The 141,961-nt window shown below is 47.4% G+C and overlaps 4 protein-coding genes across 8 annotated transcripts; all 4 read left to right on the forward strand.

Moving 5' to 3' along the window:
- The first annotated feature begins 4,496 nt into the window (after positions 1–4,496).
- On the forward strand, positions 4,497–17,517 carry GOT2 (glutamic-oxaloacetic transaminase 2). The gene is made up of 10 exons (XM_077453645.1): positions 4,497–4,646; positions 8,255–8,411; positions 10,579–10,707; positions 11,578–11,637; positions 13,848–14,009; positions 14,157–14,261; positions 14,628–14,778; positions 14,994–15,159; positions 15,244–15,394; positions 17,060–17,517. Exons 1-10 carry the CDS (start codon positions 4,585–4,587, stop codon positions 17,180–17,182), a joined length of 1,266 nt encoding a protein of 421 aa, XP_077309771.1. The 5' UTR covers positions 4,497–4,584; the 3' UTR covers positions 17,183–17,517.
- Positions 17,518–25,003: 7,486 nt separating this feature from the next.
- On the forward strand, positions 25,004–35,194 carry SLC38A7 (solute carrier family 38 member 7). Its single transcript, XM_077453658.1, has 11 exons — positions 25,004–25,186; positions 26,201–26,468; positions 26,568–26,766; positions 27,203–27,344; positions 28,036–28,131; positions 28,684–28,741; positions 28,822–28,936; positions 30,116–30,263; positions 31,075–31,274; positions 32,115–32,169; positions 33,188–35,194. The coding sequence occupies exons 2-11, from the start codon at positions 26,238–26,240 to the stop codon at positions 33,288–33,290; spliced, it is 1,347 nt and encodes a 448-aa protein (XP_077309784.1). The 5' UTR covers positions 25,004–25,186; positions 26,201–26,237; the 3' UTR covers positions 33,291–35,194.
- Positions 35,195–49,889: 14,695 nt separating this feature from the next.
- CNOT1 (CCR4-NOT transcription complex subunit 1) lies at positions 49,890–111,651 on the forward strand. Of its 4 annotated transcripts, XM_077453672.1 has the most exons (50): positions 49,890–50,052; positions 60,566–60,822; positions 63,750–63,857; positions 67,324–67,422; positions 67,504–67,572; positions 68,126–68,180; positions 68,269–68,472; positions 73,177–73,345; positions 78,426–78,552; positions 78,631–78,741; positions 78,831–79,001; positions 79,525–79,652; positions 79,740–79,980; positions 80,086–80,205; positions 80,530–80,652; positions 80,735–80,886; positions 81,161–81,311; positions 81,397–81,598; positions 81,698–81,826; positions 81,906–82,030; positions 85,372–85,422; positions 86,961–87,247; positions 88,577–88,655; positions 88,733–88,972; positions 89,067–89,207; positions 90,171–90,350; positions 90,430–90,546; positions 90,663–90,773; positions 90,852–90,929; positions 91,014–91,269; positions 91,349–91,497; positions 91,593–91,889; positions 91,973–92,113; positions 93,607–93,711; positions 93,919–94,038; positions 94,128–94,322; positions 102,879–103,021; positions 103,171–103,279; positions 103,363–103,532; positions 103,933–104,164; positions 104,247–104,495; positions 104,779–104,942; positions 105,022–105,139; positions 105,216–105,317; positions 105,421–105,594; positions 105,795–105,944; positions 109,548–109,728; positions 110,137–110,269; positions 110,422–110,556; positions 110,669–111,651. In XM_077453672.1, exons 2-50 carry the CDS (start codon positions 60,721–60,723, stop codon positions 110,745–110,747), a joined length of 7,272 nt encoding a protein of 2,423 aa, XP_077309798.1. In that variant the 5' UTR covers positions 49,890–50,052; positions 60,566–60,720; the 3' UTR covers positions 110,748–111,651. The 4 variants fall into 4 exon arrangements, with proteins under 4 accessions (XP_077309798.1, XP_077309807.1, XP_077309815.1 ...); XM_077453681.1 differs by lacking the exon at positions 85,372–85,422; XM_077453689.1 differs by lacking the exon at positions 85,372–85,422 and having other exon boundaries at positions 91,367–91,497.
- Positions 111,652–126,724: 15,073 nt separating this feature from the next.
- Positions 126,725–141,006, forward strand: MMP15 (matrix metallopeptidase 15). Of its 2 annotated transcripts, none has more exons than XM_077453701.1 (10): positions 126,725–127,129; positions 132,628–132,776; positions 132,877–132,999; positions 134,034–134,338; positions 134,702–134,863; positions 135,155–135,357; positions 135,578–135,716; positions 136,735–136,885; positions 137,950–138,065; positions 138,809–141,006. In XM_077453701.1, the coding sequence occupies exons 1-10, from the start codon at positions 126,887–126,889 to the stop codon at positions 139,231–139,233; spliced, it is 2,016 nt and encodes a 671-aa protein (XP_077309827.1). In that variant the 5' UTR covers positions 126,725–126,886; the 3' UTR covers positions 139,234–141,006. The 2 variants fall into 2 exon arrangements, with proteins under 2 accessions (XP_077309827.1, XP_077309837.1); XM_077453711.1 differs by lacking the exon at positions 126,725–127,129 and adding an exon at positions 131,132–131,528.
- The last annotated feature ends 955 nt before the right edge of the window (positions 141,007–141,961 follow it).

Genomic DNA, 141,961 nt, shown 5'->3' on the forward strand with positions numbered 1-141,961 from the left:
GATGGAAATGGGGACATCTTCCTGGGGGGGGGGGGAGAGAGGATAGGGTACTGGGTGGGATGGTGAGAGATAACATCCTCCTGGGTGGGATGAAGAAAGATGACATCCTACTAATGCCATGTACACACGACCGTTTTTTCAGTCAGAATAAACTTCAGACGGAATTTCGCTGAAACTTACTTGCCTACACACAATCACACCAAAGTCCGATCGTTTAGAACGCGGTGACGTACAACACGTACGATGGGACTAGAAAAAGGAAGTTCAATAGCCAGTAGCCAATAGCTGCCATTGTGTCGTTTTTGGTCTGTCGGAACAGCATACAGATGAACGTCTGTTTTCCCGACAGAAATTGATTCCGTCTGAAAGATTTAAAACATGTTCTATTTCTAGGTCCATCAGAATTTTAGAAAAAAAAGTCGAAGAAATCATTCCATCTGACTTTTTCTGCCGGAAAGTCCGACCGTGTGTACAGGGCATCATTACAATGGTGACAAAGGACATCCTTTTGATAGGATGGAGAAAGAAGACTTCCTCCTGGGTGGGATGGAGACAGGGTACTTCCTCCTGGATGCGTGAAAGACAGAAACATCCACCTGGGTGGAATGGAAACAGAGGACATCCTACTGGGTGGGCTAGAGACAGAGGATAATCTCCTGGGAGGGATAGAAAAAGACATGTGCAGAATAAAAAAATTGTTTCGTTTTGTTTCCATTTGTTATTTACATAAATTTGTTTAATTAAATTAGTTTATTTCTTTTTCGGAATTAGTTTCCTTTATTCAAATTCCAATCAATTCAAGTTTTCCGAATTCCAATCAATTCACATTTTCCGAATTCCAATGGATTCAAATTCCATTCTAATTGCATTTTAATCGGATTCCATTCAAAATTGAGTTTATTCTATTCGGAATTCGAATTTTGGATGATGGTTATAGTTTTTCTATTACATTTTATTTTATTGTTTTTTTCTATCCTATTTTATAATTTTCTATTCTGTTCTTTTCTATTATTTTTTTTTTATTTTCTGTTCTATTCGAATGTATTCTATTCAAATTTCACATTTTAGAAAATGGTTATATTGTTATATACTTTCTATTCTATTCTATTCTTTTTTATTTGTTTATTCTATTCTATCTTTTTCTTTTCTATTATTTTCTATTCTATTCTTTTCTATTCTATTCTTTTCTATTCTATTCTATTCAAATTCTAATTTATTCTATTTGAAATTCGAATTTGGGAAGATGGTAATATTCTTTATATTCTATTCTGTTGTTTTATTCTACTCTGCTATTTTATATTCTAGTCAATTATATTCTGTTATTTTATATTCTATTCTAAATTAATCTTTTCTATTCTATTTAAATTTGAATTGATTCAATTAAAATTTTGGGAAATGGTTATATTCTTCGTATTCTAGTCTATTGCTTATTTTTTTTTTAATTGTCAGTCTTTTTTTGTTTATAGCACAAAAAAATAAAAACTGCAGAGGTGATCAAATACCACCAAAAGAAAGCTCTATTTGTGGGGGGAAAAAAAGCACATGAATTTTGTTTGGGTGCACAGCCACACAATTGTCAGTTAAAGTGACGCAGTGCCGAATCACAAAAAGTGCTCTGGTGAGGAAAGGGGGCAAATCCTTCCGGGGTTGAAGTGGTTAACCACTTGCTTACTGGGCACTTAAACCCCCCTCCTGCCCAGACCAATTTTCAGCTTTCAGCGCTGATGCACTTTGAATGACAATTGCGCGGTCCTACAACACCGTACCCAAATAACATTTTTATAATTTTTTTCCCACAAATAGAGCTTTCTTTTGGTGGTATTTAATTACAGCTGGGAGTTTTATTTTTTGCTAAACAAACAAAAAAAGATGCAAAAAAAAAAAAATCATGTTTAATAGTTTGTTATAAAATTTTGCAAACGGGTCATTTTTCTCCTTCATTGAAGTGCGCTGATGAGGCGGCACTGGTGGGCACTGATAGGCTGCACTGGTGGGCACTGATAGGCATGGTTAAGGTGGCACTAATAGGCACAGATAAGGAGGTACTGATAGGCACAGATAAGTCGGTACTGATAGGCACAGATAAGGCAGCACTGATGGGCAAAGATGGGCACAGATAAGATGGCACGGATGGGTGGCACGAATGGGTGGCACGGATGGGCACGAATAGGTACCACTGATAGATGGGACTGATGGGCACTGATAGGTGGCTCTGATAGGTGGCACTGCTGGGCACTGATGGGCGGCACTGATGGGCACTGGTAGATGACACTGATGGGTACGGATATGTGGCATATGAGGTGCAGCACTGTTGTTGAGGCAGATTGTGGGCACTGATAGGTGGCATTGTGGGCACTGATAGGTGGCACTATGGGCACTGATGGGTGGCACTATGGGCACTAATGGGTGGCACTATGGGGACTAAGGGGTGGTACTGATGGGTAGCACTTTTACTTTAATTAGGTTGCACTGGCAGTGGGCAGGTGGGCACTGATGACTTGGCCGTGATCGGGACTGAAGTCCCTCTCACGGCCGCCGGTGATCGGCTTTTTTTTTTCTCCTCGCGCTGACAGCGAAAAATTGCCGATTACCGGCTCTGTGTCATTGGCTGACAGCTGATCACGTGGTAAGGGGTTGGGATCGACCCCTTGCTCTGTTCTATGATCAGGCGAGTCTCATAGAGTCGCTGATCACAGAACGCGCCGCGCGCGCCCCTCAGGGGGCGCGCAGGCCGCTCGTGCACGGGACGACGTCAATAGACGTCGCCCCGGCAAAGCAGGTCTGCGCTGTAGCCGTCATTCGGCTATAGCGCGGATCTCAAGCGGTTAAACAACTTCATTTTATCCTGCATAATTGCCGTCAGCATTTCATTTAGCATGAACCAAGAAAGTTTATGTTTAACCACTTTCAGACCGGACCATTTTGCTGGCTTAAGACTAGACCACTTTTTGCGATTCGGCACTGCGTCGCTTTAACTGACAATTGCGCGGTCGTGCAACGTGGCTCCCAAACAAAATTGACGTCCTTTTCTTCCCACAAATAGAGCTTTCTTTTGGTGGTATTTGATCACCCCTGCGTTTTTTATTTTTTGCGCTATAAACAAAAAAAGAGCGAAGATTTTGAAAAAAAAACATTATTTTTAACTTTTTGTTATAATAAATATCCCCCAAAAATATATAAAAAAAACATTTTTTTCCCTCAGTTTAGGCCGATACGTATTCTTCTACATATTTTTGGTATAAGCGATTATTGATTGGTTTGCGCAAAAGTTATAGCGTTTACAAAATAGGGGATAGTTTTATGGCATTTTTATTAATATTTTTTTTTTTACTAGTAATGGCGGCGATCAGCGATTTTTATTGTGACTGCGACATTATGGAGGACACATCGGACATTTTTGACACATTTTTGGGACCATTGTCATTTATACAGCAATCAGTGCTATACAAATGCAGTGATTCTTGTGTAAATGACACTGGCAGTGAAGGGGTTATGTGTTCCTAGGGGCATGTTACTAACTGTGGGGGGCTGGGTTGTGTGTTAGTGAACTCTGATCTCTGCTCCAATCACAGGGAGCATGATGATGAGAAGAACGAGGATGATGAGAATTATGATGAGAGGGATGTTGGTGAGGATGATGATGAGTGCGATGATGTTAATGAGGAGTGTAATGATGATGATGAGAAGGAGGTTGATGTTGGTGAGGATGATGTTGATGAGTGTAATGATGAGGATGATGATTAGGAGTGTAATGATGATGATGAGGAGTGTAATGATGATGAGGAGGATGATGAGTGTAATGATGATGAGGAGGATGATGATGATGATTAGGAGTGTAATGATGAGGATGATGATTAGGAGTGTAATGATGATGATGAGGAGTGTAATCACGAGGATGATGATGAGGAGTGTAATGATGATGAGGAGTGTAATGATGATGAGGAGGATGATGATGAGGAGCGTAATGATGATGAGGAGGATGATGATGAGGAGTGTAATGATGATGAGGAGGATGATGATGAGGAGTGTAATGATGATGAGGAGGATGATGATGAGGAGTGTAATGAAGAGGATGAGGAGAATGATGATAAGATAATGGATAATAATTATAATACAGGATCTCTCGGTGGTGCGGTGATAATAATAATGATGTTAATGAAGATGATGTGATGATGAAGGGGGTAGTGATAATATAATAATCATGAGGATGATGATGATATTATAGGTTCTATAATAATTATAATGAGGATGAAGATGATGATAATATTACAGGACTACCTGGTAGTTCAGTGATAAAATAATAAAAATAATATAATAATGATTATTATAGGTAATACACGGGTCCTCCTGGCGGTGCAGTGCTGATGATAATAATAATAATAATAATAATAATAATAATACTAGTAATAATAATATTGATGATGATAATTAATATAGTTTCTCTGGTCGGTGCAGTTTCTCCTCCGGGTCGGCGGGGGGCGCTGGTTGGTAAGGGGCGGAGTCAGGCCGGGGGTGTGTGATTGGGTGGGCGGAGTCAGGTGACCCTGTATCTCCAGACAGTCTCGGTGCTCTCTCTCTTCAGTCATGGCTCTGCAGACATCTCTTCGTTTCCGGCCCAGCCTGGGGGCCCTCGGGGCCAGAGCCAGGTAGGTCTGGCTGTCTGCGGGGCTCCTGGGTGTTTTGGGGGCCCATGTCCGTGTAAGGTGGGATAAGGGTGGGATATGGGGCCGTGAGTGAGTGAGTGTGTGAGTGTGATATGGGGCCCCTTGTACATGTATGTGAGAGATATGGGGCCCCATGTACATGTGTGCAGTTGCGGGGGACCCCCCCCTCCATGTGAGCAGTGCAGGGGATTCTGGGAGTTGTAGTCCTCCCTGTGGCTTCTCTAGTGAGCTGTGTAGGGGGGGGGGGGACTACAACTCCCAGCATTCCCTGCACTGCTCACCAGAGAGAAGCTGTGGTTTTTTGCTCCCTCACACATGCACAGGAGCCCCATATACTCCAATCCTGTTTTTCATACACCCTCACCAGAGAGAAGCAGGGGGGGGGACTACATCTCCCAGCATTCTTTGCACATCAGAGAGAAGTCTCTCCCCCCCCCCCCCCCTCTCTCTCTCTGGTGATCAGTGCAGGGAATGCTGGGAGTTGTAGTCCCATGTAGTCTGGCACGTGGCCTGTGCTGTACACACATTAACCCCCAGTGTACTGGCAGTGATAAGGTCGGGGTGACCTCTACCCCCCCCCCCCCCCCCCACTGACCACCTGTACTCTGCATGAGGCACAAGGACGATTGAAGGTCAGGGAGGGGTCTGTGCTCAGTTTGGGGGGGGGGGGGGGGGTCTGAGCTGTCGGTGGGTGAAACGTGTCACATGTATGTAGGTCTCTTGAGGGGAGGAGAGACGTATATAATATAAATTTGTCACCTTGTACAGAACACCACCAGCACTGTGTAGGGGAACCTGGGAGGGGGGGGGATTACATGGGATCACACTGTTCTGAAGGGGTTAATCCTTGCGGTGCTGAAGGTCCTGTGACAGTAAAATCCCGACATGGAGTCAGATGAGGATAGGGAAGGGGGGTGGACTGGCCTGGGGCCCAATATGTGATCTGCGTGTAATCATCACCGCCCCACACTTCATTACTGCAGGTCCCTCTGTTCTTCCTGTGTGTGTACATTGTACTGGGTACTTCAAGTACTCAGAGCACGTTCTCATCTGATACACACCCCCCCACCAGTCATGCGACTTGCATATAAAATGTATCTAATATTATCTCAGTAGTAAGAGAAGCTACAATGTAACACTTCACCTGTCCTGGGATCACTAAACGCACTGGGGGGATTTACTAAATCTGGTGCAGCTCTGCATAGAAACTAATCCGCTTCCAGGTTTTTTGTCAAACCTTAAAGCACAAATTTTGTAGCTGCTGACTTATAAAGTGGATGTAAACCCCATTTTTTTTTTTTGGTCATAATGTAGAGTATAAGATTTCCTATCATTTGAGCCCAGTCTTGCCACAAAGAGTTAATCCAGCTCTGAGCAATCCTCTTTTATTGTTCAGTGAGATAAATCTTGACAAACAGAGAAAAACTTTGTCAGATCCTCCCCCTTGCTGTGAGTGACAGGTGATTTGCATATCTCGTACACTAGCCTAAGAGACATCCATTATTTTTAATTCCCACCCACTCCTTTCTTCTGCTGCTCTGCAAAGATTGGCTGTTCCACACCTCAGCATGATTTGGTAAGTCATGTGGGGACTTTTCTGGGTTTTGACTGGATGTCACTGATCATAGCAGAAGTTCAGTGTAAGAAATGCACAGGAGAAAATGCATGTTAAGGGGAGTGTAGCGGTGGGCGGGGAGTCTACTGACATCACGACTCCACCCACCGAGCCCTGGAAAACAAACCCACCCGCAAAATCTGCAACATTTCGGGTCTCAGAGCAAACAGAGGAGAGAAATTTGACAGATAAGTATACATGCAGGAGATATGTATATCCTTTTAGATAACCAATATTGCAGTAGTTTAGGAAGGATGGGAGTGGGTTTACATCCACTTTAATATACAGACACTTGCCTGTCCAGGTATCCTTCAATGTTTGCATCCCTAACAGATTCATCCCTTGGCTCTGGGTGCAGGTGCCGGCGTCCTTACTAAGGGAAACGGGAAGTGAAGGTTTGCAGCTTCACAGCCTGTTTTCTACTGCGCATGCGTGAGTCGCACTGCACTTTCTGAATGGTCCTGCTGTCTTCTGTGACCTGTCTCCCAGAAGGGGGGGGGGGGGGGAGAGAGAAAGAGGAGATGGGCCCAGAAATTCTATAGATTGCCTGAATCATCGTGTGGTGATCTTACGTGGGAGGGGTACCTGGTTTTGTGTCTAATAAGGCAGTGGGGGGGGGGGGGGTGTGAACAAGTGGGGCTTCCACTTTTGAGTGCAACTCTGCTTTAACCCACAATCACATCGGGCCAATTTGGCATGCGATTTGACATATCAAATCGGTAGCTATTGCTGGAGATGGCACCGTCCGAATCGGTGCGACGCTGGATTTTCACCAATTCCCAAAAGTATTTCCTGTGCTACTTTTTAGCGACTTCGTGGGGGGGGCAATTTGAATAGACATCTGTGTAGGAACCCGCACAGATGTCTGTTAATTTGCCCCCAAAGTCGGACTGCGTTGCTGGTTTGCAATCATGCAATTTGAGCTGAAATCGTACGATTTCTCACCCTCAGCAATGTGAACCTAGGGTTAATTCGACAAGCTGAAGTTAGCAGCTGTTTGGCTACCATGCACAGCTGAACTAGATCTTGCACACTCCAGTTTTAGTAATTCAACCCCATTATGTGCCATCACCCAACATGGACTTCACAAGCATGGCTGCCCGGGGTGTACACCCTGCAATCTTATTACCTCCTTGTGGTCTGTTGGAATACTCCATCAGAATTGTTTCATCTGCTTAATAATTCAATTGGTCCAGCCAGAAATCCGGGGGGGGGTGTAACTTCTGTGCTGCACTCTCATATTCCCAGTTAAATTACCCCCCCCCCTTAACTGTGCTCCCTGTCTGCTATGCAACCTTGCTCCCCCCCCCCCCCCAAAAATATTGTTCTGCTATAATGGATTTAATTCTGTGTGTGAGCTGTCAGTGGAGTTCTACTTAATGTTAGTATCATACAGACTCCGCAAAGCCTTTGTAGAAGAGAACGTTTTTCAGTGTCACCAAACCCCCCCCCCCCCCCCACCTCTCCTTATTTCCTGCAGTGTTTCCTGAAATGTCTGTGAACCCCTTTACCCTCTGTGGGGTATTTTGGGCTCAGTTAACTGCCAGTTGCTATTTATAGAACACCTTGTCCGTCCCTGACCTTTTTCCCCCCGGCACATCCTCACCAAGTTCTGTGATCAGTTCTTCTTGGGGGTAATCTTGTAGTATTGTACTCACATTACGCTGTAATCTGTGCTGGCAGTGTAATCTGGTTGCCATGGGTTACTGCATGGTTAGTAAATCAGTCTGTATTACATTGGCTGTCGTCCACCATCTGCACTGACCCTGTGTGTGTGTGTGTGTGTGTGTGTGTGTGTGTGTGTGTGTGTGTGTGTGTGTGTCCAACCTGTCATTATCCCCAGTGCCATCTAATAATCTATTGATCTGCTGCCCCATGTTTTCGGGGAGGCGGTTTAGGGCATTGATGCTGCAGAAATGATGGAATGGTGCTAGAAAGCCTCTGAGGACCATTATCTGTAATGTTCTCCTGGCAGCTCATGGTGGTCTCATGTGGAGATGGGCCCCCCTGATGCCATCCTGGGGGTGACTGAAGCTTTCAAGAAGGACACCAACCCCAAGAAGATGAATCTGGGAGTCGGAGCATACCGAGATGACAACGGCAAGCCCTTTGTCCTGAGTAGTGTGCGGAAGGTGAGGAAGGGGATCGGGATCATTGGGCTGTATTTGCTATTGAGGGAATCATTGGACTGAACCAGGTATTCCTGGGTGTAAAGGGGGGGGGGGGGGGGGCAGGGGGCTGTATAATCTATAGGGAATTAGGTATATACCATCACTGGAGGGCTAATCCGTGGGGAGTTTGGTATTTCCAGAATGTCTGGAGCACCGTAATCTGCTCACACACTGTAGGACCGGACCAGTCTGCGGTGTATATGTGGTCCATTCATAGACAAATTAGGAACTTGGCATCATGCTGGCTCACCCAGAATTGGGCCTCCTATTTTCCTGGTTAAGTTTGAGGCAGGCAGAGATAAGGGGGAACATCAGACAAATAAAATGAAGGGATATCTACCTAATGGGGAGCAGGGACTGCAGTAAAACCTGTGGGAGTCTTTTGCCCCCCTTGCTCCATCCAGAATTTAGAACGTTTGCCCGGTGTTTCATAACTGCTCTGTTGCACACCTTAAACGTCGCTCTCCTCGGTTTTCTGGGTAGACAATCACATGATGCATTACATTTGGTTTGTTGGAGATTCACACAAATCTGTGGTCATGTTGGGACTTGTATGTCAGGAAAATTTGAGTCACGTTGTTTTATAGTGATATCGTACACCATACGCCATTATTTAATTATCCACACTTCCGTCAGGGCACGACCTGTCTTAAATTTCACAGTTTTTATGTTAAGGGAATGATGTGGCTAGTTGTGGTAACCCATAGTGACCAGACTTCACTATTCAAGGTTATGCATACAGCACAGATGGGAGGTGAACTCTTATTGCTGGGGGTTACAACATTCATTTTTGGTGTCCTCTATGTGAGACTCTTCACCATCTGTAGACATTGCTGGAATTCTTCCAGAGTCTATGTTCTCTCCTTACTCCTGTCTGTGTCAGCTGCCACCAATCACTCCTCTGGCATGTGATAAACGCATGGCACAATCACCTGTGACCCAGGGGCCCGCTGTCCCTTCATAACCCTGGAGGAGTGTTTAAACTCTAATCCTTCTATGGGGCAGACGTAGCTGATAACGGTGTGGGCATTGATCACTGTGCTGCACTCTGTACCTGCCGTGTGTGTGCCAGGAAATCTGTTTTGATCTCTGAATCAAAGATGCAGAACAAATACAGAGAATGGTGCAAATCCAGCGTCATACATGGAGCTAGAACTTGCCCTTCTCCAAACTAAGGTGTGCTGTAGGTGTCATACTGCCAATATAGCACAGCACTGAAAGAGTATTGTGTATAGCATGGTGCTGAGGGACAGTGTATGGTTAAGCGTAGTGCTAGGAGACATGGTGTATATTTACAGTGTAGTGTAGACTCCATGTTAATGTATGTTCAGCCACAGATTTGAAAAGCAGAGACAGGCTAGAACCCTCTATCAGGTTTTTACTGTCTGGAGCTTCATTAAAGAGATTTCCTCTACTGGTGACAATTTCACCAAAGTCGGAGAATTATGGGCACAAACCCAACCCTCTGCACAGCGTTCCATGAAGAGTAATTCTTGGTTTACCTAGATCAGTATGTGTTTGGTAGTCGGCGAGATTGTGACTGGTGCTCACTGCTATAATTTTGGCACTGGCAGTCTCCCTTGGGCCCAATAATATAGTATGGGTAGTGGAGCTATCTGGGAGGCCCAATCCTGTGCCAGTTCTGTGGTAGTCCTCTTTTTGGCTGCTGTTCGACAGTAAAATTTGGGTGCTGGTAATCTTTTTTTTTTTTTTTTTTTTTTTTTGGTATACGCAATGTTATAATTTGGTTACATTTGGGCACTGGTAGTCTTCTGTAGGCCTTATGGTATAATTGGGTACTGGTACACTCTGGTCTACCCTATGCTATAGTTTGGGCACTGGTAGTTTCCGGTTTCCCTGATTTGGTATAATTTGGGTTACTGTTCATCTCCTGTAGACCTTATGGGTATAATTTTGGGCTCTAGTAGGACCAAAGCTATCATTTGGGTACTGGTGCTCTCTGGTAGGCCTCATGATATATTTTGGGGTACTGGTAATCTCTGGTAAGCCTTATGATCTACAGTTATTTTGGCACTGATAGGCCCAATTCCCTGCTGCTCCGGTGTTCCTAGCAGTTCTCTCTATTGCCATCACTAATGTTGCGCTGATTTACATCTCTCTCTCTCAGGCGGAGGCTCAGCTGGCAGCCAAACATCTGGACAAAGAGTATCTGCCTATTGGAGGACTGGCTGACTTTGCCCGGGCATCGGCTCAGCTGGCACTTGGGGACAACGCGGAGGTGGTTCAGTGTGGCCGGGTAAGTCTTAGATTGATAAAATATGTCTTCCCATATACTGGGACAGTGCTGATTGTGGCTTATTTCAGGACATGGACTGTGAGTCTGTATTAGCGGTAATTTTCCCTGATCCCTCTTCCCTGGCAGAGACCATTGCTTAAAGGGAGCTTGCACAGGAATGAATATGAGGGCAGCCATTGGGGAGCTCATCTCAACAGTGATTCCGGTGTTGACAATTCCTGAGTTCTGGATGGCTTTCTTGCAGTTTGATGCCACAAGGTTTATTGCCCACTTGACTCTGCTAATCTGTATGTGGGCATCGGTCATACTCAGATGGGGAGATGGTGGGTGTCTACTGAGAATGGTGAGCAGCTCACAACTGTACATAGTCAAAGTGGCTGGGCCTGTCAAGAATGTCCACACCTGTACATAGCTGGGGGAAGGAGGCATCTACTGACAATGGTGGGCCGATCACCTGCGGTAGACATGGTGTAGAAAACCAAGTAAAGTATTTTCTGAACTAAGCACGGATATCATGGATGTCCTGTGTTCAGAGATTCTGGTCACACAAATACTGTTTCTCTACACCAGGGGGCACCACTTCTAGACTAATGAGCAGAAAAGATCCTCCTGTGAGCCTCCATAATTAATAGCAGCATAGATCAGGCCAGACATCACTTCCCCTCCAATGTGTGTGAAGGAAACTGGATTTATTTGAAAAAAAAAAACACCTAATATGAGAAGGCTCTGCTGGAAGCAGCCAACTGTTGGTTCTCCACCCTCAAGCCAATCCCAAGTCTGGGGATCCCGGAGCTTCCATGGTAGCCTAAGCGCACAGTTATTAGGTGTGTGTCTGAAAGTGACTTTGTGCTCTTCTCTCTCTCTCTCCAGTATATCACAGTGCAGACCATCTCTGGGACCGGTTCTCTGCGGATCGGAGCCAACTTCCTGGTGAGTGAGATGACCATGATTATGGGGACTATGGGGGGGCCGACAAAGTAATTTTGGTATTTTTAAATAAAGTAATCCTCGTGCTACAATGTGTTTTTGTGATTAGGGCTTCATGTACATAGGACATTTTTACAACCTCTCCTGAACGATTTAACTGACATAGCAGCCCATGTTTAAATGCAAAGCAAATGCGTTGTGTTTAGGGAAAAAAATAGAATCTTTTTTTTTTTTTATCCAAATCCTTTTTTGGGGGGGGGGGGGAAATAAAAAATAAAATGCCTCTAAACTCCTGTGTACATGGACAGATAAGATGACCTAAATGTCCATTTACCAGCAGCAGTGTACGTGAAGCCTAAGTAATAAAATTGGAAAGACTGCTGTTGATTTGAAAAAGGTTTGTGTTTGTAATAATGAATGAAGAAAATTTTATCTTTAAAGTGCTTTGTGCAAAACAATCCTTGGTATAAAAGAGAAGTTCTTTAAACCATAAGTTCTTTAAAATGTGGTTGACAATCTTCGAATATTGGTGTCAAAGTGCCAAGCCTTGCTCCCCGCCCATGTGGGGGAAATTACTCTTCCTCCTAGGACAGGGGAACAAGTGGGCTAAACAAGTGACAGTGTTGACCGCTTGTATTCAAAAAAGGATGTAAAATGTATCAACAATATGATCGCCTAAAACGGGTCAAGGGTAGGGAAACGTGCAGAACCACTAGTGCATAGCACGCAAACATATAAAACCCAAAACATAAACAATTGTCTGGATGGCAAGTGTACTGACAAACGTGGTACTGCCACTGGCCATATAACTATCAAAAAAGGGGGACTTCCTAGGTGGTACTCCTGTGTAAACCCCTTGGAGGGTCCAGCTAGAGGAGAATGCACAAAGCTCACAGGCAGCTAAGCAGAATGCTGATGGTCCTATGATGGTGTGCTAGGTACCAGGTGGATCCTCGTTTCACTCAGACTTTGAGGACAAATGCACAAATGTCCGTTGTGATTACCAAATTCCTGTGTAATCAAAGTGATTAGTAACTGGACAGAGCCCTGGGATGAGGGTGTCCAAGTGCTAGGGTCAAATGTCAAGTGTCTCATGCATCAATATCAGTTAAAGGACTGGAGTGTAGTGGGAACTCGGCCCGTTGCGTCACATTTGCTCTTAGGAGCGCAGATTGTGGTGAGTTCTAGAGCGGTCATTCCACATGGCCACATACAAGAAGAGATTATTGTAAGTGTGTATATTAATATAATATAAACCAATGAAAAAACAGAATTATGCTATGGAATCCCTCTGGTTCTATTTCCCTATATCCATGTGAGGAGCTTTCATCCACATGCTGGAATACTATGAGAGAAGAGATAAAACTATTGCTCAGAGAACATATCCTTTTATACAAGCGATTAATTATTAGGAGCTGTTGAGTGAGGGCACATAGGAGGGGAGCATGGCTTGGCACTTTATTGACATCAATATTTGAAGCTTGTCATCGGCCACATTTTAAAGAACTTCTTTTATAACAAGGATTGTTTTGCGCAAAGCACCGATTGCACTTTCAAATTTTCTTCATTTATTACAAATATCATTTTTGTTTTTGGAAAGCTATACAGACTATGCATGCATAATGATTTCTGTGATTAGATTATAGAATCATACTAAGTTGTATAGAAGATTGAACATTATTTGAGACAGCGCTGGTTCCACATACCAATACATCTGCCACAAAGTGGTTGTTAAAGGAGTATACAACTCTAGTAGGCAAACAAAGGAAGTTTTTAGTGAAATGTATAGAATACATCTTAAAGGTATAATTGGTACTCCTCACTAAACGAGTCTTGAGTGGGGAATGAATCCTCTGCCCTGGAAATGAGCGCAGGCCTAGTAGAAGTAACAAATCATATCTGCAGCTCCTAGAGTGTTGTATTGCATGCATCGCTATTCAGGGCACAAGAGCGTAGGCTGTACGCAGTTCAGATGGGTCAGGAGATGGGAGTGAAGACTTTCCTGTGGAATGTCTTGCTCATCAATGTGAAGGAAACAAGGAGGCACTCTGATGGCACTGTCCACATGAAGAGGACCCCCCCCCCCCCCCCCCGATGTATCATGGGACTGGACACATCTCTGATCAACTGATACATTGGCCTGGAATATCTCTTCAGTGTCATTACTGCAATATTCAGTCCAGTCAAACTAATTTCTAGATTTTCTTTCACAGCAAAGATTCTACAAGTTCAGCCGTGATGTGTATCTGCCCAAACCGTCCTGGGGTAACCACACTCCCATCTTCCGGGATGCTGGGCTGGAGGTCAAAGGTTATGGCTATTATGATCCAAAGACCTGTGGGTTTGACGTTGCTGGTGCTTTGGCTGATATCTCGGTAAGTTGAATCCCATTCTGCACGCTGGCACTTGTGTGCTCTGTCCATCCCCCTATACCCAACCCTCACTCCTCATAATTTTCCCTGCCATCCCATTCTGCACTTTGTAGTTATGGTTTCAGGAGACTTTTATTTTGTCTCTGACAGAAAATCCCAGAACAGAGCATCATCCTGTTCCATGCTTGTGCTCACAACCCCACCGGAGTGGATCCTCGCAAGGAGCAGTGGAAGGAGATTGCTGCCATCGTCAAGGTATTTTTCTTCTACCCTGATCACTATGTTCTGCTTGCTTCTTGTCCACTGATGGACACTGCAGGCAGCTTCCGAGCCTTCCTTATTGGGGAGCTGGGATGCAAGGAGTTGGCAGTTGGGGTTGGGGATGAGTTTGTAGAGTACACTAAGAGGGTGACATGAGAAGTCTGCTGGGTAGACTAGGGGGTGTGTGTATATTAGAAGGGGTAGGGTTTGTGGGGTAAATTGTTTTTTGTGTGTGACATAAGGAGGCTGCAGGTTCGATATGCGTAGGGGGTAAATTGAGTAGTTGGTTGTGGGGTAGTTGGGTGGTTCACTAACACTTTATTCTGAGGAAGGAAAGTTTTTATTTTGTTCATGTTCCAGAGCCGCCGCCTCTTCCCGTTCTTCGATATGGCTTACCAAGGCTTTGCCAGTGGAGACATAGACAGGGATGCTTGGGCCGTGCGCCATTTCATCCAGGAGGGTCTTAATGTGGTGTTGTCCCAGTCATATGCCAAAAACATGGGGCTTTACGGTGAGTAATATGAATTTGCTACATGGCAAGTATTGTAAATCAATCTGAAACAGAAACTGCTCGTGTTTGCCAAGAAATTGGTTCTGACTCCATAGTAGGCATCTGGGTGGAGTCAGGACTTCTGGGTGCTGTAGAATATATTTGACAAGCTGGCACTAGCTGCATGCTCTGCGTAAGTGGAAACTGCTGATTCTAGGCTACCTCCCTCCCTCCAGGTGAACGTGTTGGTGCTTTCACTGTGGTGTGCAGCGATGCCGATGAAGCGAAAAGAGTGGAGTCTCAGCTGAAGATCTTGATTCGTCCCATGTACTCCAACCCTCCTCTGAATGGGGCAAGAATAGCAGCCGCAATCTTGAATCAGCCAGAGCTGCGCAGCGAGTGGTACGTTGGACCCATCACCCTCCTTTCCTTTGTCTCTGTCCTGTGAATACATTTACACCAACGCATTTTATTTTTTTCCTACAGGCTGCTGGAGGTAAAGGGCATGGCTAATCGCATCATCAGCATGAGAGAGCAACTGGTGTCCAACCTGAAGAAGGAGGGCTCCATTCACAGCTGGCAGCACATTAGTGACCAGATTGGCATGTTCTGCTTCACCGGCCTGCGCCCAGAGCAGGTGAGCTGCCGGCGCCTCTGGATTCTGATTGGTGAAATTTGTCCCACCCGCTAGTTTTTTGGATAGGTGGAACATTGCTGTCAGTAAGAGAACCTGTAGGTGGTACTGTGGGCATCGGTAAAGGGAACCTGTTGGTGGGTCCACTGATATTTATGTGGAGTATTTTGACAGGCCAACACGCCCATCAACCACAGCACCACTAATAGGTGAACTTTCAGACTATTATGAAGGCTGTGTAAATTGTGGCAGCCAATCAGAACAGCTAACGTGATGGCGCTTGCTTACAGATTCGCTACTTCTGTATGGGCCAGTTTTCCTGTCACAATGCTGGTTCAATCAACCTATGGCAACGTGTACAACTGCAGGAACTGGTAGGGTATCTGGGCTGATCTAAATTGAACTTGGCTCATTTCAGGGCCCATTCAGGTCTGCGTATTGAGGTCCATGAATGCATTGTAGTGTCATTCAATGGCACCCCAGTCTACTAGGGCAATGCACCTCTGACCCTGGCTGTACATATTTGTGTTAGGATTATTGAAATGAGCTCCATACTTTGTGTACAGTAGAGGGAAAGTTGTGTACTCACTGCCTCTGTTGGTGTCACACCTCTTTACATTGCCAGAAACAATAGATTGATAAATGGTGTCATTGTATCTGTGATGGAATGCCTAGCACCCAGCTTGGATGCTTCTGCCAAGATGCAGCTTCCTCCAGTCTGGAACCAGGACCTAGGTATTATAGATGAGCACCTAAAGAACTAGACACTAGCTTGGTTGCAAATTGAAACTTGCTTTATTGTAAACGCCCACAGCGTGTGTGTGTGTGTGTGTGTATATGCATGCATGCACGCATACATACCAGACAAGCGCTTGACTATGTAATGCAAATAAGATAATATGGCTAAGGAACAGTCAACATAAACGGTAATTAAACCGTAAGCTATATAGTCACCTAAACAAGCCTAGGTGACTTGGTACCCATCCAGACTGTTCGGCACCAGCTCCCCAGTAAGAAGACATAGGGCTTCTAAAATCACTAAAGCAGGGGTCTCCAAACATTCTAAGCAGAGGGCTGGTTCATTGTCTTTCAGACTTTAGGAGGGCTGGACTGGGAAATGTTCCTGGTATTTGGGGGGAGGACTAGTGCCTCATTAGTGGTGGGAGAAATGGTGCTCCATTGTCTGTGTCAGGTGGCAGAATAGCGTTTGGTATCAGTGGGAGGAATAGTGCCCCAAGGGCCAGATAAATGCAGGCAAAGGGCCAAATGATGCCTTGGTAAACAAATTATAGCTGGAGACCCCCCCCCAGCAGCATCAGGTTGTTTGCGCAATTCATATTAACATCTGCTCTAAATATGTCTAAAGCAGTCATTGCTGGTTTGGTCACAAAGGCCCCAAATCTGTATCCAGGTCCTAGATTTCCAGGGTCTGTGTTTTTTTTTTTTTTGGGGAGACGAGGACCTAAATCTGAAGCAAGACCAATCCAAGGATCCCCCATGCACATGCCTCCCAAAAAAAGCCCTTCTCAAGAGCAAGGCCCATAGTAGGCAAGAGGCCACCCTGCAGTCCTCCTTCAAATGCCCCTGTCCTGGTTGGGTTTGTCACAGTATCCATAGCAACCAGTGCACAATTCTTAGTTCCCTTTTTATGTGATCTTCTCTCGCCAGGTGGAGCGTCTGATGAAAGAATTTTCCATCTACATGACAAAGGACGGCCGCATCTCTGTAGCTGGTGTCACTTCAGGAAATGTCGGTTATTTGGCACACGCCATCCACCAGGTCACCAAATAAAGAGGAAGGAGCCTTCATCCAAAGCACTTTTCCCTGTTGTCCTGTCTGGGGTGCAGAGAACTTTACACCCTCATAATTAGCACTTTTCATCCCCCCTAGAACTGTTACTGACCCCTGTGTTCCCTGTGTGAGATTTACATTGTAGCTCTGGAAGATGAAGCCAGATTTGATGAGATGGCAGGTGTCCGCTGTTCATAGAAAACCATTTTCTCCACCTTTTTAAAGATCATGTGACCTCGGTCTGAACTCTCCCATCTCCCCGTCTCAGGGTACAGGCATGGGAGGAGGGAGCTTTGAATGTATTTGCTTCAATAAAGTCCATCTGGGAAACTCTGCTTTCTGTGTCACCTCTGATTCGCTATTGCCCCCTCCCCCAATTGACTAACTGGTCCAATCAGCACTGCTACATCACAAAGAAAGTGATCTGGAGGTGCTGGATAATTTACTACACTTTAGGGGTACATGCTATGGGGGGGTGTTTGATTTAACTTTAGTTTTCCCTGCATTCAACCCCTTTACAACAATGCAACACATCTGATTATTATATCGGCGCCAATCTTTCCCATGAGCTCAGGTATGCTAGGACATGATTTGAACTCAACCAAGCTATAACATGGAAGCTGTCAAAAATCAACAGCTGCTCATGGGTGGTGGGGGCATTCCCTATCCCACATGTATAGAAGGGGCCTGCTGCATAGTGGGGAATTTTTTGATGCATGTGTTTGGCTGTGGCCTGGTGGGATAGCTCGGGGTGTGGGTTCAAATTCCATCTCAGCTCTCCATACATGCTGGATGGGTCTTTAAGCAGCTGTGGTAAAGACAGGAAAACGTTACCTCATTCTTGTGCAATTTGTGAGGGAACAGTGGTGCTCCCTTCTCCAGAGCCTGCGTGCACCACATACATTGCACCCATGGAGGGATACAATGCAGGACTGATCTGTGACTGGAACTTGCCCTGTAATGTTCCTTTGGGAAGATGCTTTGTATACAATGTGTGTTTGGGGGGGGGGGGGGGGGGTGGGTTATTTTATTTTTAATCCTCACTGGAGGATAATTCTTTATATAGATACAATAATGGAACACTGTTTTCAGAGACAATTTTGCTGTTCTTCGCCACATCAGCATGCAATGGGTTAGCTCAGTCCTCGCCTTTCCCTATTGGACAACTCCAAGCTAGAGTAAATGAACCTCTCCTGGACCGCCGTGTGTGTGTGTGTGTGTGTGTGTGTGTGTGTGTGTGTGTGTGTGTGTGTGTTGTGTATCTTTTTTTGCCATAACCCCAGGTTTTTAATTTTTCACAGTTGCTGATTAGGCATCCAATTAAAAGTGGTCCCTGCAGCAGATTCGCCACAGGATCCCTTTTTATAGGCAGTGGGAGAGGGAAAATATTTGATTCCCTGGAGTGATGGGCAAGATGGCCCCCACTTGACTCTATCCCCTTGGAAGGAAGGACCGGAGCAACATCTGCCATCACTTCCACCTAACAGCCTTAAAGGGCCAGTATAAATGTGAGGTCTTTTTAACCCCAGATCTTGCAAAATAGAGGACCTGTCATGCTTATGTCTATTACAAGGGGCGTTTACATTCCTTGTACTGGGAATAAAAGTGATTAAAAAAAGTAAAGCGACCGGTCCCTCTCTGCTTCGTGCAGAAGTGAATGAATATGTAAGTCACGCTCCAATATGTAAACAGTGTTCAAACTACACATGTGAGATCAATAATTCTAGCACAAGACCTCTAACTCTAAACGGGTAACCTGTAAAAAAAAAAAAAAAAAAAAAAAAAAAAAAAAAGTAAAGTGTCTCCTATGGAGATTTTTAACCTCCCTGGCGGTATGATTAGTTCAGATTTTAGGTGCTGAAAACGTTACCGTTATTTTGCATGGATTTTTGGCGTTTTTTATATTGTAGGCCTGTAATTCTTAGAAATAATTCACTTAAATCCATCCAAACAAGAGTCTAATAGACATCCCGGGTATGATAAAATTTGAAATATGAAATCATAAATTATAACAAACAATATAATAATTATTCAATGTAATAAAATCAAAAACACTGAAATGTGCTGAGTTGCAGAATTGTCGCTGTCATTACTTTTAGTGTTTTGATGACGAATTTCCCCACAAATCACTCGCTCAATTCTGCGAGTGATTCTAATTTATTATCGCTGTTTTCTAGCTGGTCTAAAACCACTTTTGATGTAAACTGACATTTTTTGGTTGCTATGAACAAGCTCCAGTTTCCTGGCATAAAGAACAGTATTTATAATATAAAACTGCATGCAGGACACTGGACAGACCACTAGGGACAAAGGTGATGTGTAATTATTTGATACAGTATACTATAATCTTAGATTACAGTATCTATACTGTGTTTGTTTTTTTTTTTTTTTTTTTTACTTTTTGAATTTGGCGCCGAACTCCATCCCCGTGCATCGCAATGCTCGCAGGGAATGGAGCCCGGCACTGGGACAGATCGAGAGAGACGCGGCAGATCGCTGATCACATCAGGGAGACTTTGCTGGATCCAGGGGACAAGGTAAGTCACCCCCTCCATGGATCCAGTGATGCGGTCCCGAGTCTGGCTTGGGAATACTGCTTATGGTATTGAAATCTTACCCTGAGCCAGACTCGGGAATACCGCCAGGGAGGCTACGTACCATAGTTTGTCGCCATTCCACAAGCATGCACAATTTTAAAGCATGACGTGTTTGGTATCTAGTATAACGGCTTTCACATTAGCCCAATTTTGTTTATTTTTTTTAAGCCCACAGTCTGTTTGCTGCAGACTAAGGGCATGGATTACTGGAACCATGTCCTGTGGTCTGATGAGACCAAGATGACCTTATTAATTCAGATGGTGTCAAGCGTGTGTAGGGGTAACCAGGTGAGGAGTACAAAGACAAGTGTGTCCTGCATGGTGGTGTGATGTCATGGTCTGGGGCTGCATGAGTGCTGCTGGCACTGGGAAGCTACAGTTCATTGAGGGAACCCTGAATGCCAACCTGTACTGTGACATACTAAAGCAGAGCATGAGCCTCTACCTTCAGAGATTGGGCCGCAGGCAGTATTCCAAGATGACCACTGCCTTGCTAAAGAAGCTGAGGGTAAAAATGATGGGCTGGCAAAAGTAAGCATGTCCCCAGACCTAAACCCTATTGAGAATCTGTGGGGCATTCTCAAGTGGAAGGTGGAGGAGCGCAAGGTCTCTAACATCCAGCAGCTCCATGGTGTCTCCAGTGGCAACCTGTGAAGCTCTGGTGAACTCCATGCTTAAGAAGGATTAAGGCAGTGCTGGAAAATGGTGGCCACACAAAATATTGACACTTTAGGCCCAATTTTGGGCAATTTCACTTAAGGGTGTACTCCCTTTTGTTGCCAGCGGTTTAGACATTAATGGCTGTGTAAAAAATGTATATAGATTGATCTGCGCGGTGGGAATTGAAATACCAGATCAACCAGAAACTGCTGCCGCTACTTGCCACCACCCTAAGGTGGGGTAAATGTAAAACAAGAAGAATAAGATAGTAGGTCTTGGTGCTGTTTCTTAGGTTGATAAACTTTGTTTAACACTCTTTACAAGGTGGGAAAAACTATATTCTAGGCTAAAAATACTTCATATAAAATGGCCTATCCCAAGGTATTACATACCCTTACTTTAAGTACCACAGGGAAAAATCTATATTATTATTTATTTTTATACGAAAGGAAAAGGATTTTTTTTTAAGTATTTGTGTTAGAGTCTCAGCCTGCATTTAGATCTTATCCAGAAAATTATATTGGGGTTGTTATCTTAAGCAAGATGGCATCAGATGACGTCACATGTATGACGAACAGAAAACTTTTTAGAAAATCTTTCTAAAAACAAAGCCCTCTGTGGTGTGTTTATTTATTTTTTTTTTTTTAATGTGCAAATCCCCAAATTTGATTGTTTCTAACGTGTTGAAAAAAATCAGTGATGCTCCTTCTGTGAATTTCCACAGGGAAAAAAAAAAACTATTGGAGGTTATATAAATTAATCCAACAGGCTCCTTTCTAAAAAGTGCAAAATTAATAATAATATAAGGCAGCAACTTAATCCTCTTATTTTCATTAAAGTGACGAGTGCAGTAGTATAATAAACAAAGTGATTCATGTGCTATCCGGACTCGCAAGTAATATGGTTTTTACAAAGCCAAAACATACAATACAACCATAAATGTGACCAGTGTTTATCAGAAAACACACACTATTTTTCGGTATGTTTTAAACCATGCACCAAAAAAAAAAAAATGTGTAAAGTGACTCGTGCTTTTAAATAAAGTGACTAGTGCCTTTGTGTGAACCAATAAAGTCATAACAGGTGACTAAGTCATTTTCAGAATAGTCCCATGCGTAAAAAGTCCAGCTTCACATGGGAAATTCCTTCACAGGTTCCCCTATTGCTAATGCACTCATCGGAGCCTCTAACCCCTCCCAGGGTATTGCACCTTCACAGTATATGCCACTGTGTAGCAAAAAGACGAGACCTCAGACTTCATTGTGCTGGCGTTTATGTATCAGTCTGCTCTATATTATTATTTTGCACTTTTTAGAAAGGAGCCTGTTGGATTAATTTATATAACCTCCAATAGGTTTTTTCCCTTTGGAAATTCACAGAAGGATTATCACTGATTTTTTTTCAACATGTTAGAAACAATCAAATTTATTTGGGGATTTGCACATAAAAAAAACGCAGAGGCCCTAACACAGGGCTTTGTTTTTAGAAATATTTTCTAAAAAGTTTTCTGTTCTTCATACATGTGACGTCATCTGATGCCGTCTTGCCTAATATAAAGCTCCATGCACACTGGAGCTCATAAACTGCAGTTTATTGGAGTTTGGGCTTTTTTTTTTTTTAAGCCCATAAACTCCACTCTGTGTCCATGCACACATGGATGTTTTTATTTTTTTTAGCTTATGAGCAGTGGAGTTTATGGGCTTTTTTCTGAACGCCAGAAATTTGCGTTCAAAGTGCTGTTTTTCACGGCCAAACGCCGATAAACGCTTATAAACACACGTTAATTAGTGTTCGGCATTCTATTTTTTTTTCAATGCATTGTGGGAGTTTGGAATGCACTATGGGATTTTTGGAGTGTCCTCTGTGTATTTTTATTGAAAACGCCCATAAACGCTAGTACAAAACGCTGTTAAAAGCACATTTTTCAACCAGCTTTTTCTGCCAGCAATCTGGCATCCAGAAAAAGCTTTTTTGAGCTTCAGGCTGGGTTCACACTGCTGCGGCTACGAGAACCGGATGTGATTCGCACTGCAGTGCAAATCACATCCGATCTCTGTGCGATGCGAGTTCAGCCATACAGATAGTATGGCTGAATTCGCATCGCACAGGACCCTTTTTTAGGTCCGCAGCAGAATCGGGTCACATGGGTGTTCACACCATGCGATCAGATTCCTGTCCGAGTTTGCAGATCGCACTGCGATATGCGAACTGATCTGGGGGTGTCATTAACATTTCACTGACACTCCCAGCAGTTCGCATCGGGCAGTGTGAACTGCCCCTGGGAGGCATTCGATGTGGATTTGCGGCGTTCCCGCATCGCTGCAATGTGAACCTAGCCTCAGTCTGCATGGAGCCTAAGATAAGATAACAACCCCAATACAATTTTCTGGATAAGATCTAAATGCAGGCTGAGACTCTTGGTACAAATACTTTAAAAAAAAAAAAAAAAATCCCTTTTTTCCTTTCGTATAAAAGAAATAGATTTTTCCCTGTGGTACTTAAAGTAAGGGTATGTAATACCTTGGGATAGGCCATTTTATATGAAGTATATTTAGCCTAGATTATAGTTTTTCCCACCTTGTAAAAAGTGTTATTTAAACATAGGTTGATAAACTTTAAGAAACAGCGCCAAGACCTACTGTATTAATGGCTGTGTGTTGAGTTATTTTGAGGGCACAGCAAATTGACACTGTTATACAAGCTGTACACTCACTACTTTACATTGTAGCAAAGTGTCATTTCTTCAGTGTTGTCACATTAAAACATTACACTGTTTTTTATTTATTTATTTTCCGGCAATTTTGTTTTCTACATTCAGCTGTCTGACAGCTGACGACTCATCGGTTGTTAGGGATGCGGCGGCTGGCTTCCCGGCCTGCTCCTTAGCAACCAGCTATACACAGTGAATGTACAGCACACAAAAAAAAAAAAGCACTGCAGAAATGCTCAAAAGCAACATGAATATATGTAAATCGAGCCTATGATGTTTCTACGGATCTGACTGTGCCTTTGCATGAAAACCCTTTAGTGGACGGTACATGGTATTCTGGGAATTTCCCTTCCATTAATACCAGTGACATTGATTTAACCCTTGCACAGCCTCAGCCAGTTTCCATATTTTGCACACCTGTAGAATAAAATAAATTCAGGTCTCAAGGTGACTATTTTGGGTCTTGCGGTCTCCATTATCATTAATCGCTCTATGAAGGTTGTTGGATGTGTCATGAACAGAACAGAACATGGTGTACTTCACGTAGATACAGGAACTGGTCAAAATGATTTATAACACATGAAAGCTGTGATATTGGGTTCAGGTTTGTTTGACCTTCCGTCAGGAAGGGGTTAAAGAGGCCCTGCCACCTCCCCCCTCTGGCCACAGTCTCCAGTGTAAAGCCATCTTATACAGCCCCCCCCCCCCCCCCCCCCTTCTATGTCCACCATTGTAACACACCTGCCACTTCCAGATGTGAGGAGTATGTGACCTGAGCGCTCTCACGTGACTCTGGAGCAGAGACATTGGGTATTCAGTAGAAGGAGGAGCAGTGACAAGTGTGTTCAGAAGGGGAGGAGCAAGGACAGCGGGTGTAAAGTGGGGGAGGAGCATTGACAGCAGGTGTTCAGAAGGGGAGGAGCAAGGACAGCAGGTGTTCAGTGGGGGAGGAGCATTGACAGCAGGTGTTCAGTGGGGGAGGAGCATTGACAGCAGGTGTTCAGTGGGGAAGGAGCATTGACAGCAGGTGTTCAGTGGGGAAGGAGCATTGACAGCAGGTGTTCAGTGGGGGAGGAGCAAGGACAGCAGGTGTTGAGAGGGGGAGGAGCAAGGACAGCAGGTGTTCAGAGGAGGAGGAGCAAGGGCAGCAGGTGTTCAGAAGGGGAGGAGCAAGGACAGCAGGCGTTCAGTGGGGGAGGAGCATTGACAGCAGGCGTTCTGTGGGGGAGGAGCATTGACAGCAGGTGTTCCGTGGGGGAGGAGCATTGACAGCAGGTGTTCAGTGGGGGAGGAGCAAGGACAGCGGGTGTTCAGAGGGGGAGGAGCAAGGACAGCAGGTGTTCAGAGGGGGAGGAGCAAGTATTGGGGGGGCATAAGCTATGACACCAGGTGTTCAGAGGGAGGGATGGTGACAACTGGTGTTTAGTAGGGGAGGAGCAGGGACATTGGGTATGGGGGGGGGGGGGGGGGAGTGCTGGAGAGGTGATATTAGGGTGGGCAGTATAATAAATTATCTCCAGGTTTGCCCTTGTCAGTCACAGCTAGTATAAATACCTGACTTGGACTTTGTATGAGTTTCCTGCCATCACCTTCCTATACAGTGTTGTGAAGGGCAAGTACTGAGAACCAATCAGATAAGCTGCCTGCACATATGCTAATAAGAGCAGAGGGAGGAGTCTCATCACTTTGCTGCTTCTTCACTGGGGCTGAGGCGGGGATAACGGTAGGACTTATCCCAGTGGAGGAAACACAATCCGGGGAGGGGGCGGAGACTGCTGTAAATGATGGGCGGGGTCAGAACTGCCCTATCTCATGTGACCTCTCTTAATGGCGGAGCGCGCGCTGTAATTGTCGGGGACGCGCACGCAGGATAGGGACACGACATGCTGAGGGCTATCCGAAAGTTTCCAATCATTATGTCCCCCGAGGCCCCTCCCAGCGCACAGGTGGACCGGAAGTACACCTCCTCCCTACAGCTCCCGGCGGTCATGTGATAGAAGGGAGCGGTCACGTGGCGGGCGAGGAACGGTTGGTCAGGTGAGGGAAGCCGAATATAACTCCGACCCAAATTACTACCCCTCCCCCCATTCAGTGTACCCCCTCCACAATACTCCTCCTTTCATTATCCTCACCCCTCCCCCATTATTACTCCTCCTTTTAATTACCCCTCCCCCAACTATCCTTTCGTCTTTAATATCCCTCTTCCTCCCATTGTACTTCTACTCTCATAATACCCCGCCTCCCTTTGTAATACTCGTAATACCCCGCCTCCCTTTGTAATACTCCTAATACCTCTCCTTCCCTCATAATACTCCTATTACCCATCCTCCCCTCGTAATACTCCTAATACCCCTCCTCCCTTCGTAATACTCCCAATATTCCCTCCTCCCTTTTTAATACTCCTAATACACCTCCTTCCCTCGTAATACCCCTCCCCCTTGTAATGCTCCTAATACCCCTCCTCCCCTCGTAATGCTCCTAATACCCGCCACCCCTTCACAATACCCCTCCTTCCCTCATAATACTCCTAATGCCCCTCCTCCTCATGTGATACCCCTCCCCTTCTCATAATACCCCTCCCCCAATTGTACCTCTTCTCTCATAATTCCCCTTCCCCCTCATAATACCCCTCCTTCCCTCATAATACCTCTCCCCCAATCATACCTCTTCTCCTCTCATAATACCCCTCATAATACTCCTAATACCCTTCCTCCTCCCCATTGTATCCTTCATATAACTCCTCACCCCCCCCCCCCCATGATATTCCTTGTAGACCTTTCCTCCCCCTTATATCACCCTCATATTACCCCTCCTCCCCTCATATTGGAAGGGGGGTATGCTGTCATGATAGAGTATCTCCCCCTCCCCCAGTTGTAGGTCTGTGGCCCCTGATCCAGTTTTCCTGATGTCAGAGTTTCTCTAGAAGGGGAAGAGGTGACTCCTGTAGTGTCGGCTCAGCTGCTTTCAGTCCGGGAGGGGCTATAGTGTGTGCTTTGGTCATGTGACCCTGCCCAGTCATGTGACTGTTTGTCTCTCTCTCTTTTGGCACAGCACACACACGGATGGTTTCTCCCTCTTCCCGAGTACAATGTCCCTGGGGAATGTGGCCATCAATGACGACTACTCGTGGGACGCCGGGGAGCGGGCTCGCCTCCTGCAGAGCCCCATCGTCCCGGAGACCCGAAGCCTGGTCGGAGGGACGTCTGCCATCGGAGCCGTCTTCATTGTGGTGAATGCCGCCCTGGGAGCCGGTCTGCTGAATTTCCCAGCTGCCTTCAATGCTGCGGGAGGAGTTACGGCTGGTATCGTGCTGCAGCTGGTAAGTGCGCTCCACCACAAGATCTCGCCTCCCCCTGCCGTGTCACTTTATTATCTGTTTGCACCCCATGACAGTATGCGTTGTCTATTCCCCCTGAAGGTGTTGCTGCTCTTCATCATCAGTGGTCTGGTGATCCTGGCACACTGCGCAGATGCCTGCAGTGAGCGGACGTACCAGGAGGTGGTACGTGGGATCTGCGGCCGGCTTACTGGTGTGCTGTGTGAGATTCTCATCGCCGTTTACACTTTCGGGACATGCATCGCCTTCTTCATCATTATTGGTGACCAACTCGACAAACGTGAGTCCCTTTTGCCAATGTGGTGCTGGAGTAATGTCGCCGGTGGTAGCAGTGTTTGTGTTTTGTACGTGGGTGGACTATGGTTGCCACCTCATCCCTTTAAACCCGAACACATATTAATTATACAGGTTCTGTGGCTGATTAAGGTGGCAATTTAAACGCACTTGGTGCCTTATTCTGCATTCAATTATCCTCAGAACCTGTGTAATTCAAAGGTGTTCGGGTTTAAAGGGATGAGGTGGCAACTCTAGGGTGGACACAGTCCTCTTCAGGGTGACATTGTCTCCTCCTAATGGAGCAGCTGCCAGTCAGGTGCCCCATCAAGGCTTCCTTCTTACGGGGACTGACTGCCATCCTGTACAGGAACGTCAGCCTAGAATGAGATCTGTGTTCTGTGCATGACTGACTCTGCCCTGTCTCTGCTGTTTGTGTGCAGTTATTGGAGCCATGATGCACTCCCTGGCGGGGAGCAGTGTTCCCTGGTATGCCGACAGGAAGTTCACAATCACCATCACAGGAATTTTATTTGTTCTGCCGCTGTCTCTGCCACGCGAGATCAGTGTACAAAAATATGCAAGGTGAGCCAGCCATGTCCGTATTTAGGGGGGTTCATTATAATGTCATGGTGAGAACTCCTCATAATGGGCACAGCAGGTGTACAGACCCAGGAACTCAGCATAGGGATGGTGGGAACCCCCTCATAATGGGCACAGCAGGTGTACAGACCCAGCAACTCAGCATAGGGATGGTGGGAACTCCTCATGGTAGGCACAGGAGGTGTGCAGATCCAGGAACTCGGCACAAGGATGGTGGGAACTCCTCATGGTAGGCACAGGAGGTGTGCAGATCCAGGAACTCGGCACAAGGATGGTGGGAATCCCCTTATAATGGACACAGCAGGTATACAGACACAGGTACTCAGCACAGGAATGGTGGGAACTCCTCATGGTAGGCACAGGAGGTGTGCTGATCCAGGAACTCAGCACAAGGATGGTGGGAATCCCCTCATAATGGACACAGCAGGTATACAGACCCAGGTACTTAGCACAGGAAGGGGGAGAACTCTTCATGGTAGGCACAGTAGGTGTGCAGACCCGGGAACTCAGTGCAGGGATGGTGGGTACCCCTCATAGGCACAGGAAGACATGATAAAGCAGTTAAATAAATTGGCACACAGTGATCAGCCGCCCCTGTGGGGGGGTATTCTCTGTTTTCTGTCTTTTGTGTTGAGTTCCTGTTACATCTCTGACAGTCACCTGTCTTTTGCAGCTCACTCAGTGTTCTCGGGACATGTTATGTGACATTTATTGTCATCTTCCGCTGCGCCCAGCCACATGAGCAGATCCCGGCGTATATTCCATCCAGGTACTGCTCACACATCCCCTCTTTCCTGTGCCCCCACAACTCTTCCCCCTGCCATCACATCTTTTCCCCTGTGTCTTGTCCTCATGCTGCCTCCATGTTTCTTCTGCATGTCTTTTCCTCCCCCGGCCTTGGCTTCTCTTCCCCTGTGTCTTGTCCCCCCTGCTGCCTCCGTGTCACTTTCTGTGTGTCTTTGTCCTCTCGCTGCCTCTATGTCTCTTCCCTCCTGTCTTTGTTCTACCTGTCTCAGCTTTTCTTCCCCTCTGTCTTGTCCTCCCCCTGCCTCAGCTTCTCTGCCCCTGTGCCTTGTCCCCCCCGCCTTCATGTCACTTTTTTCCTGCCGCTGCCTCTCTTTTCCCGTGTATTGTTCTTCTCCTGTGTCGTCCTTTCTTCCCCTGTCTTGTTCCCCCCCCCCACTTCGGTTTGTCTTCCCCTTGCCTCCACTTCTCTCCCTCTGTGTCTTGTCCTCCCACTGCCTCCATGTCTCTTATCCTGTGTCTGGTCTTCCCGTTGTCTGCATGTCTTTTGTTGCTGACATTCCTCTTGTCTCTTCAGGGCCTCCTCCTGGATTGCAGTCTTCAATGCTGTCCCCACCATCTGCTTTGGATATCAGGTGTGCAGATATTATTTTGGTGTCTATCCAGTAATGACGTGTGTGTACCCATCCTCACCTTCCTCCCACTGTGTCCACAGTGCCATGTCAGTAGTGTCCCCGTGTATGGCAGTATGCAGCAGCAAGACATACGACGCTGGGGGATTATAGTGACCATCGCCATGTTTATTGCCTTGAGTGTCTATACGGGGACAGGTAAGCTGGAACATTCTTCATACTGTATAGGTAGCGTTCTCCTAGGGTCTTATAGACTCCACATAAGAGGAACTCTATAACCAATTACATTATTAGTTCTTATGTGAGGTAGGAGCCTAATGTCGGGCCAGCAGAGTCCTCCTAGGGCAGTGGTGGTGAACCTTGGCACCCCAGATGTTTTGGAACTACATTTCCCATGATGCTCAACCACACTGCAGAGTGCATGAGCATCATGGGAAATGTAGTTCCAAAACATCTGAGGTGCCAAGGTTTGCCATCACTGTCCTAGAGTCTTATAGGCTCTACATAACAGATACTCTGCAGCCAATCATCACATTTTAGGTTCTTACTTTGTGAGGGAGGACAAATGGTCACAAACACAAATTCTCCTGTGCTTGGTTCAACAAGGATAAGCCATGTCTTGCTGCCCTTTAAAGACTGGGCTAGTCTGGTATTCTAGAACCACAAGAAAAAGAAAGAAAGGGCCCAACAACCTAGTGCATTATCCTAAAACCATAATTTTATTGTTAAAAAGTGGTAAGTATTATACTCGCAATATCACAATTGGGTTAAAAGCTCATCACATGGTACAGCATCCTTCAGTCCTAAGTGCATCAAAATCTTGGGCAGGAGGTGAAGACCCAATAGGCTAATATATTTCAAGGTTAAACCTCTTCCATGGAGCCAAACTTTCTTTTTTTTTGTTTTAAGATGTTTAAAACGTGTTGGCCTATTGGGTCTTCACCTCATGCCTGAGATTTTGATGCACTATGGACTGAACAATGCCGTACCATGCAATTCATTTTGATGCTGTACCATGTGATGAGCTTTAACTCAATTATGATTTTGTGAGTATAATACCACTTTTTAACAATAAAGTTATGGTTTTAGGATAATGTACGTGCGTCCTTTCTATCTCTTGTGGTTTGTGGGGGAGGAGCCTTTTTTGGGCTGTGCAGAGTCCTTGTAGGGTCTTAGAGACTCCACATAACAGGAACTCTCTGCGGCCAAACGCATTAACCTTTCTTCTTGTCTGTTCAGCGAATTAAGGTTTAATATCTGTATGAAATAATAGTTGTCCAGCCATAGTGAAAATCTTCTGCGGTCTTTTTGTGTATTATGAGCTCCTTTGCCATATGATGTAACCATGTCTTGTCCCTTCATTGTCACCTCCTTTAGGTGTTTGCGGGTACCTGCTGTTTGGCTCCGGTGTGGACCAGGATGTCCTCCTCTCCTTCCCATCTAATGACATTCCAGTGGCTGTGGCCCGTGCGTTCATCATCGTATGCGTGCTCACTTCCTACCCGATTCTTCACTACTGCGGCCGGTCAGTTTCATCTGCTGCTTTTTGCCATGTCATCTTCACTGGATCTCAATGTTCATGTACAGCTTCCCCTTTCACAATTACTGTTTTTGTTGCCATATTGAGGTTGTTGTTTGTCCCCAGAGATTGTTCACATAGCAGGCAAACATTGGACTGACTGCCCTGTAAATAAAGGAAAGCTCCAGTAAAACAGCTGGGTACACAGTGGTGGTAAATATATAGATAAGTCAATAGATTACACGCATGGGGTGGGAATTAACAGTGTCACTGGCATAAAACCTGCACCAGTCTTCTAAACTGAGAAAACAGAGCAGTCCCTTTTTGTTAATAGTTTAAAGACATGCTGCTTGCTCTATCGCCTTCTCCCCCTCTGCTTTATTAATGTGATGCATGCCACGAAGGCCAGCCATAGACAAAGCGACAACATGGTCCGTGTTGATGAGGAAATCCCTCCTGAGCCATTGTGTTCTGATGGAGAACGCAGTGATTAATGCTAGCAGCTTATAACCTTGCATGTGAAATCCCTTACTGGACAGAGATGAAGATGCATTTGAACTAGAAGACCAAAAAAAAATAATTGGTTGGCCATGCTGTGCTCAGATTGAGGGCGTCGCTGGAAACTGGGAACACGCTAGCTGCATTTTCCCAGGCAAGGGTTCAGACGAGTCATGAGAGCAGGATGCTCGGATGGAGGCTAGACCTTCTGTAGATCAATACGGACCCTGAGCCCATAAAAAGGTTTTGTTTGGCTAGATAGGTGAAGGGGTGTCTACTATCGTGACCTGTTTTTGATGGTGCCATTTTCTGTCCGCAGGGCGGTGTTGGAGGGCCTCTGGCTGAGATTTACTGCTCAGGAAGCAGGGGAAGAGCCACGGCGAGAGCGGCGCCGACGAATCCTGCAGACACTAATCTGGTTTGTGCTGACGTTGCTGCTGGCGCTGTTCATCCCAGATATAGGCAGAGTCATCTCCCTGGTCGGAGGACTGGCAGCCTGCTTCATTTTTGTATTTCCAGGTTAGATGTACATTGTGGAACAGGTTGGGGGGGCGCACATATTCTGTTGCAGGGTGTTGTGAAGAGGGGGGTAACTCATCGTGACATCATTCATGTTTTGTCTGCTGAGGCTCCATCATAGATGGAATGTGAGGTAGATTTTAGTTAGCATACTAAAAACAGAAATGTAACCATTGCCAGTGTTTACTTGTTGCTAGTTTATCAAAGTTGTCTCCATTTCATCCTCCCACAAAGCTGTATAAGAGGCTGCAAAATAAAGAGAGAGAGGAGCAAGTACCTTGAGTATTAAATCAGGTTGGCATGTAATGGATAAACTCAATATTGCACTCACAGATGTCCTGGAGGAGTGGTGCATGCATAAATCAGGGAGATTACCTTTATCCCTCTATGGTCTGCAGCAGGGATGTGTGTGCAGAAAATTTTCCAACCACAGTCTCCACATTAAAGAAGGAGCTGCTGAGAAGAGTAACTTAGGAGGCGTCTTTACAGCTCCCTATCAGCAATAGTATCTTCTTCTTCTTCTTCTTTTTTTTTTTTTTCCTGGGTGTCAGGGGTTGTTCCGTAACATACTGCTGACTCCTTCCACTTTGTTAAGCTTTTGCCTATCAGACGCCCCTGACTGCCAAAAGTAGAGTCTTCTTCTGATATAGATGCGCAGAAGCTGATGATGTACTCCTTTATGTGGCTCCTTGGTCTTTAGTATGTAGTTTGGGAGATCTATACATAGTCCTCTACAACCCCCCCCCCCCCCCCATTTCCTGTGTTATGCCTCTGTTGTAAATTGGGTTGATATCAGGCAGATTTCCTAATTTTGATGAAAATCTTTTGTCTGTTGAGCAGGTCTGTGTCTCATCAATCTGAAACTTTCTGAGATTCAGGAGCAAAAGAGCAAAAGGTAAGAGTGAATTATTCATACAATATCCAATCAATTATCAGTAATTAACAGTACAAGGTGTGAAATGGATAGTGGGGCAGTGTGAGGGTGTGTGTATGGGGTGGTGTGTATCACAGGGTGAGTGCAAGGGAAAGTGTGTGTGTGTGTGTGTGTGTGTGTGTGTGTGTGTGTGTGTGTGTGTGTGTGTGTGTGTGCGCGCACACTTTACAGGAAGTGTGAAAGGCACAGGGTTTGGGGCACAGGCTGGGTGCCAAGGATGAAGCTTGTGTGCTCCACAGGGTGGGTGCCAGAGACTGTGTTTAGGCTTGGTGTTAGTGTCTGTGTGTGCTCCACAGGGTGGGTGCCAGGGATGATACTTTTGTGTTCCACAGGGTAGGTGTGAGGGACCATGTTTGGGACACAGGCTGAGTGTCAGGGACTGTGTGTGCGCCCTCCACAGGATGAATTTCAGGGATGATTGCTGTGTGCTCCACAGGGTAGGTGTCAGGGACAGTGTTTTGGGCACAGGCTTGGTATTGAAGTGTGTGTGTGTGAGCTCCACAGGGTGGGTGCCAGGGATGATGGTTTTGTGCTCCACAGGGTGGGTGAGGGACTGTGTGTGTTTGTGAGCGTGTTCTCAAGGGGGTGGGTGCCAGTGACAGTGTGTTTCACAGTGTGAGTGATAGAGATCGTGTTTGGGGCATAGGCTGGGTGCTGCCAGGGACAGTGTTTGGGGCACAGACTGTGTGACAGGATAGTGTGTATAGAGTGCAGGCTGGGTGCTGACATGGACGTGTGTGTGTGTGTGTGTGTGTGTGTGTGTGTGTGTGTGTCACAGGGTTGGTACCGGGAAGTATTGTGTGTTTGAGGCACAGACTGGTTGACAGGCGGATAGTATGAAGAAGGGGGTATATTTTGCATTGGGGGTGTTCTCTGCATCCAGTAGTGGGTTCTTGATGTGTACTGGGTCAAAGCACTGTATGTAGGTAGGCTTATAGACTAGGACTGTCTCGGCTAACTATATCCCTTCCTCTTTTAGCTGGTGGGCCATGATCTGTTATGGTGTTGCCATGGTAACACTTGGAGCATTCATCTTTGGACAAACCACTACAAAGGCCATCTTTGTGGACCTGATGGGCTGAAATCTACAAGAAACAACTTGAATATCACATTCCTTATCACTGCTCATGTACTGCCGATCATCGAATCCTCCGTCATTCCCTCTCGCTGCTCATATCCTCCTTTAATACATAGCCAGTGCCCATCTCCAATGCTTTAGCTTCCAATCCAATACTGTGGGCACATTGCAAGCTCTAGATCCAGTAAGAACTGAACAGTAAGCGGAGAGGGAGCTGTGGTCACAGGCAGTATATGCTGTGGAGTACTGTACAATGAATCCTCTCCATGCTGAAAAAACAATTCACCCATATCCAGGACATAGAGATCTAGGGCCACTGCACTGTCATTAATCTGTAGGTCATCGTGGGCAGCCATTACCCTGGAACATGAGTCACTCGTCATCCAAGACTTAAAGATCAAAGCGCACTACATGCTTATTAATTTGTAGATTGCCAACATTAGCCATTGCCATGGAATGTGGTTCACCCTCATCTGGGCCATAGAGATCTAAGGGCACTGCTCCTTCATTAAGTTGTAGATCACTGAGATCCAACACTGCCCTCGAACATGGCGGCCTTAGAGCTTCACCTTCAGGGAGATCCACTGAATGAAGACCCCTGTGGAATGTACATGAGCTTTAGGCTTCCATTGTTTCATTTTTTTTTTAATGCAACTCTAACTGAATAGAATTAGTATTTTTTGTTATTATTATTGGCACTGTAAGATATTGCACATTTTTAATGTATTTTTTTAATTGTTAATGCTGCTTTTTTTTCTTGTATGTCTTCAGATCTCAAGTCTTTTAGTATATGTATTTGTTTGTTTTTTCTCTTTTTCTGGTGGGCAAATATGCAGGATCCAATGGAAAAATAAGTTTGGCAATATGGAGGGTGAAGACCTATCATTCAAAGAAATGACTCCAGGTGAATTTCTTTCTGGAAACAATCACTGTCTTCCATCTGTTAGATCTCCTGCCCTACTTTTTGAAGTCTGTTTCTATAAGTTAACTAGGCGTTGTGAATGCTGCAGTTTGCACAGGACTTTTGGGTTTCCATTGACAGATGTAGGAGAACTACAATGCTTGTATGACTTCTTCAGATCACCATTTGCCTGCTTTAGAGAATATGGGGTACACTGCCCCGAAGCACCTTCATGAAAAATTGGGCTCTAAACACCAGCAGTGGTCTATCCTATGACCCACAACTGCACAAATACAAGGAAGACGACCAGCTGAATCCTGAAGTAAAAAAAAAAAAAAATCAAAGGCTGGTAACTTTATTCACATGGACATCCATCTGGGCCCTCCACTGACATCTTTTACTAACAACGCTGAGCTTAATCATAGCAGACTCTTTGTTCTTTTTTTCTGGATGAAAACAAATGCCAGTGTTTGATTTTCTTGGAGTGCAGCCTGTCTTACAATTGGGATGGGCAAGGCTCTAACCACAACAGGTGCCCTTTGTATGGCATTGTAGAGCCCCACACTGTCACCATCTGTCACCTAATCGACTGCATTCTCCTAAATAATTGGCATCGTGTGCGTCCAAGATAATATTTCACCCGTGCAGGGTACAAAAACTGAATGGTATGATATGCAGAAGGGAATATTGTGGACAGTTGCAACGTTTACACGCACTGGCTGATCTCAGTCATGTGACATGCTGCTTTATTTCACCTCTTAAACTCCGTGCCATGACATTGGTACAGAAAAGTTTTTGTTAGTTTTGTTGTTTTATTTTTACCTCTTCTTTTTTTTTTTTTTTTAAATGCACAACGCCCCCAGGATGGCGAATGGTTCTCAGCAGAGACTGTGCTCACTGAGGATAATGGGTGCTATTATAAAATGTGTGCTTCGGTTTTCATATATCAGTGCAATGTCTTTTCCACAAATAAAGGGAATATAAATGTCTCTGTATGACATAAAGAATGCAGTCCTTCTACTCTTTTCATAAAAGATGGCAGCTGAGGCCTCTCAGTTCTGTCTCGTGTTCTGGAATAATCAATGGCCAGAAGTTTGCTGCGTCCTGCTTCAGTGGGCGATATATGTCTCATACAAGAGAGAAACTTTGTCTTGTATTGATCAAATGACACCTGCACTACAACTACCACTCCACACACACACACTTCTCTTTCTGTTTACAGACAGTAATCCCTCCGTATTCCTCTGACAGGGTTCCTGCTCTTCCAGCTTACATACAAGGATCCTTCCATATTCTGACACATGGTCCCCTCTCTTCCAGCTTACACACAGTGATCTCTCCCTATTCCTCTGACACAAGGTCACCTCTCTTCCAGACTACCAACAGCGATCCTTCCATATTCCTCTGACGTTGGGTCTCCTCTTTTGCAGTCTACACACAGCGACCCTTCCATATTCCACTGACATGGGCCCCTTCTCTTTTGGTCTACACGCCATAATCTTTCCATATTCCTCTGACAAGGGGCCCCTCTCTTCCAGCCTAAATACAATGATCCTTCCATATTCTGACACTTGGTGCCTTCTCTTCCAGACTATGCACAGTGATCCCTCCATATTCTTCTGACATGGGGTCCCCTCTACACACAGCAGACCCTTCTATATTCCTCTTCGCACCTGAAGTCGCGCAGTTTTTGGCCACGATTTTCTACAATGTCAAAAAGGTCACCAATGTAGAAATCATAAAAACGCCTGTAATCTGCCTAAAAAGAAGCTCATGTACTTTTTTTGATCTTTAAGCGTTTTGCTTCAGGCAACAGAACGCTCAGATGTGAACAGGGGCCATTGAAATGAATGGGATTTTGCTTGTTGGGCATTTTGGAGCTTTTGAGATGATCGTTTTTACGAGCTGAAATTGCTCAGGTGTGAATGGGCCCTTACACACAGCGCCCCCTCCATTTTCCATTGATACAGTGTCCCCTCGCTTTCGGTCTACGCACAGTGATCCCTCCATATTCTTCTGACATAGGGTCACCTCTCTTCACGGCTACATACTGTGACCTTTCCATATTCCTCTGACAGAGGGTCCCCTTTTTTTCTAGTCTACACACCACGATCCCTCTTCATATTCCTCTGACACTGGGTCCCCTATCTTCCATCCTACACACAGTGCCCCTTCCATAGTCCTCTGACAGAGACCCCCTCTATTTCTGTCTACACACAACAATCCCTCCCTTCATATTTCTCTGACTTGGGGTCCACTCACATATAAATAAGGTTCACTGAAACCTGCCCGTTAACCTTATTTTGGGTTGGTGAGGTTGCTGGCTTCAAAATCTTTCAGTTTAGGCTCAGAAATAGGAGTGTGGCTGATATCAGATTGGTGTCCAACCACATCACTGCCAGCCTGAAATCAATATATATATATTTTTTTAATATACCTCAATCAGCCATAACATTCTGACCACCCAGCATAACTGGTCGTGGTACTGATGTCAATAAACCTCTGAAGGTACACTGTGGTATCTGGCTCAAAACCATCAGTAGCAAATCCTTTAAAGGAGTTGTAAAGTCTCTCCCAGAATCCCCCTTTTACTTACCTGAACCTGATCTTTCCAGCGATGAGAATGATCCCAGCAGCTCCAGCCACTGTCTCGGGCCTCGGATAGATTGATAGCAGCGGGAGCCATTCGCTCCCGCTGCTGTCAATCGCACCCAGTGATGTGGGGGCGGGGCCGAGTCCTGCTCTCTGTGTCAATGGACGCAGCAGTATTAGGGAGCGTGCCTGCACGAGTGCCCCCATGGAATGCGGCTCTCCGTGGGGGCGGAGCCAGGTGCACTGCCGGAGGACCCCAGAAAAGGAGGACCGAGGCTGCAAAATCCATGCACAGAAGAGGTAAGTATAACGTTTTTGTTTTTTTAAATTAACCTTTTCAATCACTTTAAGTCTCGTAGGTTTGTGAGGTGGGGCCTCCAAAGATTGGACTTGTTTTTCTAGTGTAAGGGAAGGCAACCCCTGGCACATGAAGCCTCTTTTGCCAGCACCCATTAGCAGAGCAGCACAGGGAAGTGTCGGTGAGACACTAATGAATTCCAATTTCAGAATTCCCCACACCGCACCTGCACTGAGGGGGAGGCACTGCGCCTCCACACATTGTAAAAGATGGGAAACATTGGTTCTCAAATTTTTCTGTGGCTGTGATCATCAGCTTTTGTGATGGGAAGAGATTGGGTGCAGTTCTGCTAGGGGGGTAGTCCCTGTTTTCAGGAGGAGGACTGTCATTGGCCACTGCTAAAGCCAATCAGTCTTGCTAGCCTCGCCCACCATCTGGAGGAAGATGACTCGCTTGGTTGGCACTACCAATCCCAGAAAGAAGGGAGTTACTGTTGAGCATTCTGGGAACTTTGTTGAAATTACTCCTGATCCTTTGTGTCACTTAAGCCATAGCCAGTATTCAGCGCAGTGAAAATCACTTTTCCTGTGGCGCAGAGCACCGCACTATTTCTAAGCTGCGGGGTCCCAACTTATGATCCTGCACACGGGGCCAACTGCTTTCAGAAAATGCCCCCCCCCCCACCTGAGCTTATCATTGCGTACCCATTCCATATGCTTGTATGTGACATCACATACATCCCATACATCCATGTGAGCTGGATGCAAGAGTTGGATCAGCAGGATGAGTGTGCCAGGACAGGTAGATGTGTCTCATCTCTGCTTCCTTTAACCACTAAGCATGTCGCGCATATCATAGATGAGAAGAGGGTACAGTGGTGGGGAAATGTGAAGGGAGGTACAGTGGTGGAAGAGATGAGAAGGGGCTTCAGCAGTGGGACAGAAGAGCAGGGGGGTTTAGTGTTGGGGCAGAAAAGCAGGGGGGAGGTGTGGAGCAATACACAGAGGAGAAAGGAGGTACATTGGTTGAACACGTGAGCAGGGGGTTACAGTGTTGGGGAAGAAGAGCAGGGGCAACAGAGGTGAGACAGATGTGCAAGAGGTACAGTCATGGGGCAGATGAGAAAGGGGGTTACAGTGGTGGGGCAGATGAGCAGATAAGTTTAGTGTAAGAACAGATGAAAAGATGGTTTAGTGGTGGGGCAGATGAGAAAGGGTGAACATTGGTGGGGCAGATGAGCAGGGGGTTACAGGGGTGAGAAAGATGAGCCGGGAGGTACAGAGGTGGGGCAGATGTGCAACGTAGTACAATGGTGGGGCAGATGTGCAGGGGGTTACATTGGTGGGGCAGATGAGAAAAGGTGGTACATTGGTAGGGCAGATGAGAAAGGGGGAACATTGGTGGGGCAGATGAGCAGGGGTTTACAGTGGTGGGGCAGATGAGAAAGGTGGTACGTTGGTGGGGCAGATGAGAAAGGGGGACATTGGTGGGGCAAAAGAGGAGGGGGTTACAGTGGTGGGACAGAAGTACAGGGAGGTACAGAGGTGGGGCAGATGTGCAGGGTAGTACAGTGGTGGGGCAGATGTGCTTTGGATACAGTGGTGAAAAAGATTTGCAGGGGGGGCAGTGATCTGAGGTGTGGAGTTCCAGGAATTGGGGCTGATCTGAGAGAACAGAATGTTAATTTCTCACTACTAAAGTAGTTTACAGGATTTACTTTTTGAGATTGAGAGTGTGAAGTTGACATTTTTTTGTTATAAAATCGTCGCTCTCAACATTTTTCGCCACACTGTGCTCAAAAGGGTGCCTACCCCTGTTCTAGTGCATCCCACAGATGCTCGATTGTAGCGTTGGACCGATAGCGGTATCAGCACAGATACTAAGCATTTGTACTCATGCAGATACTAAAACCAATACCTTCAAGTGTGCGATATGTTCACAAACGCATGATGCACCCCATTGCCAGCAATGGATCTGTTCAAATTGTTGCGACTCAAGTTGCAGCTACTTTGAAAAGGGTTCCTGCAGTACTTTTCTGTGATTTAATTTTGTCTTGCTTTGACCTCTGTTATATGAAGTCATAATGAAACCTAAGGTCCAAATCGCTCTGAAGTAGTGGGATTTCAAAGACGCACAAGTGTGAACCATAGCTGTCCAAAGGAGAAGTAGGTATCAGTAATTGGTATTGGCAAGTACTTAAGAAAAAGTATTGGTACTCATACTCGGTCTTAAAAAATTGGTATCAGTGCATCCCTACTCGGATGCACCGATACCAGTTTGGATTGAAATCTGGAGAATTTGGAAGCCAAGTCAACACCTCAAACTCGTGTTCCTTTCACCTTTTGCAGTGTGGCAGGATGTATTATCTTGCTGAAAGAGGCCACTGCCTTTAGGGAATACCAATTGGCCAGCCACAATGTTTAGGTAGGTGGTACGTGTCAAAGTAACATCCACATGAATGGCAGCACACAAGGCCCAGCAGAACATTGCCCAAAGGCTCATACTGCTTCCGCCGGCTCGTCTTCTTTCCATACTCCAGTCTGGGCATGGGTCACCTTGACTGGTCTATGACTACACAGCCCCATACGCAGCAAACTGTGATGTCCTGCGTGTTCTGACACCTTTCTGTCGGAACCAGCATTAAATTTTTTTTAACAATTTGAGCTCCTGTAGCTCTTCTATTTGATTGGACCACATGAACCAGCATTTACTCCCCACATAAATCAACTAGCTTTTGCTGCTCAGTGCTCATAACCCTGTTGCTGGTTCACTGGTTCTCCTTCCTTGGACCACTTTTTGAACATCCCACAAGAGCTGCTATTTTAGAGTTGCTCTGACCCAGTCTTTAACCATTTCCGGACCGCCCACCGTCGTTTTACGTGATGACTTTGCAGGAGGATATCGTTGTTACGGCAGCAGCTAGCTGCCATAACCCTGGTATCCTCTTCTTTAGTGGGTGGTCTACTACAAGATAAATGTGGTCTCTGCGAAGGATTCACCGCAAGATCACTTTTATCGGCGGTGGGAGAGGGCCCCCCGCTGCGGTCCGGTGCCCTCCGCCATTTACCGGAGCCGTCGGCAGTGGCGGAGGCGATCACGTTTGTCCCCTGCCTGGATATGGAGACGAGAGAGGGGAAGATGGCCCCCACCCATCTCCATATCACTGCAGGGCGGAAGTGACGTCAACATGTCACTTCCACCCATAGCTCTTAACGGGACATTTAAAAAAAAAAAAAATTTAATGACAATTAGTTTTTTTTTTATTGCATTTTAATGTAAATATGAGATCTGAGGTCTTTTCGAGGTTTAAGAGGTCCTGTCATGCTTTTTTCTATTACAAGGGATGTTTACATTCCTTGTAAGCCCTTGTACACACGGTCGGAGAATCAGTCGGAATGTGTCCTATTGGACCGTGCCGTCGGATAATCCGACTGTGTGTGGTATGCATTGGACTGATTCCGTCGGACCCAATTTTCCAACATGTTGGAAATATTTCCCGAACAACTGGGCCGATCGGACATACTCCGATCATGTGTAGAGAATTTTGATCGGACCAAGTGCCACGCATGCTCAGATCAAATTCCTACATCAAAGATATTGGCTACTAGCCTGAATGTAGTCCCATCGTAACGAAATTACGTCATCACGTTCTGAAAGATCGGATTTTTCGCCAACTTTGTCCGACCGTGTGTATGCAACAGTTTCGGACAAGATCCGACGGGCAAAATCCGACGGATTTGGTTGTGGAAATCTCCGACCGCGTGTACAGGGGCTTATAGGAATAAAAGTGACACCTTTTTAAAAATAAAAAAAAAAACAGTGTAAAAATGTTAAAAAAAAGGAAAAATAAATGAGAAAAAAATTACATTTTTTTAAACGCGCCCCGTCCCGAGGAGCTTGCGTGCAGAAGCGAAAGCATTTCCCTGACTAGCGCCCGCATATGAAAACGGTGTTCAAACCACACATGTGAGGTATCCCCACGATAGGTAGAGTGAGAGCAATAACTCTAGCCCTAGACGTCCTCTGTAACTTAAAACATGCAACCTGTAAAAAAAATTAAATGTCGCCTATGAAGATTTGTAAGGGTAAAAGTTTGTCACCATTCCACGAGCGGGCGCAATTTTGAAGCATGACATGTTGGGTATCAATTTACTTGGCGTAACATTATCTTTCACAATATAAAAATTGAGCTAACTTTACTGTTGTCTTATTTTTTTTAATTCAAAAAAGTGTTATTTTCCAAAAAAAGTGCGCTTGTAAGACCACTGCGCAAATACGGTGTGACAGAAAGTATTGTAACGACCGCCATTTTATTCTCTAGGGTGTTAGAAAAAAATATATAATGTTTGGGGGTTCTAAGTAATTTTCTAGCAAAAAACTGGAGGGCCACCCTAAAATAAAAAAATAGCATTAATATTCTTAAAAAAACTAAAAATAAAAAATAAGTCTTCCTAATCTGCCTCTTCCTATTCCGTGGCGCTTCCTCCTTTTCGGCGAGTGGCCCTGTTGCCTTCTGGGACATGTGTGTGTGTCCCAGAAAACAACAGGGCCATTCACAAAGCGCCTGTGTTTAATTTAAAGGATGTAAGTGCAATAATTGAAGATTTCGTGTGCTTTTACTATAGCAACTACTTTTTATTCTTACATGTGGAATGTCATTGTTTGAGGAGCACTGGTGGATTTGTTTGATACCCGGGGGGGGGGGGGGGGGGTTACTAAGCAATATTGCCGAGCATGAGAGTGCAAGGCATGATCTATTGGTGAGATCATTTCTTAAGGGAGCGGAGGCACTGAACACATATGGTGTCGTGGAAGATTTTTTCAAGTCACTTTAAGAAGAGTATTTGTTTATTTTCAAGTATAATTACTTGGATTAACATATTATTTATGGACTTGGTTGTGATAATTTTTTGAACGTTATGGACACTTTATTTATATAACAGTGGTCATTTTGTTCACGGGGTGATTGTTTGTTTTATAATATTTAGGTTTATTCATTTCATTTTTGTGAATACAGCGCTACTCTTTTATTCATCTGTAATCACATTACACATACAGTGCCTTGCGAAAGTATTCATCCCCCTTGAACTTTTCAACCTTTTGCCACATTTCAGGCTTCAAACATAAAGATATAAAAATTTTATTTTTTGTGAAGAATCACCAACAAGTGGGACACAATTATGAAGTGGAACGAAATCTATTGGATTTTTGAAACTTTTTTAACTAATAAAAAAATGAAAAGTGGGACGTGCAAAATTATTCGGCCCCCTTGCGTTAATACTTTGTAGAGCCACCTTTTGCTGTGATTACAGCTGCAAGTCGCTTGGGGTATGTCTCTATCAGTTTTGCACATCGAGAGACTGAAATTCTTGTCCATTCTTCCTTGCAAAACAGCTCGAGCTCAGTGAGGTTGGATGGAGAGCGTTTGTGAACAGCAGTTTTCAGCTCTTTCCACAGATTCTCGATTGGATTCAGGTCTGGACTTTGACTTGGCCATTCTAAGACCTGGATACGTTTATTTGTGAACCATTCCTTTGTAGATTTTGCTGTATGTTTGGGATCATTGTCTTATTGGAAGATCTCCGTCCCAGTTTCAGGTCTTTTGCAGACTCCAACAGGTTTTCATCCAGAATGGTCCTGTATTTGGCTGCATCCATCTTCCCCTCAATTTTAACCATCTTCCCTGTCCCTGCTGAAGAAAAGCAGGCCCAAACCATGATGCTGCCACCACCATGTTTGACAGTGGGGATGGTGTGTTGAGGGTGATGAGCTGTGTTGCTTTTACACCAAACATATCGTTTTGCATTGTGGGCAAAAAGTTCCTATTTTGGTTTCATCTGACCAGAGCACCTTCTTCCACATGTTTGGTGTGTCTCCCAGGTGGCTTGTGGAAAAACTTTAGACGAGACTTTTTATGGATATCTTTGAGAAATGGCTTTCTTCTTGCCACTCTTCCATAAAGGCCAGATTTGTGCAGTGTATGACTGATTGTTGTCCTATGGACAGACTCTCCCACCTCAGCTGTAGTTCTCTGCAGTTCATCCAGAGTGATCATGGGCCTCTTGGCTGCATCTCTGATCAGTCTTCTCCTTGTCTGAGCTGAAAATTTAGAGGGACGGCCAGGTCTTGGTAGATTTGCAGTGGTCTGATACTCCTTCCATTTCAAAATGATCGCTTGCACAGTGCTCCTTGGGATGTTTAAAGCTTGGGAAATCTTTTTGTATCCAAATCCGGCTTTAAACTTCTCCACAACAGTATTACAGACCTGCCTCGTGTGTTCCTTGGTCTTCATGAAGTTCTCTGCGCTTTCAACAGAACCCTGAGACTATCACAGAGCAGGTGCATTTATACAGAGACTTGATTACACACAGGTGGATTCTATTTATCACCATCAGTCATTTAAGACAACATTGGATCATTCAGAGATCCTTGCTGAACTTCTGGAGTGAGTTTGCTGCACTGAAAGTAAAGGGGCCGAATAATTTTGCACGCACCACTTTTCAGTTTTTTATTTGCTAAAAAAGTTTAAATTATCCAACAGATTTCGTTCCACTTCACAATTGTGTCCCACTTGTTGGTGATTCTTCACAAAAAATTAAAATTTTATATCTTTATGTTTGAAGCCTGAAATGTGGCAAAAGGTTGAAAAGTTCAAGGGGCCGAATACTTTCGCAAGGCACTGTATCGTACTTTTAAGTAGCAGCCCCAGAAGGATTTGCCCCCTTCCTGACCAGGCCATTTTTTTTGCGATATGTCACTGTGTCACTTTAACTGACAATTGCGCGGTCGTGCGATGTTACATAGTAGGTGAGGTTAAAAAAAGACACAAGTTCAACCTATGTGTGTGATTATATGTCAGTATTACATTGTATATCCCTGTATGTTGCGGTCATTCAGGGCCTTATCTAATAGTTTCTTAAAACTATCAATGTCCCTCCGTTGAGGCCACCGCCTGTGGAAGGGAATTCCATATCCTGGCCGCTCTTACAGTAAAGAACCCTCTACGTAGTTTAGGGTTAAACCTCTTTTCTTCTAATTTTAATGAGTGGCCATGAGTTTTGTTAAACTCCCTACTGCGAAAAAGTTTTATCCCTATTCTGGGGGCACCAGTACGGTATTTGTATATTGAAATCATATCCCCTCTCACGCATCTCTTCTACAGAGAGAATAAGTTCAGTGCTCGCAATCTTTCCTCATAACTAATATCCTCCAGACCCTTTATTAGCTCTGTTGCCCTTCTTTGTACTCGCTCCATTTCCAGTAAATCCTTCCTGAGGACTGGTGCCCAGAACTGGACAGCATACTCCAGGTGCGGCCGGACCAGAGTCTTGTAGAGCGAGAGAATTGTCGTTTTATCTCTGGAGTTGATCCCTTTTTTAATGCCAATATTCTGTTTGCTTTGTTAGCACCAGCTTGCCATTGCATGCCATTGCTGAGCCTACCATCTACCAGGTCCTTTTCCATCTTAGATTCCCCCAGAGAGTTCTCCCCCCCAGTGTATAGATTGCATTCATATTTTTGCCACCCAGATGCATTATTTTACATTTTTCTACATTGAACCTCATTTTCCATGTAGTCGCCCACCCCATTAATTTATTCAGAACTTTTTGCAAGGTTTCCACATCCTGCTTAGCTTAGTATCGTCTGCAAATACAGAGATTGAACTGTTTACCCCATTCTCCCGGTCATTTACGAACAAATTAAATAGGATTGGTCCCAGCACAGAACCCTGGGGAACCCCACTACCCACCCCTGACCATTCCGAGTACTCCCCATTTATCACCACCCTCTGAATTCACCCTTGTAGCCAGTTTTCAATCCATGTACTCACCCTATGGTCCATGCCAACGGACCTTGCTTTGTACAGTAAACGTTTATGGGGGAAGTGTGTCAAATGCTTTTGCAAAATCCAGATACACCACGTCTACGGCCTTCCTTTATCTAGATGACAACTCACCTCCTGTTGTACCCAAACAAAATTTATGTTCCTTTTTTCCCCACAAATAGAGTTTTCTTTTGGTGGTATTTGATCACCTTGGTTTTTATTTTTTGCGCTATAAACAAAAAAAAAAAGAGCGCCAATTTTGCAAAAAAACACTATATTTTGTAGTTTTTGCTTTAATAAATATCTCAAATTAAAAAAAAGATTCTGTTTAGGCCGATATGTGTTCTTCTACATATTTTTTGTAAAAAAAAAAAAAAATCACAATAAGTGTATATTGATTGGAAAAAGTTATAGCATCTACAAAATAGGGGATAGATTTGTCATTTTTATTTTCTTCTAGTAATGGCGGCGATTTTTATCAGGACCAGGACATTGCGGCCGACAGATCGGTCACTTTCACACTATTTTGGGACCATTGACATTTATACAGCGATCGGAGCTAAAAATAGCCACTGATAAATATATAAATGTCACTGGCAGGGAAGGAGTTAACACTAGGGGGCGATCAATGGGTTAACAGTGTTCCCTGGGTGTGTTCTAACTGTAAGGGGGATGGGGCTGACTAGGGGGAGGAGAGAGATCAGTGTTCATACTTAGTAATGAACACACAATCTGTCTCCTCTGCCCTGAAAGAACTGGGATCTGTGTGTTTACACACACAGATTCTGGTTCTTGCTCTGTCACAAGCGATCGCGAGTGCCTGGTCATCGTGCCTGCCGGGCACGTGCATCAGCGACACGCGCCTGCTGTGACATCTTAAAGGAGCGACGGACAGCTACGGCGATTTGCCCAGCCGAGCCAATCTGCCACAATATAATGGCTGGTCGGCTAGTGGTTAGCTTTACCTGTCAGTGGTCAGAATGTTATGGCTGATTGGTGTACTTTTTCCTATATAAAGGAAAAAAAAAACTGTTTCATTTTCTTTCTGTTAAAATGAAAATGTCAGGAAAGTATCAACGCCCCTAAAATTACCCCTTTTTGAAAAGCAGACAATTCACATTTATTGGTAATGAAGACGTGTTGTTATTGAGGGGGGGGAGGGGTTAAATCATAAAGCTTGGTGTATTGAATACAGCGCACACAGATCATACACAGAGGGAGCTGGAAGGGTTAATATACAGAGACAGGATAGAACCGAGAAATACGAAAGATGAGGCAGTAAAAGGGTTAATAAAATGATCCCACCTTCAAACCCCCCCTCCTCCTCCACCGAAACCTGCGGTGGATCCAGAATTCATTCATTCATTCATTCATTAGCCTCTGTTGTAAGAGAAAGGGGCGGGCTCTTGAATGCCTTACGCTGTTAACGTGTGTGATTGGTGATCACATAGAGGCGCTGAAACTGGCACAGCCGTTATCAGCCACACCGGCCTGCAAGGGTGACTTCTGTTTATAAACAACACTGCAGAAATAGGCAGCACAGAGGTTGATTTACTAAAAGGTTTAATGTACACGGGACGTTTTTACAACTTCGTCTGAACGATTTAACTTGACAGATATGAACCCACGTTTAAAATGTCCGTTTTGCCACGTTTGCGTTTAGAAGCATTAAAAAAAAAATATATATATATATATATATTTATTTTTCCAAAATAGCCAAAAATGAAAAACTCCTGTATACAAAACATGGCTAAATGCGAGTTTCCACGTTTAGAAGCGTTTGGCGCTTGAAATGCCTCTAAACTCAGCGTCTGAATTCATTTTTTTTGCTTTCCACAAAAAGGCCTCTAAACTCAACTGCCTAAAAACGGCATTAAATGAACCTGTGTATATGTACACATAAGATAACATTGGATGAGTTCAGGGGCAGCTGAAAAAAGCATCTAACTGCCTCTGAACATCTGTTTACCAGCAGCAGTGTAAATGAGGCCTTTCTGGAGCGTGCAAAATCTGGTGCAGCTCTGCATAGAAACCAATCAGCTTCCAGATTCCCCTCCTGACAGCTGAATGTAAAAAAAAATAATAGTGAAACTCCCCCCCTCAGGTCCATACCGGGCCCTTTGGGTCTAGTATGGAATCAGAGGGGACCTCCCCATGCCAAAATGAAAAAAAAAAAAAAAAATGGCGCAGGGTCCGCCCCAAGATCCATACCAGATCTTTATCCGAGTGCCCCCCCACCCCCAACCATACCAGGCTGCATGGGGGGGGGGACTCTGGCCTGTGGTTTTGAGGTCTGCGGGCAGGGGCCTTATCGGAATATGGAAGCCCCCTTTAACAAGGGAGCCCCCACATCCCAGCCCCCCCCCCCCCATGTGAAAGGGTATCAGGTCAGGCACTATAATGCCCCGTACACACGAGCGGATTTTCCATCCAAGTTTTTCCAGATGGAATTCCACTCAAGCTTGGCTTGCATACACACGGTCACACAAAAGTTTGCTGAACTTTCAACTGTCAAGAACACGGTGATGTACAACACTACGACGAGCCGAGAAAATTAAGTTCAATGCTTCCGAGCATGCATCTAATTGTTTTCAAGCATGCGTAGGAATTTGTACAGACGATCGGAATTTCCGACCAAAAAATTGAGAACTTGCTCTCAATCTTATGCTAGCCGAAATTCCGCCAGCAAAAGTCGGATGGAGCATACACACCATCGCATTTTCAGACCAAAAGCTCTGATCGGACTTTTGCTGGCAGAATTTCCGCTCGTGTGTAGCTGTACAGGCATAGATACAAATCAAATTGGATAGCCGCGGTGTGACGTCAGCACATGTATCATCAAAACTTCTTCAGTAGAGTTGACTAACATCACACCGCAGCTATCCAATTTGATTTGTGTTTATGCCTGTAAAGCTAGCACAGCTTAGAGTGCCTTACTTTGTGAGTATAGCCCCGTACACACGATCAAACAATCCAGTGGAAAAGTCCAGCGGACTCAAGTCTGCCGGACAATTCGCCCCTGTGTGGGCTCCGGCTGACTTTTTTTACCCAAAAGTCCGGAGGACTAAGATTGTAGTTTTGCACATCAATCTGTCCGCCGGACTCGCATTTCGGCATACAATCCGGCCGTGTGTGTGCTAGTCCGCCGTACTTTTGAAATTAACTGACTTTTCCAGCCCGGAGGAAAATCTACTAATTTTGAGTGCGGCTCCAGGTAGCTGGGACCAGCGACGCCCTTTTTACCTAATATGGACTTAAAGGGGAATCCCTACGCCGAAAAAACGGCGTGGGGGTCCCCCCCCAGGTCCATATAAGACCCTTATCCGAGCAGGCTACCTGGTCGGCCAGGAAAGGGGGTGGGGACGAGCGAGCCCCCCCCCTCCTGAGCCGTACCAGGCTGCGTGCCCTCAACATGGGGGGGTGCCTTGGGGAAGGGGGGGCCGCACGGTTCTGATGAAGGGGGACTGTGAACCCTGAGGAAGGAGGAGCATGATTCCAGATGAAGGGGGACTGTTAATACCCGATGAAGGAGGAGTGTGAACCATGATTAAGCAGGATCGAAAGTCCTAATGGAGGGCTGTGAACACTGATAAGGGAGGACTATGAGCCCTGATAAGGGGGGACTGCGAGCCCTGATGAAGGAGGACTGCGAGCCCCGATAAGGGGGGACTGTGAGCCACGATAAGGGGGGACTGCGAGTCCTGATAAGGGGGGACTGCGAGTCCCGATAAGGGGGGACTGCGAGCTCTGATAAGGGGGGACTGCGAGTCCCGATAAGGGGGGACTGCGAGCTCTGATAAGGGGGGACTGCGAGTCCTGATAAGGGGGGACTGCGAGCTCTGATAAGGAGGGACTGTGAGCTCTGATAAGGGGGGACTGTGAGCTCTGATAAGGGAGGACTGTGAGTCCTGACAAGGGAGGACTGTGAGCTCTGATAAGGGAGGACTGTGAGTCCTGACAAGGGGGGACTGTGAGCTCTGATAAGGGGGGACTGTGAGCTCTGATAAGGGTGGACTGTGAGCCCTGATGAAGGAGGACTGTGAGCCATGATGGGGGAGGACTGTGAGCCATGATGGAGGAGGACTGTGAGCCCTGATGGAGGAGGACTGTGAGCCCTGATGGTGGAGGACTGTGAGCCCTGATGGTGGAAGACTGTGAGCCCTGATGGAGGGGGACTGAGCCCCGATGGAGGAGGACTGTGAGTCCTGATGGGGGGGGGGGGGACTGTGAGCCCTGATGGAGGAGGACAGACACACTGTAGGTTGCTCTGATCTATATTAGGGATCAGTACTATGAAGGCGCCGTGTTATTCAGCCAGAAGAGGGGGGCGGGGAGTATCGAGGTCACGTGCTTCCCCCTTTTGGCAGCTGCACATTCCCTCACACTGAGCTGTTCCCATGTACAGAGAGTCCTGGTTGGTCAAAGGGTCATCACCGGGCTCCAGTTCCACCAATCGCAGCCCAGAAGGGACAAAGCAGCTCCTCCGACCCAGGTAACAGACTGTACCATCACCCACAGACGCCGGGGTGGTGGGACTGTACCACGTGATAGCAGATTGCCCATCCGCGCAGCGGACCATACCATTATTTGTGGGGAAGTAGACGGCCATTCTGAGGAAGGCGGCTGCAAAAAAAGTAGCCATGTATGTCCAAAGAAGAGACGTCACCACGGCTCTGTGGGTCGGGGTCACGGTGGTCGCTCCCCTCTCTCGCCTCCCCCTAGTACACAGTGGTACGGCTCAGAGGAAGTATGTGAAAATGCGCTGGTGGCTGCTGTTTGTGCAGCTATCCGATAGGTGGAGGGGGTGAGGGGCGGGGACATACTGTCGCCTATTCATTGGGTGATTTCTTAGTCATGGCTCAGGAGCGCGCCCGTCCTCGGCGTCCTTTCGTCACGTGTACGTATGCGGCCAGGGCTGCCCGCTAATTGGCCGATGCGGCTGCCCAGCGAGGTCGAGGGGCGGAGTCTGGGGGAAATAGGAGCGGGGAGGAGAAGGCCGCGGCGGGAGCGAGCGTGGGGCAGCGCCATTTTGTGCAAAAACAAACGGACAGCACCGGGAAGACGAGGAACGGGGGCGAGCGCAGAGACCGTCACCGATCAATTCTTGACATTCATCGGGGAGGGAGGAGGCTGCGGGGGGGCCGCTACAGGTGAGGACCGGGCCTTTCACACCACTCAGTCGGGGACCCCGACATTGCTGCTGTCACCTTCCAACGAGGGGCCCATTGTACACTGAATCGGGCCTGTCACTGAGCCGGGCCACCGAGGGAGGCATACAGACCCCGCCTGGACCCGGTGTTCCCTCACAGGGCCGATTTATGGGGGAGGGGGAAACAGATGGGGGCCAGTGAGTCCGGGAGGGGGGGAGGTGCTTTCTTCCGGGGAGGAGGGTTGGTAATGTGGCAGTGCGCCCCCTTTGGGGGGAGGGGAGTAGGTGCTCCTCTTCTGAGGGGGGCAGTGTTCCCCCCCCTTCTAAAGGGGTAGGGGAATAGGGGGGCAGTGCTCCACTTCTGGAGGGGGTCTCCCCTTCTGAGGGGGGCATTGCACCCCCCTTCTGGAGGGTGCTCCTCTTCTGATGGCGGGGGCAGTGCCCCTGCCTTCTGGAGGGTGCTCTTCTTCTGATGGCGGGGGCAGTGCCCCTGCCTTCTGGAGGGTGCTCTTCTTCTGATGGCGGGGGCAGTGCCCCCGCCTTCTGGAGGGTGCTCCCCTTCTGATGGCGGGGGTAGTGCTCCCCTCTGAGGGGTGCTAATGGGGACAGCCCTCCTCCCACTTCTGGAGGGTGCTCCTCTTCTGATGGCGGGGGCAGTGCTCCCCCCGTTCTGGAGGGTGCTCCTCTTCTGATGGTGGGGGCAGTGCTCCCTTCTGAAGGGCATAATGGGGAGGTGGCAGTGCTTCCCCTTCTGGGGGGGTGGTGCTACCCCTCTAAGGGGGGGGATAATTGGGGCAGTGCTCCTCCTTTGGGGAGGGGGGGCTGCTCCTCTTCTGATGGTGGGGACAATGCTCCCTTCTGGGGGTGCTCCTTTTTGAGGGGGGAGGATAGGGCCCCCCTTCTGATGGGGAGGATAGGGCCCCCCTTCTGATGGGGAGGATAGGGCCCCCCTTCTGATGGGGAGGATAGGGCCCCCCTTCTGATGGGGAGGATAGGGCCCCCCTTCTGATGGGGAGGATAGGGCCCCCCTTCTGATGGGGGGTAATGGGGGGGCAGTGCTCCCCCCCTTCTAGGGGAGTGGTCCCCTTCTGATTGGGGTGGGGGCCTGCTCCCTTCTGGGGGTGCTCCTTTTTGAGGGGGGAAATGGAGGAGCAGTGCTCCCCTTTTGAGGGGGAGGGGAATGTGAGCAGGGCTCGCTCTCTGTGGGGGCAGTGCTCCCTTCTGATGTGGGGGGGGGAGACGGTGCTCCCCTTCTGACGGGAAGGATAGTGCTCCCCTTTTGAGGGGGGGGGAAATGGGCGGCAGGTGCTCCCCCTTCTGAGGGGCGGTAATGGGGGCAGTGCTCCCCCTTCTAGGGGAGTTGTTCCGCTTCTGATGGGGGGTAATGGGGGCAGTGCTCCCCCTTCTAGGGGAGTTGTTCCGCTTCTGATGGGGGGGGGGGTAATGGGGGCAGTGCTCCCCTTCTGATGGGGGGGCGGCGGCGCACAGTGGTCCAATTCTGAGTGGGGTAATGGGGGGGCAGTACTCCCCTTGTGGGTATGACGGGGGCGAAGGTGCTCCTGTTACAGGGGGAATTGCTCCCCTTCGGGGGGGGTATTGGCGGCAGTGCTCCCTTTTGGGAGAGGGGACCAGAGGGAGCGGGGTGACGGGAGGAGGTGCTGCTCCCTTCGGGATAAGAGGTTCTCCATTTTGGGGTGATAGAGATGCCAACCCCCCCCCCCCCCCCCTTTTTTTTTTATACAGATGTCAAAGGGGCAGGAAGTAAGGGGTCCCTTCCCGGCTGGGTCACAGAGAACTTTACATTTTACAGTTCCATCTAAAGGGAATGGGGGGGGGGGGGGACACTTTGCTGAAGGTCATCTTTCCCCCTGGTAGGGCCATGGTCACTTTGCCCAACACCCTGGTTCTGGTAGGGTCATGGTCATCCCTGACCCCAGTATTGTGAAGTGCTGATTAGATGCTGTGATGTGCTGGAAGAAGGGTCGCTGGCCTTATCTTTAAATGTATTGAGTTGCCTTCCTTAAGGGTCAATGGATGGGCCTTCCTCTGCAGAACAGGGTGTGTTGGGGTCATGGGTCATGGCTGGCTGTGTGTGACTTGGGGGGGGGGGGTCATGGGTCAGTGCTGTGTGTCTTGGGGCTTGCTGTATGTGTGCGTGTATTGAGGTCAGAGCTCGATAAATTTATATATTATATCTCTCTCGGGCTCTGTGTTGCGGTCAGGGGTGGCTTTGTGCTGGTATTGCGAGTCTGTGTCAGGCTTGCTGTGTGTGTGTGTTGGTCAGGGGCTCGCTCTATGTGCTGGGGTTGTGGGCCGGGGCTGTGTGTTGGGGTCGCGGCTGTGTATGTGTGTCGGAGGCTTGCTATTTATGTGCTGGAGTCATGTGCATGTTGTGTTTGTGGGGCTCGCTCTGTATGTGTGCTGGCATCATGGGTTGGGTTTGGGGCTTGCTCTGATTGTGTTAGGGTTGTGGGTCGGGGCTGTGGACTGAGGCTAGCTATGTGTGTGTGGTGGGGCTCACTCTGTATGTGCTTGGGGTGTGTGTTGGGGTTGTGGGACATGGCGCTGTGTGTATGTTGGGACTTGCCCTGTGTGTGTTGGGGTCGTGACTGTGTGTGTCTCGTGTTGGTCGGGGATTGCTCTGTGTTATGGGGTCATGGGCTGCGGCTGGCTGTGTGTGCGAGTCATGGGTCGCAGCTGTGTGTGTGTGTTGGGGTTGTGGGCTGGCTGTGTGTTGATCAGGGCTCGCTCTGTAGGTGTTGTTGTGGGCCAGGGCTGGCTGTGTGCATTGGGGTTGTGGCTGGCTATGTGTATTTTGGGGTTAGTGCTCACTCTGTATGGAGTCGTGGGTTGCAGCTGGCTGTGTGTGTTGGGTTTGTGGTTTGCGGCTGTGTGCTGGTGTTGTGGGTTGCGACTGGCTGTGTGTTGGGAGTCACAGCTGGCTGCGTGTGTTGGGGTTGTGACTGACTGTGTGTGTGTATGTTTGCTAACGGCTGGCTGTGTGTGTTGGGATCATGGGTCGCAGCTGGTTGTGTGTTGGGGTCAGGACTTGCTCTGTGTGTGTTAGGGTCGTGGGTTGCAGCTGGAGTTGTTTGGGGTCAGGGTTGTGACTAGCTGTGTTGGGGTTCTTGACTGGGGCTGTGTGCATGTGCGCTGGGGTTGTGGGTCAGGGCCGTGTGCGCTGGGGTTGTGGGTCAGGGCCGTGTGCGCTGGGGTTGTGGGTCAGGGCCGTGTGCGCTGGGGTTGTGGGTCAGGGCCGTGTGCGCTGGGGTTGTGGGTCAGGGCCGGCTGTGTGTGTGTGTGTGCGCTGGGGTTGTGGGTCAGGGCGGGCTGTGTGTGTGTGTGTGCGCTGGGGTTGTGGGTCAGGGCTGGCTGTGTGTGTGTGCTGGGGTTGTGGGTCAGGGCTGGCTGTGTGTGTGTATGTGTGTGCTGGGGTTGTGGGTCAGGGCTGGCTGTGTGTGTGTATGTGTGTGCTGGGGTTGTGGGTCAGGGCTGGCTGTGTGTGTGCTGGGGTTGTGGGTCAGGGCTGTGTGTGTGTGTGTGTGTGCTGGGGTTGTGGGTCAGGGCTGGCTGTGTGTGCGCCCGCTGGGGTTGTGGGTCAGGGCTGGCTGTGTGTGCGCCCGCTGGGGTTGTGGGTCAGGGCTGGCTGTGTGTGCGCCCGCTGGGGTTGTGGGTCAGGGCTGGCTGTGTGTGCGCCCGCTGGGGTTGTGGGTCAGGGCTGGCTGTGTGTGCGCCCGCTGGGGTTGTGGGTCAGGGCTGGCTGTGTGTGCGCCCGCTGGGGTTGTGGGTCAGGGCTGGCTGTGTGTGCGCCCGCTGGGGTTGTGGGTCAGGGCTGGCTGTGTGTGCGCCCGCTGGGTTTGTGGGTCAGGGCTGGCTGTGTGTGCGCCCGCTGGGGTTGTGGGTCAGGGCTGGCTGTGTGTGCGCCCGCTGGGGTTGTGGGTCAGGGCTGGCTGTGTGTGCGCCCGCTGGGGTTGTGGGTCAGGGCTGGCTGTGTGTGCGCCCGCTGGGGTTGTGGGTCAGGGCTGGCTGTGTGTGCGCCCGCTGGGGTTGTGGGTCAGGGCTGGCTGTGCGCGCTGGGGTTGTGGGTCAGGGCTGGCTGTGCGCGCTGGGGTTGTGGGTCAGGGCTGGCTGTGCGCGCTGGGGTTGTGGGTCAGGGCTGGCTGTGCGCGCTGGGGTTGTGGGTCAGGGCTGGCTGTGCGCGCTGGGGTTGTGGGTCAGGGCTGGCTGTGCGCGCTGGGGTTGTGGGTCAGGGCTGGCTGTGCGCGCTGGGGTTGTGGGTCAGGGCTGTGTGTGTGTACGCGCGCTGGGGTTGTGGGTCAGGGCTGGCTGTGTGTGTGCTGGGGTTGTGGGTCAGGCGTGAGTGTGTGTGTGTGTACGCGCGCTGGGGTTGTGGGTCAGGGCTGGCTGTGTGTGTGTGTGTGCTGGGGTTGTGGGTCAGGGCTGGCTGTGTGTGTGTGTGTGTGCTGGGGTTGTGGGTCAGGGCTGGCTGTGTGTGTGCTGGGGTTGTGGGTCAGGGCTGGCTGTGTGTGTGTGTGTGTGCGCGCGCTGGGGTTGTGGGTCAGGGCTGGCTGTGTGTGTGTGTGCTGGGGTTGTGGGTCAGGGCTGGCTGTGTGTGTGTGTGCTGGAGTTGTGGGTCAGGGCTGGCTGTGTGTGTGTGTTGGGGTTGTGGGTCAGGGCTGGCTGTGTGTGTGTGTTGGGGTTGTGGGTCAGGGCTGGCTGTGTGTGTGTGTTGGGGTTGTGGGTCAGGGCTGGCTGTGTGTGTGTGTTGGGGTTGTGGGTCAGGGCTGGCTGTGCGCGCTGGGGTTGTGGGTCAGGGCTGGCTGTGCGCGCTGGGGTTGTGGGTCAGGGCTGGCTGTGCGCGCTGGGGTTGTGGGTCAGGGCTGGCTGTGTGTGTGCTGGGGTTGTGGGTCAGGGCTGTGTGTGTGTACGCGCGCTGGGGTTGTGGGTCAGGGCTGGCTGTGTGTGTGTTGGGGTTGTGGGTCAGGGCTGACTGTGTGTGTGCTGGGGTTGTGGGTCAGGAGTGAGTGTGTGTGTGTGTGTACGCGCGCTGGGGTTGTGGGTCAGGGCTGGCTGTGTGTGTGTGTGTGTGTGTGTGTGTGCTGGGGTTGTGGGTCAGGGCTGGCTGTGTGTGTGCTGGGGTTGTGGGTCAGGGCTGGCTGTGTGTGTGTGTGTGTGTGCTGGAGTTGTGGGTCAGGGCTGGCTGTGTGTGTGTGTGTGTGTGTGTGTGTGCTGGAGTTGTGGGTCAGGGCTGGCTGTGTGTGTGTGTTGGGGTTGTGGGTCAGGGCTGGCTGTGTGTGTGTGTGTTGGGGTTGTGGGTCAGGGCTGGCTGTGTGTGTGTGTTGGGGTTGTGGGTCAGGGCTGGCTGTGTGTGTGTGTTGGGGTTGTGGGTCAGGGCTGGCTGTGTGTGTGTGTTGGGGTTGTGGGTCAGGGCTGGCTGTGCGCGCTGGGGTTGTGGGTCAGGGCTGGCTGTGCGCGCTGGGGTTGTGGGTCAGGGCTGGCTGTGTGTGTGCTGGGGTTGTGGGTCAGGAGTGAGTGTGTGTGTGTGTACGCGCGCTGGGGTTGTGGGTCAGGGCTGGCTGTGTGTGTGTGTGTGCTGGGGTTGTGGGTCAGGGCTGGCTGTGTGTGTGTGTGTGTGCTGGGGTTGTGGGTCAGGGCTGGCTGTGTGTGTGTGTGCTGGGGTTGTGGGTCAGGGCTGGCTGTGTGTGTGTGTGCTGGAGTTGTGGGTCAGGGCTGGCTGTGTGTGTGTGTTGGGGTTGTGGGTCAGGGCTGGCTGTGTGTGTGCGTGCTGGGGTTGTGGGTCAGGGCTGGCTGTGTGTGTGCGTGCTGGGGTTGTGGGTCAGGGCTGGCTGTGTGTGTGCGTGCTGGGGTTGTGGGTCAGGGCTGGCTGTGTGTGTGTGCTGGGGTTGTGGGTCAGGGCTGGCTGTGTGTGTGTGTGCTGGGGTTGTGGGTCAGGGCTGTGTGTGTGTGTGTGTGTGTGTGTGCTGGGGTTGTGGGTCAGGGCTGGCTGTGTGTGTGTGTGTGTGTGTGTGTGCTGGGGTTGTGGGTCAGGGCTGGCTGTGTGTGTGTGTGTGCTGGGGTTGTGGGTCAGGGCTGGCTGTGTGTGTGTGTGCGCTGGGGTTGTGGGTCAGGGCTGGCTGTGTGTGTGTGTGTGCGCTGGGGTTGTGGGTCAGGGCTGGCTGTGTGTGTGTGTGCGCTGGGGTTGTGGGTCAGGGCTGGCTGTGTGTGTGTGTGTGTGTGCTGGGGTTGTGGGTCAGGGCTGGCTGTGTGTGTGTGTGTGTGCTGGGGTTGTGGGTCAGGGCTGGCTGTGTGTGTGCTGGGGTTGTGGGTCAGGGCTGGCTGTGTGTGTGCTGGGGTTGTGGGTCAGGGCTGGCTGTGTGTGTGTGTGTGCTGGGGTTGTGGGTCAGGGCTGGCTGTGTGTGTGCGTGCTGGGGTTGTGGGTCAGGGCTGGCTGTGTGTGTGTGCTGGGGTTGTGGGTCAGGGCTGGCTGTGTGTGTGTGTGTGTGCTGGGGTTGTGGGTCAGGGCTGTGTGTGTGTGTGTGTGTGTGTGTGTGTGTGCTGAGGTTGTGGGTCAGGGCTGGCTGTGTGTGTGTGTGTGCTGGGGTTGTGGGTCAGGGCTGGCTGTGTGTGTGTGTGTGTGCTGGGGTTGTGGGTCAGGGCTGGCTGTGTGTGTGTGTGTGTGTGCTGGGGTTGTGGGTCAGGGCTGGCTGTGTGTGTGTGTGTGCTGGGGTTGTGGGTCAGGGCTGGCTGTGTGTGTGTGTGTGTGCTGGGGTTGTGGGTCAGGGCTGGCTGTGTGTGTGTGTGTGTGTGCTGGGGTTGTGGGTCAGGGCTGGCTGTGTGTGTGTGTGTGTGCTGGGGTTGTGGGTCAGGGCTGGCTGTGTGCTGGGGTTGTGGGTCAGGGCTGGCTGTGTGTGCTGGGGTTGTGGGTCAGGGCTGGCTGTGTGTGCTGGGGTTGTGGGTCAGGGCTGGCTGTGTGTGCTGGGGTTGTGGGTCAGGGCTGGCTGTGTGTGCTGGGGTTGTGGGTCAGGGCTGGCTGTGTGTGCTGGGGTTGTGGGTCAGGGCTGGCTGTGTGTGCTGGGGTTGTGGGTCAGGGCTGGCTGTGTGTGCTGGGGTTGTGGGTCAGGGCTGGCTGTGTGTGCTGGGGTTGTGGGTCAGGGCTGGCTGTGTGTGCTGGGGTTGTGGGTCAGGGCTGGCTGTGTGTGCTGGGGTTGTGGGTCAGGGCTGGCTGTGTGTGCTGGGGTTGTGGGTCAGGGCTGGCTGTGTGTGCTGGGGTTGTGGGTCAGGGCTGGCTGTGTGTGCTGGGGTTGTGGGTCAGGGCTGGGTGTGTGCTGGGGTTGTGGGTCAGGGCTGGCTGTGTGTGTGCTGGGGTTGTGGGTCAGGGCTGGCTGTGTGTGTGTGTGTGTGCTGGGGTTGTGGGTCGGGGCTGGCTGTGTGTGTGTGTGTGTGCTGGGGTTGTGGGTCAGGGCTGGCTGTGTGTGTGTGTGTGTGTGTGTTGGGGTTGTGGGTCAGGGCTGGCTGTGTGTGTGTGTGTGCTGGGGTTGTGGGTCAGGGCTGGCTGTGTGTGTGTGTGTGCTGGGGTTGTGGGTCAGGGCTGGCTGTGTGTGTGTGTGTGCTGGGGTTGTGGGTCAGGGCTGGCTGTGTGTGTGTGTGTGCTGGGGTTGTGGGTCAGGGCTGGCTGTGTGTGTGTGTGTGCTGGGGTTGTGGGTCAGGGCTGGCTGTGTGTGTGTGTGTGCTGGGGTTGTGGGTCAGGGCTGGCTGTGTGTGTGTGTGTGCTGGGGTTGTGGGTCAGGGCTGGCTGTGTGTGTGTGTGTGCTGGGGTTGTGGGTCAGGGCTGGCTGTGTGTGTGTGTGTGTGCTGGGGTTGTGGGTCAGGGCTGGCTGTGTGTGTGTGTGTGTGCTGGGGTTGTGGGTCAGGGCTGGCTGTGTGTGTGTGTGCTGGGGTTGTGGGTCAGGGCTGGCTGTGTGTGTGTGTGTGTGTGCTGGGGTTGTGGGTCAGGGCTGGCTGTGTGTGTGTGTGTGTGTGTGTGTGTGTGTGTGTGTGCTGGGGTTGTGGGTCAGGGCTGGCTGTGTGTGCTGGGGTTGTGGGTCAGGGCTGGCTGTGTGTGCTGGGGTTGTGGGTCAGGGCTGGGTGTGTGCTGGGGTTGTGGGTCAGGGCTGGGTGTGTGTGTGTACACGCGCTGGGATTGTGGGTCAGGGCGGGCTGTGTGTGTGTGTGTGTGTGTGTGTGTGTGTGCTGGGGTTGTGGGTCAGGGCGAGCTGGCTGTGTGTGTGTGTGTGTGTGTGTGTGTGTGTGTGCGTGCTGGGGTTGTGGGTCAGGGCTGGCTGTGTGTGTGTGCGTGCTGGGGTTGTGGGTCAGGGCTGGCTGTGTGTGTGTGCGTGCTGGGGTTGTGGGTCAGGGCGGGCTGGCTGCCTGTATGTGTTGGGGTTGGGGGTCAGGGCTGGCTGTGTGTGCGGGTCAGGGCTGGCTGTGTGTGTGTGTGTGTGTGTGTGTGTGTGCGCGCCGGGGTTGTGGGTCAGGGCTGGCTGGCTGTGTGCGTGCCGGGGTTGTGGGTCAGGGCTGGCTGGCTGTGTGCGTGCCGGGGTTGTGGGTCAGGGCTGGCTGGCTGTGTGCGTGCCGGGGTTGTGGGTCAGGGCTGGCTGGCTGTGTGTGTGGGTCAGGGCTGGCTGTGTGTGTGTGTGTGCGCGCCAGGGTTGTGGGTCAGGGCTGGCTGTGTGCATGCCGGGGTTGTGGGTCAGGGCTGGTTGGCTGGCTGTGTGCGTGCCGGGGTTGTGCGTCAGGGCTGGCTGGCTGTGTGCGTGCCGGGGTTGTGCGTCAGGGCTGGCTGGCTGTGTGCGTGCTGGGGTTGTGGGTCAGGGCTGGCTGTGTGCGTGCTGGGGTTGTGGGTCAGGGCTGGCTGTGTGTGTGTGTGTGCCGGGGTTGTGGGTCAGGGCTGGCTGTGTGTGCGTGTTGGGGTTGTGGGTCAGGGCTGGCTGTGTGTGCGTGTTGGGGTTGTGGGTCAGGGCTGGCTGTGTGTGCGTGTTGGGGTTGTGGGTCAGGGCTGGCTGGCTATGTGTGTGTGCTGGGGTTGTGGGTCAGGGCTGGCTGGCTGTGCGCTGGGGTTTTGGGTCAGGGCTGGCTGACTGTGTGTGTGCGCTGAGGTTGTGGGTCAGGGCTGGCTGTGTGTGTGCGCTGGGGTTGTGGGTCAGGGCTGGCTGGCTGTGTGCGTGTTGGGGTTGTGGGTCAGGGCTGGCTGTGTGTGCGTGTTGGGGTTGTGGGTCAGGGCTGGCTGTGTGTGCGTGTTGGGGTTGTGGGTCAGGGCTGGCTGTGTGTGCGTGTTGGGGTTGTGGGTCAGGGCTGGCTGGCTGTGTGTGTGTGCGCTGGAGTTGTGGGTCAGGGCTGGCTGGCTGTGTGTGTGTGCTGGGGTTGTGGGTCAGGGCTGGCTGGCTGTGTGTGTGTGCACGCTGGGGTTGTGGGTCAGGGCTGGCTGGCTGTGTGTGTGTGTGCACGCTGGGGTTGTGGGTCAGGGCTGGCTGGCTGTGTGTGTGTGTGCACGCTGGGGTTGTGGGTCAGGGCTGGCTGGCTGTGTGTGTGTGTGCACGCTGGGGTTGTGGGTCAGGGCTGGCTGGCTGTGTGTGTGTGCGCTGGGGTTGTGGGTCAGGGCGGGCTGGCTGTGTGTGTGTGCGCTGGGGTTGTGGGTCAGGGCTGGCTGGCTGTGTGTGTGCGTGTTGGGGTTGTGGGTCAGGGCTGGCTGGCTGTGTGTGTGTGCTGGGGTTGTGGGTCAGGGCTGGCTGTATGTGTGTGTGTGTGTGTGTTGGGGTTGTGGGGGCTGGCCGTGTGTGTGTGTGTGTGTGTGTGTTGGGGTTGTGGGTCAGGGCTGGCTGGCTGTGTGTGTGTGTGTTGGGGTTGTGGGTGCTGGCTGTGTGTGTGTGTGTGTGTTGGGGTTGTGGGTGCTGGCTGTGTGTGTGTGTGTGTTGGGGTTGTGGCTCAGGGCTGGCTGTGTGTGTGTGTGTGTGTGTGTGTGTGTGTGTGTGTTGGGGCTGTGGGGTGGGGGGGTTCAGGGTTCACTCTGTATGTGTGCTGGAGTCATGGACTGGTCTCAGGGCTGGCTGTGTGTTGTGGCTCAGGGCTGCCTGTGTGTGTGTTGTGGTTGTGGCTCAGGGCTGGCTGTGTGTGTGTGTGTGTGTGTGTGTGTGTGTATTGGGGTTGTGGCTCCTGGCTGGCTGTGTGTGTTGGGGTTGTGGCTCAGGGCTGGCTGGCTGTGTGTGTTGGGGTCGTGATTTGCTGTGTGTGTGTGTGTGTGTGTGTGTGTGTGTGTGTGTGTGTGTGTGTGTGTGTGTTTTTAGATTAATGGGTGGAACTTGCTGTACTTGGGCCAGGTTTCAGAGCTGACTTTGCATGCTATAGATGACTAATATTAAATGGGTAAAGAACTGGGTCACTGCTCAGGCTGACTGGGTGTTCTGGAGATGGAGGTGTTATGCCCTTTGTTATATAATGACTGGTACTCACAATATTTTATACTTGTCTGTGTCTTGCAGGTGCCATGTTTCTGGCCGGTAGGACAGGCTGAAGATCCTGTTCACACAGCTCAGAAATTGGCTCATTTAAAGAAATTAACCTGTCTGCAGAGACCAAAGGGGAATAATGGTGATTTTGCGCCGGGCTCGGCCGCCTGCTTCCGCCCCAACCAGCAATGAATCTTGACTCGCTTTCGCTGGCCTTGTCTCAAATCAGCTACCTTGTGGACAACTTAACGAAGAAAAACTACCGGGCCAGCCAGCTGGAAATACAACATGTAAGCAAAGTGAACAGCCAGGCTGCTAATGTTACTTACTAAGAGCTGGTTCACGCTGGTCGGGCATGTGCTCTGACTTCCAGTGCACAAGTTGCATGATACGTCAAAATGAATTGTTCCCTATGAGTTGGGGCTCGAGTTGAGAGGTGAAATCGATTCAAATTTTCAGCAAATCAATTTTTATTTTGTTTTCTATTTTATTTTTTTTCACCAGCGCTGACACTGCGCCGGTACTGAGGAGCTGCGGGCAGGAGTTTTTAAATGAGGCCGAGGCTTCGGCCTAGTCCGGGAGGCCGGACGCCGCGGCCTCTCCAAAAAAAAAATTCTGCGCGCAGCTCCTCCAGGATCGGCACGGTGTCCATCAAAAAAAAATAAATAAAAATTTGAATCAAGGTGGGGTTTTTTTTTTATTTTTTTATTTTTTTTTTTTATTAGAAAATTGCCCAGCTCTACTATGAGTGCCGCCTTAACAAGTCTGACTTGTGTCAGTCCGACATTGAAAATCCCCTTTAAAGCCAAACATTACCCCTAATTAACTGGGGGGGTTACAGGTATCCTGTCCCCACTTTAGGGAGATTTATGCATGTGCTGTAGGGACCCGGCCAGGTTCGCTTATCGGCACCTGACCAGCTGATGTAAACGTTGGCTGCGGTCCTGACGTTGCCTAACTGCAGGACAGGTAGATGTCCTAATGTTAAGTCAGCAGATACAGTATTTTTAGCCGCTGACTTTTAATTTTATAATTTAAATTTTTAAAGGGGTGGGCGGAGCTCCTCTTTAAGCTGCCAAAAGTAGTGTTGTAAATTCCCTCCAGCATTGCTCTTGTTTCTTCTGGCTGCCATTCTGCTGAAGCCCGGAACAGCATTAAATCCTAAAGCGGAGCTAAACCCATCGATTTTTAATTGTAAAAAAAAAAAAATTACATTCCTGGAATGCTGGGATTGCTGTCAGGTTTGCTTGTGTCCTCAACTGTCAAACCATTAAATGGCTGTTGTCCATAACTGATCACATGTGCAGCACCATAGCAGTTGCAGATCAAACAAAAGCATCTACCTTGGCTGTTAAGAATAGGAGGGTTTAATTGTGCTTTAAGGCTGTCAGCACATTGGTTTCTACAGATTTGGCAGTGCCTAAAAATAGAGCAGCGAAGCATGTGGTGAGATAGTGTCGTATTGGTTTTTAAACCATATAGGCATCTAGCAGGACTTCGTTTTCTGACCAAAGTTCCACATTAAGCCCAAATTTGTGTCCTGTTGATAGGAGGTGCAACCAGCACTAAGCCCTGTCCCCTTTTTTTAAGCAGACTGCTTTACACCGCTGATTGTTCATAATGAAAAGTAGAAGTTTAATAGCAACCCCTGCCTATGGGAACAGGGACTGAAACAAAAAGCATTTTAAATTTAATATAATCACTTACTTGTGAACAATAAACTTTTATTAAAAAAAAATAAAAAATTCTGGAAATTTCTGAGGTCAGGTGACTAGAAGAACCTATAAGAAGAAATGAACGGTCGCCAGTTCAACGGCAGCACTTCAAGAAGCATCCCTCCCTATGTTGTGATCCTTGTTATGTGGCTGGTCCCTTCTGCTGTAGGGGGTAGTTGAGATAAATATTGTATGTATAAATAACGTGTGCAAAACAATTGGCTAGTAACATAATGGGGTTTAAAAAAAAAAAAAAAAAAAACTAAAATGAGCCCTTTATAGTACAAAAAGAGCAAATTGCTACTATAAATATTACTTTCACTGTTCTACAGTAAAAATAGTAAAAATTAACCCCTTATAGTAGCGCGTGTGTGTGTGTGTGTTTTTTTTTTTTTTTTTTTTTTTATATACCCCATTATCTTAGTAAATGTCTTAGACCTGGTTCACATCTGTGTTTATTGGTGCTTTTTGCAGAAATGCACTACAGTTCATTTACATGGTTTCCTATGGGACACGTTCACATCGGGGACTTTTTAATGCAAAATGGTGCTTTATTGGTTCAATATACTTCAATGGAGAAGCTGCAGAAAAGCATGTAATGCGTTTTTTGCAGCAATTTGTTTTTTAATGCAAATTGCAGTAAAATCACGTGCGCAAAAATCAAAACGCACAGCAGAAACAGATCAAAAGCAAACTGCATAGGTGTGTACCAAGCCTTATGCTGGCCACACAGATCAATTTTCAGATGAGACTATTCAGACGAAATGAATGAGAGAATTTTGTTTTGAAATTTTCACTTTTTTTAAATTTTATTTTTAAAATGAATTTAATTTTTGAACGAAAACCACATACACTGTCTGAAAATTCCTTTTGCCTAAGAAGTTTTCTACATAGTTTGAGCTTTGATGGTTGAACTATTGTTGTTTTGGTGTAAGTTTAGTAAATGGTTATAAGGGAAAAATGTTATTGTTAAATTGGTATTTATTATTATGCCAATAATAAAGGACCATGGCCATTTTTATCCATGCTTGCAGTCTGTTTGTTTTGTATTTATCATTCTTTACATTTGAATGTGAGTTTTCAGCCTCTGGTCCCATAGTAAAAGATAATGCAGCTCTGTGTAATCTATTTGGTGCTTGTACACATAAGTGGGCCAGGCCAGAGGATCACACAGCCCTGCATTGCTTTTACGTATAAACGGTATTGTTTAGCCTGTTTGTTCTACCGTACTAATAGACTATGCAATACTTTGGTTAATTATACCTTGGATACTTCTAATTTTGTCAAAGCAAAAATTTTGGAGACGGATATAAATGTCTGCTAACTAGCTAAAATTTCAATTAAAACATTGAAATGTAAACAGAATTGTTTAGACCAGTGCCATGGTGGGAAGGATCCTTTCCAAGCCCCATGCTATATACACATGGCCCCCCCCCCCCCCCAAAGGACTAAAAGGTTAGTCTAGTGAGACTTTAATAACTGACGTTTCTCTTTCTGTGTAGATTGTGAATCGGCACGGTCCGGAGGCAGACAGACACTTGTTACGCTGCCTATTCTCACATGTGGATTTCAGTGGCGATGGTAAAAGCAGCGGTAAAGATTTTCATCAGGTAAGAGCTCTTCAAGTGAATATTGTCCATTTTGATGTTAGATTTGTAGGATGTTTGTCTGCTGTGGATATTTGGAGGAGTAAGCCAGTTTTTGAGAAGTGAAGATGTCTTCACGTTTTACACCTGTACGCAGGACTGCACTGCTTCAGAAATTGGAAGTAAAGGTGTTTCAATAAGTACTGTTCTCAGGGCTTTTTTTCAGCAGGAACTAGGGGTTCCACCTCTGGCTCAGGTCTTCTGCTCCCTGCTCACCACTATTACTTGGTAACACTGAAGTCCAGCTTCTGAATTTAGAAGTGATAGCTTATCTCCCAGTAGCTCCCACAGGTCAGATCGCCTGCGCAGTTCTCACGGAGTGCCAGACAGGGACAAGGGAGATACAGAACAGCACCCTCTCCTGCACATGATGCAGCCATGGGCAGGACAGGGTGCATGGCAGGCTGCACCCTCTGTGGTCTCGCCCCCCACTCCCCGGTGACCAATTGATGCTCCTACTGCATGATCTCCCTTGCAAGTGACAATAGTATAGTATGCTGGGAGGTACTACAGCCAGATAGGTCTGTCAGCTTAACATTGCAACCAATTTAAGACATGACAGATGATGGAGCTTTTAAGGAGGGAGGGAGTTGTATGCAGAGGAAAGAGTTACTATTTGATGCCGTGTGTGTGTCAGGCATGGTTGAGTTGTAAGAAATTACACTTTTCTACAATGTAAAGTAGTGCTTGTATAACAGTGTAAATTTGATGTGCCCTCAAAATAACTCCACACACAGCCACTAATGTGTAAACTGCTGGCAACAAACATCCCTAAGTGAAAATGTCCAAATTGGGCCCAATTAGCCTTTTTCACTCCCCGGTGTCATGTAACTCATTAGTGGTACAAGCTCTCGGGTGTAAATGGGGAGCAAGTGTTTAAATTTGGTGTTCTCACTCTAGCTCATAGTGGTCACTGTTAGTTCAACATGGCACCTCATGGCAAAGAACTCTGAGGATCTGGAAAAAAAAATGTTGCTCTACATAAAGATGGCCTAGGCCAGTGATGGCGAACCTTGGCACCCCAGATGTTTTGGAACTACATTTCCCATGATCCTCACCTATACTGCAGAGTGCATGAGCATCATGGGAAATGTAGTTCCAAAACATCTGGGGTGCCAAGGTTCGCCATCACTGGCCTAGGCTATAAGAAGATTGCCAAGACCCTGAAACTGAGTTGCGGCATGGTGGCCAAGACCATACAGTGGTTTAACAGGACAGGTTCCACTCAGAACAGTCCTTGCCGTGGTCGAACAAAGAAGTTCAATGCACATGCTCAGTGTCATATTGAGAGGTTGTTTTGGGGAAATGGACGTATGAGTGCTGCCAGCAATGCTGCAGAGGTTGAAGGGATGGGGGAGTTGGTCAGCCTGTCAATGCTAAGACCATATGCTGCACACTGCATCAAATTGGTCTGCATGGCTGTTATCCAAGAAGGAAGCCTCTTCTAAAGATGATGCACAAGAGCCTGCATACAGTTTTTTGCTGAAGACCAATCAGACTAAGGACCTGGATTACTGGAACCATGTCCTGTGGTCTGAGACCACAATAAACTTATTTGGTTCAGATGGTGTCAAGTGTGTGTGTGGCTGCAACCAGGTGAGGAGTACAAAGACAAGTGTATCTTGCCTACAGTCAAGCATGGTGGTGGGAGTTTCATGGTCTGGGGCTGCGTGAGTGCTGCCATACTGAAGCAGAGCATGATTTCCCCCCCCCCTCCCTTCGGAGACTGGGCCACAGAGCAGTATTCCAACATGACAGTGACATACCCCACCCCCAACACAAAATGCCTCCAAGACGACCACTGCCTTTCTAAAGAAACTGAGGGTAAAGGTAGTGGACTGGCCAAGCATGTCTCCAGACCTAAACCCTATTGAGCATCTGTGGAGCAGCGCAAGGTCTCTAACTTCCACCAGCTCTGATGTCGCCATGGCGGAGTGGAAGAGGACACCAGTGGCAACCTGTGAAGCTCCGGTGAACTTCATGCTCAAGAGGGTTAAGGCAATGCTGGAAAATGGTGGTGGCCACACACAATATTGACACTTTGGGCCCAATTTGGACATTCACGTAGGGGTGTACTCACTTTTCTTGCCAGTGGTTTAGACCTGTTATAAAAGCTGTACACTCATTACTTTACACTGTAGAAAAGTGTAATTTTTCTTCAGTGTTGTCACATGAAGATAGAGACACACAAACACCTGTTATATCTCGCACTGCATCTGGAAAATATTCAGTGCTTCGCTTTTTCCACATCTTATGTTACAGCCAAAGTTATTCCAAAATGAATTGAATGAAAGTTCATTATTTTCCTAAAGATGCAATACCCCATAATCACAATGTGAAAGTTTGTTTGAAAACCTTGCAAATTTATTAAAAATCTAAAAAAAAAAATCACATTTACTTAAGTAGTCAGCTTTTGCCATGACGCTCAAAATTGAGTTCAGGTGCATCTTGCTTCCACTGATCATCCTTGAGATGGTCTCTACAACTTTGTTAAATTCTGTGATTGGACTTGATTTGGAAAGGCGCACACCTGTCTAAGAGCCCACATTTAACAGTGCATGTCAGAGCACAAACCAAGCCATGAAGTCCAAGGAATTGTCTGGAGACCTCAGACAGAATTGTATTGAGGCACAGATCTGGGGATGGGTCCATAAATGGAAGCGGTTTGGAACCACCAGGACTCTTCCTAGAGCGGGCCACCCGGCCAAACTGAGCAATTGGGGGAGAAGAGCCCCAGTCAGGGAGATGACCAAGAACCCGATGGTCACTCTGACAGAGCTCCAGAGTTTCTCTGTGGAGAGAGAGCCTTGCAGAAGAACCATCTCTGCAGCACTCCTCCAATCAGGCCAGACGGAAGTCACTCCTCAGTAAAAGGCACAAGATGGCCCATCTGGAGTTTGCCAAAAGGCACCTGAAGAACTCTCGGACCATGAGCAACACAATTCTCTGGTCTAATGAAACAAAGATTGAACTGTTTGGCCTGAATGGCAAGCGTCATGTCTGGAGGAAACCAGGCACTGCTCATCACCTGGCCAATACTATCCCTACAGTGGAGCATGGTGGAGGCAGCATCATGCTGTGGGGATGTTTTTCAACGGCATGTATTGGGAGAACCCGATTGAAGTCGGCCTTAAAGTGAAGCTAAACTTTTCCTTCATCTGTCCCTGTCCTGCACTGGCATCTTCTCCCAGGTGCCGGTCTTTGGCCATCTTCATTGGCATGCGCCGGAGGCTCCTATCCTGGCACACGGGGACTGTGCTGGCAATGTGAGCTATGCATGCTCAGCTCACAGTTTACATCACTTGGGAAGATGGTGAGCAGATGGGTGTTTGGGTCCCCCTCTGCCTGCTTGCTATTTGCAACTGAGTTTTAGTCCTGTGATAACATTGCACTGACCTTATTTTTTACTTGCTACTCTATTTTCTTACAGACGCAATTTCTGATTCAGGAGTGTGCATCGCTGATCACCAAGCCTAACTTCATCTCCACCCTCTCGTACGCCATTGACAATCCATTGCACTATCAGAAGGTCAGTGTGGACACTTGTTTTAATTTTAGTGCTATAACATTCTTCATGAGCCTCTTCTTATTTTGGCTTAATCTGTTGTAGAGCCTGAAGCCATCGCCCCACCTTTTTGCCCAGTTGAGTAAAGTTCTAAAGCTCAGCAAAGTTCAGGAGGTAAGTGGTCCATAAGTTTTGGTGTTCTGCCAGGTTCTCATCAAAGACTGTACACCTAGGGGTACCTGGAACATTTGAGATCCCCAATGGAGAAGGAAGTGGGCACATATGTGACGGTTTTGAAGTGAAAAGTCAAGTGTCTGTCTGACATAGGAGGCATTCTCAGTGTAGAAGGGCTTAAGACATATGTGACTATTTCCAACAGAAGGGTCTGGGGACATGTGATGGTTCTCCAGTAGTGTGGTGACCTCATACTACAGTGCTTTTTTATAGTGAATTTACCTAGTAAACTGAAGTATACACGAAAAGTAGAATGAGTTTTAAAAACACTCTGAAAAGCTGTGCAAAAAATTGGTAATACTGATTTTGGGAGTGTTTTGGACACGGTTCTACTTTTTTATCTGTATTTGCTTCTGAATAGTTGTTTGTTTTAGGATATGCTTAGGTTTATCGGGTAGATTGATGCACTGTACTATGTGGGATGTGATCTGCCCCCCCCATTATTTTGAACCTTTAGGTAGAGCCTAAACGTATCTTGATTTCCTAATTTTAGGTGATCTTTGGCTTGGCCCTTCTGAACTCCTGCAACAGCGACCTGCGTGGCTTTGGTAAGCATTCTGTCATTCTCGTATAGTAGGGTGGGATTCTTACTCTGGGTGGATTTCTTCAGTTAAACTTTTTGCCTTGTTCCTACAGCTGCACAGTTTGTGAAGCAGAAGCTCCCTGATCTCTTGCGTTCCTACGTTGACGTGGACGTTAGTGGCAGCCAAGAAGGTGGATTCCAGGACATTGCCATAGAGGTCCTGCACCTCCTCCTCTCCAATCTCCTTTTTGGCCAGAAAGGAGCCTTCGGGGTGGGACAGGAGCAGATTGTGGCATTTCTTAAAACCCTGCGCAGAGGTGAGTGCTGTAGAGAACTCGTCAGGCAGAGAGAAGCAATCTCTGCTCCATATGGAGAGGGGCAAGCCATATGCACACAGATCCCCTGCAGCATGTGATGGTGTAGGGCTGTGTTGTACTCTAATATCTGGTGTACAAAGGCTGCACCGTTAAGCAGTGTATACACAGTGCACCCATCCTTGTCGCACAAGGAAACAGGGGAAAAAAAAGGGAAGCTCCTCTAAATGCAGACCGTCAGAAGTTTAAGATGAATAACATGCCAGTTGTCAACTTCCAAGCATGATTAAAGGTAAGGCTCAATCTAAGTCAGGGACGTGGATGGAATCTGCCTGCTGAGAGGCAGTTGAGGTCAGCTGAGTGGCCGGGGTGCTGATGGGATGTGCCCGCCAAGGGGCTGCTAGTGTCCGCTGTGAAGAGGAGGAAGCTCGTTCTGCATGTGGTTGTCATCAGAGAGGGGCTGCAACGCATTGCAGCCCCCCCCCCCCTTCCGGTGACGTCCACACGTTTGTTGCCGCGTGCCACGATTGTGGTTCTGCACCATCTTCGAAGCAACAGACCGGTCTTCCGCCTTTCCTCCACATCTACACGGTAGACCATGGCAACCCCTTGGCGGGTGTATCCAACCCCTTGGCGGGTGTATCCCAATCGACGCCCCTGCCACTCGGCTAACCCTGACAGCCCCTTGGCACGTGGATTACATCGATGTCCTGGACTTTTTATATGGATGAGCCGTTCCTTTTTTTTTTTTTTTTTTTTGCTTTAAATACTTCTTACCCCCTGACATGCCACATTTGGCATGTCATTTTGGGGGGCGTGTATCTGGTTTTTGACAGGTATCCAGCTCCCTTTTTCACTCTGGGCCGCCTAGGCAATGCCACCCCATGAGGCTCCTCCCTCCCTGCAATCTTCGGAGACCTGTCACTGGTCCCAGAAGATTGCTCGGCCGTTCATGATGTGCAGTGTGCACCTGGTTGTGAAGCCGCAAGTTGTCAGTCGGGTGCCCACAGTAGTAATGCAGTGCTGTGGACAGGCGGAAGAGGAGCGAGCCTGCGGGCGCTTGCACCGTGGGACAGACGTGTGTGTTAAGTCAGCAGCTGCACTTTATTTTTATTTTTTTTTCCTAGCTGCTGACTTAAACACAGAACCAGGTGAAACTCTGCTTTAAACTTATTCTGATGGTCTGCTTTCGGAGGCACATCCTTTTTCTCTTTCCTTGTGTGCCATAGAGAGCTTGCTTCTGCCTACTGGACAGCTGCCCTGATGCGCATATCCTAGGATTTCTTATTGCTGAACTGTAGGGACTTTGTGTATGTACAGTTGTGCTCCTATAAGTTTACATACTCTGGCAGAACTTGCTTTCTTGGCCATTTTACTGTAAATAACAAACTTTTCTTTCACTCATGGTTTGTTTGGCTGAAGCCATTTATTATCAACTGTCTTTTTACTCTTTTAATTCATAATCTCAACAGAAATTATTCAAATGACCCTGATCAAAAGTTTACATACCCCGGTGATTTTGGCCTGATAACATGCACACAAGTTGACAGAGGTTTGAATGGCTATTAAAGGTAACCATCCTTGCCTGTGATCGGTTTGCTTATTGAGTGTGTGTGTGTGTGTGTGTGTGTGTGTGTGTAAAAGGTCAATGAGTTTCTGGACTCCTGACAGACCCTTGCATCTTTCATCCAGTGCTGCACTGATGTTTCTGGATTCTGAGTCATGGTGAAAGCAAAAGAATTGTCAAAGGATCTGTGAAAAAAGGTAGTTGAACTGTATAAAACAGGAAAGGGATCTAAGAAGATATCCAAGGAATTGCGAATGGCAGTGTTCAAACTCTAATCAAGAAGTGAAAAATGAGCTCTGTAGAAACCAAACCATGGTCAGGTAGACCAACTAAAATTTCAGCCACGACTGTCAGGAAAACTGGGATGCAAAAAACACCCACGAATAACATCAGGTGAAATACAGGACTCTTTGAAAACGTGTTGTGGCTGTTTCAAGATGCACAATAAGGAGGCACTTGAAGAAAGATGGGCTGCATGGTCGAGTCGCCAGAAGAAAGACCTTACTACACAAATGCCACAAAATATTCCACTTCCAATACGCCAAATAACAGACAAGCCTCAAACTTTCTTGCACAGTCACTTGGAGTGATGAGACCAAAACTTAGCTTTTTGGCCACAACCATAAATGAAAACATTTGGAGAGGAGTCAACAAAGCCTATGATGAAAGGGACACCATTCCTCCTGTGAAACACGGAGGTGGCTCATTGATGTTTTGGAGATGTGTGAGCTACAAAGGCACAGGAAATTTGGTCAAAATTGTTGGCAAGATGAATGCAGTATGTTATCAAAATATACTGGAGGAATGTTTTGCATTCACCAGCCAGGAAGCTGCGTATGGGACGTACTTGAACATTCCCACATGACAATGATGCAAAACACAAGGCAAGTAAACCTGTCATTGGATACAGCAGAATAAAGTGAAGGTTCTGGAGTGGCCATCTCAGTCTCCTGACCTCAATATTATTGAGCCACTCTGGGGAGATTTCAAACGTGCAGTTCGTCCAAGACAGCCCACAAATTTACAGGAACTGGAGGCTTTTTGCAAGAGGAATGGGCAGCTTTACCATCTGAGAAGATAAAGAGCCTCATCCACAAATACCACAAAAGACTTCAAGCTGCCATTGATGTTAAAGGGGCAATACAGGGTATTATACTGGGGAATGTAAACTTTTTGATCAGGGTCATTTAGGTAGTTTCTGTTGTGATTCATGACTTAAAGAGTAAACAGTTATTTGATAATAAATGACTTCAGCCAAATGCTAACCATGAGTGAAAAGTTTAATGTTTTCTGAAATTCTGCCAGGGTATGTAAACGTATGAGCTCAACAGTGTGTGAGAGAGAGAGAGATATACATACTCCTCCCTGTTAAAATGTCAGGTTTCTGATGTAAAGAAAGTCAGAACTTTTTTTTATTTTATTTTTGTCACCTTTTTTAAGGCTTTGGTTCACACTGGCTCTGTCTCGCAGCAGGGGTCTGGTGGGTTCCGGCTCACCTTTTTTTTTTTTTTTTTTTTTTTTTTTTTTCAGGTCTGATTTTTGGGCCGAATTTGGACCTGATACGGACCAAAGATGCAGTGTTTTTTTTTCTGGGGGAAAAAAAAAACGCACTAGACCTGCTGTGGAGTTATGTTCAGCTCCATAGAGAGCTGGCCAAAATCTGCTATTTTAAATTGGGCGTAAAAATAAAATGTGGTGGCATAAGTGTGCACACACCCTCTTATAACTGGGGATTTAGCTGTGTTCAGAATTAAGCAGTTGCATTAAAACTCATGTTAATTAGCAGTCAGTGCACACCTGCCATCATTTTTAAAGTGCCTCCAATTAACCCCAAATAAAGTTCAGCTGTTCTAGTAGGTCTTTCCTGACATTTTTTTAGTCGCATCCTACAGCAAAAGCCATGGTCCGCAGAGGGCTTCCAAAGAATCCGAGGGATAGCATTAAAAGGTATTGGTCAGCAGAAGGGTACAAAATAATTTCCAAGGCCTTAGATATACCATGGAACACAGTAAAGATGGTCATCATGTAGTGGAGAAAATATGGCACAACAGTGACATTACCAAGAACTGGACATCCCTCAAATTGATGAAAAGACAAGAAAAGTGGTCAGGGAGGCTGCCAAGAGGCCTACAACAACATTAAAGGAGCTACAGGAATATCTTGCAAGTGCTGGTTGTGTGGTACATGTGACAACAATCTCCCGTATTCTTCATATGTCTGGGCATGGGATAGAGTGGCAAGACTGAAGCCTTTTCTTACCAAGCAAAACATCCAAGCCCAGCTAAATTTTGTAAAAACACATCTGAAGTCACCCAAAAGCATGTGGGAAATGTGTTCTGGTCTGATTTAAACCAAGGTTGAACTTTTTGGCCATGATTCCAAAAGATATGTTTGGTGCAAAAACACTGCACATCGCCAAAAGAACATCATACCCACCATGAAGCTTGGTGGTGGCAGCATCATGCTTTGGGACTGTTTTTCTTCATCTTGAACAGGGGCCTTAGTGAAGATAGAAGGAATTATGAACAGTTCCAAATACCAGTCAATATTGGCACAAAACCTTCAGGCTTCTGCTAGAAGGCTGAACCTGAAGAGGAACTTCATTCCTCCAGCATGACAGTGACCCAAAGCATACATCCAAATCAACAAAGGAATGGCTTCATCAGAAGATTAAAGTGGGTGTTTTGAAATTGTGGGGTGATCTGAAGAGGGCTGCAATTTGCTATCTGACAGGTTTTGTAGTTTTTGCAAAGAGTAGGCATGTACTGCCAAGTCAAGAGATGCCATGCTGATAGCACCCAAAAAAGACTGAGTGCTGTAAGAAAATCAGAAGGTGCTTCAACAAAGTATTTAAGGGTGTGCACACTTACGCAACCATATTTTAGTTTTTTATTCTTCTCTCAACCCTAAAATATTTCATTTTGTTGTTCAACTGAGTTGTAGGTCTCATAGGTGGGGGAAAAAAGTCTGAAATTATTTCTTTGTATCCATAAAAAATTTTTTTTTTTTTTCTGCTTGACTTTTTTTTTTGGATCCTATGTTAGTACCTCCCCTCCCCTCCTCTGTAGAAGTGTTTGCCAAAAAATATTCATTTGTTGCTGAATTGTTTACCACATGACCACTCTTTCCTCCCCTGTCAGATTTCCCCCAGGAGCGCTGTCCGGTGGTGCTTGCACCACTTCTCTACCCTGAAAAACGGGACATCCTAATGGACCGGATTTTATCTGATTCTGGCGGGATAACCAAGACCATGATGGACAGTTCATTGGCAGACTTCATGCAGGAAGTGGGTTACAGCTTCTGTTCCAGGTTAGTCTGCGTTAGATATTCGGAATTGCACTGCGGTACGCCCTTGCCTAATTCTAGAAAACTGTTGCACAAAAGCAGGGACTCTTGGTTCACATATGTTGCAGTACATGTTTAAGTTTGCTAACCTGAACATGGCTAGTCCCTACTCGAAAGTGCAAAATGGCAAATACTTGCTTACTGCATACCTAAGATGAACGTTAACTTTTCCAGTCAACATTGACTTTTTAGCCACTTGAGCCCTGGAAGATTGTACCCCGTTCCTGACCAGAGCACTTTTTTACTGTAATTTTTTATTTTTTTTGCGCTATAAACAAAGGGCAATGATTTTGAAATGATATCCCCCAAAATTAAAAACAAATTTCTTCATCAGTTTATATATTCTAAATACTTTTGGTAAAATCCCAACAAGTGTGTGTGTATATGTATGTCTACAAACTGGGAAAGATTTATGGCTCTCTTCTTCTTTCTAGTAATGGTGGTGATCTGCAGTATTGTAACAGGCAGATTGGGACCATTGACAATTTATACAGTGCTAGAAAAATGCACCGATTACTTTTGTAAATGTCACTGGCAGGGAAGGGGTTAAATGTGTGTCCTAACTGGGAATAGAAAAGAAGCAAGGGTCGCCAATGGGGCTTTAACCACTTCAATACCAGGCACTTAAACACCTTCCTGCCCAGACCAATTTTCAGCTTTCAGCGCTGTCGCACTTTGAATGACAATTGCGCGGTCATGCTACACTGCACCCAAATGAAATTTTTATCATTTTTTTTCCCCCCCACAAATAGAGCTTTCTTTTGGTGGTATTTGATCACCTCTACGGTTTATTTTTTGCGCTACAAATAAAAAAAATACGGAAAATTTTGAAAGTTTTTTTTTTTTTTTTTTTTTTTTTTTTTTGTTTCAGTTTCAAAACTTTGTTAATTATGTTTTCTCCTTCACTGATGGGGCACGGATAGGCGGCACAGGTGGGCACTCATAGGCGGCATTGTATTTTGTTATACTGTACTAATGGATGCCAATCGGTGCCAAACAATAATGCATGCCAATCAGTGATGCCCATTGTGGGCACTGGCATCCATTATGGGTACTGATTGGCATCCATTGTGGCACTGACTGGCATCCCTGGTGGTCTAGGGAGGATTACCTTTTGCTGGGCATCCCTGGTGGTCTGGTGGCGTCCCTGGTGGTCCAGTGTGGGCATCCTCGGGGGGGGGGGGGGGGGCTGTGCTGATAATCGATCAGCACAGACCCCCCCCTGTCAGAGGAGCAGCCGATCGGCTCTCCTCTACTCGTGTCTGACAGACGCGAGTGAGGAAAAGCCGATCACCGGCTCTTCCTATTTACACTGTGATCAGCCGTGATTGGACACGGCTGATCACGTGGTAAAGAGTCTCCATCGGAGACTCTTTACCGAGATCGTAGTTGCCGGGTGTCAGACTGACACCTCGCAACACTGATCGCTGCAATGCGCGCCCCCGGGGGCACGCAGCGGCTCATAATCCTGATCGCGTCATATGACGTCCGATCAGGATTATGCAACCACTTTGCCACCGTTAATTGCCTATAGGGCGGGCGGCAAGTGGTTAAATGAAGTGTTCATGCTGATCAGCGGGTTAACAATTGTGAGTAAAGTAACAAAGTTTATCTAAATGGTAACAATGGCATCCAACACAGAACATGAGCATGGGTGGCAGGTAAAACTGCAACGTAACATAATGGTCCTCTAGGCATAGCCATAATATAACCTCACAGATTTGGTACAGATGTGCATGATGCATCTCTAAGCAACGCGTTTTGCAAGCTTTCCTCGCATCTTCAGGGGCTCATGTGTATCTCTAATATCTGTAACAACAAATAGTTATACTCCAATATATATTCTGATGATTTGGACACGAGCATGAAGCCTGAGCTGATCATCCCATACTTGTTTGTCAGACAGTTGGCCTCAAAGGCTGATCCCAAAGAAGGGTCAGCGGTGGACATCTCCCTAATTGGGGATAGGAGTGATTAGGAGAGGCGACCTATCGCTGTTCCTACTTGGAACAAACATGTCTCCCTCTCTGACAGCACAGGGATTTGGGCGTTTACACACAAATGCACGTGCATCGGGTCCCCCGCCTTGCAGCGGGTGCGCACGCTCTGGTGGCTGAAAAGGGGAAGGACTTGTCCGTACGGGATTTTGCCCAGGAGAGCTATTCTGCCGCAGTATATCTGCTTGAGCCGGTCGGGAACTGGTTATTCCTTGTGCTGCTAGCATTAGTTATTAGAATATCAAAAAATATTTTCTTATCCATTTGTGTGTTGGGGCTCTGTTTAGATAAATGGTACCTGAGCCTTGCAAGAAGAACGCGATCCTGCAAGGTTTTGCCTGTATTGCAACCTCCGGGCGCTGGGCCCTGGGAAGTGGAATCTTGGACACCACAGCGCTAAGGCATTCCTGCAGGGTGCTGTACAGGTCCAATGGAGTGGACCCTAAACATGAAAAGGGTACCCAGTCCTTGAAAGTCCTCCAGTGACAGGAACCCACTGTGATGGGTGAAGGTTGGGCTCTTGGTGTCTAAGCTGCCCTGCGCCTGGACAGGTAAATTGGAACAGGCGATTTATGCTGATTAGGAGCAACAAAAATCCCAAAGGGGTTTTTTTTTATTTTTTTTTATTTTGTTTACATTGTGAAAGATGTTACGCCAAGGAAATTGATACCCAACATGTCACGCTTCAAAATTGCGCCCGCTCGTAGAATGGCGTCAAACTTTTACCCTTAATCTCCATAGGCGAATAAAAAAAAAAAAAAAAAAAATTCTACAGGTTGCTTGCATGTTTTGAGTTAGAGGGGGTCTAGTACTAGAATTATTGCTTTTGCTCTACTGATCGCGGCGATGCCTCACATGTGGCTTGAACACCGTTTTCATATGCGTTCGCTTCTGTGCGTGAGCTTGTCTACGGCACTCTTTAAAAAAAAAAAATTCTTATTTTACGTTCTTTTATTGATTTTAAAAATATATTTTGGGTCACTTTTATTACACCAAGCCCTCCTGAAGGGATGCCCCCACTCTAGCGGGTGGGAGGGAAGGCTGCAAACATTTAGTGAACAATGGTTCACCAACTATATCCCGTGGTTACAAGCTGGAGTTATGGGGATTCCCTCTTGGGTTTTTAAGAGCCAGCGTTCCCTTGGATCCTCAAAAAAGAAACTTACTGTGTCAGGCACTACATCAATGATGCAATGTACAGGTTCCGGTTTCTGAAAGGGACGCAAGGGTTTTATTCTAACCTGTTTATGGTTAAAAAACCAAACTGGGACAGGAGGCTTATTTTGGATCCAAGATCCCTGAACGAGTATCTACTAATCCAGTCCTTTAGGATGGAGTCTGTCTGCTCAGTTGTAGCCTCACTCCCGATGGGAGACTTTCTACCCTCATCGATATAAAGGACTCGTATTTACATGTACCTATCTTTCAGCCTCATCGGATGTTCCTGCGATTTGCAGTAGAAGAATGTCCTTTTCAATTTGGCTCTACCCTTCAGTCTTGCCACAGCTCCTCGGGTGTTCAGAAAGGCCCTAGCACAAGTACTGCGTCTTTTAGGGGCCCAATGGATCTTGTTGCTCGGGTATCTGGACGAACTGCTCAAAGATCACTCACTACAGGCTCCAGAACAGAGCATAACAGTGCAGTATTTGGAAAGCTAAGGCTGGGTCATAAATACCGAAAAGTCAGCCTTAAGTCCTGGAGTATTTAGGTCTGATCCTAGATGTGGTCCAAGCAAGGGTATTTCTGCCACCCGTAAGGGTCTGTTCCCTGAAGGCTCAGGTGTGTCATTAAGGGGCACCAGACAACCCTCCATTTTGGCTCTGTATGGGTCTTCTAGGAAGGATGGTGTCTTCCTTTAAGGCAGTGCCCTATGACCAGTTCATTTTTAGGGCTATACAACAAGACATCTTGTTGGCTTGGATCAGAAGAGGACAAGCCCTGGATTATCCAATGTTCTAACCTCCTCTGGCATGCTTAAGCCTAAACCGATGGTTGCAGGATCAGAACCTGCAAAGGGGAAGATCCTTCCTCCCGGTAACTTGGAGAGTACTGGCCACAGATGCCAGTCTCTCTCAGGCTCAGCTGTCAGCAGATCTCCATGGGGGAATGATCCCTACACCCAGGGGTGTTCCAGGAAACTTGCCAGTGTTGGATGGCCAGAGGTTGACCTATTAGCATCCAGGTTCAACAACAAGCCACAGCAGTTTGTCCCGAACAAGGGATCCTCTGGCAATCGGAGCAGATGCTCTGGTAGTTCCATGGACCCAGTACTCCCTGGTTTATGCTTCTCTTCCCCCCCCCCCCCCCCCCCCCCCTTCAACGTTTGTTGTGCAGGATTCGGAGAGGGGGGGGGTTCCAGTGATTCAGGTGGCACCAGCTTGGCCCAGAAGGACCTGGTTCCTGGAGATTGTGAGATTTGGCAATAGAAAGGCCTTGGATGCTTCCACACTGCCCAGATCTACTGTCTCAAGGTCCTATATTCTACCTCAATTTACAATCTCTTAATTTGACAGCATGGCTATTGAAGCCAGGGTGTTTGAAGGGCTGTGGTGTCTACCCTAGTGAATGCTAGGAATCTTTCATAAGGTCTGTAAAACTTGCTGGTGTGAAGCCAGAAAATGGCATCCTCAAACATACGTGATTGGGAGAATTCTCTTCTTCAGTCAGCTGTGGAAATCAAGATTGGCTTTAAGTACAATCGGCGGTCAGACTGCAGCCCTGTCAGTTTTTTTTTATTTTTTTATCCTTTTTGGAGCAGGGGTCTTTTCTAAACAAAGGGCCCATTTACTGTCCTGTGGCCATTGGCAGTAAACATCCTAGTGACATTTGGGAGTAAACCATACATTATTGGGGGGGAATGGTGCCCCATCACTGGTCAGTAGAAGAATAGTGCTTTGTTGGTCAGGAGGAATAGTGCCCAATCCTTGGTGTCAGTAACACAAATTCTGCCCCATTGTTGGGGTCAATGAGAGGAAAAATGCCCCAAGGGCCAGGCAAATGGTTCCCATGACTTATTTTATCCTTGGTCTTTCATTTCTACCTCCCAGTGTGGAAGAATGCCGCAATATCATCGTCCAGTTTGGCGTCCGGGAAGTGACTGCGGTGCAGGTTGCTCGGGTCCTGGGGATGATGGCGCGGACGCATTCTGGACTCACAGATGGCATCTCTTTACAGGTCAGTCAAGTATTCTGCAGCACTGGAGATGGTAAGCATGTTGCCAGCAGTCGTATTAAGTATTCATATGTCTTGCAGTCTATCTCCGCCCCTGGCAGCGGCATCTGGAGTGATGGCAAGGACAAGAACGATGGCGTGCAGGCTCACACTTGGAACGTGGAGGTTCTCATTGATGTAGTAAAAGAGCTGGTGAGTTGTGCTGAGATTTTGGCCTCCTGTTCTGTGTTGGCATTTTTCTTTGCTCCAGATAACAAGCTTTACATTTTTTTTACCTGCAGAATCCCAACCTGAACTTCAAGGAAGTGACATACGAGCTGGATCATCCAGGGTACCTGATCCGTGACAGCAAGGGGCTCCAGACTGTAGTATATGGCATCCAGAGGGGGCTTGGCATGGATGTATTCCCAGTCGATCTCATTTATAGGCCTTGGAAACACGCAGAGGGCCAGGTGAGGATCTGTGCGCTAGACAAAGATCTGTCCCATTTCTTTTTCCATTGGGGAGAGGGGGGGGTCTTTCGCTTCATATCTGCTGCAATTAGTGGCTCACTAGAGAGGATGTAGGTGGGAGGGCTTCAAGTAAAGACCTTGACAGTGGCAGGCCTATGCTGGTACTAGGAGGAGGGTTGCTACTTTTGTGTCAAGTCTTTGAAATATCATGGCAGTGAGTTGACCACGGGTACAAAAGGGCAGAACCTGCCCTGTAGCGAGTCTACTGAGCTATCGGATACAGCTTTGGCATCAGTGCCCTTTGTCAGAAGGGGCCCACTGGAGGACTGCATGTATGCCAAGTGGTGATCTGGATGCCACAGAAATTGAAGTTGCATGCCTGCCCTGCACCTGTGCCTTAAGTTTCCTATCTCAACGTTGGGCTGAAGATGGCACATACAGATGCAGACAATTCTGGTGCCTGCTCATTGAAGGTTTGTGAAATACCCTTCTGTATGATTTTTGGGTCTCTTCTTTCTTTCAGCTTTCCTTCATCCAGCATTCCTTGATGAATCCGGACATCTTTTGCTTTGCTGACTACCCTTGCCATGCTGTTGCAACTGACATCCTAAAGGCTCCACCAGAAGATGACAATCGGGAGATAGCTACATGGTAATTGTAGATTTGTTGATGTGTTAAGTTGTTTGTTTTTTTATTTTTTGGCCTGTGTGTTGTCTGACACTTCCTCGTCCCTCTCAGGAAAAGTTTGGATCTGATAGAGTCCCTACTTCGGCTGGCTGAGGTGGGCCAATATGAACAGGTCAAACAGCTCTTCAGCTACCCCATCAAACACTGTCCTGACATGCTGGTCCTGGCTCTGCTCCAGATCAACACTTCCTGGCATACCCTAAGACACGAGCTCATCTCTACTCTGATGCCGATCTTTCTGGGTAACCATCCCAACTCTGCCATCATTTTGCACTATGCATGGCACGGCCAGGTAAGTGCACCTTTTTGTAAACCTAATACGTTGTGTTTTTTTTTTTTTTTGTTGTTTTTTTTTTTGGGGGATTATAAGTTGACCCTTTTCATACTTCTGCCACAGGGCCAGTCTCCCTCCATTCGCCAGCTGATCATGCATGCCATGGCAGAGTGGTATATGCGAGGTGAGCAGTATGATCAGGCCCGCCTGTCTCGTATACTTGATGTGGCCCAGGACTTGAAGGTAAGATTTATTGTGGCTCATATTGAATTTCCAAAGATCTTGGAACCTCAATTGCTTGGCCAGTTTCACATTTTTCCTTTGTACTTGTGGAGAATGTAAATATGAATGTGGGTTGGGAAAGTTTAAGGCCTAGATTGCCAGACGCAACTATAAATTTACGCCATGCATGTGCGCGTGTGTATACACACATTTTGTGTGCGTGTGTTAATAATTACAGGAAAGGAAAAACAAAGAGCAAAAATCAGGCTGGGAGAATTGTAGTCTACAAAATCGAAATTACTACAGTGTTCTTTTGTAAGTTGACTGATCTTTCTGCTTCTCTAGGCCTTGTCAATGCTGCTGAACGGTACTCCATTTGCCTTTGTTATTGATCTTGCTGCACTTGCTTCACGCCGGGAATACCTCAAACTGGACAAATGGCTGACTGATAAAATACGGGAACATGGGGTGAGTGATGATTTGCCTTCTGGTAGGTCACAATTCTATATTCGTGTTGCGGAACTGAGAATTTCATGTTCTCCATTTTAAGGAGCCCTTTGTCCAAGCCTGCATGACTTTCCTCAAACGGCGCTGTCCTTCCATACTGGGCGGCATGGCTCCCGAGAAAGACCAGCCGAAAAGTGCCCAGCTTCCTCCTGAAACTCTGGCCACGATGCTGGCATGCCTTCAGGCTTGTGCAGGGTAGGTCTTTATGTGTACATTTAGTCTCGGATGCAATGTATGTAGTAGGTTTGTATGTGCAGTGTGCATGCGTATGGGGTATGTCTGTATCTGTACGTTGGTATGGGTTGCAGTTTGGGTAGGGTAAGTACGTTGGTCTGGACATGGTGCTTGTGGGGTGGGTCTGTATGTGTACATTTCTGTGTTTAGTTCTATGGGTGACCCTAGCATATGGTGGTTGCTGTCTACAGATAGGACTCTTGTTTTGTGTTATGTTTAATTCTCTTCCTTGCAGGAGTGTGTCCCAGGAGCTTTCTGAAACCATCCTTACCATGGTGGCCAATTGCAGCAATGTAGTAAACAAGGCACGGCAGCCGCCTCCGGGAGTTATGCCGAAAGGTCGTCCTCCCAGTACGAGCAGTCTGGACGCCATCTCTCCGGTACAGGTAATCTAGACCTTTACTAATATGGTTGTGCATGGAGAGTAGTTCTGTTCAGAAGAAATGGTCACCTTTTTATTTCTTTCTCTAGATCGACCCTCTGGCTGCAATGGCCTCTCTCAACATTGGTGGTTCTGCTGCTCCTCACACACAGAGCCTTCCAGCTTTCCCTCCCAACCTGGGCTCAGCTTTCAGCACACCACAGTCACCAGCCAAGGCATTTCCCCCTCTCACGACTCCAAACCAATCTACTGCTTTTAGTGGCCTCAGTGGTCTCTCCTCGCAGCTGCCAGGTACCTGGGGGGGATAGGTCAAGTTGCTCTTTACTGTCAGCACCTATGTTGTATGTGGATGACACCAAGCTTCATTCTGATTTTGCTTCTTCTATGCAGGTGGCCTTGGGACAGGCAGCCTAACTGGAATGAGCACTGGAGGACTGGGCCTTCCTGCTGTGAATAGTGACCCGTTTGGACAGAGGAAACTCAGCACTTCAGGGCTCAATCAGCCAACATTCCAGCAGAGTAAGTTTTGTTGCTGGGAAGCTTTATCATCCATAAACGGCAGCCCAGATCCCCCTTTAATATTTCTGTCTTCCCCTAGCGGACCTGTCTCAGGTATGGCCAGAAGCAAACCAGCACTTTACTAAAGAAATTGATGATGAAGCAAACAGCTACTTCCAGCGTATTTACAACCAGCCCCCGCACCCCACAATGTCGGTGGACGAGGTACGTTGCTGAGTAGTGTTTTTTACACCTCCTGGGGTCTCCTTTCATTAGAAAACCTTCTTTGCTAATGTTACCCCACCCCCTCCCCTGATGCTTTTCTTTCCACTTAAAGCGGGACTAATCCCTCCTATACTTTTTAGCCAAGGAAGTTGCCATCTTGGCCTCTGATTTGCAACTACCATGATGCTGCACATGTGATCATTTATGACACCAGTCATTTGATGGTTTGACAGTTTTGAAAGCACAAGCAAGTGTGACCGTTGGCATTCCGGCATGCTGGGAATGTGTTGGGTGGTGGTGGTTTTATCGATTTTTGGGTTTGTTTTCTTTCTTGAAAATTGTTTTATATACAAACCATAATTAACATTTACCCTTTCAATCATTCCCCATCCCTTTCTCTAAGGGAATATATTCCTAACATAGCTTTCACTTCATAATATGTGCTTATTCCAGTTGCTATGTTCCTCCCACCCACCAAAACTTCCATCAACTCCGTACTAATCAGTGTCCCTGGTTACACCATTATCTTATTCATTCGTACTTCTCTTTTTACAGTTACTCACTCATACATTCCCCTTGTTTCTCCTTATTAATACATCACTCTCTATCTATTAACCCATTTATTTTTACCTTTTCTTATCTTTTAATATACATCTTCCCTTAGATTAAAATGACCTTTTTTCTGTTTCCTTTTTATCTTTGTTTTTCATTCTTTCAGAAAAACCTTTTTTTTTTTTTCTTTTTTTTTTTTTTTATGGTTCCTTTGAATAACTTTTACCCATTCTACCGCATGTTGGCGACGTCCCCAACTGCCATCTCTGTTATCCAAGCACCTTTTTTCCTTCTGCATAGCCTTGCCTCCTAGGTCTAGGGCCATCCCAAAGACTGGGTTTATGGTGCCCAAAACGTCTCCCTAGTACTGCTGTAACTTTAGGAATCTCCAAACCATATGTATGAGATCCACCCTGGTATTTAGGGCATTTGGCTTCCGGTCTTCGTCTGAACAAAAACAACCTCTGAGGGGTTTAGTATACTCTGTGTAACAAGAATAGATGTGACCCTGAGAGGGGGAAATGGACACCAATGGGGCCCAGTTCCAGTTTTCGCCTCTGTTATTCCCTATTTCTTCCTACCTAAGAGCTCTTCCATCCCTGCTATTGCCATCTTACATAATTGCAAATATATCCCAGAAATCCCTTCAAAGTGTTTTTTCATCTATTGCCTTAGATGAGAGGTACCTTACACCATTCTACTTGTGTTTTTTTAAACTGCATGTCTAATCTGCAGATATTTATAAAAAGACCAATTCAGAATATCCTATTCCATATTTTCCTTGAATAGTTTTTAAAGTCCAATCTTCATATATATGGGTAAGGTGACTTATTCCACAATTTTCCCATTCTTTAAATTTCCCCATTATCTGTACTCTGTGTACAGTTTTTATTCCAAAAGAGGGAGTATTCTGTAAATCCATGGTATCCCATTGGGGTCTTAGCTGTTTCTCATACTTTAACCATCAATCTCCGTGTTGGGTTCCTAACAGAGAAGGAAATTGCCTCCACTACTGTATTATAGGATCTCTTTTAATAGCATCAAATCTTTACCTATGTTGCTCCCCCCCTTATTTTAATTAAATTGCAATGCCCCGCCACCAATAAAGGGGAAACTACCCCAGATCTCTTTTCAATTTTAAATTTAACCAGAAGAGAGATTATATTATTGATATATTTGACGTCTCTCGTGATGTCTTTAATTTTCTCTAATACTTCTAATTGTGGGGGGGAGTTCAATTGGTAAGGAATTAATTACTAAGAGGGTCTACAGGAAGAAGCGCCGATTCGATTTCTCTCCCCCCCCCCCCCCCCCCCCAAGTTTATAGTTAATCCTGTAAAAAATTCAATTCACTGCTGTCACCAGGGAGGACTGAGTGTCCCCCAGAAACAGCAATACATAACCTGAATATAGTGCAACCCTTTCTTCTCCCACAGCCCTTTGAAAGCCCTGCATATTTGGGGATAATCTAATGGCCATTGACAAAGGCTCCATAGCTGGGGGGATAAAGGGTACCCCTGTCTCGTTCCCCTCATTAGTTGGAAGGTCTCTGAATATTCATTATTTGCTCTAACCTTCGCTTACGGAGCCTCCATGAAGTGTTTGTTTTTTATCCAGTTAACGAAGTGCAAAACGAACTCCGCAAGAACCAGCACTTTCGCCAAAATTTTAACATCTGTGCCTTACACAATAGGGATTTAGGCCTATATGGTGCCTTGGGGGGGGGGGTTGTGTTCTTACTGCGTGTTGCAATTCTTCAAGGGTTATAGGGGTAGCCATTCTTTCTCTATCCTTCCCTGAAAGGGTCGGGCCTCCAGTCCCTTATTTAAAAAAGGCTCCCATCTATCAGTGTCTTCCTGTTGTGAACTATACAATTCTTCATAAGACCCTTTTAACTATATCTGATCTCTGGTGTATTTGAAGAAACCCTGCCCTTTTGCTGTACTAATTGCAGTGATAATGGAGAAAGAGAGGAGTTTGTTTTAACTAAGAAAGCCAACATACGCCCCACATTTTCCCCTTCCCAAATGAACTCTGTTTTTGAAAGAGCTGCTTATTCTCTGCTTTCCTTAGCACGGTTGTTTGATATCCCTTTTTTGTTTACATTCCCTAAGCTTATCGGGTGTCGAGTCCTTAAAATTATTATTATTATTTTATTTTTATTTATTTATTTTCTGCCTTTTTACCACTCCTTCCCTTTCTTTGCTTGCTGGATTACTATGCCCTGGAAATGTGCTTTTAAGAGCATCCCATATCACCCCTGCTGAGGCCATAACAGTTGTCACAATGAACGTTTTTAAAGATATCGAAGCCTCATCTGGTTTTCCCCTTAATTCCATCCAGAACTGGCTATTTTCCATTCACCTGGACGGCGACACAACACCCCGATACACCGCCCCCCCCAGACTCACCGACATCCCCAACCGTGAATGATCAGAGGCGCCTTTTGGCAGATTTTCCTTGCAGTACCTCCTCGTTTCCCATGGCCAGATCAATTCTGGAGTAATAATGTCCATTAACCCCACCTCCCCCCCAAAAGTTGAGACAACTGACTGTCGGATACACCATCTATTGGCTACCCCAGTGAGAACCTATCCATGACCATATTGAAATCCCCCACTAAAATGACCAGTAGATCGGTCTTATCTACCATAAACTCTATTAATCTATGTAGGATCTCAGCTTTTAAATGGTGGAGGGATATATATGTTAGAACATGAATCTTGTCTTCTATAGAGCAATGCAAATAAATATAACGACCGTGTTCATCTATATTAATCTGCCTACAGGAGAACACCACCCCCGTTCCAACCAGGATGCTCACTGCTCTTGAATATGAGGTATGAACTGAGTGATATTGATATTGATTCTGAAAATCCCTCCGTTTTTTAAGTTGTGTCATTTGTGGACTTGGTGAGATGTGTCTCCTGTAGGCAGAGTACCTCTCCACCTGATATGCACCTGTTGTAGAAAAGACTTCAGATCTCTTAACTGGTTGAGAGCAGAAACCGCTGTGACAGTTAATCATGACATGCTCGGGGCTGGCAGATCCAAACTGTGAAACCATCAAATGGCCGATTATCATAACTGATCACATGTGCAGCACCATGGCAGTTGCAGATCAAACGGGCTTGAAATTGGGTCAACGTTTTCGTCTAAAGAATTTTCACGTAGTTTGTGTACACCACTTTCGACAGCTGATGCCGAATGTTCATATGTAAATTCCCAAAGGGTCAAACTCCAAACTTTTTCTCGTACTGGAACAGATCAAACTCTTTTCGTACAAGAAAAATCAGAGACTGCGCATTATCAGAAACCATAAACAACAAAAAAAACTTTTTATTGTACGATAATTTTTGTGAGCAGAAATGTCATTCAAAGTGTTACCGTGCTTAAAAATTGTCCTGGGCAGGAAGGGGGGGGGGGGGGGGTGTGCCCTGTATTGAAGTGGTTAAGGTCCAATCTACTGTCCTGCTTTTAAATGTAATGGGTTTAAAAGATTGGTGATAAAGGACAACTTTTCCCAAGCAATCATTTCCACCTTGCTTTGTGCTTGCACGTTAACTTCCTGGTTAATCTATTATTGCACCTGCAATGCCTACTGGGAGTCTCTGGACTTCATCCTCACAAGTTCTTTCTTTCTTTCTTTCCTTCCTTCCTTCCTTCCTTCCTTCCTTCCTTCATATAGTGGCTCTTTACTTAAAGGTGTTCTACTTAAACAAAGTATAGGTGGTGGGGGGGGGGGGGGGTGGGTTTCCCGGCCACAGTGCAGAGGATTAAGTATAACGAGCATGCTTTACTGCATATACAGACTGATTTTACTATTATGGGTTTTAGTAACCCTTTAAGTCTGCGGAGGTATTTGCCACCCTGTGGACTTTATCTCATTATCTCTAAATTATCTCTAATTTACATCTGAGTGTGTTATGGAGCTTTGGGGGGGGGGGGGGGGGGTAGATATTACTTCTGGTCTCACCCCCTTCAGCTGCAGAGTAGCATGCAGCTTCTGTGCCCACCACTCTCCTGCCCAATCGAAGCCTTTTGTATTATGTGAACTCCTTCAAGGCTTCTGTGAATAAGCAGCAGAGGAGAGGGGTGGAGAGATCTGCAGTTTTGAGAACAGTGTCTCTCCTGTGCAAGCCCTGGGGGTATAGTGATAGCTGTGCTTTCTGAGTACCATGAAACTGTTGGATGTAAATTTATAGAGAAGTCCACACAGTGACATGCACCTTGTTGGACTTGCTTATAATAGCTAGCACATTTTGCAAAGTGGCTGAGGGTTTTTGTTTTTGTAGTACATTTGATTACTCGACTCGCTGCTTTCTGCACATTTCGTTTTTGTGTTCTCACGCTCGCTCATCACTTTGCTATCTTGCAGGTATTGGAAATGCTTCAGAGGTTTAAGGACTCCAACATAAAGCGGGAGCGTGAAGTCTTCAACTGCATGCTGCGCAATTTGTTTGAAGAGTATCGTTTCTTCCCTCAGTACCCAGACAAGGAGTTGCATATTACTGCCTGTTTGTTTGGTGGCATCATTGAAAAAGGACTAGTAACATACATGGCTTTAGGACTGGCACTGCGCTATGTACTGGAAGCACTGCGCAAACCTTATGGATCCAAAATGTATTTCTTTGGCATCGCTGCACTAGATAGGTTCAAAAACAGGTATGTCTGTCTCCTGTACAGGGAAGCTTCTGTTGTGTTTCCAGCATGGCGTGAAGATGGACGTGCTGGACAGATTATTCAGAAAGCTGAAAAGCTTTGTGATTCGCATAGACTGCAGGCTTCTGCTAACGCATTCCATGATGTGATGGGGAGATCCTGTGTTCTTTAACTGTTCGACACTCTTCAGTATGCTTCCCCTGCACTGAAATTGGTATGGTACTCCCCCCATCTGCCCCTTAACTACAAGGAAAAATGGCTGCTGAAGTTCTGCTTCCTTAGTCATTTCCCTGCATCTGGCCTGCTGATTGGACAATAAAGGAGTAGCAGACGGAGTTATTCTGTACTTTTCCTCTGCCATCATGTTCAGTGTTTGACTGACGGCACTTTTGAATTCTGTTTTTTTATTAAATTTTTAGTATTCCAATAAAACACTATAATACAAGAGTTCAAAATGGCTCTGACAATATAAACAGTGAACAAGAAGTCGTTAATGATAACATTTTTTTAGAATAAGGAATTAAGATCAGCCAATAGGTATTAGAAACTGTGACAAGTGTGGTCAACTAGAAGACCCCCTTAACACTGAGGCAGTTTTCAGGAGTTTTTGCGCTAGAAATGATGCCTCACGACTGCCGCCTCGTTCTCTGCAATGGGTGCTTTCACACCTGGGCAGTGCACTTGCAGGACCTCTGGAAAAGTCCTGGGGGGCGGCGCGGGGTGATAAAGGTGCCCAATAGCAGGCAAAAAGCAATTGCTAAAACGAGCAGCGCTTAAGCGTGAAATCAGCCTAAGAAAAAAAAGGTATTGAGAAACCTTATTGTATTTATAGACCACAAATAGGCCAAGCAACCCACAGGCCTGTAGATCAGGCCAACCATATACCCTCAGAAGAGGGGTCAAGCAGGACAGCCCCTTACCACCCAACCACTGAGGCAGGCTATAGACATTGTTGTGTTGGCTAACACTAGACTTATTTATCCAACCCCCAACAAAAACATATATATATATATATATATATATATGCATGCTCAAAACAAAAAACAGTATCCTATCCTTTGAGGGATAAACACTACTGAATTCTGATTGGCTCAGTTCTGCCCTTCCCACTCTACAGGTGCAATGCCAGGACTGCAGGTGCGGGGAGAGGATTCCCCCACCTGCTCACCTACCCTCACAGGGAGGTGGGGATCGGGGAGAAAGAGGGAGCATGCTGAACATGTTACTTGTAAGGTTAACCTGTTCAGAAACGTGAACTTGGCCTTTTTTTTTTTTTTAAGTTTTTGGTTTTGATGATTATCAGTTCTAACAGTAAAAATGTATGGTTTGCAGGTTGAAGGACTATCCTCAGTACTGTCAGCACTTGGCTTCCATCAGTCACTTTATTCAGTTCCCTCATCATTTGCAGGAGGTAAGTTCTCCCACCTTCAAATACTCTGTTCTCCATCCTTGTTTTGCATGACCAACCTGTGGTTCCTTCCCATTCAGTACATAGAGTACGGTCAGCAGTCTCGGGACCCTCCAGTCAAGATGCAGGGATCTATCACCACCCCAGGCAGTATTGCACTTTCACAAGCCCAGGCTCAGGCACAAGCCCAGGCCCCTGCCAAAGCTCCTCTTCCTGGTCCCGTAAGCACTAATGCAGTTACCACATCTACAGCCACAACCTCAGCCAAAACTGTTACCATCACCAGGCCCACCGGCGTCAGTTTCAAGAAGGATGTACCGGTAAGATTTCTGTTATGGGTTAGATAATCCTTGTGGTGTCTGTGTCTTCTCCATCCTGGGGCCCCTTACATCTCATGCATTGTCCTTCCTTCAGCCGTCCATCAACACTACCAACATAGACACACTTCTAGTGGCTACTGACCAGACGGAGAGAATTGTGGAACCACCTGAGAACGTGCAAGAGAAGATCGCCTTCATATTCAATAACCTGTCGCAGTCCAACATGACACAGAAGGTAAGACCATAGAGGGTCTAGGGACTCTTCTAATGTGGTATGGGGACCCTCATTTGGTGACAGGCCTCCTGTGTATTCTGGGATGGATAAGGTCTGTCAGGCATGCTTTCTGATCATCTTCAGCCCTGGAGGATTTTCCCAATGATAGAGCAGTGATCCCCTGTCCTGTCACTAGGCAGAAAGGGGGAATGCTTTATTTACAAAAGCATCTCCCTGTTCTACCGGAGGCCACAACACTGCTTCTTAAAGGGTGTACCTGTACGCCCTTTTGCCTACCAGTGCCATTCTGTTGTAAATTGGTGTGCGCCGATCGGCAAGCGGTTAATGGTCTAAGCAAGTGATTGGGTAGTCCTAAAAGAAGGAACATCGATTCTGTACTGTGGAACCAGTGAGTTATAGTGTGTAGCATCTCCCTCTGAGCTGCTCACAATAGAGATCGATCCAGTCAAAGTTTGGACCATTTAAAGAGGAATTCCAGGCTCCCCGCCCCTAAAATTAGGTAATCGGCTACAAATATTGTAGCTGCTGATTTTTAATACAAGGACACTTGCCTGTCCAGGGATCCAGTGGTGTCGTCACTCAGCTTTGTGTGCCAGCATCACTAGCAAGGGAAACTGAGTGAAGCCTTAGGGCTTCATGGCTTGTTTCCTACTGCGAATGCGTGAGTTTTCTGGCACCTGTGATGTGTCCCAGACGACTGCTGGGAAGGAGGGGGGCACAAACTAGTGGGAGTGTGTACCTATCAAAACCAATGTGGTAGTGGAGGGTGCAAATAAGCAGAGCTTCTCCTTTTTTTGCCAGGAGCTCTGCTTTTTAAGGGGAAGTTTCCATGGGGGGTGTGTGGTTTGTGTGTGTGTTTTTTTTTTTTTTTTTTTTGTGTGTGTGTGTTCAGCTTAATTGCAGTCGGTGACTGTACATTCAGATGCTGCTTTTCTAATCCACTTGTATTTTGTGACTTGACAGGTGGAGGAGTTGAAGGAAACTGTGAAAGATGAGTTCATGCCTTGGGTGTCTCAGTACCTGGTGATGAAGAGGGTGAGCATCGAGCTGAACTTTCACAGTCTGTACTCCAACTTCATGGACGCTCTGAAGCATGCGGAGTTCAACAAGATGGTTTTAGCGGAGACGTACAGGAACATCAAGGTGTGGATCTCCCCAGGGGTTTATTTAGCATCATGCACTTGTTGTCTTGGGTAGTAATGGCTGCACTCCCCCTTAACAGGTGTTGTTGACGTCTGACAAAGCTGCTGCTAATTTCTCTGACCGGTCTTTGCTGAAGAACCTGGGCCACTGGCTAGGCATGGTCACCCTGGCCAAGAACAAACCCATCCTGCACACGGTAAGTCCACACAGCATCGGCAATTGGGTGCCCTGTCTGGTGGGAATGGCACCAGGGAATTATTTTTTTTTCAAGATTATCTTGCCAGCTGCATTTAGCCTGTATTGAATTTCCAGGACCTGGATGTGAAGTCGTTGCTGCTGGAGGCCTATGTGAAGGGACAGCAGGAGCTGCTTTACGTGGTGCCTTTCGTTGCTAAAGTCCTGGAGTCCAGTGTCAGGAGTGTGGTACGTGTTCATCTATAAGACATTACCTTGATCACACTGGCCTTTTTACTGGATACTGATGGCTTATCTTCTGTGCAGGTTTTTCGACCTCCAAATCCATGGACAATGGCTATTATGAATGTTTTGGCAGAGCTTCACCAAGAGCATGATTTGAAGGTGCGTTCTGCATTCAGCATTATTTTTGGTCTGTCTTTTTTCTTCTGAGCGCCACTGATTTTACAATCCTTTTTCATCCCGTAGCTTAATCTGAAGTTTGAGATTGAGGTCTTGTGTAAAAATCTAGCTATTGACCTCAATGACTTGAAGCCTGGAAGTCTCCTTAAAGACAAGGACCGTCTAAAGTCTCTGGATGAGCAGCTTTCTGCCCCAAAGAAAGATGTGAAACAGCCAGAGGAACTTCTACCTAGCATCCCCAGCGCCAACGAATATGCCATCCGCACAGCAGGCAAGCTCTGGGCATCGGTTGAGAAACAAGAGTCTGATGCTGTCTTTACAGGTAAGCTTGGTGTCCAGGGGTTTTTTCTGACCCTATCTGTGTGTCCAGCAATTGGCCAGTCAGTGTGAACTGCCTCAAGTGAATTGTTTCCCCTCAGCTACGGCGACAGCCCCGCCCCCCAGCACCACGTGTGCTGCAACAGTTCCTCCACAGCCGCAGTACAGCTACCATGATATCCACGTCTATTCGCTTGCTGGTATTGCACCTCACATCACACTCAATCCAACAGTAAGTGACCCAATCTTTAGCCTTGTATGATTTAACCTTTGCTGGAATTACTTCTGGTTTTGTCACTTTAACCGTCCATTTATTTATTTCTGTAGATCCCTCTCTTCCAAACCCACCCCCACCTCAAGCAATATGTGCGGCAGGCCATTGAGCGGGCTGTGCAGGAGCTTGTGCATCCTGTAGTTGACCGTTCCATAAAGATAGCAATGACCACCTGTGAGCAGATCGTGCGGAAGGACTTTGCACTGGACTCAGAGGAGTCTCGAATGCGGGTGGCAGCTCACCATATGATGCGCAATCTGACTGCTGGCATGGCCATGATAACATGCAGGGAACCTCTGCTCATGAGTATAGCTACCAATCTGAAGACCAGCTTTGCCACTTCAATGCGGGTATGGTGAATGCCACAAATTTTCTTGGTCGGACATACCAGTCCAGCATTTGGTTGTTTTTGACGTTGTTCTTTGTTCTTCAGGCTGCCTCCCCCCAGCAGCGGGAGATGATGGAACAGGCTGCTGCTCAGGTAGCTCAGGATAACTGTGAGCTGGCTTGCTGCTTCATCCAGAAGACGGCCGTAGAGAAGGCTGGACCAGAAATGGACAAGAGGTTGGCCACGGTATGTACTCACTGCTCTTCTTCGGTAATTTGTCTGCATGTGATGCTTCAGTTCTGGATTGCAACACCGTGGCAACATTCATGTGTCTTCAAGGTGTCTCTTGCAAAAAATGTTTGCTTTTAATTTTGCTTAGGTTTTTTTACCTTAACCACTTCCTAAGCTTTCCTCTGTTGCTCCAGGAGGGCATCCATGGACATCCTCCCGGAACACACATCCCTTGGGGCATTCTCTGTGTCCTTCGGACACAGCCGATCACAGCTCATGGTAAAAGGCTAATCACAGTGGCCCTTTACCATGTGTGACCCCCGCTGAAAATTGTCCTGTCAGGAAGGGGGTTATAAGTGCCCAGTAAGCAAGTGGTTAATGCATTAAAGTGTTTGTAAAGTTTGTTTCTTTATTTACCTGCTCTGTTGCAGTTGAATTTGCACAGAGCAGCCCGTATCCACCTTGCTTCCCTCTACTGTGATCCTGGCCCCGCCCTCCTGTTCATTGTCCCTACAGCAGCCAGCTTGCTATGGGGGCACTCGAGCCAAGTCGCAGCTCCCTGTGTCCAGATACTGAGCCCTGACCCGGTCCCGCCTCTCTCTCCCCTAATTGGCCTGCTAACGTTGACGGCGGCAGCCTATGGAGCCGCTGCTGTGTCTGTCAATTGGGAAGCAGAATCTCAGATATTTGTCGACATCAGTTGGCCGGAGGTGGACTTTAGGTAAGTGGTAGGGGGGCTGCTGCACACAGGCTTTTTATGTTAATGCATAGAATGCATTAAAATAAAAACATTCTGCCTTTACAACATCTTTTTTTAAGGTAAAAAAAAAAGGGGCCCCACTCCCGATCCAGCGCTGTGCATGACAGCGGAAGCTCTCCTGACACTGTAGCTCCCCACTGGGCAGATTAATAGCCGCAGGAGCAATTGTCTTCCGCTGCTGTCCGGAGAGAGCCCACACAAGTGTTGCCATAGGAAGCTGCTTCTTATGGGGACACTCGCCAAAGTGAAGAACCCTGTAGTGCTGGAGGGGGGACCCTAGAAGACTGCTCTGCAAAACCATTGCACAGAGCAGGTAAATATGACGTGTTCATTTTTATTAGAAAACAATAAGCTTTAAATATCACTTGAAAGTGTGGATTGCTTGGGAACTCTGTAAGGGATTTATTGGGGGGTGTGTGTGCACAAGCTAGAAAAGAGGTTGGCCACCATATGCAGTGTGTTCCCACTGCTCTCCCTAGTGCCAACATTTGGGTGTATTCAAGCTGTGTATCTCGCAAAAATGTTTGCTTTAATTTTGGATAGTGTGGATTGCTTGAGAACTCTGGGATTTAGTGTGTGTCCTTGCCGGGGGGGGGGGGGGGGCGGGTTTGGCTCTATCTACAAGGAGTAAGGCACTAAGGACAAAGGAAGTATTCTTGGCTGTTTTGATTCCCAGTCTTTTGCATGAGGAAAATATGAATGCTTCGTGTCTTCATTGCCTCACAGAATGATGTTTTTTATGTGGCAGGAATTTGAACTAAGGAAGCATGCCAGGCAGGAGGGACGGCGCTATTGTGATCCTGTTGTACTGACCTACCAGGCGGAGCGGATGCCGGAGCAGATCCGACTAAAGGTAATGCAGTGTGAGAGCTGGTTCTTGTCTGATACGGTCAGGTTTTTCATGTCCATGATGCATAAGGTCCGGGCTCTTGTGTCCCAGATGTATACAGAGACGGATGTTACCTGCAGTTTGTGTGGCTGTGAATAGTTTTGCCCTTGTCGCGATACAGTGATATATTCTGTAATTTAAGCCATTAACTTGACGTTTTATGCTCCCCAGGTCGGAGGTGTGGACCCCAAACAGCTGGCTGTTTATGAGGAATTTGCACGCAATGTTCCTGGCTTCCTTCCCACCAATGACTTGACTCAGCCCACGGGATTCCTGGCGCAACCCATGAAGGTGCCATTTATAATAGATTTAACCTTGCTCATCTATGGAGGAGGTTCCGCCTTCTATGGCTCATACTAACCACTTGGTGTTTGTTTCAGCAACAAGCCTGGGCCACAGATGACGTAGCACAGATTTATGACAAGTGTATCGCTGAACTGGAGCAACATCTTCACGCCATCCCACCCACACTTGCCATGAACCCGCAGTCTCAGGCTCTGCGAGGTCTGCTGGAAGCTGTGGCACTGGCCCGGAACACCAGGGATGCCATTGCTGCTCTGGGGCTGCTGCAAAAGGTGGGTGGCAACATTGGTACTATGGGTATAGATCTGAGAGGACTGTAGAGAACACTAGTGGTAGATCTGGGGTTTCCAAAGCGGTTTCTCAACTTTTTTTTTTTTTTTGTTTTTTTTTTTTTTGTTTTACAACCTTCTTAAAAGTTTGCGAAATTCTGAGGCACTCCAGCCTAGAATGTGTGTAAATGCTTCTTTAGGGAATGAGACTGGAGCTCCTGCAGTCTTCTGGAACCTGTGATGTCACAGAAGGGGGGGGGGGGGGGTGTGACAGGACATTGTTATGGCTGCGACCTGTCAAATCCAGGTACCCCCCCCCCCCAAACAAACTGAAGTTCTGCTTTACTAATCTTCCGCAGTTGTTTTAGTCTAATTTTTAGTCGACTGACTCTCATTTTAGTCGACTGACTCTCATTTTAGTCGACTGACTCTCATTTTAGTCGACTGACTCTCATTTTAGTCGACTGACTCTCATTTTAGTCGACTGACTCTCATTTTAGTCGACTGACTCTCATTTTAGTCGACTGACTCTCATTTTAGTCGACTGACTCTCATTTTAGTCGACTGACTCTCATTTTAGTCGACTGACTCTCATTTTAGTCGACTGACTCTCATTTTAGTCGACTGACTCTCATTTTAGTCGACTGACTCTCATTTTAGTCGACTGAAATCAAATCGGTGTAATTAAATTGTAATGCATTAGTTAACATTTCTCTACAACTTTCAAACTCCTTATGTACTCCAGTGAAAAATCTCATGTTTTGGGTTAGAGGTATAAACATGCACTACAGACCAATGTTAATTTTTTAAGTCAAATTTCAATTTAGTCTTAATCTTTAGTCTTAACTAAAATTCCATTTTAATTTTAGTCTTTTGACTAAAATTGTATTTTTATTGTGTTTTTAGTGGTATTTTAGTTGACCAAAATAGTATTAATTTAGTCGACTAAATGAACACTGGTATAGGGTTGAGTCTTCTGGGAGGGGACTGTAAAGAGAAATATGGCTATAGATCGGAGAATGAAAGCTCGCACACAAAAGGAGATGCTACTTTTTATCTTTTGTTGGGAAGAATTACTTTATGCCTTGTGGTAGTTTGTGTAATGAGCATATTACATTTCTGGGCCAGGGGCTACAATACTTGTAAATCCCCAAATCCTTTTCTAGTTGTGTGCAATTTTTTTTTTTTTTGGAAGGCTTATTTTTACCATGAGTTAGTCTCTCTCTCTCTCTCAGTCTCTCTCTCTCAGTCTCTCTCTCTGTCTCTCTCTCTCAGTCTCTCTCTCTCAGTCTCTCTCTCTCTCTCTCTCTCTCTCTCTCTCTCTCTCTCTCTCTCTCTCTCTCTCTCTCTCTCTCTCTCTCTCTCTCTCTCTCTCCCGCTCATTTCCCTGCATTCATTTGTTCTTTGTCTCTGCTCCTCCCACAATGCCATAGTTCTTGCAGTTGGAGCACAGAAATCCATAGGCTTGGGTTATATTGCTGCTTATAGGAGCATTTAGACACTGGCAAAGAAATGTATAAAAGCCCCCTGATCATGCTGGACTGAATGATTACAGGACTGATTTTTGCATGTGACCTTTGGCTCTGCATTGTGCCACTTTCTAAACCTTTTAATTTACTGGTAGCCATGGAGTGCTTTTTCAGGCTCTGAGCTGTCACACGGGCCCAGATTGTGACCAGATCTTTAACCACCTCCCACCCGACCAATGCACATATACGGCCGGGTGGGAGCCGTCTACTTCTGATAGGACGTTCAGGAACGTCCTTCAGAAGGAGCGGGATCGTGCCCTCGCAGCGGCGCGATCCCGATGTGCTTGTGTCACCCGGACACGGCGCATCTCAGATCGGCAGGAGGGCTCTGTGATTGGCCCTCCTGATCACATGACGGCCGTGTCCAATCACGGCCGCCATGTGATGTAAACAAACAGCCGGTTGCTAGGCAATCGGCTCCTCACACAATCATCGCTGAGGAGAGGAGAGCAGATCACTGCAGCCAGCTGATGATCAGTGAGTATGAGCTGTTTTTACAGCTTTCTACTCACTGATCATCAGTCTAGTGTAAACACACAACACACCACACAGTATAAACACAATGTCCCCAAATAATAAAAACACATGTCCCTAATAAAAATATGTCCCACTAAAATCACATGTCCCAATGTTTATCTGCACACATATGTACGTGATCACCTGCACACATATGTACATGATCATTTGTGTACATATGTCCGTGATCACACAAACCAATTATACACATAACGGAATTTTTTTTACCAAAAACACGTAGCCGAATACATTTTGGCTTAAATGTATGACTAAATTTGATTTTATTGGATTTCTTTTAAAATGGAAAAGAAAATATTGTTTTTTTTTTTCCCCAAATTTCCGCTTTTTTGCTCTTATATCGCAAAAAATAAAAAACGGAGTCGTGAATAAATACCACCAAAATAAAGCTCTATTTGTGCGAACAAAATGATAAAAATTTCATTGGGGTACAGTGTAGCATGACCGCGCAATTGTCACTGAAAGCGCTAGAGCGATGAAAGCTGAAAATTGGTCTGGGAAGGAAGGTGTTTAAGTGCCCAGTATTGTAGTGGTTAAAGACTTACCAGGATTAGACCCTGCAGACTGAGCACTGGGAGTTGCTAGGATCCTTGGGCGTTATTTGAAATTCTCTTTTCTGCTGGTATACCTCAGAAGGACTTAATTCTGAGTGGAGGTGTGCATCTTCACTGGTCTCTAGCTTAGATTGCAATTATCCTGTCTTCGATTCTGCGATGCATTACAATTACTGCCAATGGTTTTCATCAAAAAATTCATGCAGTCAGAACTTTTATTTTTTTTTTTTTTTTTTTTTTATATCTTCTCTTTAAATGAAGAAAATTCCACTCCCTGCATGTAGCAAAGTCTGATCACCGCAGACAACAGTATTTAGAACGGTGAATACCTAATGGCACAGCCCCCCTGCACTCCTAGGAGACCCCTGCCAGCATTCTCTAAAGCTTTTAAATGGTTCCCTACCGGCGCACGCCAACATGTCAGCAGAATGGCACGGCTGGGCAAATGGGCGTACCTGTACGTCCCTTTGAATTTGCCGCTGTGCCATCACGTGCATGCCGTCCGTGAGTCGGGTCAGTCTGCGAGGATATCCCCATGATTGTCTCACGGAGAGGAAGAATTTGCAGATGCTAATGTAAACGTGCGTCTCCCCGTGCTGCCTAGTGAGGGTGTCACTGATCAAAGCTCCCTGTGATCGGGAGCTATGATCAGTGATGCCACAGCTAGCCCACACACTTAACCCTTACAGCGCCACCTAGTGTTAACCCCTTCACTGTCAGTCACATTTACACAGAATCAACTAAACACTAACTTTTGCGCAAACCAATCAAGCGCTTATTGCGTTTTTTGTTTTCCAAAAATATGTAGAATACCTATCCCCAAAAACATTAAAAATTTTTTTTTTTAAATGTTTTTGGGGGATATGTATTCTGCTACATATATTTGGAAAAAACACGCAATAAGCGCTTGATTGGTTTGCGCAAAAGTTATAGTGTTGAGTTGATTACTGTGTTCTCAGTTTAGGTCGATATTTGTTATAGCAAAAAAAAGCGTGTTTTTCAAAATTGACACTTTTTTTTTTTGTGCAAAAAAAAAAAAAAAAAAAAAAAACTGTAGAGGTGATCAAATGCCACCAAAGCTCCTATTTGTAGGAAAAAGTCAATTTTGTTTGGCAGCCATGTTGCACGACCGCTCAATTGTCAGTTGAAAGCGACAGTGCTCAATCTCAAAGTGCTCTGGTCTCTGGCGAGCAAAATGGTCTGGGGCTTAAGTGGTTAAAAAATAAAATAATAATCACTGACAACTTCTCATAGATCCTTTCTACACGGTGCCAGTGTCATTGTAAACCGATGCCTGCAATTGTGTGTGTGTGTGTGCGTTTTAGAATATACGTTGGCAGGGCTGTCCCAGGAGGGGCGGCAGGCATGACATCTGTTGAGTCACGATTCAGGCATTCTCTGCATAGATGCAGAATTGCGATTCAATAATTTTCACCCCCCTAATGCTGAGGGACTGAGCGCGGTCTTCATTGAGTGCAGTGATGCACACTCTGAACTCTCCCACTATTCAGTGTTGAAGTGCCTTCCTGCTGCTTCTCCTGACTGCTAGTGACATGTGAACCTGGCCTTGTACTATGAAATACATTGCCCTTGGCTCTCTTGTGCAATATCCCAGGTCCTATGAGAACAATCCTGACAAATGGAAGGCCCGACACTGATAGCCTGGAATTCGGCTCTGAGTCTTTCACCCTCAGAGTTCTCTGGGTGTGTCGTTTCCCCGCCCCCCCCCCCCCTCCTCCTCAGTTCTATTCTGGTCGGACTTCACTATGGTTGTGTGGGGTTTTACAGGTCAGATTGTTTGCGGACTTTACCCATAGATGTTTAGAATTATACAAGTGTACATGCCTTCCCCCTTATCACATCTGCCCATGGCCTTCTGAGTCTTCAGTCCATAGTGTTACTAAACCCACAGCCGTAAAACCTGTCTGTATATGCAGCATAGCATGCTTGTTATACTCACTGTTAAACTCAAGGGGTTAATCCTCTGCATTGTGTAAAAATGGCTGTTTTATCCTGTATGCACAGATCCTTCTCTCCTGCACTATCTGGGGAAAGCCAGCTAATGCAGGCAGGGTAGCCAACCTACACATGCTCAGTTGTGTGTGTGTGTGTGTGTTTGTTTTTATTTTTTTGGAGAATATTTCCTTGTTGAGGTGAACTAGCCAGGTCAAATGATATTGGCATTACGCATGCGGGCGTGTATACAGGCTGAAGTGTAATTCTCCACCTTCCTGAACTCTGCACTGGAGAAACTGCAGTCTATCACTGATGGTGATATACAGAACAGCCAAAAAGGTGTACATAGTGGCAGTATTTTAATGTAAAAAGATTTATAAGCTGTGTACTCTGTGGGGGGCAGATGAACCATTTTTTTTACTGGGTTTAGTAACACTTTTTAATGGATGTCAATACACCTGAGGAGTTGCAGCCTGCTATTACTCCTAGTCTTAAAGTGGTTGAAAACCCTTACAAACCACTTTGACCTACAGGTAAGCCTAGATTAAGGCTTACCTGTAGGCCCAAGAAATATCTCCTAAACCTATACGGTTTAGGAGATATTTACCTGAAGACAGCCACCGCTTTCTGCGGCGCACTGGGTAAGCCGCAGATCACGGCGATATGCCGCGAGTGTTGGCTCCCGTGCGCATGCGCGGGAGTGACGAATCACAGCACCGGAGCAGCAAGACCCACAAAGATGGACGCTCGGAACTACAGGGGACAGCGGTGATTTCGCTGGCTCCTGTGTCAGGTAAGTGACACATGGACTACTATGCGATGCATAGTAGTCCATTATGCTTTACCTTTGCAGGGAATCGGAGGAAGTAAACTCATCAGGGTTTACTTCCTCTTTAAAGCAGTATTAAACCCAAAAGCAAACCTTTTTATTATATTGCATCTTACCAATTCCAGATGTGATCTGTAGTATGTTTTTTTTTTTTTTTTTTTTTTTTTCATCTGGTAATCCAGTCGGCAAAGAGAACAGGGTACCATCTCTAAGTGTACAGGATTTATTAGTCTAGTGAAAAGGAATAAAATGCTTTCGCTGTATATCCTCAGTCAAGCCTTCTGTGGTGCCATGGGGTAGTGCAGCGTTTATCAGGAATGTGGATGGAAGGTGCAGAGCTGCACCAGGAAGCTGCTGTTTATATTACTGATGCTGTCATCTAGTGTGGAACGTTGGCAGGTTTGGCTGTAGCTCGGCCGGCCATATACCAGCAGTTTCCTGGCGCAGCTGTGCGCCTTCCTGCCAAACTCTGCATTACCACATGGCTCCATGGAGGGCTGGACTCTGATATTGAGTTTGCACTCGTAAGGAGAATATTTTAACCCTTTTTCCTCTTGTTTTTAATCCTCTACACCTGGATGTTGGCGTTCTCTTTACATGCGTGCAATAGGTTACTGAAGACCAGTGGTCTCCAAACTGGCCCGCAGGCCGGATCTGACCCTTTTGCTTGCCTTTATCTGGCCTTTGGGGCACTCTTCCTCCTCCTGACGCCAACTATGAAACCCTCTCTGCTGGCCGCCCAAGGTGGGGCCCTCTTCGACTGCCCAGGACTAAAGTCTGGAGTAAACATGGTCCCTTTTTTATTTTATTTTATTTTTTTAGAAAGTTTGCAGACCCCTGTGCAAGACCATTTTAGAGGAGCTGCAAATAGATATTTTTCTAAGTAAGCATTATGGCTTGATCAACATAGCACCATAGTTTCATATTTTTAATCCAGCCAGGAAGTCTGTTGCTTTTTAGCAGTATGTATCGGTTTACAAAGCGGAAAAAAACAACTTTACACTGGCGAGGTGATTTAAAATGGTTGGCTTTTATTTATTCATGCAAAACCTTGATCTCAAAAGTGAGCTATAGCTTGGCTTCAAGTCTGCTGTGCCTCCTATACTTGTTCCTCCATTGTTGTCTCTCTAATACAGGAGGTTTATTACCAGATCACCCATGCAGCCACCATATCTGTCTGGTCAGCTGCGATATAATGCCTTTTTGGTTTTGGGTTTAATACGGCTTTTAAAAAGCCCATCTCGGCTTGTATCTCGTGGTAGCTTGAGGATTAACCTGCAGCTTTCACCAAAGCTGTTCACAGCCTAGGCTCTTCCAGTGGTACACGTTTCTGCTGCACCCGCTGTGTCCAGTAGATCTTCCTGGCGAACCCTTTCAAATCTGTTCAGTCCTCCCAAACAGGTGGCAGCCCTGCACCCAGTTAGACTTTTGTTAGGCGAAAAGTCCCTGCTGTGGATCTAGCAGTCTTGACCAAAGCTTTGGCAATACTGTGGCAGATGCACCTGTGTTTTAAGGACACCGTCGACAAGCAGTTGGGGGTGCTTTGTAAAACGCTTTTCTCTATGGCCCTTCCCCTGCCGTCTGCCAGACTTTACTGCCTAGGTCTCAAGGTACAGTGTCTCCCTTTAGCTGCCATAGACACCCTTTAGAAAGCTTGTCACCAGTGGCATGAATACTTGTCTGCCCCTACAGCATAGGACTCACCCCGGGGGGTTATTTCCTCCCTGGAGGCCAAAAGTAGTTTGTTTGCTCCAAGTTACCATCCAAAGCCAAGCCCGGTCTCATGTTATCATGCATTTTGTATTTCTTTTATGCAAATGTTGAGGTATGCTGGGAGTAGAAAGTGTTATACAGGGTTGGCTCTTTATTTATTTTCTTTGGACAATTTCCAAATCCCCCACTGTAGGTGACAAGTCTGTAAATTTTGCTGTGTCTCTCAGTGCACTTCCAAAAATTTTATGGTGGATACAAAAATCCTGTTTTCTCACTGTTTGGGATCCCAAGAAAAGTTTATTTAAACTTACCAACACCTTTTTTTTTTTTTTTTTTTTTTTTTTTTTTTTTTCTTTTGAACCTAAGGATATATTAAAAAAAAATAAATAAAGGCCATTTAACCACTTTCCGACCGGACCAATTTGCTGGTCAAAGACCAGACCACTTTTTGCGATTCGGCACTGCGTCGCTTTAACTGACAATTGCGCGGTCGTGCGACATGGCTCCCAAACAAAATTGACGTCCTTTTTTTTCCCACAAATAGAGCTTTCTTTTGGTGGTATTTGATCACCCCTGCGGTTTTTATTTTTTGCGCTATAAACAAAAATAGAGCGACAATTTTGAAAAAAACGCATTATTTTTTACTTTGTTATAAATATCCCCCAAAAATATATAAACATTTTTTTCCCTCAGTTTAGGCCGATACGTATTCTTCATATTTTTGGTAAAAATCGCAATAAGCGATTATTGATTGGTTTGCGCAAAAGTTATAGCGTTTACAAAATAGGGATAGTTTTATAGCATTTTATTAATAATTTTTTTTTTTTTATATATTATTGTGACTTCGACATTGTGGGGGACCCATCGGACATTTTTGACACATTTTTGACACATTTTTGGGACCGTTGTCATTTATACAGTAATCACTGCTATATAAATGCAGTGATTCCTGTGTAAATGACACTGGCAGTGAAAGGGTTAACCAGTGGGTGGCAGTGTAGGGGGTAAGTGTTCCTAGGGGTGTGTTACTAACTGTGGGGGGGGTTGGGCTTTCATTTAGTGAACACTGATCTCTGCTCCAATCACATGGAGCAGAGATCAGCTTCACTAGTTGCTAGGCAGAATGGAGAAATGCTGTTTACTCGGCATTTCCTCCATTCGGCCGCTCCGTGAGATGATCGCGGCGATCGAGTCCGCGGGTCAAGCGACCGGACTCACGGGGGTCCCGACCAGCGTGGGAGCGTGCCGCCGCGCTCCCGATGGCAGGGCGGCATTGAATATTGGACGTACCTGTACGCCAATATGCCTGCCCGTGCCATTCTGTCGACGTACATCGTCGTGCGCTGGTCAGGAAGTGGTTAACTTTCTCCAGGGAGGTGCATCCGCCAGCAGTTGTGCATTATGGGGACATCTATCACTGATTTCTTCTCTCTTCTCTCCTCAGGCTGTGGAAGGACTGTTGGATGCCACTAGTGGTGCTGACGCAGACCTTCTGCTCAGATATCGGGAATGCCATTTGCTTGTCCTGAAAGCTCTGCAGGACAGCCGGGCCTACGGTTCTCCTTGGTGCAACAAGCAGATCACCAGGTAGGTACTAAGACTGGGAAGGGGGAAGGCCAGTGATTCGGGGAGGAGTGTACTGTGACGTGGGGCGGGGTAGGAATATGTGTTCTGGGTAAATGCAGCATGATGTGGTGGAGATATATCTACACCACCTTTACCGTCTTGTCTGGCAGATGTCTGATTGAGTGTCGGGATGAGTACAAGTACAATGTGGAGGCTGTAGAGCTTCTGATTAGAAACCATCTCGTCAACATGCAGCAGTATGATGTCCATCTGGCACAGGTAAGCTTCTGGCGTGCCTTGTCTACTGTTCCTGTCTCATAACTTGTTAGCCGATCCACTCATAACCTGCATCCTCTCTGCAGTCAATGGAGAACGGGCTCAACTATATGGCAGTGGCCTTCGCTATGCAGCTTGTGAAGATCTTACTTGTGGATGAGCGCAGCGTGAGTCACGTGACGGAGGCAGAGTTTTTCCACACCATAGAAACTCTTATGCGTATCAATGCGCACTCAAGGGGCAATGCCCCTGAAGGGTGAGTTACAAGTTTGGTCAGACCCCTGGCAGGATTTACTGAGGACTTGAGAGGACCATACAGTTATATGCACCATTTTTTAAACCTGTGTTCTGTTCTGGGCAGAGGTTACGCTGTGGTGCAAGAGGAAATAAATAACCCGTACTCAACCTCATGCCTGTCCTGTGCGCAGCGTTTAGTGAGTGTGGGTTGTACAGTCCCAGGGGCAGTCAGTGCTGACAGTCCCAGTTGTAGGCTCTGATCCACTCAGTGGTGATGGCTGCAGTATGTTGGTGTATGTGTATTGAATGACTGTACTTTGAGTCCAAGGGACAGTAACCGTTGGGCTATGATGCTGCCTACAGGGGTTTGTCTGGACTTTACATCCTCATTCTGTCATACCTCTCTTCTCCCATTTCAGACTTCCACAGCTGATGGATGTGCTCCGCTCTAATTTCGAGGCCATGATTGAACGGGCCCAGGGTGGGCCAAACTTCATGATGCATTCTGGAATATCCCAAGCATCTGAGTATGACGATCCTCCAGGACTCCGGGAAAAGGCAGAGTATCTTCTGAGAGAATGGGTCAATCTGTATCACTCGGCTGCTGCCGGGCGGGACAGTACAAAGGCCTTTTCTGCATTTGTTGGGCAGGTGAGTTGCAGTGTCTGGATTGACTTCCCCATCCTGTGTCCTAGAAGGGAAATTGTCTCACTGTATCCTTCTCATTGGTCAGATGCACCAGCAAGGAATCCTAAAGACAGATGACCTCATCACCCGGTTCTTCCGCTTGTGTACAGAGATGTGTGTGGAAATAAGCTACCGTGCTCAGGCTGAGCAGCAGCACAATCCAGCCGCCAACCCCACGATGATCCGGGCGAAGTGCTACCATAACTTGGACGCCTTTGTCAGGCTGATCGCTCTGTTAGTCAAACACTCTGGAGAAGCCACCAATACAGTCACCAAGATCAATCTTCTCAACAAAGTGAGGCCCTGTCCTCCGTTCGGAGGGTGCTGATTTGGTGTTCTTTCATGGTCTCGTTATTCTAGTTGGGGGTATTGACCATTTGTGTTGTGCCAGGTTTTCAGTTATGTAGTGCTAGTACTGACCTCCTGTGTTATGTATATGTTGTGTATGTATAGTTGCCCTCCTTGTCTTTTGTGGCATCCTCACAGTATTGTAGTCCTAGTACTGACCTCTTATGTTGGGTGCCAGGTTTTTAGTATGGAAGTTGGGGAGGGTACTGAAATCCTGTGTTGTGTTCCAGGTTCTTGGTATTGTAGTGGGAGTTCTGCTCCAGGATCATGAAGTGAGGCAGAGTGAGTTCCAGCAGCTTCCATACCATCGCATCTTCATTATGCTGCTGCTGGAGTTGAATGCACCAGAACATGTGTTGGAGACTATCAACTTCCAGACCCTCACTGCCTTCTGGTAAGTCCTATAGCCAAGTTCTGCTAACCTGTAGGTTGTTTATAGACATCCGGTGACCACCTCACGGCTTTTCTTCCAGCAACACCTTCCACATTCTCCGGCCCACCAAAGCATCCGGCTTCGTCTACGCATGGCTAGAGCTGATTTCCCACCGTATCTTTATTGCACGGATGTTGGCACACACTCCCCAGCAGAAGGTTGGTGATTTGTTGTTCAGGTGTATGTTCATATGGTTCGCTAAGAGTTTGTGTCACTAACTTGTGTCTCTGGTAGGGGTGGCCAATGTATGCCCAACTACTGATTGACCTCTTCAAATATCTGGCCCCATTTCTCCGAAATGTGGAACTCACCAAACCTATGCAAATTCTGTACAAGGTAAGTTGCAGAAAATTTCACCTGGCTTCTTGTCGCCAAACCCCCCCTCCCCCCCCTTAATGTCTCCAGGAAGACCAGATATTTATTCTGCTTTGTATTACAGGGCACGCTGCGTGTGCTGCTGGTTCTGCTCCATGACTTCCCAGAGTTCCTTTGTGACTATCACTATGGCTTCTGTGACGTCATCCCACCTAATTGCATCCAGCTGAGGAATCTAATCCTGAGTGCCTTCCCCCGAAACATGAGACTTCCGGACCCCTTCACCCCCAACCTCAAGGTACCAGTCACATGAAGGGTCTGCTCTGCACCATTTTTAAGCTATTGTGCTGTAGAGTGGTTATGCTGTGGCTCTACAGAAACTTGTGTCCCTATTATCTTCTCCTGTGCGTATGAAGGGCTTCTATGGGTGGATCGAAGGACTTTTGGATTTGCAGAAGGGTGTTTGTTTGATTGGCCATTCGTTCTTGCTTCTCTTAGGTGGACATGTTGAGTGAGATTAACATCGCTCCCAGAATCCTCACAAACTTCACCGGAGTGATGCCACCGCAGTTCAAGAAAGACCTGGACTCCTACTTGAAGACCCGCTCACCAGTGACCTTCCTGTCGGAGCTACGCAGCAATTTGCAGGTTGGTGTTTGGCGTGTGGCATAAATATTGGGAGGGATGGGGGTGTGGATATTTGGAGGGACAAAGGTATACAGTTGTGTTTTAAAAAAAAAAAAAAGGCAATCCAACATCACTAATCTGATCACTGTTTTTGATATAAATTATATTACTACATGGCAAATTTATTAGTAGGTATAGTAGAGTACTAGAAAACCCAACAGTCATAATGTGTTTGCTGCTGATTCTGTGTAATTGACTCGTTAGTTGAATTAGTGGGTGTGTTCAAAATAATAACGTGGAGTTGAATTGGTGAGGTCGTTCAGTCTGTGAAAAAAAAGGGCGTTATCTTAGGGCAGCAACTAATGATTATTTTCATAATCAATTAGTTGGACGATTTTTATTTCAATTTAATTGGCTAAATACTTCCAAGTTTGTATAATTAACCAAAAAAAGATCCTGTTCCCTTTTAAAGCATGTTATACAGCACAGTGTTTGTGCTGTGTAACTTGGCCCCCTGTATCACCTAAAATACCTGGCTGAATCCTACCTGTCTATGGCATCCCCCTCTGTAAACTGACCATGGTATAAGATGGCTGCTGAGCCCTGACACCGTGTTATGTTTACGTGCCTCTGACACCTGCAGCCCTGATCGCCTGTGTCTGTCGTTCTGTCCACTCCACGATCCTATCCTGCTGCAATCCAATCTATACTATTATGCCACCCCCTTCTGTTATATAACACTGTGTCCCTGTGCTGTATAAAATAAAAATGCAGATTATACCGTATATCAGAGCGGCTTGCGTGACTCCTCTGATCTCTCTCCTCCCCTCCTCCCCAGCTGACGTCAGCGGCAGTGCTCGGCCCCGCCCACTATAGCTGTCAGCCGGAAAGCGCAGAGGAGTCACATGAGCGTTGGGAGCTGCTCTGATATACGGTATAATGGGCTTTTGGGGTGTTTGTTTTTTTTTTTTTTGTGTTTTGGTATTTTGCCTTTTTTTATTTTTTTATATTTTTTTTTCATACAGCACAAGGGACACATAGCATTGTATAACAGAGGATGGCATGATCATATTATAGTGGGTTAACCAGTTTGTGTTAAAGTTTAAACTTTTTTATTTTTTATTTTTTTTTTTTTTTATTTATGTTTTTATATATATCCAGCTATATGGTTGGGACAAAATATCTAATCCGTTCTGAGAATAAGTGACAGAAGAGATGTGTATATACTAATGGAGGTAGAATCTGGTACACATCAGACTCGGCGATCTAAGCTTTTATTTAAAGGGGGGAATTTTTATTTATTTTTTTAGACCTAAAACACTCTTGCAGTTTTTCAGACAGGCATATAAAATATTTTGGATGACACGCCCTTGTCAAAAGCGGGTAGCTTGAAACAAGTGTTCTACTGAAACGCAACACATTTATATGCCTATCATAGCAAGTGAGGACTAGCGCCTTCAGGTCTGCTGTAGTTAGCCATAACGGACATTGCCTGGTCTTCTCACACTATTGGTTAACGCATTTCAAGGAAAAACCCTCCATCAGAGCCCCCTCTGGTGCTTCTGGCTCCTCCATTCAGAGTGCCCCTGTAGCAAGGTAAAAAAATAAATAAATAAATCTGCCTTTTTAGAATGACTTGCTTCCTTCTGCTGCCCAGGACTACATGTCTCAAACATATTGCTCCTCACATTCTCATGTTTTTCAGGCACTTGTTGACTTGTATTTATGATGTGCTGAGCTATATATCCTGATATGTAAGCAAATGATGCATTCTGTATGCAGACCAAGTAATAGATTATGAAAATAGTTGTCAACTATTTTTATAATCGATTACATTGGTTAGTTTCAGCCCTACCGTATTTAAAGTAGACCTCCTAGGCAAAACTTTTTTTGTCTATTTTGTGTAGAGTAAGGGAGGGTTATTATAACCCCTGTCAGATTATTATTATTATTATTATTATTATATTTTTTTTTTTTTTTGCCATCTGTGTCTCATTGCGTAGATTTCCTCTCCTGTCCCATAGCCAAATGGGAAGTGAGGGCAAATCACTGCAAATTGAGGGAATTCCTTGGGGACCCCCATGTCACAAGGACTAGTGTCCCCATTGGAAGATTTCCCCTTAATTTTCTGGGAACAACCCAAAATTTGGGCTTTTCTTTTGCTTTAAATGATTATGGTAAAGAGGACAAATAGGATAAATAGGTGAAATGGCGAAGACTCGGCCAATCAGCTCCAGGGTGATGAAAGAAGGTGTAGTGTTACCTGTAAGCACTTTGACAATTAAATGCCTATGTGAAGCCAAAGTCCCACTGCTAAAAAAAAAAAAAAAGTGCTGAAGGAAGTACAATTTGCAGAAGAACACATTGACTGGACTGATGAAAACAAGTTTGGGTGTGGTCTTTTTTTTTTTTTCACGGATGCCAGAAGCTGGTTGATTCCATGCAACACAGATGTAAAGACTCCTCCCCTCCCTTCTTCAGGGCTGCTGCTCTGTGCTATGATGGATTGGGATGTGAACAAGATGGCGCATCTGACACTTCGTTTGGGACAATTGCAGTATTCTCTGGCAGTGCAGCCTGGAGAGATGTAGTTGGTGCCACTGGAGTTTGACTAACCATGCCCACCTGTCAGTCCAAATCAAAGTCTAATTCAAACTCCAGTGTAGCCACCTGTCCTGTTGTGGTCTGTTGCTGCATCAGTGACAGGCTATGTATGTTGTACCCTGGTGTGGTCTGTTGCTGCATCAGAAGTTCTGCCCCTACGTGGGTAATGTTTGGCCCCTGTGTGGGCAACACTGTGTGCTATTAAAAAATCAAATAAAAAAAAGTAAAAAAAAAAACTCCAGTGGAGCCAACTCTCTACATGCTGCACCGCTAGAGAATATCACAATCCTCCCGTACCCAGTGTCAGATGCACTATCTTGTTTACATCCCAATGCATCATGGCATAGAACAGCAGCCCTGAAGAAGGGGGTGGGGGAGTCTTCGTTCCCCTGATATGTGTTGGTTTTATCAATAAACGCCTATTCCCCTTTTTATTTACTTCTGATTGGATACTGGGCACTCCTTTTACCTATCCTCACAAGTTTATCCGGAAACTACCTTGAGGCCGTACCCAGAGCTATCAGCCCAAGCCCTCAAAATGGGCCCACTGCCACCTTTCTGCCATTCAGGCTGGATTCTCCGGGAGCGAACTTTCCCAATATGCCCCCACCATCACTCACTCGCAGACCTTTAACTGAGCAAGTTGGTCCAATGAGTCTTCCGCCTCTAAGAGCTACTCATGTTTTGATTTGGAATAGATTGTGCAATGTTCCCAATGCATTTGCATGTGAGGAAAGAAAATCTATTATAAAGATTTTGAGCTTTAGCTCCTTTTTAAAACACAACTGTATGTGTGGAGGGACAGGGAATATGAGGGGTGGATATTTGAGGGATGGGAACTAGTATTTGGAGGAACAAGAAGAAAAACTGATATATTTGGGAGGGACTGGAAATGGGGATGGATGTGTGGAGGGATAGAAATGAGTGTGGCTATTTGGAGTGACTGACATTATGGGTGGATATTATGAAGCAAGGCGGGTGGTTACAGTTATCAAGTGTATTGTTCCGTTCCCTCTGCAGGTATCGAACGAGCCTGGGAACCGCTACAGCATTCAGCTCATCAATGCTTTGGTCCTTTACGTTGGCACACAGGCCATTGCACACATCCACAACAAAGGCAGCACGCCATCCATGAGCACTATCACCCACTCTGCCCACATGGACATCTTCCAGAACCTGGCGGTGGACCTGGACACTGAAGGTAATCTATCTTCACAACGTTTCTCCCATCATTATGGTGAGCAGGTTCCTTTACCACTTCAGCCCTGGAAGATTTACAACTCCCCCATCCCCCCCCCCATGACCTGTCCACTTTTTTGTGATGCGGCACTGTTACTTTAACTGGCAATTGCGTGTTTGTGCGACGCTGTACACAAGTTGATAGATTTTATTTTTACTCACAAAACAAAGTTTCTCTTGGTGGCCTTTTTATCACCTGTGTTTTGTTTGTTTTTTTTGCGCTATAAACGAAGACCAATTTTTGAAAACTTGACCCACCGCACAAAATCGCATACCTGTACATGATTTAGTGCTGGAGGGCTGCCTGACACAGTATATATGCATGGGGCGGTCCGTAAGTTGTAATGCTTAACATGTTTCTCCCGTGCAGGGCGCTACCTCTTCCTGAATGCTATTGCCAACCAGCTGCGGTACCCCAACAGCCACACGCACTACTTCAGCTGCACCATGCTGTACCTCTTTGCTGAGGCTAACACGGAGGCCATCCAAGAGCAGATCACTCGGTGAGATTTGATATAGAACTGTTAGATGACGTTGCTGGGGAAGGGGTGATATGTACAGTAGGTAGAGATATAATAACTTGGTGATACTTGGGGTATAAATCCTGTACCATGCTGTGGGACTTGTCTGTTAAGAACTGTTTTCTGCCATGTAGGGTCCTGTTGGAGCGACTGATAGTGAATAGACCACATCCGTGGGGTCTTCTCATAACTTTTATTGAGCTGATCAAAAATCCTGCTTTCAAATTCTGGAATCACGAATTTGTGCACTGCGCTCCGGAGATTGAGAAGTAAGTTTACCTTGCTATGTGGAAGCAGTTGCTGTTACTGGATGGGGGCGCAGGTGGCAGAGGGCACAGGCAGTAACCACTTATTTTTTTTATTTTATTTTTTGGTCTGCAGGTTGTTCCAGTCGGTGGCTCAGTGCTGTATGGGACAGAAGCAAGCTCAACAAGTGATGGAAGGTTCCGGTGCCAGCTAGGTGCCCACATTGCCCTCATGAACGGAGTGCTGGCCACACAAGCTGGCTGGAGCGGTATCTGCAATGTGAAGAGTTCGATTAATTTCCGCCCAGCATTGTCACCCCTCCGGTGACTCCCGATCGTTCTGCCCGGCATTGTCTGACATATCTTCCTGGTTCAGAGGGGACGAGACGAGCGCTGACATTTTGGATATTTTTTTTTTTTCCTTTTGCCCAAAAAATGGACTTTTGGCCAAACAAAAGTGTGAATATATATAATATTTTTTTCTTGATCTATTGTAAATACCGTTCTTCTGAAATGCAACTTAAAAAAAAACACAGCAAAAGCTTTTAGTCTTGGCTTTGTCTTTTCAGTGGAGTGAGACTGAGTGGGGGAGGGGAGGTGGCCATAAAATGAGCCCAGCCCAGGGGTGGAAAATTGGTGCATTCTTTGGCAGTGTATGAACTCGAGGGGGAGGTCTGGTTGGGTGGGGGGCACCAGCTTGGGCATAAAATGTATTTAAAGGTGTCCCCTGCCCCCCCCCCCTTAACTTTCTGCTGCTCCGTTTTTGTTTACAAACTTAGTTGCTTCTCCCGCGTTGCTGGTCGTGGTGAGATGTGTAGAGCCGTTTTTTGCTTGTAAAGAGACCTGAACACTATTTTCTGAGACTTGTACATTTTTGAGGCTTTTAGTTTGATTTCAGCGGAAGGAAGAGGAGCCATGATCGGCCCCTCTCTTCACTTTGTATAAAAGACACACACACACACACACAGATCCCTGGACCAATACGAGGCCGTTTTGTAAGATTTTTGGATGTTTTGTAAATGTATTGGTCCCGTGTTGTATTTTGTAGGCTTTCACTTCTCACTTGTATGTATGGATTCTGTAGTTACACATTAAAGTCTTCAGCTGCAGCACCGGCAATCTGTCCTCTTTCTTCTGTTGTGTATGTGACACGGGGGGAGAGCAGTGCCGTGCCCGTCATCTGTCTGGCGTCCATTTTAATAAGATGCCCTTTAAATTGTTAGTGGGACTTTAAAGGTATCAAACAGACGTATCAACACATTGATTAAGATAATATTCATCAGTCTATTACACATAACTATATTTGTTGTGTTTGGCTGTGTGGGGTTGGGGTTTTTTTTTTATTTTTATTTTTTATTTTTTTTTATCTGAATCACTAAGTGCAAAAGATCTACTTGCTCAAAGCCTACTGCATTATACTTTACATCATATATGTGATTTAAAGAAATAATCCTCATCTTTGAAGGGAATCTCTAATATAGATGTTTTAGAGAAGTGTATTAAAGTTGTTGTAAACCCTTACCGTGTAGGTTTAGGAGATATTTCTTGGACCTACAGGTAAGCCTTAATCTAGGCTTACCTGTAGGTCTAAGAAATATCTCCTAAACCTACACGGTTTAGGAGATATTTGCCGAAAGACAGGCACCGCTGTCTACGGTGCGCAGGTGCACTGAGCGCGCCGCAGTCAACGGCGATATGCCGCGAGTGGCGGCTCGCATGCGTGGGAGTGACGTCATCGCGGCTTCGCTGAATGACATCGGCGAGACCCACCGAGATGGATGCGCCGGACTACAGGGGACAGCGGTGACTTCGCTGGCTCCTGTGTCAAGTAATTGACACATAATGGACTACTATGTGATGCATAGTAGTCCATTATGCTTTACCTTTGCAGGGAATGAAAGGGGAAGTAAACTCAGGGTTTACTTCCTCTTTAAACCACACATAGCTTTATGACATGCCATCTGCTTCACGAGGTTGCTGGGCCAGCCGTTCACTACAGGAGTACGGAGGAGGTAGTTGGACTAATGGTCCACTTGAGGCATACAGAGGTTGTTGGACCAGCAGTCTGCTAACGGTTACAGATTTTTAGAACAGTGGTCCACTTCCTTTACGGGAGTGCAGAGGTTGACTCCTGAAGTGTTCTGCTGGTCGAACAACCTTCTGAGCAGTGCACTTGAGTATGAAGGAGATTTAGACCAGCAGTCCACTTCACAAGTACAGAACCTTGGACCAGGGGTGCACTTCAGGAAAACAGGGGCTTAGACCAGGGGCACACCACTTCATGAGCACAGAGGTAAATTCAAGGGTGCATGTCCTCAGGTGTACAGAGGGGATTTTGGACCAGCGCTCCACTTCAGAGATTTAGACCAGCAGTGCACTTTCAGCATACAGATGAGTTAGCAGACTGTCAGGAGTGCAGTGGAGGTTGTAAGACTAGCTGTCCACTTCTTCAGGAATATAAAGTTGGATGAGTTAGGGGGGCTTTGAGCCAGGAGGTTTTTTTTGCTCCTGTTGATCCAGTGTGCCAAAGTGCAACTTAAGTCAAATGTGGCTGGCTTTTTTTTATTTTTTCTAAACATCTCGCTAAATAAACTCATGAATTTTATCTGAATTGTTGCGTTAATGTTTTTTGGTATCTTGAAAGTCCCACTATCTGTTTAATTTGTATGTAATAATTTTGGGATGTTGGTGCTTCTAGACCAGGGTTTCTCAACTAGGATTCCTCCAGAAGTTGCTAGGAGTTCCTTGAGCAATAAGCAATTTCTGCTTTTTTCCAGTTGTGACAACTGACACCATTGATCTTCTTTTTAGCAATTTGTAAGGGAACAATCTTCTCAATGACCAAGTGAAGTATGGTACGTTCTTCACACTGACCATCACACTAATGTACTGTGGCCTGTAAATATAATTTAGCAGGGGTTCCTCCATGTTAAAGATTGAGGGGCTGTTCTAGACACATACCAGCTGCAATATGTCTGTCTAGATTGAATGTGTTTTTTGTTTGTTTTCCTATAATGAGGCAGCTCCTGGCTGTGAAGCAACACTAGATCTTATGCACTTAGTCATTAGACCTACCATGTCTCCTTTAGGGTGGGGTGAGGCCTCTCCAGGATGGTGGGTTCTGTTTTTCAGGTCTTCTTATAGGAGCGGCCAGAGCCTGGGCCTGCTGGGGCTACCCATTCCTTCACAACTTGCTGAGTCTAATTCGGACCAATCATGCAGCCAGTGAAGTGGTCTGCTAGATTATACAGTTGTGCTCATAAAGTTTACATACCCTGGCAGAATTAGATTTCTTGGCCATTTTACTGATTATATGAATAAAACAAAAACATTTTCACTCCATGGTTAGAGTAAATGGTTGATCGATAATAAATGGCTTCAGCCAAACACTTTTGCATTTCTGGACTCCTGCCAGACCCTTGCAGCTTTCATCCAGTGCTGCACTGATGTTTCTGAGTCATGGGAAAAGCAAAATAATTGTCAAAGGATTTGCGGGAAAAGGTAGTTGAACTGTATAAAACAGGAAAGAGTTATAAAAAGATATCCAAGGAATTGAGAATAAAAAAAGCAGTGTTCAAATTCTAGAAGTGGAGAATAAGGGGTTCTTTTGTAACCAAACCACGGTCAGGTAGACCAACTAAAATTTCAGCCACAACTGCCAGGAAAATTGTTCGGAATGCAAAGAAACCCACAAATAACTTCAGGTGAAATACAGGACTCTCCGAAAACATGTGTGGCGGTTTCAAGATGCACAATAAGGAGGCACTTGAAGAAAGATGGGCTGCATGGTCGAGTCGCCAGGAGAAAGCCATTACTATGCAAATGCCAGAAAGTATCCCGCTTACAATACGGCAAATGGCACAGAGACGAGCCTCAGCCCTTCTGGCACAAAGTCATTTGGAGTGATGAGACCAAAATTTTGCTTTTTGCCCACAACCATAAATGCTACATATGGAGAATATTCAACAAGGCCTATGATGAAAGGTGCACCATTCCTACTGTAAAACACGGAGTTGGATCACTGATGTGTTTGGAGATGTGTGAGCTACAAAGGCACAGGAAATTTGGTTAAAACTGTTGGCAAGATGAATGCAGTATGTTACCAAAAAATACTGGAGGATCATTTGCATTCATCAGCCAGGAAGTTGGGATGAGCCCGAACAGCGAACAATTTGGGGTGTTTGCGGCAAATTCGAAAGCCACGAACACCCTTTAAAAGTCCATGGGAGAAATCAAAAGTGCTAATTTTTAAGGCTTATATGCATGGTATTGTCATAAAAAGTGTTTGGGGACATGGGTCCTGCCCCAGGGGACATGTATCGATGTAAAAAAAAGTTTTAAAAACTGAAGTTTTTTCGGGAACAGTGATTTTAATAATGCTTAAAGTGAAACATTACTTTAAATTTCGTACTGGGAGGTGTGTATCTATAGTATGCCTGCAAAGTGCTGCATGTTTCCCATATTTTGAATAGTCAGAGCAAAATGCCAATTCTAAAGGGGGGGGGGGGAGGGAGTACTTGTGGCTATAATGAATTGTCGGTCCTGGCCATACACAAGTCATTGGGGGGGAAAAAAAATCGCATGGGTCTGGTATGAATATTAATGGGGGCCCTGAACCAAAAGTTAAAAAAAAAAATTGTGAGGGGGGGGGTTTCCTCCCAAATTCCATACCAGGCCCTTCACGTCTGATATGGATATTAAGGGAAACCCCGTGCCAAATTTTTTATTTTTTTTAATGGCGTGGGGGTTCCCCTCAAAATCAATGCCAGACTCTTCAGGTGTGGTATGGATTTTAAGGGGAACCCTGTGCCAAATGTAAAAAAAAGTGTGTGGGGGTCCCCCCAAAAATCCATACCAGACCCTTATTTGAGCATGCAAGCTGCAGGAAAAAAGTTGGGGATGAGAGGGTGCCCCCTCTCCTGAACTGTACCAGGCCACATGCTCTCAACTTGGAGAGGCACAATGTCCTCATGTTTGTGTGCTCAAACGTGCAGTTCATGCAAGAAAGCCCAAGAATTTACAGTAACTGGAGGCTTTTTGCCAAGAGGAATGGGCAGCTTTACCATCGCAGAAGATGAGGAGCCTCATCCATAAATACCACACAAGACTTCAAGCTGTCATTGATGTTAAAGGGGGCAATACATGGTATTAAGAACTGGGGTATGTAAACTTTTGATCAGGATCATTTAGCCAGTTTATATTGTCATGATTTAAAAAGAGTAAACATAGTTGATTGATAATAAATGGCTTCAGCCAAATACTAACCATGAGTGAAAGAGAAGCTTTTGTGTTATCATTCGTATTCTCTGAAAAATCGCCAAGAAATCATAAATTCTGCCAGGGTATGTAAACTTATGAGCACAACTGTATGTGCATGTTTGTCCCAGGTGTGTAACACACAAAGTTTGTAAAGGAAGGATTAGAATGACCTCTTCAAAACATGTCTTCAGTGGTATTTTCCCCATCCCTGTCCTTGAAATCCTGCCCCTAGATGGGTGTAGGCGCACTGTTCCCTGCCTGTATTGGGGTACAGATTTTAGGGTGTTGGGACTCCTCTGCAAGGTGAAATTAACAGATATATTCAAGATGAAGTTACACTCTTTACAATGAAAATGTTGTCTGGGTGATGTACGATGAGTGAGGAATCTCCCTCTACAGTGTGCAGAGCAATGAGCGGGGACCACCCTGTATCCCTGGAGGGCATTTCATAAATTGCAGTGCAATGAACTCCCCCTGTGCCCCCTGGGGGGGACATTCAGTAACCTGGAGAACAATGAGCTGCTTACTCTTGTGCCCCTGGAATAGATTGTGTAAACTGCAGAGCAATGAATGAACAGCCCCCCCGTGTCTCTGGAGGAGATTCAGTAACCTAAAGAGCAATGAATGAACAGCCCCCCCGTGTCTCTGGAGGAGATTCAGTAACCTAAAGAGCAATGAGTGGGCTCACCCCCCCCCCCCTTTGTTGCTACAAAACAATGAGCTATCATCACCTCGCCTGGGCAGCAGAGCTAACTATCAGCCGGCTCCTCCTAAACAGACATTTGGACTTCAGCAGCTGTCTTGGATGGATTATGTGTTGGATATCCGGTCTCCTCTGATGGCAGGGCTCGGCTGCAGCTGCCACCACACTCTCCAGACGATGGGAGCCATCAATAGACTCATTATTATCTAGCCTGCTAGTGGGATCTGATATCGGAGCTTATCCTACACCGCCTATACATGGCCTGATATGGACATTGAAGGGTATCGGTCACACGCTGCAGGCAGACATCTTGTAGGAGGGGTCTACTGCCATCAGTCATGAACCATACCTTAATGGGCTCTCATGTCTGTCCTGATCCAGTAAGCATGTCGCTTACATCCTAGTTCTTGGTGCTCTTGTTTTGTCAAATAGAAATGAGAAAAAAAAAAAAAAACACACTAACATGAAACTTCATGACAAATATAACAATCATCCAGTGTACTCTTCTCTGGTATATGAGGGTGTCATGGTGGGGAGCTTTGCTATCTGTTCTCAAGGTGCGGTGCAGGGCCTGGCTGCTTCTGATGCTGCAGTTCTGGGTTGGTTCCTTCCTGGAAACGGCATGCAGTCTGTACCATGATACCCGCCCTGGGGGAAATCAGCCATGGCTTACCTTCTAAAAATGTAGAGTACCTGGCTTTCAGGCCGGGTACACATATGTACGGGCTCGTGCCTGGGGTCCGGTGCATTCTGTTCCACCGGTTCAGGTCCAGATTTTTGTCTGAATTTGCACCTGAACTGGATGCAAAAAACGCACAGAGCCTTTTTGCAATCTGCTCCACTCTCCTGTCATGTGAATTGGATGTTATTTTCACTGCATCCAATTCGCACATATGTGAGCCCAGCCTCATGCTGATCCCTGGCTTCAGTGTTTGCTGTGTCTGAACTGGAACCAGCAGATCAGGACTCACCCTGACATTCCTGGACTGTATGCTTCTTCCCAGTCACAGACTTATGCCTTGTACACACGAGCAAATTTTCCGTCAGAAAAATCTTTGGATGGTTTTTTTCCGACGGAATTCCGCTCAAGCTTGGCTTGCATACACACGGTCACACAAAAGTTTGCTGAACTTTCGACCGTCAAGAACGCGGTGACGTTCAACACTACGACGAGCCAAGAAAATGAAGTTCAATGCTTCCGGCATTTGTGTAGGAATTTTGCGCGTCGGAATTGCTACAGACGATCGAAATTTCCAATCGGAACTTTTTCGACTGAAAAATTGAGAACATGTTCTCAATCTTTTGCTGGTGGAAATTCGGCCAGCAAAAGTCCGACGGAGCTCTCATCGGGCTTTTGCTGCCCAAATTTCCGATTGTGTGTACGCGCCATTAAAGGACAACTAAAGGCAAAACTTTTTTTGTTTTGGATAGAGTGGAGAGGGATTAAAACACTTGTCAGGTTCTATTGACGTCTGTGTCCCTGTTGGTGAGGTACATACTTTTCTATTTCTCCTGTTTACCATTATTAATAAAGGTAAAAAAAAAAATACATTTTTGAGCTGCTCCCAGAAAAGTAATAGAGGGGAAATCTTCCAATCGGGACACTAGTTTTGGTGACCTGGGGGGCCCCAAGGGATTCCCTTCATTTGCAGGGAGTTATCACTTCCTGTTTTGGCTATGAGACAGGAAGTGAATGTAAATCTCCCCAGTGGGACACAGATGCCAAAAAAAAAAAAAAAAATGATGTGTTATAATGCTCTATCCAAAATCATAAAAAAAAAAATGTGTTGCCTAGAATGCTACTTTTAAGTATGGAAAGTGGGAACAGCCACCAAGCAAGCAGCATTTTCAGGAGAGCTCAGCAGTGTCGGGCTGTTTTTGTCTCAGGAAAACAGAACTTTTATCAGCTTTACTGCGAGTCAGAGGTGAGTGACTGCACTCTGACCTTATTGTCCGTCTCCTAGAAGAGAGCAATGACCATGATCTTTGGCAGTCCCATGTAAGCAATGTCTGGAATCTGTAATTGCCCTTTTGTGTTGGTACGGGCCACCTGGCAGAAGGTAACAGACATGAATTGCTTGTCTATACGGGTCTCCCATCTTTTGGGGACATTCTGAGATTGTATGCAGATTGTTGGTCTATGGCGACCCCTCCCAGGATTGGATGCAGGTTGTTCGTCTATGGGGCCCACTCCCAGGATCGGTTGCGGATAGTTCAATCTATGGGATCCCCCCCTCCAGGATCCGATATGGTCCTCTTGTTTATGGGGCTACCTCCTAGGTTTGGACATGGGTCACTTGTTTATGGGGTCCCCTCCCAGGATCGAATGCAGATCGCTTGTCTATGGGGCCCCCTCCCAGGATCTGACGTGAATTGCTCGGCTATGTGGCCTCCTCCCAGGATCAGATATATAATGCCTGTCTATTGACCCCCTCTTGGGATCTGAGGTTGATTGCTCATCTATGGGGGCCCCTCCTAGGATCGGTCACGGATTTCTTGTCTATGGGGCCCCCCTCCCAGGATTGGACACGGATCACTGGTCTATGGGGCCCTCTCTCAGGATAAAACGCAGATCAATTGTCTATGGGCCCCCTTCCCAGGATTGGACATGGATCTTCCCATTTCATGAGGATGTTTTGGGAGTGGACACAGATCTCTCATCTATGAGGCTCCTTTCCAGGACCAGATGTTTTTTGGGTCTATTGGGACATGCCGGGATTGGAGATGGATCGCTCATCTATAGGCCCCCCTGGGTGTGGATTGCTACCTTACAGGGACACCCAGGTTTAGACGTAGATCTGTTGTCTAAGGCTCGGTTCACACGGGCGACCCGTCAGGCGACTTAGCCGCCTGACAAGTCGCGTCCTGCTCTATGCAATGGAACCGTTCTAATCGGAGTGACTCAAGTCGCTCCGACTTAGAAAAAGGTTCCTGTACGACTTTTGGGGCGACTTGCATTGACTTCTATACAGAAGTCATTTCACAAGCCGCCGCTAAAGTCGGATCCCGGTCGCCTGAGGCAGTCGCACTGCAAGTCGTGCTGCCTTAGTGTGAATGGACTCTAAGGGGTCCCTATCCAGAAACAAATGCTGATTGGTGATCTTTAGGGATGAGCCGAACACCCCCCGGTTCGGTTCGCACCAGAACTTGCGAACGATCCCCGCGTTCGGTACGAACGTTAGAACCCCATTGAAGTCTATGGGACTCGAACGTTCGAATTGGAAAGTGCTCATTTTAACGGCTAATATGCAAGATAGTGTCCTAAAAAGGGTTTGGCGACCTGCCTCCTGCCTCAGGGGACATGGGTCACTGCAAAAAAAAAGTTTTAAAAACTACAGTTTTGGCGGGAGCACTGATTTTAATGACGATTAAAGTGAAAAAAAAAAAGTGAAATATTCCTTTAAATATGGTGCCTGCGGGGTGTCTGTAGTATGCCTGTGAAGTGCCACGTGTTTCCCGTGTTTAGAACAGTCCCTGCACAAAATGACATTAAACGGAAATAACACCATTTAAAACTGCTTGCGGTTTTAATGTTATATCTGGTTCCTGCAATATGGTTGAAAATCATTGAGAAACATGGCATGGGTAGCCCTCCCTGCCCATTACCAGCCTATTTGGGTCTTGTACGCATATTAAGGGGAACCCCGTACCCATATTAAAAAAAGGAAATGCGTGTGGCCCCCAGGCCCTATATACTCAGAACAGCAGTATACAGGCGGTGCAAACAAGACAGGGACTGTGTAGGTTTGTTGTGTTAAGTTGAATCTGTTTGTCATTTTCAACCGGTACATTTTTAAAGTGTAGCTCCAGTCAAAAAAACTATCTTTAAGCTTTTTGGAAAACATAGGGAAGGGTTATCACCCCTGTATAATTTGTTTTGTCGTCCATCTTTTTTCATCTCACTTGCTGCTGTCTCCTTGCGTTTGCAAGTAGGAGATGTTTGTAAGTTGGATGTTTGAAAGTAGGGGCCTGCCCTATATTATAGCGGTATGTACTGGGTACAGAGCACGCAGACAGCACGCACTATCTCCTAACACTACTGACTGCAAGCTCTATTATTAACCACTTGTTAGCCCAATGTTTGCATAAAGTGAAAGATGAAGTTATGCTGAGTAAATAGATATCAAACATGTCACTCTTCAAAATTGCACATGCCCGTGGAATGGCGCCAAACGTCGCTACTTAAAAAATCCCCATAGGCGACGCTTTAAATATTTTTTTACTGGTTACATGTTTTGAGTTGCAGAGGAGGTCTAGGACTAGAATTATTGCTCTCGCTCTAACATTCTCGGCGATACCTCACATGTGTGGCACATGCGAGCACATGGGGACATGGGCGCTTTAATTTTTATTTTATTTTTTTATTGTTCATTTTACTTTATTTATTTTAGTTTGACATTTTTTTTCCCAAAAATATATTTTTTTGATCACTTTTATTCCTATTACAAGAAATGTAAACATCCCTTGTAATATGAATATGGGGTGACAGGTCCTCTTTACAGTGAAATCTGGGGGGTCAATATGACCCCACATCTCACCTCTAGGCTGGGAAGCCTGAAATAAAAAATAAAAAAAAGATTCTGGCTTTGATCGTACTGGCGAGTTGGTAGAAGCACCGGAGGGCGGTGAGGGGTGGGGGGCGTCTATGGCTGGGTATTTCAGGGTATCACCGAGTATGGCTGGGTATCTCTGAGTATGGCTGGGTATGGCAATTTATGGCAGGGTATTACAGAGTATTGGCGGGGTATTGGCGGGGTACTACAGAGTAATAGCAGGGTACTGCACTGCAGAGTAATGGCAGGGTACTGCACTGCAGAGTAATGGCGGGGTACTGCACTGCAGAGTAATGGCGGGGTACTGCACTGCAGAGTAATGGCGGGGTACTGCACTGCAGAGTAATGGCGGGGTACTGCAGAGTAATGGCGGGGTACTGCACTGCAGAGTAATGGCAGGGTACTGCAGAGTATGCACTGGTATTGCAGAGTATTGGCAGGGAATTGAGGGGTTAAATTCGGTGAGCAGCGATGTGGGCACTGCAGATGCAGCCCACATCGCTGCTGACACCGATCTCTTTCCCCTCCGCTGTACCGATTGGTACAGAAAGGGGAGGTAGGAACAGGCGTCATAACATGACGCCGGTTTGTTTCCAAGTGATCACTCCGTCATTTGACGGAGCAATCACGTGGTAAACGGCCGCTATGAGCGGCCGTTTACCGTGATGCGCTGGGTCCTATGGACCCCGCGGTCACGGATGCTCTCGAGTGCACACACCTCGGGGCACGCGAGAGCAGAATTCTGGGAGGCCGTTAATTAACGGCCTCTCTGAGTTAAACAACCGCCCTGAAGCCGTTAATCGGCAATGGGCAGTTGTTAAGTGGTTAAAGCTAGATCACTAGCTATATAGGTGAGGTGAATATAGTGGTGTATACTGCAGTCAGGGCACAGACAACAACCACTACACAGCAGCAAGATAGGAAATCAGCCAAAAACGATTGGTGTGTACTGTGTTGAAGGTACACAGAACACCCACTGCTTCAGATGCAAAGTAACACACTACAGGAGGCCGCCTTAAAGGCGGCCTTATATAGTGTGGGGCGTGCACTACACAGCCTGAGCTATGATTGGCCACAGGCAGGATGCCTGTGGCCAATCATGGCTCTCCTCGCTGCCGGCGCTGCGATTGGCCAAGCATGCGGGGTCACAGTGCATGCTTGGCCAATCATCGGGCAGCAATGCACTGCGCCAACGCAGTGCATTGTGGTCCGCGTGCGCGTCACTCGAATTTTGACGCGAACGGCCAAAACGTTCGGAATTCGCCGAACGGCCAATGTTCGAGTCGAACGTGCGTTCGACTCGAACACGAAGCTCATCCCTAGTGATCTTATGGGACATGTTGGGATTGCATGCAGATCGCTAATCTGAGGCTCCTTGGAATCGAGTGTAGATTGTTTTGCTTTTCTATGGGACTTCTCCTGGGATCAGGCACTGTCGCCCATGTGGATCGCTTGTCCATAGGATCCCCCCTGAGAGCTTTCTCCTGGGATCGGTCACTGTTGCTCGTCTAGGGGGCTACCTGGGATCGGATGTGGATTTCTTGTCTATGGGACCCCCTGGGATCAGACGCAGATCGCTTGTCTGTGGGGCCCCTCTCAGGATTTGACATAGATTGCTTGTCTGTGGTTCCCTCTCTCAGGATCAAACGCAGGCCCCCTTCCCAGGATTGGACATGAATCTTCCCATTTCATGATGATACTTTGGGATTGGACACAGATCTCTCATCTATGAGGCTCCTTCCCAGGATCAGATGTGTATGATGGGGACATGGTTAGCTTGTCTATAAGGGCCCCACGGGCGTGGTTTGCTCCCTTACAGGGACACCCAGGATTGGACGTAGATCTGTTGTCTGAGGCGGGCCCTATCCAGAAACGGATGCAGATTGTTGATCTAATAGGATCCAATCTTGGAATTGGATGCAGACCACTCGTTTGAGGCCCCCCGGGATCAGGCGCAGGTCTCTTGTCTATGGGACCTCTCTTGGGACCAGGTGCTGTCACTTGTCTAGGGGGCTTCCTGGGATCGGATGTGGATTGCTTGTTCATGGGACGCCCCCCCAGGGATCAGGTGCAGATCTCTCATCTATGTGACCTCTTCTGAGATCGGACGCTGTCACTCCTCTAGTGGGCTTCCTGGTGGATCGCTTGTCCATGGGACCCCCCAGGAATCGTGGATCTCTCATCTATGGGACCTCTCCTGGGATCGGACACTGTCGCTTGTCTAGGGGGCTTCCTGGAATCGGTCGTGGATTGCTTGTCCATGGTACATCCCAGGATAATGCATGCATCTCTCGTCTATGGGACCCTCCGGGGATCGGACGCAGATCTCTCGTCTATGGGACCCTCCAGGGATTGGACGCGGTTCACTCATCTATGGGACCCTCCGGGATCGGATGTGGTTCTCTCGTCTATGGGACTCTCCTGGGATCGGACGCGGATCTCTCGTCTATGGGACCCTCCAGGGATTGGACGCGGTTCTCTCGTCTATGGGACCCTCTGGGATCGGATGTGGTTCTCTCGTCTATGGGACTCTCCGAGGATCGGACGTGGATCTCTCGTCTATGGGGCCCTCCGGGATCGGACGTGGATCTCTCATTTATGGGACCCTCGGGGGATCGGACACACATCTGTCGTCTATAGGACCCTCTAGGGATCGCATGCAGTTCTCTCGTCTATGGGACTCTCCGGGGATCGGACGTGGATCTCTCGTCTATGGGACTCTCCAGGGATCGGACGCGGTTCTCTCGTTTATGGGACCTCTCATAGGATCGGACACTGACGCTTGTCCAGGGGGCTTCCTGGGATCGGACTTGGATTGCTTGTCCATGGTTCATCCCAGGATAAGGCATGCATCTCTTATCTATGGGACCCTCCAGGGATCGGAAGCGGTTCTCTCGTTTATGGGACCTCTCATAGGATCGGACACTGATGCTTGTCCAGGAGGCTTCCTGGGATCGGACGTGGATTGCTTGTCCATGGTACATCCCAGGATAAGGCATGCATCTCTTATCTATGGGACCCAACGCGGTTCTCTCGTTTATGGGACCTCTCATAGGATCGGACACTGACGCTTGTCCAGGGGGCTTCCTGGGATCAGACGTGGATTGCTTATCCATGGTACATCCCAGGATAAGGCATGCATCTCTTATCTATGGGACCCTCCAGGGATTGGATGCGGTTCACCCATCTATGGGACTCTCCGGGGATTGGACGTGGATCTCTCGTCTATGGGACCCTCCGGGGATTGGACATGGTTCTCCTGAGATCGGACGCGGTTCTCTCATCTATGGGACCCTTCGGGGATCGGACGCAGATCTCTTGTATATGGGACCCTCCAGGGATCGGACGTGGTTTTCTCCTTTATGGCATCGGACGCAGATCTCTCGTCTATGGGACTCTCCGGGCATCGGACGCGGTTCTCTCGTCTATGGGACCCTCCGGGGATCGGACGCGGTCTCTCGATTATGGGATCGGACACGGATCTCTCGTCTATGGGACCCTCCGGGGATCGGACGCGGATCTCTCGTCTATGGGACCCTCCGGGGATCGGACGCGGATCTCTCGTCTATGGGACCCTCTGGGGATCGGACGTGGATCTCTCGTCTATGGGACTCTCAGGGATCGGACGCTGATCTCTCGTCTATGGGACTCTCCGGGATCGGACGCTGATCTCTTGTCTATGGGACCCTCCGGGGATCGGACGTGGATTTCTCGTCTATGGGACTCTCCGGGGATCGGACGTGGATCTCTCGTCTATGGGACTCTCCGGGGATCGGACGTGGATCTCTCGTCTATGGGACTCTCCGGGGATCGGACGTGGATCTCTCGTCTATGGGACTCTCAGGGATCGGACGCTGATCTCTCGTCTATGGGACTCTCCGGGATCGGACGCTGATCTCTTGTCTATGGGACCCTCCGGGATCGGACGTGGATCTCTCGTCTATGGGACTCTCCGGGGATCAGACGTGGGTCTCTCGTTTATGGGACCCTCCGGGAATCGGACGCGGATCTCTCAACTATGGGACCCTCCAGGGATCGGACGCGGATCTCTCAGCTATGGGACCCTCCGGGTATCAGACACGGATCTCTCTTCTATGGGACCCTCCGGGGATCGGACACGGATCTCTTTTCTATGGGACCCTCCGGGGATCGGACGCGGATCTCTCATCTATGGGACCCTCCGGGGATCGGACGCGGTTCTCTCGTCTATGGGACTCTCCGGGGATCGGACACGGTTCTCTCGTCTGTGGGACCCTCCGGGGATCGGACGCGGATCTCTCCTCTATGGGACCCTCCGGGGATCGGACACGGTTCTCTCGTCTATGGGACTCTCCGGGGATCGGACACGGTTCTCTCGTCTGTGGGACCCTCCGGGGATCGGACGCGGATCTCTCGTCTATGGGACCCTCCGGGGATCGGACGCGGTTCTCTCGTCTATGGGACCCTCTGGGGATCGGACGCGGTTCTCTCGTCTATGGGACTCTCCGGGGATCAGACGTGGGTCTCTCGTTTATGGGACCCTCCGGGAATCGGACGCGGATCTCTCAACTATGGGACCCTCCGGGGATCGGACACGGATCTCTCTTCTATGGGACCCTCCGGGGTTCGGACACGGATCTCTCTTCTATGGGACCCTCCGGGGATCGGACGCGGATCTCTCATCTATGGGACCCTCCGGGGATCGGACGCGGATCTCTCATCTATGGGACCCTCCGGGGATCGGACGCGGTTCTCTCGTCTATGGGACTCTCCGGGGATCGGACACGGTTCTCTCGTCTGTGGGACCCTCCGGGGATCGGACGCGGATCTCTCGTCTATGGGACCCTCCGGGGATCGGACGCGGATCTCTCGTCTATGGGACCCTCCGGGGATCGGACGCGGATCTCTCGTCTATGGGACCCTCTGGGGATCGGACGCGGTTCTCTCGTCTATGGGACCCTCCGGGATCGGACACGGATTTCTCGTCTATGGGACCCTCCGGGGATGGGACGCGGATCTCTCGTCTATGGGACCCTCTGGGGATCGGACGCGGTTCTCTCGTCTATGGGACCCTCTGGGGATCGGACGCGGTTCTCTCGTCTATGGGACCCTCCGGGGATCAGACGCGGATCTCTCGTCTATGGGACCCTCCGGGGATCGGACGCGGTTCTCTCGTCTATGGGACCCTCTGGGGATCGGACGCGGTTCTCTCGTCTATGGGACCCTCTGGGGATCGGACGCGGTTCTCTCGTCTATGGGACCCTCCGGGATCGGACACGGATTTCTCGTCTATGGGACCCTCCGGGGATGGGACGCGGATCTCTCGTCTATGGGACCCTCTGGGGATCGGACGCGGTTCTCTCGTCTATGGGACCCTCTGGGGATCGGACGCGGTTCTCTCGTCTATGGGACCCTCCGGGGATCAGACGCGGATCTCTCGTCTATGGGACCCTCCGGGGATCGGACGCGGTTCTCTCGTCTATGGGACCCTCTGGGGATCGGACGCGGTTCTCTCGTCTATGGGACTCTCCGGGGATCGCTCGTTCTATGAGGTCCCCCAGGGATCAGGCAGTGATTTGAGGTGTATAGCTCGGATTGTCCAGCAAGTGGCAACCTATACACACTGCAGATACTCTACCCAGGATAGCCAATCAGGACAGATGTGGGCGTGGCACTGACATGCTGCCAGTAACTCTTTCTCAGTGTGGGGGGTCTGCACTGGGCAGAACAGAGAAGGGCACTAGTCACAGTGTGGGCGGTGCCGGGCGGGCTCTCGTAATGGTGGGAGTCGGGGGTCGGGCCCCTGGGGGGTTGTAACCCCCATGGGAAGGGAGGGAGGTGCTGGTGTCCGGGGTGGTGGATGGTGTTCTCTTCGGTCCGGAGTCGGAGGTTGGCAGACGCTCCCTGGCGCGGAGTGGGCGGGCCATTGGAGGGGCCGAGAGAACCGACTGACAATCAGAGAGAGGAAAACAAAAGGGAGAGACGCCGGAGAATGGCGGCCCGCCGAGGGGGTGGGGGAGTCCTGCTGGTCTGGAGCCTGACGGTCCTCTACATGGGGGGGATCCGGGGGAGCGAGGCCGGAGGGGACCAGGACAAGGCTGAGGTATGTACACCCCCACCCCCGGGTGTGTCACCTCATTATATGTCCCCCTAGCTTCACCCCGGGTGTGTCACCTCATTATATGTCCCCCCTAACTTCAACCCGGGGGTGTCACTTCATTATATGCCCCCCCCTAACTTCACCCTCGGGGGTGTCACTTCATTATATGTCCCCCCTAGCTTCACCCTCGGGGGTGTCACTTCATTATATGTCCCCCCTAACTTCACCCTCGGGGTGTCACTTCATTATATTTCCCCCTAACTTCACCCCCAGGGGTGTCGCTTCATTATATGTCCCCCTAACTTCACCCCCGGGTGTGTCACCCCATTATATGTCCCCCTAACTACACCCCCGGGTGTCACCCTATTATATGCCCCCCCCCAACTTCACCTCCAGATGTGTCACCTCATTATATGTCCCTCTAACTTCACTCCGAGGGTGTCGCCTCATTATATGTCCTCCTAACTTCACCCCCAGGGGTGTCACCTCATTATATGTCCCCCTAACTTCACCTCCGGGTGTGTCACCCCATTATATGTTCCCTTAACTTAACCCCAGGTGTGTCACCTCATTATATGTCCCCCTAACTTCACCTCCGGATGTGTCACCCCATTATGTCCCCCTAACTTCATCTCTGGGTGTCACCTCATTATATGTCCCCCTAACTTCACCTCAGGATGTCACCCCATTCTATGTCCCCCTAACGTCACCTTTGGGTGTCACCTCATTCTATGTCCCCCTAACGTCACCTTTGGGTGTCACCTCATTCTATGTCCCCCTAGCTTCACCCCCACCTCAGGGTGTGCCACCTTATTCTCATTCATGTCTGTGACCCCCCCCCCCCCATATTTCCCTTCTCACACAGTTCGTGAGCCCCTCTGTCATCCCAGAACCCCAACTTCAGCGGGTTGTCACCTTCAGCCAAATATATCCCCTTCCAACACACTCCTACCTCTCACTTTACGCCCACCCCCCATGTGACTACTCCTCCATGTTGCCCCATTCAGGGTGACCTCTTTCACCCCCTTTTATGACTGCACCCCAATAATTATCCCTCTTCATATACCCTTCCCCCCCATTCTTTCTTGCTGTGTATGAATAGAAATATGAAACCGATCGAACAGCCATAACTTTATGATCGCTCATGTAAACCCCTCCAGGCAAGGCCTTCTAGACCTCGGAAGGTACGCAGAGGTGCCGTCGGGAGCAGATCCTTTAAAGTGGTTGTAAATCTCAGACATGAAATCTGAACAAAGCATATCCCTCTATAGTGTGTCTCTGTCCAGATCACAAAGTGTCATTTCACATTGTCCGTGTACGGATTTTGCTCAGCTGAGCAGGCGGGTGACAGGCCCGTCTCCGTTCACTGTGCAGAGATGACCTGTCAGAGCCCCGCTCTCCTCTATAGAGATCGGATGAAAACAGATCCACCTGTCCGTTTTTCATTTGATTCTCCAGACTGATGGAAAATAGGCTTTCCATCCATCTGGATTTCACAGACAGAATCGAATGTTGGCAGCTGACATTTCACCGTTTTCATCCACCACTCCATAGGGCCTACTGGAGCGTCCGATCAGGTCCGCTCCGGAAAAACTGACAGGCGGACCTGTTCGGAAAGCCCATGTGTAAGGGCCCCAAGTATCATTTCTGTCTGCTGCTTCCTTCCTCTGTGATCAGCATGAATCATTTCTGACAAGTTTTCCCTGACACCAAGAGAAAGATGGTGACGGGAGGGACCTCCAGCTGATTGACAGCCTCAGCTCTGTTCCTGTGTGGAGGAGGATGTGTCCCTTCCCTCCAATCAGCTCTCCTCACTGAGCTCTGTAGAGTGTAACTTCAGCTCTCCGCCCACTTTTTTTCTCACAGCTCAGACAAGCTTTATAATTTCAGTGCTGCAGATAAACAGGCACAACTTATGTAGGAGGATGTGTACCACCTGAGGATAGTCCATTTACTGGATATATGGAAGGGTTTACAACCACTTTAAAGTGTTACAGTAAAATCAGTCTGTAGTAAAGCATGCTTGTTATACTCACTGTGGAATCTAAGGGGTAAATTCTTCCGCAATGTGTAAAAAAAAGAATAAAAAAAAAATCTGTGCCCGTCTTCTCTTATCCTTCCCTTCTTCCACAGTCCCCAAACCATCTCCCAATAGTACAGAGCTGTGGGGGCACTCTGCACATGCTCAGTTTGGTGTTTATTGCTAGAGAGTTGTTTTTATTTATTTTCATTTTTTTTCTTGGGAGAGTGCATGTGATCAGCACAGGGCCAATCCGCACTGTCCAGACAGAGTCAGGGGTCTTGCATGAATGAAAACTCCTCTTACAAGCTTTAACCAGACACTGATAGAAGTCAGAAGACTGGTATATACTGCTTATGAGAACAGGTATTTTAGCAGTTTATATTTACTAAAATAATTGCATTTCCTTGTTCTGTGGGAAAACGGCTATAGTGAATGCAGGGTCCTGGGTTTAGTAACACCGGTGAGTTTTGAGGTGGGGCCTCCGTGGATAAGACTTGTTTTTTTCCAGCGCATCCCGCAGATGCTTGACTGAATTGAGATCTAGAGAATTTGGAGGCCAAGTCAACACCTAGAACTGGTTTGTGTTCCTCAAACCATTTTTGAATTCATCATACCAGGCCACCACCTTCCATTGCTCTGTGGTCCAGTTCTCGTGTGCACGTTGTAGGCACTTTTGGCTGTAGACACGGGTCAGCAGGGGAACCCTGACCGGTCTGCGTAGCCCCACCCATACACAACAAATTGCGATCTCCGGTGTGTTCGGATACCTTTCTGTCAGAACCAGCATGCACTTTTTCAGCAATTTGAGCTCCAGTAGCTCTTCTACACAGACCAGCCTTCACTCCCCATGTGCATCAATGGATTTTGCTTACCCATGACCCTGTCGCTGGTTTTCCTTCCCTGGACCACTTTTGGTCAGTCCTGACCACTGCAGACCAGGAACATCCCACACGAGCTGCAGTTATTGAGTTGCTCTGACCCAATCATCTAGCCGTTTACAATGTGGCCCTGGTCAAAGTCCGTCAAATCCTTATGCTTGCCCACTTTTTCTGCTTTCAACACATCAATTCAAGGACATGTTCACTTAATGCCTAATATATATCACCCATCTTCAAATGCCATTGTAATGATATAATCATTGTTCATTTTACCTGTCAGAGGTTATAAAGTTATGGCTGATCGGTGTATATAGAAGGGGGATCTGCACAGGATTGGAGAGTTTCTGTGTATCCTTCCCATCTGCATGAAGCCGAATACATTTTTCATAGATCTGACCTCTATGACCCCCCCAAATGAGGAAAAAAACAGTCCAGACCAGGGGGACCCCCCAACAAGAGGGGAAACCTGTCCAGACAAGGGGGACCCCCCCCCCCCCAACAAGAGAGGAAACCCTGTCCTCCTGACAGCGGGATCCTCCAACAAGAGAGGAAACCCTGTCCTCCTGACAGCGGGATCCTCCGACAAGAGAGGAAACCCTGTCCTCCTGACAGTGGGATCCTCCGACAAGAGAGGAAACCCTGTCCTCCTGACAGCGGGATCCTCCGACAAGAGAGGAAACCCTGTCCTCCTGACAGCGGGATCCTCCGACAAGAGAGGAAACCCTGTCCTGACAGCGGGATCCTCCGACAAGAGAGGAAACCCTGTCCTGACAGCGGGATCCTCCGACAAGAGAGGAAACCCTGTCCTCCTGACAGCGGGATCCTCCGACAAGAGAGGAAACCCTGTCCTCCTGACAGCGGGATCCTCCGACAAGAGAGGAAACCCTGTCCTCCTGACAGCGGGATCCTCCGACAAGAGAGGAAACCCTGTCCTCCTGACAGCGGGATCCTCCCGACAAGAGAGGAAACCCTGTCCTCCTGACAGCGGGATCCTCCCGACAAGAGAGGAAACCCTGTCCTCCTGACAGCGGGATCCTCCCGACAAGAGAGGAAACCCTGTCCTCCTGACAGCGGGATCCTCCCGACAAGAGAGGAAACCCTGTCCTCCTGACAGCGGGATCCTCCGACAAGAGAGGAAACCCTGTCCTCCTGACAGCGGGATCCTCCGACAAGAGAGGAAACCCTATCCTGCTGACAGCGGGATCCTCCGACAAGAGAGGAAACCCTGTCATGCTGACAGCAGGAACTTGCCACGTACCCATGCCCAGAGTACCTCCCATAGTGAGGTGTCTTCTGGGGTGACTAGTCCTATGTAGAGAGCCCCCACCACCTTGCCCAGCTCAACCATGAGCCTCCCCACTGCCGTAAGGGCAACAGTTTGGCAAAAGTTTTCTGATCACTCTGATCCGACCACAGAAGGGTTAATATGTCCAAGCGCTGGTTTCTGTGTCCTTGGCTGGTTAATGATTTCTCATCAAACGGCTTTTTCTTCAGATCAGGGGTGTGTACTTTTATTGCGATCAATAGATGTGGACCGAAACTGCACGTTTATTGACTGTATAGAATATTTGTCCCAAAAATGTTTAATGCCTGATCAAGCCGTACTTCTGCTGAAGCTCCGCTCCTTTATCAACTACTCCTTCTGTATAATAATATTGCTTTAGGTTAGTCCTGAAGTTCCCTCTGACAGTCTGAGGTCATATCTCCAAGTTCTTCATCTCAGCTATCCCCAACCTCTGAACTCCCTGAAAGTCCTATTGGGGACCATTCTACCTAAAGATCTATTTAGAGGAATCGGGACCTCCTTACTCCTGCTGGCGACATCTTAAGTGATCGAAAAATCTCTATAGAGGAATCGGGACCTCCTTCCTCCTGGTGAATTCTCTAGTGATAACTAAAGATCTTTATAGAGGAATCAGGACCTCCTCTTTGCTGCTGGTGATCCCTCTAGTGATATGAAGATCTATATAAAAGAATTAAGACCGCCTTCCTACTGCTGGTGATCCCTTTAGTGATATAAAGATCTATATAGAGGAATCGGGACCTCCTTCCTCTTGCTTGGGTCCCCTCTAATGATATAAAGATCTATATAAAGCAGAGGTGTCCAAACAAAGGGCCAATTTACTGGCCTAACTTCAAGAGGGCCTGACTGTGGCCATTTGAAGTAGAAGAGTTGCCGACGTCATTGGGGGAAAAAAACAATGCTCCATTGTTGGTGTCAGCGAGAGGAATTTTGGCCCATCATTGGTAGAAATTGTTCACCATTGTTGGTGTTTGTGGGAAAAACTATGCCCCATCGGGCCCCCGGCTGCAGTTTTGAAGACCACTGATCTAGAAGAATCGGGACCTCCATCTCCAGCTGGGTACTTTATTAGTGATGCACCCCACTGTTCACCTTGTGCATGCCGCCTGCAAGTAGGTCTCCACAGACCATTTTCCCACCCCTCACCACTTTCTACTTTATTTTAGGAAATGAAATGCATTTGTAATGATTGGATAGGTGGCTGGTTTCAGACCAATGGCGTCCAAAGAACTTCTTCATAAACATCCAGTGTTGGGAATTTGGGTCCAGTCCATCATAATGTTGGTTTCTCTTGCAGGCCTGGCTCCGCCTCTATGGGTATCTCCCTCAGACCAGCCGTCAGATGTCGACCCTGCGCTCTGCACAGATTCTTTCCTCCGCTGTCGCACAGATGCAGCAGTTTTATGGGATTCCAGTCACAGGGGAACTAGACAAAGCCACAACAGAGTAAGAACCACTTGCATGTTCAGGGCTTCTTGGGTTGGCTGAAGCTTCTCCTCAGTATGCAGTGATCCTTCATCCCACTAACTGACTTTCTCAATGACAGGTGGATGCAGAGGCCACGCTGTGGTGTCCCAGATCAATACGGCAGTAAAGCCAAATCAAACATGCGTCGGAAACGGTATGCTCACACAGGGCGCAAGTGGAGCCAACAACAGCTGACGTACAGGTAGGTGTGATCAGCTTTGGTGTGCAGCAAGCGCATGTAATAGGATCCTGATCACATCATATATAAGTGATTCATTTCTGACATCTGGTGATATAAACTAATTTTTTGGGGTAACAACTCTTCATTCGGAGTGGGGGGGGGGGGGGGGTCTGTTATTACAGGTCCTCTGTAATAGGAGCACCAAATAGTAATTTCATCATACCATTCAGGAGCTCGTTACAGGATGGAGAGGAAGGGCATTGGTAGATGGAGGCCCTCCAGAATATCATTATAGGGTGAGAGAAGGCCCTTTGGGAGATTAGATTATTATAAGATGAAGTGAGACCATCCAGAGATCCTTATAGGACAAAGAGAGCCCCTTTAGGAGATCATTATGAGGGAAGATCAATATAGGATGAGGAGAGACCTTCCAGGAGATAATTTATAGGATGAGGTGAAACCCTCCAGAGTTCCTTATAGGATGAGCGGAGACCCTCCGGGAGATCATTATAGTATGAGGGAAGACCCTTCGGGGGATCGATCTAGGATGAGGAGGGCCTTCCAGAGATCCTTATAGATGGGAAAACCCTCTTGGAGATCAAGTACTCCAGTTTTAGTAAATTAACCCCTTCCACCCATACTGTCTGTTCTCACCACTTCCGCCATTCCCAATCCACCAGCAGAGGGGAGTTTGGTGAATGCAGCTTATATAGAGAACCAAAACTCACTGGAGATTTATAGGGGGGGGACCCACCACTCGGCAGACTTCCACCATAATTTGTGTGCTGAACTGCCACTTCTTCTCATTAGCAACTCGCCATATCTCCATGTCATCAGAGAAGTTACCTCCCCGTCCCCTTAGGCCATCTCCCTTCCTTCTGCTCTCACATCCTCTCCAGTCCCCTCTGTTTGTCCTCTTCTCTCCAGGCAGTGACGTTGGCTGAAGATGAGCTGGATTCCTGGTTTATCTTTCCTCCCTCCTGTGTACATAGTGTTGGAGTCCACCAATATATGTATAGTTTCCAATAGTTTTTTCTTTATTTCTCATTCCGCAGCATCCAGAATTACTCTGACAAGCTGGGTGTGTACAACTCTGTGGACTCAATACGGAAGGCCTTTGCTGTGTGGTCCAGTGCTACCCCTCTAACCTTCAAGGAAATTCCTTATGAGTCCCTGCGACAGAACCAGGCCACTGCTGACATTGTCATCCTTTTTGCCTCCGGCTTCCATGGCGACAGCTCCCCCTTTGATGGCCCTGGTGGCTTCTTGGCACATGCCTACTTTCCTGGTCCAGGGATGGGCGGTGACGCCCATTTTGACTCTGAAGAACCGTGGACAGTGAACAATGCAGACGTAATGGGTGAGGAAATCTATTATCTTTTATCTATAGAGTGGCAACATATAATGCATGGCTGTGCAATAAATATGAAATGGTGGCATGAACGGATTTCCAGTGTAACGGATGATGGGGAGAAAAGGCCCAGTCATGCCTAACGGGATCACACTCAGACAGCATCCAACTCCAATGTCGCTGTGGGTGGGCCTATTGTGGAAGCACTGGGTGGAGCTATGATAGAGGCACCAGTGGGTGGGGCTGTCTCAGACTTGGTGGAATAAAGGACCTGCTCTGATTGGCTATCAGCACATCAGCAGGATGTAATATTTTGGATTTTGCTGCCTCCCTCATACTATGTATTATAATAGCCAATGTTGTCCCTGGCAGGGAACCACCTTTTCCTGGTGGCCGTTCATGAGCTCGGACACTCGCTGGGCCTGGAGCACTCCAATAACCCTAGTGCCATCATGGCTCCCTTCTACCAGTGGATGGATACTGAAAACTTCCAGCTGCCCGATGACGACAGACGAGGAATTCAGCAGCTCTATGGTAAGGCCTGATTGGCTGAGTCTTCTGCCCTGCTTTGCCCACCCACACCCTCAAAAAATAGAGTTTTGTTTAGAATTTGTTTTCTTGCAGTAGCCCTTAGCAACCCAGTGGACCCACCATTTGGCTACCAGCACCTTAGAAATTATTTGGTTGTTATGGTTTATGGCACAGCATGAGCCCCATAGAGTGATAGGTGAATTATGCCATGACGATTCTATTGCGCACCCTCTGACACTCCATTTTTCTGAGCTCTTACTGTGTTAAAGTAACTGGACATTTTTTTGTTTTCAGGGAGTGCCGACAATGAGGCCCCCAGCACCTTGTCTCCTATCCCCACCCCAAGGAACCCTGACCAGAAGCCTCCAAAACCGCCTCCGAGGGGCCGACCAGATAGGCCAGGAACCCCGTCCCCCCCAGAGCGCTATGGGCCCGACATCTGCCAGGGCAACTTTGATGCGGTGACGGTCCTGCGTGGAGAGATGTTTGTGTTCAAGGTGAGCACTAAGCCCATTGCTTAAAATTCTGACCTTCTCTATCTGTCTTCCATAACCGCATTCTAGCCACCCTCTTTTATGAGAGTTGGACAGTAGAAGTAGACTTCTGGTTGGTTGCTCTAGATGACAGATGGTTTTCTTCCCTCCAGTTGTCACTTGAGTGGTGTTATAGCTCTGGGTCGCCGTTTGCGGCTCATCACATCTTGGTTTCCACCGGCAGGGCACCTGGTTCTGGAGGGTACGTCATAACCGTGTCTTGGATAACTACCCCATGCCAATCAGGCACTTCTGGAGGGGTCTGCCGGGTAACATCAGCGCTGTCTATGAGCGACACGATGGGAAATTTGTTTTCTTTAAAGGTGAGCAATGACGGCCCTGCCTTCCACCTGACAATGGGATGCTTCTGACCTCCTGAATGCTGCTAACATTTGATCCAAGCATGCTTGTGCTGCTAACTTTCGAACCCTGAGTGTTACTGACCCCAGATGCTACTGAACTTTGACCCTTGAATTCTGCTGACCTCAGAATGCTACAGACTCCAGGATGCTGACCTCTGACCCCCAAATGCTGCTACCTTTTAAGACCCTACAGAACCCAGGATGCTGTTGTCTTATGACTCCTGAATGCTGCCGACCTCACGACAGTACTGACCCTTGGATGCTGTCTATTATGAGGAGGTCTCCATATATTTCTGTGACCCCTGACATGACGACAGGTTTAGTGGGATGCTAGTGATTTATACAGTCCATCCCCAGTAATAGCACCATATGGAAAGTTATGCCCCCAAATCTGCTTTATTTTTACTGATTACTTGGATACTGATTTGTCACTTATCAAAGCCATGAATAATAATTTATTCTGATATGAATGGATGGGAGCAGGGGTAGGCAGGAGGAACAGCTGTCCTGGGCACAGCAGAGCAAGGGGGCAGAGAATGGACACAGGGCAACCCATTCTACGACACGCATTAACAGTGGGGGGAAAGGGGGGCAGTTCCACATCCTTGCCCTGGGGGCTAGACATACCTGTCCCAGTACTGGATGGGACCTCTGACCTCACAATGCTGCTGACCTTTGAATGCTTCTCACCCTTAGACGCTGCCTATTATGAGGAGGTCTCCATATATTTCTGTGACCCCCCCTGACATGACGATGACAGGTTTAGTGGGATGCTAGTGATTTATACAGTCCATCCCCCACTAATGGCACCATATGGAAAGTTATGCCACCAAATCTTCTTTATTTTTGCTGATTAATTGGATACTGATTTGTCACTTATCAAAGCCATGAATAATAATAATATATTAGCCCCCCCCCCACTACTATTCTTTTTTTGACACTTGCCGTGTGATTGATTTCTAACATTTTTGATTTCCAGGTGACAAATATTGGTTATTCCGGGAGGCCCATCTGGAGAGTGGATACCCCCAGCCTCTAACTAGCTTTGGATATGGGATTCCTTATGACCGGATTGACACAGCGATTTGGTGGGAACCAACCGGACACACCTACTTCTTTCGTGGCGACAGGTAGGAGTCCGGTTATGTGACTGAGGCCCCCCCCCCAAATGACAGGACTGTTCACACCGTACATGCAGGATGCCGGACCGCTGATATTCTCTGAATATGATGTATTATTAGGCCACCATCTGGCACATATTGCTATAACAGCCGGCTGACATGTGGCTTTGTTGGGGCTCAAAGGAGCTGTGCTAACGCAGAATCTCAGGGTTTTGGATGAGCAGTTCTCAGGGGTGTGGTGGGGGGGGGGGTCGGCTCAGTGACGGACACAGGCAGATACAGCGGGATGTTTAGATAAATGAGTCTGAAAACAGGAAAAGTTTAAGAATAGAGGAGGCAGAGTAGAGGACAGGAAGGTCTCCCCTCCCCCACTGATTATTCCCGGGTCACAAGTTGACAGGAAATTGTATGGAATCCTATAGAGTGATCTATTCCTGACTGCCGTCACTCCCCTATATACATTTTATTGTGTATCGCCAACACATTCTGCAGCGATGTACAAAGACTACTCATATGACTTGACTGTGTGGGAAGAAATAGAGTTCTGGTGGCAAATGAATAGAGGACCCCAGTGCTGCAAGGCTACAGTTCTAACCACTTTGCCAACATGCCGTCTGCATTCTCCTTTCTGTTCCCCATTTACTAGTTTCTGTGCTAACTCTACCCATCTCTGGTTCCTATGGTATTTCCCCACCCCCCTGTTCCTGCTCCTCCTTCAGCCCCTCTATGAATCCCTGCTACCTCTCTGGTCCCTGCTCCCCTTTTGCCCCAAACTGGTCCCTGCTTGCTCCCCTTCTCTGGTCCATGCTTGCTCCCCTCCCACTCTCTGGTCCATGCTTGCTTCCTTCTCTGGTCCCAGCTTCTGGTATCTGCTTGCTCCATTCCCCCTCTTGGCTCCCTGCTTGTGCCCCCTCTTGCCCTTCTTCTCTACTCCCACCCCTCTCTAGCACCTGCTTTCCCTCTCCTTCTCCAGTCTGTTTTGCTCCCTTGCTCCGCCCGTCCCCCCCCCCCCCCCCCTTTAGTTCCTGTTGTGCTTTGTCAAGCTCTTCTAATCCTGCATACTCTCTGTTCAGCTACTGGCGCTTCAATGAGGACAGCCGCTCGGTTGATCCAGGTTACCCCAAATCCAATAAAGTTTGGGCCGGTATCCCAGACACACCGAAGGGCGCCTTCCTGAGCTCCGATACATGTGAGTATACACGGGGCCCCTCCACAAGAGCTATGTATGGTGTCTGCTGTGGGGAGACTCTGCAATCACCCTTCACAATTAAATTATTTGAATACCAGGTCCCCGGGTTATTTTTATTTTTTTTGGGGGGGTTGTTATAGAAGAGGACAGAAAAGGGGGGGGGATGTAAAGAGTGTGTACGGTGGAAAGCAGAAGAGGGTGTAGAGAGGGGTGGTAGAACACCGAAAGATATAGAGGGGACATACAGTGCACTTGGGTATGAAGGGATCGCGGAGTGCGGTTGGGTGGGGAGGGAGTACAGAGTATGCTTGGGTATTGAGGCAATGGAAAAGGGTGGGCATAGAGGGGTCACAAAACAAGTGACGGTCGGAGAGAAGTCTACTCTCATTGACCATAACATTGTGTGTGTGTGTCCATTATTAATGATTCATTCTCCGTTCTTTAAATGGTGGAGTGTGCTTGGTCATCTCCAACAGTGTCTGGAGGGTCCTTGAGGGGGAGGACATTGGGGGAGAAAATAGCAGAGCATTGAGGGGATGATGGGATAGCAGGACAGTGAAGGGGGGGGGCAGTAATGGAATAGAAGGGCAGATTTTCTCCAGCAGTGGTTGAGCTCTTCTTGATGCCCTGTGCAGCTCTCTTGAGTTAAAGGAGATCTCCTCCTCCTCCAGTGAAATTAAATGGAATAAGGTGAAGCTGTGCGGTGACGTCTGCTTAGATAACGGAGCGTTTCTCTGTTTCAGCATACACCTACTTCTATAAAGGAGCAAAATACTGGAAGTTTGACAATCAGCGTCTGAAGACTGAGCCGGGGTACCCCAAGTCTATCCTGCGAGACTTTATGGGGTGTCAGGAGGAAGTGTATAAGGACCCGGAAACTGCCCCCCGGTGGCCAGACCTGGACCGACCTCCATTTAACCCGGATGGTGAACCTGATGAGGTTGATGAGGACAGGGAGCAAGCGGGCGGGGAGGACACTGGACGAGACGTGGATGTCGTTGTCCACATTGACGAGTACACTCGTGCGGTCAGCGTCGCCATGGTAATTGTGCCATTACTACTGCTGCTGTGCATCCTGGGACTCATCTATGTCATTGTTCAAATGCACAGGAAGGGCCCTCCCAGGGCACTACGATACTGTAAGCGTTCCCTCCAGGAATGGGTATGACCCTCCCCCACTAACTTCTTTATTTTCCTTTTTAACAAACAGTTTTTTGTGGTGCTAACCCAGGGAATTGTGGGAGTGGAGCGCACCCCCCCCGCCCCCCCATCCACTCCGAGGGAAGATATGAAGGAATATTGCATCCTCTGACACATAACAATGCCAAAACCTCTGACCTGCTTGTGCCCCTTGTGGAGGCTGCGCCCCTTTCTGGTCGCTGTGAATGCTGTAGGGCCGTGGACGCCACATTGTGGCAGCTCTGTGAATTGCACTTGATGGTGGAAGGTACACGAATTGCACTCTCTACCCCGATTCTGCATCCTGAGCACTGTGAGGACGGAAAGAGATTGTTCCTAGAAATCTGCATTTTGCACTGAAAAAAACCCCCTGAAGTGGCGCCTGGGCAGACACCAGAAACACGATCACCTCAGCCACTAGGTCCCTGGGGAATAGAATGGAGTCCTTTGAACCCCCACCCCCACTGAGCCCTCTGAGGTCACTGCTGGGCACGTGACACCTGTTGAGCCATCCATGCTTTAGTCCTGGATCACTGGAGAATAGAAAGAGGCCCTTTGACCTTTGCTAAGTCCACTGAAATCATTGCTTGGTCACTGGTGAATATAATAGGATCCTGTAACCCTCACTGAGCCATTCTTGGTCAGTGTTGGGTCACGAGAGAATAGAATAAGGGCCTGTAACCCCCACTGAGCCCATCGAGGTCAGTGCTGGGCATGTAACCCCAGCTGAGCCATCCATGGTCAGTTATTGATCACTGGGAAATAGAATGGGGTCCTGTGACCTCCCCATTGAGCCATCCAAGGAACAAGGCTGGGTCCCTGGGGAATTGAATGTGTTCCTGTGGCTTCCGCTGGGTCACTTGGAGATAGAGTAGGGTCCTGTGCCCCAGCTGAGTCCTAAGAGGTTAGGGCTGGATCTCTGGTGACTATAAAGGGGTCATGTGCTAACCACTCTAAGGTTAGTGCTGGGCATTTGAGCCCTCTGAGGTTGGTGTCGGGTCACTGGGGAAAAATAATTTGGGTCTATTGACCCCTGCTGAGCTCTCCAAGGTCAGTGCTGGGAATATGACCCCCTGCTGAGGTTAGTACCGGATCACTAGGGATTAGAATTGGGGGCTTGTGATCTCCGACAAGGTGAAGGCCAGGACCTTGGTGAATGAAATGGGGTTCTGTGACCCCCTACTTAGCCTTCTTAGGTCAGTGCTGGTCACATGACCTCTGCTGAGTCCTCCAAGGCCAGGATTTGGTCTCTGGGGCACATAATGTGGTCCTGTAACCCCTGCTCAGCCTTTGAGTTCAGTGCTCGGGACATGTCCTCTGCTGAGGCCAGGGGCGGGTCCCCAGGGTATAGAATGTGGTCCTAGAACACCTGCAGAATGCTCACGGGCCAGGCCTGGGTTCCTGAGTGATTGAATGTGGTCCTGTGACCCCCACTTAGCCCTCCTAGATCAGTCCTTGGCATATGACCACGCTGAGGCCAGGACCCTTTCCCTGGGGGATAGAATGTTGTCCTGTGACCCCCGCTTAGTCAGTGCTGGGCACGTGACCCAGCTCCAGGGCTGGGGCCCCGGGGGGGGGGGGGTAGAATGGGGGTCATGTGTCTTCTGGTTTCTGTGGCAGGCTCCATTGTTCCTGTGGAGTTTTACTTTATTAGGAAGGGAAAAGGCCGATAAGTTATAGAAATCTGAATGTCTCGGTCCTGTACGATTTTCTTCACGCAAATGTTTTTTTTTTTTTTAATTAAATATTTTTTTTAACAGTGTTCTTTATTTCCTGTGCCATCTGTCACATCCACCTCCGACAGGAGAGCCAAGGCCAATGGAAGGTTTGAACTCTGATAATCTGGGGGCAGGGTTATATTGCTGGGATTTCCCAGCAGTAGTTTGTGTCTTTACCCATTGTGGGAGGGGCGGAGACACAAACCACAATGAAGAAATAGACATGAACTGCCTCTTTTAAAGCACATGTCTAGGAATTGTATGTTTTTTCTTCCTTTTTAAATTGCTGCAAGTATAGAATAACGTCTGATGATCTGCCAGAAATCCCTTCCTGTAAGGAGCTGACAACACTCTGCCTCTATTCTCTGTACATCCCAAGCAGTGGTATCAGCCCTGCCCAGTTTTATGTGGACTGCAGAAGCTGGGCCGGGACAAGGGGTGGGCAGGTGTGGCGGCTGCCCTGCGGACTGTGGTATCATGGGAGTTGTAGAGGCACTACAAGGAGCTCGGGGGGCATGATGTAAGAATTGTTTTAGGAGGGGAAATTTTGGGAGTGTGCCAGGAGTGGTGATTTGGGGGGCGGGAGGGGGGGGGGGGTTGGTTGTGTTGGAAGGGGGTATGGGGGAAGAGGATTTCTGCTAGGAGGGGACATTTTCTTTTTAAGAGGGAGATTTATGTTAGGGTAAATTGGGGGGGGGGGGGGGGGGGTTGTGCTAGGATGGAGGATTGGGGGGGGGGGAAACTTGAGGGGGTATGGTATTTTTGTTAGGAGGGGACATTTGGGGGGGGGGGGGGTGGAATTTGTGCTAATGGAGATGTTTGAGAATTGAGGGGGAAAAAATTTAGGGAGGGGGTGGATTTGTGCTAGGATGGAGGATTGGGGGAGTATGGGAAGTTTGCGCTTGGAGGGGAAACTTGAGAGGTAGAGGACTTGTCTTTGGGGGAGGGGGGATTTGTGCTAGTAGGGATGTTTGAGAAACTTTTGTTTTTGGGAGTGGG

Source organism: Lithobates pipiens, unplaced genomic scaffold (genome assembly GCF_037356315.1).
Source record: "Lithobates pipiens isolate NorthernLeopardFrog02 unplaced genomic scaffold, aLitPip1_a1.2 Scaffold_10, whole genome shotgun sequence".
Classification (NCBI taxonomy): Eukaryota; Metazoa; Chordata; class Amphibia; order Anura; family Ranidae; genus Lithobates; species Lithobates pipiens.

What these genes read in the sequence shown, in the direction of transcription:
- GOT2 (XM_077453645.1), top strand. Translation starts at nt 4,585, where the DNA reads ATGGCTCTGCAGACATCTCTTCGTTTCCGGCCCAGCCTGGGGGCCCTC. An exon ending in TCCTGAGTAGTGTGCGGAAG is followed by an intron (nt 8,412 to 10,578) that starts GTGAGGAAGGGG and finishes TCTCTCTCTCAG; the next exon opens with GCGGAGGCTCAGCTGGCAGC. An exon ending in CCAGAGCTGCGCAGCGAGTG is followed by an intron (nt 15,160 to 15,243) that starts GTACGTTGGACC and finishes TTTTTCCTACAG; the next exon opens with GCTGCTGGAGGTAAAGGGCA.
- SLC38A7 (XM_077453658.1), top strand. Translation starts at nt 26,238, where the DNA reads ATGTCCCTGGGGAATGTGGCCATCAATGACGACTACTCGTGGGACGCC. An exon ending in CTGGTATCGTGCTGCAGCTG is followed by an intron (nt 26,469 to 26,567) that starts GTAAGTGCGCTC and finishes TTCCCCCTGAAG; the next exon opens with GTGTTGCTGCTCTTCATCAT. An exon ending in GAGTGTCTATACGGGGACAG is followed by an intron (nt 28,937 to 30,115) that starts GTAAGCTGGAAC and finishes CACCTCCTTTAG; the next exon opens with GTGTTTGCGGGTACCTGCTG.
- CNOT1 (XM_077453672.1), top strand. Translation starts at nt 60,721, where the DNA reads ATGAATCTTGACTCGCTTTCGCTGGCCTTGTCTCAAATCAGCTACCTT. An exon ending in TGCCTTCAGGCTTGTGCAGG is followed by an intron (nt 80,887 to 81,160) that starts GTAGGTCTTTAT and finishes TCTTCCTTGCAG; the next exon opens with GAGTGTGTCCCAGGAGCTTT. An exon ending in TCCCTCATCATTTGCAGGAG is followed by an intron (nt 88,656 to 88,732) that starts GTAAGTTCTCCC and finishes CTTCCCATTCAG; the next exon opens with TACATAGAGTACGGTCAGCA.
- MMP15 (XM_077453701.1), top strand. Translation starts at nt 126,887, where the DNA reads ATGGTGTTCTCTTCGGTCCGGAGTCGGAGGTTGGCAGACGCTCCCTGG. An exon ending in CAACAACAGCTGACGTACAG is followed by an intron (nt 133,000 to 134,033) that starts GTAGGTGTGATC and finishes CTCATTCCGCAG; the next exon opens with CATCCAGAATTACTCTGACA. An exon ending in GAAATTTGTTTTCTTTAAAG is followed by an intron (nt 135,717 to 136,734) that starts GTGAGCAATGAC and finishes TTTGATTTCCAG; the next exon opens with GTGACAAATATTGGTTATTC.